Below are 132,080 nucleotides of genomic sequence, written 5' to 3' on the forward strand. Positions count from 1 at the left end.
ACACTGTTTACAGTTTACACACTGTATACGAGCTACGTTCGTCCTTTCTTAATAGATCTCAATCGCTCTTTTCTTCGATGAAAACGCTGCACATCTTCAAGACGCTAATATTATTGCATTTCATCCGTAAAAAACCATCATTCCCCTTAAAAAAAAAAGTTTCACTTAAAAAATCACAACTTTTCAAAAACGCAACACAACTTACAACTCTTTACTTTTGAATTTAAAAAAAAGTTAAACGAATAACTAGGGATGCCTGGATCTCCATCGCATCGACATAAACTACACATTGCATCACAGAAAACAGTAGACTTTTGGGAAAAACTAAATAATAACGTTTTAAAATCTCAAAAGTGATTGTAATGATTCTACAAGTCTAAATATATTTTTAATTCCAACTAATAAATAATTTCGAAAAAGTCCAGAATCTGTCACAAACAATTAATGATGGAGATATAAACACGAGAGGTACAGTGGAAAGGGTTTTCACATTTAAAAAAACACAAATTGGATATAATTTTATGCTTTATTTTGTGTAAATACAGTATTACAATAACTATTGTAACGAAAGTATATTGTTATTGCCCGTATCCGATACGATAACTAAATTAAAATACACCAATAATCTGTTAGCACCTTTTTTTGTTCTTTTATCATTTTCATATAAAATTATCGCAACATAAAATTGCTAATATGCAACAAGACATCGTCTCTGTTAATTCTTAAAAAATAACTATATTGTTGTAATTTGATCACACATTCAAAAACTAAACATTACGTTCAGGCTTACATTACGTCTGGGAATAAAGTGTTGAGTTAGACAAACATTTAAAAATTACAAATTATTTTATATTTCTACATTATTTTTGTTTAACGTCAATTTGGTCCAGCTTACACAATCAAACAGTAAAACTTGAAAAGAGTGGATACAGTCTTTGGTTAGAAGAAATAAGACATCAGATACAACTTCACATCGCACGGGCTTTCTGCTGAGACTCAGTCATATATGGGAGCGTTCAAGTATTAAGTAACGAAAATGGGGTGGGGGGGAGTTGATTATTTTCGATTTTCCGATATTTTAGACCACATAAATGGAAACTTGTAGGTTTAATGAGTCACTGGGTGGTAACGAAACGTTTTCTATTACAGTACAGAAAAACGGAGCGTTACATACTAGTAACGCGCGGGGGGGGGTCAAGAATCTCCAAACGTAATACTTGAACGCTCCCCAAGTTATTTTGCTATTTTATTATGCTATAGTCGACGCATTTTAATCTATAGGAATGAGCACGCAATGTAACTCGTTGCACTAAGAATCCTGATTGGTCGTTACGAGTAAGGCTTATGAGTTTTCTATAAATATAAGATTTATTATGACACTCATTACATTACTAACGCCTCGTTACCCAATACGCACAATGGAGAATTTATTTTCTAACGAATAAATTAAATGGTGCCACCAACGCTTAAGCTCGGGACGAGTTCCTGTTTTCAAAATTGAAATATCGCTTAATACCTCGTCGTATCCATCGATGAGCACATCACTACACCTCTCCATAAGGCCTGTAAGTGCGTGCGAGACAGACAGAAATGATTTATATCCCGAAGTCTCAATTCATAATGCGTCGACTAATAGGTATTATTGACAGCAAATAATAGGTAATACCTTAAAAACAAACTACCAAAGCGAGGGTAGGTACTGAAGCAAAGTTAACACCTACCGTACTAGTGTTAGAGACGACAAAAGGCTACAATGCACGAAGTACTATGCGAAGTTCGTACAGTAGTGTACACCGTTAATTTGTCAATAACTACTTTACGTACACTGTAATACTTGTAGGCATATATCGCTCAAATAAATTTCACCTTAAAACTAGTCAATATTAAATCTACAACACTTTCACACTTTCAAAGATAAAGGAAATTTTGAAAGTAGTGAAAATGCACAAACTAACAAGGCACTTGAGCTTAAAGCAACATTTGCCTGATTAAGTTGTATTGACTAAAAACTAACGAAACACTACTAAGATCACAATAGTCAAACCAAAGAAATGCTTGCCACCGTCGTCTGACCCCTCCTCAAACCTCAGGAAGAACAGGTGTAAAGTAGAAAAAAAATTGATTTGGCACAAATTGATTTAGTGTTACCATGTCAAATTTTATCTTGATATTTTCATTACGGCAACATTTCAAAATGGCTACGTGCCAAAAACTGAAATTTCAATACTAACATATTTGGAAAATGTATTTTAACCTTAGGCACCGTTATTTCGAGGAGGGATAATAATAGAGCACGGCACATCCCGGGAGTTGCCAGCGAGAAGCGTGTAATTCAATAAGCTGTAGTAGTGTGCGTCTGATAGAGGGCGCTGCAGCTGTGTTGATGAAGGCATCGCGCACAGCTGTTAGGAGACGCTCCAGGTCACCGGGAAGCTGGGTTTCTAAATCACGGCCGATATACGTGAGCACGAAGAAGAGATTCTCAGTCTGTAATGGAAAATATTTTTTTTTATTAACGCCTAATTATTAATAAAGCTTGGTAAAATAGTATAATTTATTTGTCAAATCAAAAGGGGAAATGTTTATGAATATGGACCGACGCCGCCAAATCGTAAAAAAGAAAGATCATAGACAACATGTCTGTAACACACAATGATATGTCAGAAAAAATGCCAGAGCATTAACAACCAATAAAATTTATCAAGATTTGAAAAAACAACTGTGGAATACCTTCCATATGGAAGTTAAATTTAAATTGTTTGGAAAATATTACGAAAAATAATTTTCACCCACATATATTAATGTCGACGTATTATGTTCCAGCTTTAAATTTGGTCAAACTCATTGGCGTAAAATTACATGCAATTTACAATCAATAATTTTGTATTTAAGGGATAATTTCTCACATCACTAGGTGAAGGCACGGGCTGGCGAATACAATCCTCGCAGCATTTGCAAATCAGTGTCAAAAGGACTTGTCCGGGCTGCGCACTCGCCCCGCGCCGATGAATGGCGCGTCGACGCAACTGACAGTACATCTCGAGGAGGAATGACAGGAACGCCATGAGACGTGGACGCCCTCCGCCCACTATAGTTCCTAGTAACTGGAATTTAAATTAATAATAATTAGTGCTCACCAACCACCATAGATGTAGTAATTTAAACTTAATTTTAATTTGAACATTTTAACTTCACTTTATGATTTGCAGTCTAACATGCTCACAAAGTATTAATTATAAATATAATTCTTATTACATTACACACTAATTATTGAAAATAATATATTTTTACTACAGCACTACTTGTAATTAAAGTATAGATATCCCGAGCTTAATAAGCCGTTCAATTTAGAGCGCGGCCACACAATGCGGTAAAGGTGCCGCACCGCAATTATTCGAGCTATAGGGTGCCACACGGGCGTTGCAGTGTGGCAATATAATATATCTCCAGCGCCGCACCGCACCGCACTGTTAACGCATCGTGTGGCCGCGCTCTTACAGCCAATGATTTTAACTTAACATTCAGCCAATATATTAAATCTTCTTACATATTATAAGCTTTACTTGCTAATTGAAGGGCTTGTTAAGCTTTAAACATTTTGAGTAATTAAGTTTAATAGTTTTATTACTTTAATATTTTTATAATCTTTGTTAAATAACCTGAAATGTTAAATGTTGTCCGAAGTCTAATAGGCAATTTCTTTACAGTAATATCCAATAGAATATAAAATTTATGATTTGTATATTATTACTAATACTACATTTTAATTATATTGAAAGTAATATAGTTATAAAACTATTTTGCAAATGTTTAAACTTAAATTAACATAATATTCTAAACCAAGCTGGGATCACCTTCTCCCGGTCATGGTACCACTGCTGGCACGTGTTGAGCAGAGACTCCAAGAAGGTCTCAGTCTGTTCCCGTTCAACGACAGCAATGCAGCGTCTCGCGGCCGGCAAGGCGTATCGCGGAGACTCCACTGCGCGACTCACGAGATGACCCACGGCATCCATTAGAGTTCGGGCACACACCGCGTTTGGATCTTACAAAATATAAACAACTATAGACATTTGCAAGGATTAAAACTATTAATTAACTATGGCACCCTTTATGGCAGTCGAAATTTTCCATCACCCAGCCAATGGAAGGATTTATTGGCTCCCGGTCTTAGGTTTGAATCTTTAGAGGCCAATTATTATTCATTGAAGCATACCGGTAATGTACACATATGAATTAGTACTAGCAATATTATATTTTTAAGATTTTTATGTCTAATAAATTGATGAACGATGATGATGATGATGATGATTGTCCCGTTTCGCTCATTGTACGCTAGCGCCGCATCAATGTTTTGTTATGACGTTGTTATCACATTAAACTACTGACTTTACTGAGTAACATTTTTTTTGAACATGAAACAGGCAGGAAGCTCACCTGATGAAGTGATACAGCCACCTACGGACACTCATTACAATACTTATCGCGAGGGTAATGTCGGCTTTTTTTATTTTTTTTACAATTCATTCATAGTCTACGATTTTTGCCACTAGAATCAAATTATGAAAACACAAATAATTCGTTATGCCGTAAAAGCGTAATAAACTTACATATCTAACAGTGTACTAGCACCATGCCTTACAAATCAACAAAATTTTATCAATCACCTCTGACCCCCAAAAAAGAATTTACTAAAAGAACACAATTACTTTTAAATAACCAATAACCGACTTCAAAACGATCGCGATCATGTGTTACTATAAAAATACATCGCTGCAACTGTGATTTGAAAATGATATGTAAGTAAAATCTAAAGATATCTTCGCGCTTCATATATATTCGCGAACCTCTAGGGCTCTTTCAACTACTCCACATAGTTGGATACCGTCGCTGTCCCGGACCGTGCAACGATGATTTTTGAGCGAACACAAAGGGGAGCAAGATATCACCTAAGTGCGTACGTATCATATATCAAGCTTCAAGCACTGTTATGCATTGATCGCAAGAAAAATCTAACTCCAATCCAATGCAAAGATATAATGAAAATTCTTAAGTTAATGAAATCAAGTGTATGATGCACTAGCCACTGGTAACGTAATATTCGCTCAATGTTCGCAAGAGTATGGAGCATGCGTGTGTTTAACAAGATGCGCGTACCGTCTCCATCAGAGCGGTTTCAGGTTTGCAAACATAGTTGACACCCAGCGCAAAGAATTTTCTCGTTTCTATTTTTAACACTATAGGGGGCCAAACGGCCAGAAAGGACAGTCATCGCAGCCCATGAACATCCATTTTAGTGGGTGCATTGCTGGCCCTCGTGATCCGTTAAAATTATGTAAAAAATATTCCTTTTTCGAAATTCAAAAAAATACGACAAATTAAAAGCTGTTTGAAGTCGATTAAAGTCAATACCCTCACCAGACCTCCGTTGCATAATATACAAGTGTTCCGTCCACCCTCTGTGCAGGAACAATGAAAGTCTACAAACCATCGGTCTCACCTTCCAGTGCCTTATCGATACATTCTTGTATCTCTGGCGGGAAGGTGCCAAGGTCCCCTGCATCAGCAGCCAGACCCAACGCAGCCATACCACTGGCCAAAGTGTCCGCTGAGGTTAAAGACTTGGACCGCTTCAGCCCAGGCGTAAACGACTGCGGACGAATACTCTTTCCGTTCCCGTTGCTGAGGGAGGACGGTGGAGACTTCTTCTTCTCCTGGATAATCTGCTGGGGTTGCAGTTTGAAGTGGACTCGAGGACCAGCCTGAAATTTTAAGGATAAGCATTCTTAGTCATTATTTATCAAAATAATCTCAAGATATTTAGGGCCTGTTTCACAATGTATAGTAAGGTTAAAGTGCCAAATAGCTATGCAACACATAAATTATTCGTAAGATAAAAGTTCCCAATATCAAAATCTTTAATTTTATATAATCTTATTTTATATCTTTAAACGAGCAATCCTTGTATATATATATATATATATATATATATATATAATTGGAATCTCGGAATCGGCTCCAACGATTTTCACGAAATTTAGTATAGAGAGGGTTTCGGGGACGATAAATCGATTTAGCTAGAAATCATTTCTAGAAAATGTCATTTTATTTGTGTTTGATCAACTTATACATAAAATTGCTCGTTTAAAGATGTCAGTCAAATAAAAACTTAAATATGAATGTAATTATCTTTATTCAATAATTATATTCATATTTCATAATTTTATTAGTATGTAATTCGTACTTAAATAAAATTTCCAAAAAACACGATTTATAAAAAAAATACCGAGCTAAGCTCGGTCATCCAGGTCCTGTATATGTATATAAAAATAAACACGAATGAAAGTTGCACTTGATAAAGTTTATTGATTTATAAAGCTATACATACCGTAGTATGAGGAACATTGCCACTGGATGCACTGCCCAGTAGGGCATGCGACGGCATCACGGGCCGGTAGTGGGGCGGAACCTGTGCATGCAGCACCGCCGAACGCGAGTGCTGGAGGCCCACACTCGTGAAGCCCATGCCGACTGTTGACCTGAAAAATTACAATTTTTACTTTACTATGCGTGTTATACGCTGATTTCATCTAAGAAACTTAATTTATTTGACTATAGGGAATAGACTAACATTATCTACAGAATAGATAATTACAAATAAGGGTAAAAACATTTGCTACTAAGTTACTATTAGGATATAAATAAATAATAATTTAGCCAACCGAGATCTACTCCAGAAGATATGCCATAACTTTCAATCTGTCATAACTTCCATTATTCCATTATGACTCCAATGTAAGCTAATTTTAATTCATTCGTGTGAATTCCTGCTATATTTATATGGCAAACAATGGTTGCCAGGACTGATGACGTATTGGCAATCTTCATTACAATAACGATCATATTAGGATCACAAACAATGAAATATTTTTACCTGTTATTTCCTGCAGTAAACAATTTAATATTTTAGGTGTATATATAATTAAATAATTTATAATTTTAAAAAAATCCAGAGCGATTCTAATCTGTTTAGGTCTTAGCCTCAAATTTATATCTGTTTAGTGATCGTGGGTTTTTTTTAATAGGATTTTATAAGCCTCTTTTTTGGGTCTAAGACATGCCCCGATTCCTTACGATATTTTCTTTTACCTGTACGTGGATATATCTAACCGAGGACCTACGAACTCTGGGATGAGAGTCCCTCCCTTAATTGTCTATAATAAGTATAAATACCAAGTATTTTGTATTCTGCACACAAAAACAATTAATCTAATTGTACGCTAAAGTATATTTTTATCTAGTTTAATCAAATTTTGTAATGTTTGAAACGATGTAATATCACTAATATTATTTTTATAAAAAGGGCCTATATGTCTAAGCGTTAGTATTTTATGTAAATTACACATTTGAATAGTAGCATCCATAAATAATCTTGTTACACAATGAAAAAAGAAATTGTCGACAAATATAAATCGTAATATCTACATTACCCAATCACAAATACAAATCAAATAAATTAAACAATACTATGCATTCCCATAACAATACACCTCCGATTTTGGGCATCAAACCTGCGTGCTTCATATACAAATGATAACCGAAATACATCCGGAAGTAGGGTTACTAAAATAATCTAATACAAAACCGCGGTATGGCGTTCTGCACATTAAAAAAAAGATAAACTTCGTTGGAGATGGGCCAGTAATTTACGAGAGATTATCTCACAAATCATCCCGTTAAACGACAACAAAGAAAAATCGCCAGACTGATTTAAGTCTTACTGTGTCTTAAGAACGATGCAGCAACAAAATTTTATTTGACTCCGCATCATTTTTTTTCTTTTGTAGAACAGGGGAACATACGGGCAAGAGGCTCACCTGATGTAAAGTCATATGGACACATGGACACTCAATTAACGACAAAGAGAACCCAGACTAAAATGACCAACCAAGCCGGTCGGTAAAGATGTGTTATCGACTGAAAAAGGCTGACTTTGTCATATAAGAAACATACGAGGTGTTAATATTATAATTTGAAAACCACTATACAATTTAATATAAAATCGCAATACCTGCAAATGTTCAAGGCTATGCGAAAAGAAACTAACACCTTTGCAAGTGTGCATAGCCGCGTAATGCATCGGACAGGAAATAGGCACGCGTGTGTTAATCACACACAACGTGCGCTGATATTATATTACAAAATTGAAAAACTTCGTTTATAAAGAAGATGATGATGATGAAATGTACAGAAGAAACCGAAAAGAGGATTTTTAACCTTGGTGCCTTGGGATATTCTTATTAAAGTAAATAATAAGTGTCCATGGGCGGCGGTATCACTTAACATCAGATGAGCCTCCTGCCCGTTTGCCCCTGTTCTATAAAAATTAAAAAAAAATCAAACTATAGAGAGAAAAAGAAAAGATTTTTATAGCTTAAAGCAACAAGTCGTATATATCCTAGAATATCTCAATTTAATATTTACTTATTAATAAAAATTATAAATACATAAATATTTTCAAGCCCATCTTCTATTTATGTTTAATTAATTAGTCAATTAACCTACATCAAAAACGTGTAATGAAAAATGATATTAAATCGAAGATCGCTTTTGACTGTGCAACCTATACCGAAGATGAATGCCAGTCCATCCTATTAGAACCAATTTGTATGATTCATTGCTAGCTTTATCGAGGTACATCAACTACTAGAATATTATGCTCTTAATCACGTTTCTGTTTATATTAAATGCAGCGCAGTTTCTATTTCAATAGAGAAAGTTACGATTTATTACTCACGCTAAGTAGTTTTAAATAGCTCGAATATATGTACTTATGTTATGATATATTTATTTATTTCAGTTCACCACATCATACATAATGTTATATTTAAGGTATATGTTATCTTTTCTGAAATATATAAACCTTAAGGTAAACATATTACACATGTATTATATTAAGTTGATCAGCCCACTACTGAATATATTTTCCACCTTTGGATAAGTACTGTTTATTCCGTTATATTTAATCTCTAATGAGAGGTGCCTGAACTTCTAGGTTAGATTTTGCAGACGGGATTTGATAAATTCTGCAGAAATTAAACTTTAGGAATGAATAAGGAACAGGACAGTAACATGTCCTGTTCTTGTTCCATATTTGACCATTTAGCAATTTGTATAAAATCGTAAGACCAGCTAGAGATAACCGATCGCTATATACCCTAATTTACCGATAAACAGTAGCATTAGCTAACATATACACAAAATAGGTTAAAGGTCAAATTAAAATAAATATACGTATTATATCCTTCCAAAATATTTTATTCATTTATTAGAAATTAATTTATTACACAAAAAATAATAAATTTAAAAGATTAAATATTAATAGCCCTTTTTTTTAAGGGAATACTTTATCGTTAGACGAGTCTCGTGATGCATTCAACTTGTGCTGGAATGCTAATAATTATTTCCTCAATTTCATGAGAGTAATTTTCCCGACGGCTTCATTGTACGAGAGCTCGTCGCTGTGAATCATATACAGTATTATGTGGGTTGAATCACTTGAGATATTCTGTTTGGGACATCACAGGATAAGGACAGAATAATGTTCTGCTTAGTAATAGAAAACAATATCACAGTATTTTGTCTATACGAAATTTTAAAATAAAAATAAAATTGGTATTTATTAAACCAATTAGATTGTTGCGCTGTTTCTTAATCATTAGGTCATTCCTGTGATATGGATGACCAGATTCTTTCAAATATGAAAATTTTGAAAATGTCAGCTATAAAAATATTAATAATATTAGCAATAATCAAATTTAAATGCATTATACCGTATACGACGTATGTTATGTACTAACCAGTGAGGTGTTTTTGGAAATGTGCAATGTGTGGGGAGTGTAATTGTGCTTTTTAAGTGATCTTCGAAATCCCTTCAAGTTGCTTACATTCATCGAAAATACGCGTTTGGAGATATCACGCCAATAAGTCGATACTCGTGTACTCCTTAGAGATTTACAATACGTGGGGCGATAGGGGAGATGAAACAGCTCAGTATGGCTCGTTCTTTAATCGGGTGCATTAAGCAATTTACGTTTAATGTATAAGAACACTGTGTTAAAGCCATTGTCAAATTAAATACAGAAAAATGTTAACGATAAGCCAATATGCTTGCGTCTCTATATATCCTTAACCGATGCATTTCATCCCATTTACAGAACACGTCCCTGTACCAACGTAGACTGTACTACGTAACAAAAACGTAGGTTATATTCCTATGTCAGATTACGTTCAGATTGTAAAGACCCACAATATACTCGTATAAGGTGACATTAAGCGTGAAGGATTACCACGCTTGACTTGAATTCAAGAATTACATGTCTAATAGAATATATTATGTCATACTTCGCTTTGGCAATGCGGTTATCTAAGGTTTGATTCCTGAACCCGCATCTCAGGAACATCCTTTAAAAAAATTAAATCTACGGAACCAGTAAGACAAATATGGAACAATTAATAGACAAAACAATACAATAATAGACTCTTTGACAGTATGACAAGTAAAGTGTTATTGGGGTTTTACTCTTAGTAGCGAAGTAGCGTACCTAGTAAATTATACGTCTTCGCCTGTCTAATTGGGAGTTTAGTTTTGTAAAAAGGTAATGTACAAGCCAAGGCTTTAAATTTTACTCACTCAGGGCTTCCTTAGTTTTATAAGAGTGGCGATTTCATAAATCATGGTAGTTATATTATCGCCCCGAGAATATATAAAGTATAGGGTATAGCTAGCCATAGGCACTCTCTTCAACTTTTACATTGCAATCAATCGTTAAATAGCAATTAACATTTCATTATTTCACGTATATTCTACTACCATTGTTGTACGCGAGTGGTGAATATGGAGTAAAAATAAAATCCTCTATTATTTAGAGTACCCCGAACCGTATCGTCCAAACTAGGAACAACCGTACAGATTCAATCAAAACCATAATCAAAAATTACAATTTGTATGTTCTTTATTCACTAACAAACTGAAATGATTTTTAAAATCTTGTCAAATTGTGTCGGTTGAGAAGGCACAACGCTGTCTACTGTAAGGAAAAATAAACAATATGTCATTATAGACTATAACTAATTAAAATAGTCAACAAGCTACTCCTATATGGCCGACAAAAAAATTAATTTCGCGTTGAGTCACTATGAAAAACAGCAAACGCCAGTCATCTATACTGGCCTTGGCTTAAACGACATGGGCACAATGCAATGATTATCATCGGTGTTTTAAACAATCCGTGACGCAATAGTTCGATGAATGGACTGACAGCCAGAAGTCGGTGTTACTAAAACAACATCGGTCTAGAAATAACATGCTAAAAATGAATGAATAGGTACTTAACATGTGTTTTTTTCTTTAGATATTCAATGACTTAGAACAATTTTTTGGCCTCATTGTCATTTATGACAGAAACGTGGAGACACCTTTACGAAATCTGCTTAAGCATTGCCAAAATAAAGAGATCCAACTATTATTTAATAATTAATGCACAGCTCAAACTTAATAATTTACTTACATATCAGACGTAGAATAACGTCCACGAACCATTGTTCTATCCGAATAAAGCAAACAGAAATCAACTGAAACTTCACCTCATTACACTACATTAACATAAAGATAACACTTGTGTTTACGCAGAAAATATCGCACGAAAATCCCAAAGTAAACTTGCCAGTCTCAGTTTGTTACGTTAAAAAACTTATAAAAATAGAAATCGAATCGGCCAAACAAAACACTCCGTTCGGTAAAGGATTTCGTTGACTAAGCGTAAATATTTTCACAATTATTCGCGGTTACTGAAATCGGTCGTTCGTTATTGCGTTCGTTGTTTGTCTGCGTTCGTTGGGCTGCCGTAGTCCTAGGCGCGTTCGCAGTCTGCGCGATCCGGCGTCACGGTACTAGGTTTAAATTGGCGCGGGCGTGCTCACGTCATCGCAGCCGCGCACAAAGTGATAACAAAAACTCTTATAGTTGTGAATTGATACTACGCTACGTCGCGGCCGGCAGCAAAGCATCGCCGGAAACACAGTTCTGCAGATTCCCACCGCTTGGACATCTGCCAACGACGCCGAATCTCACTACCGCTTTTGACGTGACTTGTAACAAGGTCGGTTCAAAAGCTCTTGCCCGTAATGTAAACATTCTCTTTAGTTAGTATATCATGAAATTTAGAGAAGATTTGCCAAATCCATCTGTAGGTTATACAAATGAAGCAACGCCAAAAATCTATTTTGGAAGTTATTAGAGCATAGGGTTTTTAGTTTATATACGAATAATATATACCATTAGCTATTTATTTCCCTGGCTATAATATAGACGAAATAAAACAGGTAGCCTCCTAAACGGTGATTACAGGTATTATTATATACATTACAATTAGGTTCGACTAATAAATGTCGAATTAGAATTTTGTTTGGACTTTGATGTTGTGTATTACATTGATTTTTGCCACTGATTTTTCACTTAGTCGGAAAGTTTTTTTATTATTCCTTCTCTATCTCTATCCCAAACGACAGGAGCAATCAAAAAATAAAAAAATAAAATTATTTATTCAATTTAGATACGACTTGAGGCATGCTTACTAATGTCAAAAACGTTTACGAAATTCGCGAAAAAACAAAACTACGCCATCCGTTCGCAAAACGACCAGAAGGTTTTGTTCTGAGAAGAACGGGCAAGAAACTCGGCAAGTTTTATCTTCCCTCTACATACAATAATTCAAAGGAAAATGTCAAAACCACAACGTCATTTCAGTTACATAAGTAAAAAATAAAATAAAAATCTGTTCTGTGATTTACCACATTCACCATTACATTACATTCTGATAATATAGGACACTCACCTATTATGCAGGTCAGCAGATTTGGCCATGGTGAACTCTTTAGCGTGGACATTTAGCTTGTTAGAAGGCGCCGTCAGTGTGTTGCCTGAATTGCCTCCACTGGTGACAGCAACGTCTGTGCGCACGCCTGGTGGTCAACGAGGTGGTCAAGAGAAGAGGCGATAGGAAAGATTAGTCACTTGTGTGAAATAGTGAAATACGGTGCAAAATGTAATCATATGAAAGGCCAAGACTTGATGATGAATGAAGAGATGATCTTGTTTAATCTGAGTACATGCAGGTGGAAACATGAAGTGTTGTTTTAAGATAGATTAGGTAATGCCTTAATTTATATAGAATATAAAATACTGAGACTTTTACAACGCTAATAATTGTACTAATATTACTCAATTATTTTAAATTAATAGAGTTAAAATGATTACATGACAGTGATGTTTATTTAGACTTGAGTCAATGCAAGGAGGTGATAAAAAGTGTGGTATAAAAGAATTGTTAAAAGAAACAGTCCATAATACTAGACTATAGTGTCTGAAATGTAGAGCTAAGAACTAGACGTAAAAAGATTCATGTAAATGAACATATTTAAAAAAAAACATTTAATTTTGATAATAGTACTTTAAAAAAATTTAATCGCTCAATTATATTGAGCAATTTCACTTAGTTTGTGACTTTTTACGGCTCATTATGAGTGCATTGTTTAGCACGACTTACTTTCACAAACCGTTTTTTATCATCTTTACTGAGTACGTAAAAAATATATGAAAAATGCTGCCTGTAATAGCACGAAAAATATACATTATGCACATAGTAAATACTCTTTTAAATACTGAGTCAACTGACGGCATGACAAATGTCACCCGCGATATTTTTTTAACCTCCCAACAAATTTTGCTATTTTGATATGTTAAAAGTGTGTGTTATGAAATACTAAAGTAGTAATTACTTTTTCATTAACACAAATTACTGACGAATAGCCGCACCCTATTATAACTAAATGGAAAATTTTAGCGAAAATATAACATAGCAAGGCTGCGTGTTTCAAACCGTTTCGGTGAAATGATCAGACTTTCATCGGCCTCATAGTCGAAATAAATCGATATTATTTAAAAACGCAACGTCTGAGGAATGTATGTACGATCGTATGTCCTCTGTCGAAAGATTTCAGATTCAGAGCGACTCCTTAACTATGGCAGAATTCAGCCTTTTTGTTAATCTAAAGAAAAAATTATATAATAAATTGCTATAGTGAAATTATATATTGATCATATACTAGATACATTCAATGTAAACAAACCCGTTGTTTCTGTAACAACTGCTTCCGTTACCGGAACCACGGCCGTGGTCGCTGGAGGGGAGACGGGCGGAATTGGCACAGGGGACACTTGAGCCACTGGCGTGCTAGGCACAGATACAGCCTGTTTCACTATAACTCTAGACATTTCACACACACTTTTTCAATTTTCTCATTGAAAATTCACTGCGTCAAATATCACCCACCGCAACAAACATCAGACTGTCGTCCCGTTCCAAATATGAAGTTTTGTTTATTTTTAATTTTGGCGCCAAACGCACGTGACGACGTATTCAGCCAGCATTTTCCATAGATAATTTATTCAGTCGATAGTATATTATTCGGTTTGATAGTTACCTGGTGGTCTGTAGATTTCAAGTGTAGGCTTTCCTTTTGCATTTGTTAAGATCATGCTCCGTCGTTTCCCATTACTCGGAAACTGTGGAAGATAAATAAAATAAAAAAATAATTTTGACAACCAACATTGCAGAATCACAAGGAGAAATCCTATATAAATGACCTATGCTGTCATGATTTATTTTAAAACGATGTACTCAGAAAACTTTGAAAGATAGCACGCATAACTAGCATCATCCACTAATTTAAAGCTGTGACCAATTCCAACAAAAATATTCGTATGCATCGCTGTCATTTTGAAGTCACTGAATATAATCATTTTTGCTCAACTTTCAGAAATTTGTTTGATGTGGTCTAAATAATATTTAATATTCTTTATTTTAATATTTGACCGTAGTATGTTAGAATGAGATTTAAAACTAATTAAGATAAATTAAACATAATATTTTGGCTAACATTTCGTAACAAATACAGCTCAATACAAATGAGTAGGTGTAATTGTGCAGTCGACATGTGCACCCACGTTAAGATTACAATGTCAATATTTACATATTGTAAGCCTCTATTGGCCTAGACTTTTACTTTTGCCGTTAATTTGCTAACGTGCAGCAATTCATCCGCATCCAATGCACATTTGCAATAGTTATTATAGGCATCTAGTATGTAACTGTGGATATATGAGCTAGAAGTTTTATAGATACCAAAGAGAAAATACAAAACAATATTAAATATATAAAAGTGTTGTGTTACCTGGTTATGATGCATATTATGATGAGACTGAGGCCGTATAAAACTTCGCTCCCTCATGATAACTCCAGGGGAGGCAAAGTCCTGCACCCTGTAGCTCCTCTGCAACTCCCCAACGCCTATTTGGGTCTGCATTGTCTCTGGTTAACGTTTCTTTGTTATCGCGGAAACGGGACGGTTTAAACTCTTTGGTAGGCTAAGAAACTTTTTACAATCGATCCACCCAATTTTTTTTTAATTTTTATAAAATTTACAATAAATACACTAGATGAAATGACTAGTATTATAGTTACAACGTCGTTATTATAAAATTAATTTCCACAAATATTTACAACACTTTGTTAGAGTTATTAGGTTAGAAATGCGCTTTAATTTTATCCTTGAACGTGACGTCACGTCCGAGATCTCTCCTTATAAATAAAGACCCCTCCTGTGGCCACAAAGGGGGGGTTGTTCGAGAAAGTTCGTTTGGACGATATGTAGAGCGGTGCAGGATAACTTGGTGCCTGACAGTCGTAGAGCGATTTTCCAGAGACTAAAGCCTGTGTCTGTTCAGCTTCTTTCTCGAGTCGTTTCGTTATGAAGGGTGTCTGTGCCCCCTTATCTGAAATATAAAAAGTAAAATAACGTATTTATATCATCTGCAAAAAACTAATTAAATTTAAGTCGAGTATTTCCGGTTGTAAATTTTTTTTTCAGCTTCGTTGGAAACGTTTAAATTTAGTCGTAATATGTTACTATAAACAATTAAAATAAAAAAAAAACTAAATACTTCTTTTGCAGCCTACCGACGTTTGCATAGAGTCGATAACCTAAACTTACAGTTACTCGCCCGATGGACGATGACTCAACTCATTGTGATTACATGATGGCCGGTAACCATAGATAATAATCGAGTTTAATTGCGTGACTTACGAAATGCAAAAAATTAATATAAATTGAAGGAAATGTTTGATAGAGAAAAAAGGGATAAATAAAGTTTTCAACTCTAGAGAAATTCCATCTCGAATCTGGATATTTAGAAGAAAAGAGAAAATATAATTAGTATCCTTCCTATATGCTTATTTAAAGTATTACTGATGATTATACGATCTTTCCTATAGCACAATAATTGTTAAAAAATAGATAAATAAATAAATAGATTAATTCAAAATCAAAATCGTTTATTCATATAGGTAACACAATCTACACTTATGATCGTCAAACACAGCAATGTATAAGAAATGCTTGTAATTTTACATTGACTGACAGTTCTCAAAAAAAAGTAAATAAATTTGTAGATTTTATTTATTTAATTGTATTACTATAATTTCTTCCTAGAGTAGGTGTAATGAATATTTCTAAATCACGGTTAACAACTAATTGATAAGAGAAAATGCTCACCGCTCTCTCGTTTTGCGGGTCTGTCGCTCACTGCACTCGAGACTCGTTCATTAAATCGTATTTGTTCACTGTAACAAGACCTACGGTTAATATCACCTGAAATGTTCTAGATTTCCATGTTTTTTGCTTGAATAAACCTATTCATAAGGAGAAAGTTTAGATTGGCGCTGAAATTGCGGTTTTGAATTCGCTGCAATCATGAATGAAAATTATCAAATAAAGTTTATTTTTTATTACTCTATCGCGTATACAGTACAGTAACCGAACCTGGTTGAATAAGATCTGATAATAGAACAGGCAAACAGACAGATGGCTCAATTATTTAGTAAGTTTTATACAAAAATCTGCACATTACCTAGACCTAATGATATTGGCGATATTATTAGGAGAAAAGATAGATAGATCAATCATGTCATAGGGAATGCATTGACTATAGCAATCATAGGTAATTTTTTTCTTCCCCCACCCATGATGTTTTCTTCTACTACGCTGATACCCTGGACCCATTATAATTAATTGAAGGATGTGGTAGGGGTCATGGCGCAACACGGGACCCTGGTACGCAACTTTCCCTAATTTGCATTTCAGGTTTAAATATAATAAATTTTGAAATTATTGTTTTAATTTCTTTTGTGCACCGTTTTCATGATCTACAAAATACGTAATCTCAATTTGCATATTGATAAGGGTATTCAATGCAGTCTTATCTTATCTTTTTAGATTTTTAGCAAAGACGGAATTTGCTAATTAGAATGACCTACTTTGTCTGCCTATGAACATCATAAAAATTAAGTTTATAATAGCAAGAAACTTTCCGCCAACCATTTTAATAATTTTTTGCTTTTAGCTTGAAATTTGTTCTTATTTAAAACAAACATAATATAACTAAAAAGCTGTTATTGCATGTCTAGTAAAAAACTTCGCATATTCTCGTCGGGTCCACTGCTACTATTTCCCGAATCTCAGCAGTCAAGCTGATATAAAGACTGCTCCGAAATATGTTATATTCTTAGTGTTATGCCGGCTACGTGTGGGATTTAAGTTAATTTTAATATACGTGTCTGGTTATGTAATTCTTTCAACTTGTTTTAAGGATTTTGTAAGGAACTGAAACTCAACTTGTTGAGTAACATTCTGTCTGTTCTCTGTTATATGAATATAATAGATATTTTTATAATCAATAAATATTTTTATGAATTGGAAAATATTGATCCTTTGGATTGATTTGCATGTCACATGTTTCAAACAATTTGAATGTCACAAAACTTGGCGATTACAAAGAGTGGCGGAGTTTTTTGCCAGTTCTTGCCCGCTCTACGCCCTTGACTTGCGAAGTAGTAAATGTAAATTTAAAATCATTTTAACATCTTTTCTGTTGAAGTGTACATGTTTTACCTATACGAATAAAGTTATTTTGAGTTTGAGTTTGGTAATACATTTTAATTAAAGGTTAGTCTGCTTGGTCATGCAGACACTAGGATATGGCCTATAATTGAGTGAAATATCTTCAAATCTTGGGTTGAACCGAAATGTTTGCCATATTGAATCCATTAAATTGGAGACCTGAGTCGTAAAAATGATGCAATGTTAATTTTTTTACAGAAAAACAACACTTTTGTACGAAGGAGTTATTATATCTTATAAAAAACGAAATTGAAAACATACAACATAATGATTTTAAACATTTAAAACAATCAATGAAGCGTAAACGAAAATTTAAAACTTCAAACCAGAAAACAATGTAGGCGTTGCCGTATGACATCATGTTCGTGCACGTCTCACACAAATGTAATTGCAATAACGAATTATCACCTTTCGTACTTTTGTTAATAAAGCCATTATTGCTTGAAGGTTGGTGGCAAAGATCGGTAAATATATGCAGAAATCGCTATGTAGATTAAAGCGTAGATTGGTATACTCTGTGCCACAGTTGAGTACACAAATATAATAGGTCTAGGTTAGTGATGCATTTTGTCAAATCATTACATATTATTTTGGCAGTCGCTCAATTCCATTAAAGGGCTATCGTGTATTTATAAGTTATTTAATATCAATCTTTAGCTTCTATATTATGGTCAGAGAAATTTATTTGTCCTGTATTTATGTTCTGTTTACTAGAGAAGTCCTATGCTTAATCACATTTATAAACCATATTTTTTTTATTTATCTGTGTCTCAGAATCTCTTTTACATGACGCTAATAAATCGATGAAGGACGCCTGAACGCACGGAAAAGCATGACTGTTCCCTTACGCTCATTGTCCCTTTACGCTCAATGTACGCTTCTCTCTTCTACTCGAAGAATTAAGTATGTAATTATTACATCAATATTTTGTTATGACGTCACATTAAACTATCGTCGGAATTAACAACATTTTTCAGTTATGATGTAGGCAATGTCTATGACTAAGCTATTAATTAGCATTTAAATAACGTATGTTGTACGAAAGTATCTTAAAAGCCATGGTCTGTTAAACTATTTAAAATGTTGCATAAGGCTGTCAATCTAAAATCATTATTTACATTTCAAATTTAAAAAATCATTATAAATTCAACTTTTCATGATTTCGCTTAATCAACAATAATTGTAATTCAATTCTTGCGGTTGCTAAAGTAAACGGGACACCTTCAAGGTTGGCTTTATCGCAGTATTAATTTATTCCACGTTAATGTTTGGATAATCATGCAATGTTATATACAAATTAAATTAACAAATAGATAGCTTTGCCCGAAGAAATAGGCTTTCAACATTCTTGAACACTTAAAAAGCCGGCAACGCAATCGCAAGCCCTCTGGCATTGACAGTGTCCATGGGCGGCGTATCACTTAACATCAGGTGAGCCTCCTGCCCGTTTGCCTCTTGTTCTATTAAAAAAACTATCAAACTGGACTGTTGAATATCATCCTCAGAATAAGATTTTGTGGCGAAGGTATGACTGGGCTGTAAATAAATAAATGACTTTAAGCACAAACTATAACCCATATGAAGGAGTCTCTCTGTAAATGTCAATCAGTCGTTACAAATTCACTGGATACACTGCAGACATTTGCCAGCTACGTATATGCGATAGCAGAGATGTTGCGAGTTGGAGTGGAAGTCAGACCAATTACAGAATAGTTAATTAGTAGAGAGATTACATGAAGCTGGACTCTTCTGGTAAGATAGAAGTTATATGAAGAATACATAAAATAAAATAAATAATCAATGGCGCAAAAGGTTGTACCTTTTATGTCAGGGCCTCAGATTTTCATATCTGTTTCATTTGTTTATCTAATAGGCAAGTAGGTCAGATCAGCCATCTGTGCCTGACGTACGCCGTCAACGTTTAAGGTATAAGGCGGGTTTCCTCAAGATGATTTCCTTCACCGTTCGAGCGAATGTTAAATGCGCACATGGAAAGTCCATTGGTGCACAACCGGAAATCGAACCTATGCCATCAGGAATTTGAGTCGCTCGCTAAAGCCAAGAGGCCAACACTGCTTATTAAGACTGGGTTTCGGTAGCTGTTAATGACTTAAACAATAATGACAATATTATATAAATGTTAATATTCCAGTATAGAATTATGCAAAGTGCAAAGTACGCTGGTGAGAAAAATACTATGACTCACAAACTTGTTTTGACCGCTAAGGAGATTGAAAGTTTTGCAAATCCTATGTTCGTGCAATTATCAAGTTAACTTGGACAGGCTGAGCTAAAATTTTGTTGACCTTTGATTGCTTCAATGTCACTTAAACGTAATATAAATAATGGTTAGCATCAGAATATGGTAAATTGCAGTCAAATCGATTCAGAATTCCTTGTCAATATGACAGACCACTTATTTGTAATATTAAATTTGAATATTATAGTAGTTATTTGCCAGAAATCATCTTCCAATTGAGAAGTGAGGGAAATTATTAATTTGACATCTCGTTGACCAAAAACCTTTTATTTCTTTAGCTTAAACAACACGCATCTCTTAAATTTTCAAATAAATCTTACAAAAGTGTATATTACATAAAAAAAATAATCACCAATACATTCCTTTATAAATAATGTTAATAAGACCACTTATACAAGTGCGTTCTAAGTTCTACCATTATGACAATGGCATAGCTATGTATGGGTGGAGCACGCGTCGACCTTTTTTGCTGCCCACAGTACACCTCCACATAAGTCAACCAGCATATTTTTTACGGCTCCCAATAAATATTACTTGCACTTTTATTGTGCTTATTGGGTATACTTGACTAGAACTGTACTTTTAGATTAATCTAGTAAAATTAATTTAGCCTATGGAAATAAATCAATAGACAATTATCAACAAGAACTATTTTTTTTTAATTCTAAGTGGCATTCTAAATGGCATATAGAACATAATCGAAACGACTTGGGCTTAGGCCTTATGACCGAGAATGATTCAGACTTGGCTTAAGCTAAAGTCCTTTGCCTGTCCCATTAGGGATAAATTAATATCATCATCATCATCTATGTAGAATACAGTGGCGTAGCAAAAGGTGGGGGCGGGGGCGGTCCGCACCGGGCGTCACCTTTTTTGGGGTAACACCCACCCAGACTCTCAACAAAAAAAAATCGCTAGCATAAAAACTTATTTTTAGGGATTCCTCCACTAACTTTTCAAGTGACCTAATATACGATTATAATACTCCAAAAACAATTGGTTAAACAAATATTATGAAATCAGTTGGATCGATTACAGTAATTTTATATAACCTGCGATATTTCAGCCGGCCCGAGGGTTAATGACCTCGTTCAATGGAGGCTGTGCTAAGATAGCGAACTTTCTTCGTCATTGCTCACAGCAAGTAAATAAAGACGCTAAAATTATCTACGGATTTTACTTTTTACAACTTTAATAGAGCGATATACTTTGTAAGCTTGATAACACGGTAGGAAACATTGTGTTTTTTGGACGTGGAGAACGGGCATGCAATTAGGATGAAGTGATTCACGACACCCATGTGCTGTCCGCATTGCCAAGAGGCTTACGGCTAAGATACGGGTCTATAAGCAATGGTACACTCTTTTCATAGACACTAATGTTTTTGGATTTTAAAACACAGCCTTAACACACAAGGTCCAAATACAAGTATCTTGCTGCTCAGGTTTCAAATATAGATAAGCAATTGTTCATATAAACGATACATTGTATGATGTGCGTTAATTTCTATCAAAATTTTTGAGTGAAAGGCAGGCTTGCGTAAACTTTGATATTTTTAATATAACTAATCCAGTGGATGGGAATTTTGAAGTGTTAATGAATTTTGTACTTTCAGAATTTCGCTTCTCACCTGTTAACTGTGACAACGCACGCGAGTTTTAAATTATAAAGTTAGCTTTCCATACAGACAATAAAATATTTGTGGTAATGGAATTTACAAATCTGAAGTATGTTTATAAAATGTATTGCCTAAATTGAAACTGTGTATCTGAACAGAGAAATGAGCTTTTTTAGAAACTTGCCGCTTTAAAACTACCAGCGGACCAGACTGGCGTCCCCGTTCACACGTCTTACCTAAATACAAAAAAAATCAAACTTAAAAAAAAATTGTTTATGATCTGAACCTCATCGATTGTACCGTTTTTTAGGAGTTGAATTACAAACACAAATTTTGTATCAAAAAAACAAATCAATTGTTTTTAAAAATTTAATTATTTGTGATTATTTTTGTATCTGATATATGATATACATAAGAAATAATAAAAGTAATACATGTTTCTTATGTATATCTGTTTTATTTGTATCTCTTGAAACCCTCCTTGAACTTCCACAAATATTTCAAGATCAAAATTAGTCAAATCTGTCCGGCCCTTCTCAAGTTTTAGCGAGATAAACGAACAGCAATTAATTTGTATATAGATAGATAAATAGAGATAAAGACACTCCCGGTACTTACCCGGTACCATTAATACCAAGGTATACGTAAAAACTAAAGCAACTTGCGTAAGTAAATCTGAAGTAAGTTTATCGGCAAATTCACGCAATTCAATATAAACTGAAATATGAACCAAACGGTTAATATCACTCACAGTAAAAGTGTAACTAATGTGTACTACAATAGGTATTATGCGACCATTCAGAGCCTTGCCTTAATAGGATTAGAATAAAATAATAAAGTGTTTATTTAATATTACAACTATTCTTGTATTGCTAAGAATGTAAAGCGAAGACAGTTTTAAGATAGCTGTAAATATATTTTAAAATTTCATTAATTACTCGAACTTATCACAAGCCAAACTTTACACGAATAGGCAAATCCAAAAACAGATTTTGCTTTAAATATTATGTCGTCATCACTTGATACAACAATTTCATAAATCATAGAGTAAGACCATTGGACTGATATATACATAGTAATTAGAGCTTAGAATTAATATGTAGACACTTGAATAATCGTCTAAGACGCGCCATTTTTAAAATTTTAGGTTGTCTATTTTATTCTATGTTTTATGAAGATTTAATTGGTTAACATTCATTAGTGTAGTGAGGCGCGTCAAAAGAAGCGGTATTTAGGCCGAACGTCGGGCGGAAGCAAAAGAAAATCTATTTTGTATAAAGCAATTAGTGTAGAAACCGATTCTAGGCGTGGTAATGCACTGGTGCACTTTCATTTTATATCCGTGAAACTTTCATACAATTCGAAATTGCCTAGTCTGAAAATTAGCCTCATGGTTGCAGCGACCGAAAATAACACTAAATAAAAATAGATTTTGTGAGTTTTCTAAAGAAATAAAAAATATATATATACTTACCAGAATCTTACGCTTGCGTATCAATAGACGTTATGATTTCGCGTTATATTTCACTGAAATTTTTATAAATCGCGAATTGTATGTCGCTCGCGCAGATTCCGGTCGTATGGCGCCCGCCCGGGCGGATTGCCGACTGATGCGTCGCGCGCGCACCACTGTGTTGCCATTTAATAATTTGTAATTTCCTACACACATTTTCATAATAAAATATTTATAGAGATAAAGTTTTTTATGTTGATAGAGTTTTATGAAAATAAGTTAGTGCCTAATTTCATGTCTGTTAAATAAATGATTTAAATTTATAATTAACTTTGTTTTACCTTCGCAAGATCAAGCTGCTCACTGAACCAATTCCATTGACAGTTACACATACATTTATTTGAAAAGTTATATATTATACAAAATGTAGGTATAATATAAAGTAACTTGTGTGTTTGGTAATTTATGATATGAAGTGATAAATAACTAACTTGCAGTGAATTAAACTACAATCAATATTATTTTCGTATCTACACTCCATAGGAATTGCGGGAAAAGGTTAAGTTGGTCACACAGACACTCATTGTTCGCCCATACAAATCAGTATACTCCGTCTCTAGTCTCTACCACCTAACAAAAACGAATAGCAGGCAAAAGCAAAGCGACTATTCAAGCAATGACTAATATTTGCTCTACAACTATGCAGCATTCTCCAAAGAGGTTGCAATAAAATTGGCATTTGCCTAACTTATTACGACCAACGTAGACACCGAGTAAACATTGGTACATACACGTATTATCATCATAAATGTAGTAGTGCCACTATTGTGGTACAGGTAAGCTACTAAACTCACAATTAGTAAATTAACTATTGTAAATTGATTAATAACCTTTCGTTCGGGAAATGCGTTCAACTGTAGAGCCGGCAAAATCTATTACACAGTTCGCCGTTCAATTAGGTACACTTTAAATCAATTAGGTTCTAAAATAAAACAACTTAAAACCTTCGATTGCATACTTGACATTGCCTAATTGTCCAATAAGTTTGTATACATTTGTAGCGTCGTAAGACTTTGATTTTTGTTCGGTTCGTACTATAAAGCTCGAAGACTTTTCCATTTGGTTTCGAGAGATGTTATTGTATTTATGTAGAAGTTGTTCTTTATGACATATTTTCCGTATTTTAAGATTTTATATATGGTTAGTTAAAATCATGACTTAATATTATTTAATGTTTTTAAATGTGTATTTCATATACAGGGTAATCCAACTAGTGACGTCAATAATTATTTTTTTATATTCCTCCCACCTGGGCGTGTACGAAAATACCCCATGTATGTTCCGTGATTTTTCGTAGTTTTCAAGTTATATTTTATTTAGTGTTTTTTGAATGTATTCTGCCAGCGAGATTTCAAAAATTCGTAAGGAATTTTGCAGATTTTTTGCAATGATTGTCTTAAGTGTTGTTCGTATAAAAACTTAACTCATAACATATAAAAAAAATTAACTTCCTAAAATTAGTTAAAGCTACTCAAAACATATTTTAAAGTCCAACGCTTCTGGCTCAGTTTAAAAACTCCGCAGAGTTCTAAGCTACCAAAATCATAGAAAAAAATGGTACTCAATTGGATTTTTTTGTTGTTATCGGCCTTTTAAGGCTAAAATCATGGAAGCATTGAAAATGATTTTTTTTTATTTTGGTAAATTAAGTATCATTTATTAATTTTAATACCCGTAAAATAAATGTGACGATGTTTCCCTTCACAGTTCGAGCGAATGTTAAAATGTTAAAATATGTATTCACAAAAATACACTATCCTTACAGTACCTAAACCAACACGATGATATCAAAATTTATATGCAAATTATATGTATATATAGAACGTCCATTGGTGCACAGCTGGGGTTCGAACCTACGACCTCAGGGATGAGACTCGCACGGTGAAGCCACTTGGCCAACACTGCATTATTAAAATCAGTGGGAATACTGTAAATCAAATATAAAATACATACATAATTTATTTTATTTTTATTTTCGAATTAAGTGCACGTATACAATGTTTGCAATACATTTTTCGTAGTCAATGATACAGGCAATATCACCTAACCAAAAAACATAATCTTTATTAAACGATAATTAGAAACAATCAGCTCAGGTAAATCGTATATAAATTATAATACACATACATCAAATTGCAGCTTCAGCTAGTGTAGAAAACTAATATCTACTACTTCAGATGTATTAGTATTTTTGTATGATCGTCGCAATAATTAGAACCATCAATCTTAAATGACAGGTTGCAAATATAATTGAGAGTTAAGACCCAAATAAAGACTGCAAAATACTGCTTTTCAATTAGAAAACTTATATCTATAACACTAAGGAACCTTATTAATTGAACTACTTAAAAACTAATTAAATACAACTAATAATGAGCTGAGAGCTTTGGCTTGCTTTGTTAATATTAAATGATGTAACTTAGAATCATTATTGAATTGACAAATTATATTATAATGCAGGATAACTTAATTTTTAGTTCAGCTTATTCAAGATTAAACGCTAATTAATCCCAAGTAATCTGAACTCACTCTCACAATCTCGAGTAACTAAACGACTCCTGTGTCTCAAATACAAATTTTGACATAATATGACAATAGACATTCAATGTTAGCAAGGTATTACTAACATCTATATAAATAATTATTTGAAATTATCAATATTCTAAAAATAATAATCGAATATAAACCTAATCGAGCAATACATTTTAGTTTCTGTTTTAACTTTAATACTTAGAGACAAAAATGCGTATATTAAATTACTATCAACGGGACTGTTTGATAACGCTTAGCTAACGATAGCGCATCTGCATACATATTCATAATTTCATACTGATTAAGAAGCCGACGAAACTATCGGCCGATAGTAAGTGTGTAGTCTGCGGGGACTCTTATAGTGAATATATGGTGAACTTGTCGAAATCTGCAGGACTTACCAAGGCATATGCAAAAACCACTAAATATGAATCTGCTCCCTGTATTACCTGTGTATGAGATATATAATGCGATATATTTAATTGCTTAGTATTTATTTAATATTATTATTCATGGGCAAGGCACGTTATTCAAAATAATTGTTAATATGAACTGCATAATACTTTTTCAAGCTTTTTACAAGTTTACTTCAATATCAGCTGTACTCCGAGTCAATTTATATTGTTACTTAAGTAATTTAGTAGATTTTAATTCACTATAGATGCAATGAGAAGCAATAGTTTCTTAAAAGTTATTTTTTGGAGAGCTTTGCACTGTTTTGGTATAAACCATTTGAGATAGTTTAATGATTGACTTCAAGTACAGTTGTTAAACATTTGCCATATGCACAAACTTTATAAGTAGGATCAGTATTCAAAAACTTGGCAAATCAGATAAGATTTGTCAAGTTTTTGAATACTGATTTTTGAAATATTTATACATGAAACATTTCTCAAGATCAGATTAGGACTTGAGACATGTTTTTGAACAAAATCCCTGTTAAATATAAAAATAGCCATTATTGACATGATAACTCTATAACTATAATGCAAATAATTTTTTATTTATCTCAACATCACAAAACTGTTAAAAAAACAGTTAATTCTTAGATCGGTGGCTTAGACAAAAATAGGCCCTCTATATGGTTGACACCACATCCTTTTTCCATATGGTCCAGTCCCTAGTTATTAAACTACACATCTACAAGAAAACTAGAGAATTGTGAAAAAAGCTGTTTATTATAACTTTACACTATACATTGATTTATCACTTGGTGGGAACTTCACTATATTAATCACCAGAGAAAAAGTGCCGTTTAAAAAAAAACTAAACAATGTTGTACAATTTATATTTCAGATTGATTTTAATTATAGAATTTATTTAGTTACCAAAAATAATTCCAAGTAAATTCAATTTTAAATTTTATCCATTTAATTAGTCTTATTACCGTGTTACAAGTATTCATCCATCTCTTTCCAACATAGCATACAAAAAGCCTGACAGAAAGAGACGAAAGAGTACTATTAACAGTGCTTTATTTATCTAATGTTACACTGAAAGGTTAGAATACATTTTAAATTGTAATTGGAGTCTTCATAATAAACTGCTAGTGTATTCATTATAATATTTACATAACTCAATGTGCATTCCAATACTTAAGAAATAATCTAATTATAAATCCAATGAATAGTCAAAAATCTTTTAATTTTGCAAAATCATCTGTGACACATACATTGGGTAGTAAATAATAAATTCAACATTTCTATCTAGAATCTTATTTTAATTAAACACAAAACAGTCCCAGTTAATAAATATTTATTCACTACATAGTGAATAAGCACTTTATCACTTTGCACTATTGTATGTTTTTTATCACTTTGAGGTCACTATAGCTTCATTAATTAAACATCATTTGGTTGGTGATGTTATTCCTAAGGCAGCTGACAGCAGACGTACAACATTCTTTTGCTCTGTAGGTTCATTTTCTGTAAAAAAAATCAAAGTCAATATCTATATAAAAATGCATATAAACTTTTGACATGAAAAACAATTATTTTTAGCTGAGACAATGGGCTACTTGACAATTTGAAAAATAAAGTGTTATTTAGAGGAGTAGTAGTAGATTATTTTTAGATTTTTTAGATAAGATGCCAGCTAAATGATAAAATAAATTAATTTAAGTTAATTTGATATATTCTTCATGATATTAAAAAGCAAAGTAGCAACACTTATTAAATGTCAGAATTTTACGGAATGTAAAATCAGAGTTGTTGAAAAATGTCTTTAATGTTACATGTGCAAGCATTACATCAATAAAGAAGAGAAACCGACAATACAGGAAAGAAGTATTGTAATGTAATGATCAAATTCGGATTTATAATTTCAAATTCTAAATCGTTTACGAAACGCCTTTAAAATTGAATTTCTTCAGAGACTAAGTTCTCTGTTCTCCTTTTTACAGCCAATACTTAACAGAATATTACAATTTCTATATGTTCAATAGTCCCTAATAAATAATATATATTTAAATAGCTGGCTTCCATTCTTAGTAATATCAACAAGCAGATAGTTTTATATTGGTTGGTTTTGCTAACCAACATTATTATTATATATTATACAATTATTATTTATTATTATACCATTGCTGACAGCAAGCAACAGAAAATCATACACCCCACATACACACAATCAAGTACACACACTTTTACACCATCACACAACACAACTAATTTAGGCTTAAATAAATTAAATCACATTTAGTCAAATGCACTACATAATTTTTGTTTGTTTGTTCCCTTCTTTAAATATTTTTTCTGTTAAATGTATGTATCATCTATGTATTCCATCTTTGGCTATATTCTTAGTATATTTGTTTGTAATTTTATATAATTTATGTTAGCTGTAGGAGTACTAAATAAATAAATACATAATACATATAATAATCTCACCGTCAACTCCGGTGACATGTTTTTCTAAAGTCAGCTTCTCTTGTGCCACTTGGTAGATGCCTTCTTCGATTGTGCCAGCACTCAACAGCCTATAAATGTTCACGGGACGAGTTTGACCCATCCTATGACATCTGATGACCACAAAGTATATATAAGTACATAACACATATCATCGAGTGACCGATTCACTTATTCATTCACTCACACATTTGCACTGAGGCGTGTTGATAATAGTTATAAAATACAAATAAATAAGATAAGGTAAGAGAATGTAATTATTTTAAGGAATTTAGAATTAAGTTTGATTATGGAGGAGCTGGGAATTTTTACTTAAAAGGGTTTCCAAATCTTACACCTAGAAATGCTTACAATTAATAAACACTTTTTTATTTTATTTATAGAGGTTCTTTGTATTATTTTCGAAGGCTGATCACTCACCCGAAAAATTTTTTTAAACAGGAATCAAACTTAGGAATTCGAACTGTGCGTGTCCTTTCTGCTAGATTATAATTATTAGTAAATTGTAATAACTTCTGGTGATAATTTACTTGGCACAGCCGAACAAAATTTTTTAGACAAATAAGTCAGTATAATTGTAGCATTCTAGCGATAAACTAAAAAAACTAAAAAAGTGTAATGGGCCGCGGTATCACTTATCAGATGAGCCTTCCTACCCATATGCCTCATTGTATAAAAAATTATAGTTGTTAAAATTTGGTTCAGTAGTTTTGAGTATATTACAGACAAAAATACAATTCTTTACGATTTATTCATTACTGTAGAAAGCCTTAAACATTACCTATCTTCAGCCTGTTTATCATTATAAGGATTGAAGTCAATATCGTGAATGATGACCGTGTCAGCTGCCGTGAGGTTAATCCCCAATCCACCAGCCTTAGTCGATAGAAGGAACACGAAAATATCTTCGCTATTGTATTGGTCTATTAATTCTTGCCTGAAACATAGAAAATTAACAACAAAAAAAATTATGTGTGTTTTTGAAAAAGGACGCAAACATATTTCTAACTAATTAATTATCAATATTTGCAGTATTTCCAAGCACATAATAAATTTTGTACATTGATGATTTTCGATTTAATTATACGAACTTTGTTTCTTAAGTAATGTATATCAAAGTGATTACAGTATTTTTTCACCTACTACTAAAAAATACATTATATATATGTATCAATGAGTGTTGACCCATACCTATCATTGACAGCGGTGCTGCCATCTAGCCGGATATACCGATATCTTCTGAGCTGCAGGTAAGGTTCCAAGATGTCCAGCATCATGGTAAACTGGCTGAATATCAGCACTCGGTGACCCTCCTCTTTCAGCTTGGGAAGCATCTCGTCCAACTTCTTGAATTTTCCCGAGTCTTCTATTAAACTTGAGGGAACTGAGAAGGACTTGATACACTGTAATTAAATAATTTAAAACAAATAAATAAATTAGAGTGTAGTTTTCGATATCAAAGACGGAAAAGTATACAAACAAAAATGTCATAACTCATTGAGTTTTTAACATTTTTTGTAGCAGTGATATATTCCTTAATATTATAGCCAATAATCAATGATATATAGGCATTCAAATTCTGAAAAAAATTTTTAAATCGATCCAGTACACTTTTTGAGTAAATTCCTTACAAACATACATACATACAAATCTTTCCTCTTTAAATTAGTATAGATTAAGTCCTCCAAGAACTGACCTTTCAAGCAAGCTTTATTAAAATAAATTTAGCAAATACATTACCTAACCGAGATGCTGTTTTTTAAAAGCTTAATAATAATAATATTTTTTTTTATAGGTTGTCATGTGTAAGTTGGCGTGTGGCAGAAAAAGGTACTAATTTTGACAGTTGTGTTGACAGTTCTAACAGCTTGGTAGCCTCACGTGTGTCGGTGCTAATAATTTGTGTTTTAAAGTGTAAAAATCATTACGAAACATGCCAAAAGTAGTGCGGAGTGCAGCTAGAGAAATTATTCTAGCTGTAAAACGTTTTTGTGAAGAGGAGAAACGTAACAATGGGCCGATTATTCCATTTCAACAAGTGAATGCTCGAACAGCGGCTTTGACAGGTAAAGTATTGCCAGTTAAAAGTGATATTTATATCCCCAAATTTAGGGAAAAATAATAATTGCTTTTGAAAGTAAATGTGATTGATGGATAACTTAAAATATTTTTTGTTTTATTTAAGGTGTTTCTGAAAGAACCGTGAACCGTATAGTTTCAGAGGGAAAAATCATGGAAAGTAATTTTACAGCGAGAACTGAAGTCCCTAATCAAGCAGCTCAAGGACCTTCCACATCCACAGCTTGTGATGACAATTCCACACCAGAGAACACTACTTCCGAGGCTAAGACGATAAAACTAGTCACTCCAGGTAAAAGTAGAAAAAGAAAATTAACTGTTTCTGATTTGGATGACTTTGATCTTTGTGTTATTAGACGCAAAATCCAATCTTATTATTTAAATAATTCCGTCCCTACTCTCAGAAAATTACATTGTGATCTAAAGGCAGACATCAATTTCAAGGGTAGTATAGAATCTCTCAGAAAAATACTACACAAGTTGGGATTTAGTTATAAAAAGAATAAATCCAAAAGGATGGTTCTCATGGAGCGATATGATGTTGTTGCCTGGCGATCAAGATTTTTACGAGAAATAGACAATAATAGAAGGAGTGACAATCCGAGGCCAATCGTTTATTTGGACGAGACTTATTTACACCCTGGCTATAAAGTTAAAAAATGTTGGCAGTCTGAGGAAACTGAAGGTGTCCTTACAGAAGTCTCAGAAGGTCAGAGATGGATCATAGTGAATGCCGGAAGTGAGAAAGGTTTTATCCCCAATAGTCTTTTGTGTTTCAAATCTAAGACCAAAAGTGGAGATTATCACGACGAGATGAATGGAGATAACTTCAGTAAATGGCTACAAGAAAAGCTTATCCCAAACTTAGAGCCCAATTCATTAATAGTGATGGACAATGCGTCATATCACTGTATTAAAATAAATAAACGCGTGACAATGAACAGTAAGAAACAAGAGATGCAAGATTTCATAAAAAAAAACAATCTTTCATACTTGGAAACCATGAAAAAAGCAGAATTGTATGAAATTATAAAAACAATCAATCAGGAGAATGTCTACTTAATTGATGAAATATTAAAGAAACATGGTCATAAGGCTGTAAGACTTCCGCCTTATCATTGTGACTTTAATGCAATAGAATTCATTTGGAGTTCGTTCAAAAGAATATTTGCAGACACAAATGTTACTGGCCTCTCTGAAAACATGGAACAGAGAATCCATAGTGCATTTTCCAAAATAACTGCTGAAGAATGGCAGAAACACTGTAATCACGTTATAAATGTTGAAAATAATTATCGTATGACAGACAACCGCCTTGAAACAGTAATGGAACCATTTTTAATTGATTTGAATAGCAGCGACTCAGATTCTTCTGACACAGATGACTCTGAAGAATTCATGGAAGGAATAATGCCTCTAACAGACCATAATTACCATAAAAAATGATTTTTTGTTATTAAGTTTTTTATTTACCTTTAATGTAATATCTAAGAATATCCATCAATCCAAACTAAACAAAAAAAGTGGCAACACAGAGGGTTGTAGGAGGCGCCGCCACTGGAACGCCAACTTATACTTGACAGTCTATAGTTCTAGACCCAACCACAGACCGCTAAAAAACTTAACTCAAACATTTTACTTAACCGCCAATTTCATAAGAAATCTAAATCTTGGTAGCGAGCCAAATACTATAAATAACATTCCAAGCAATTAAAATGAATCAAATGAGTATGAAAGGTATACATACAGGATATTGCAACGTCAGCAGATGTATTTGAAAGTCAGACAGGCAGAGCAAGTCTTCATACGCGTACTGCTCGTTCTTCTCCTTATATCCCGGGTCCCTGGCCAGTCGGGCTGCAATTTGCCGGACCTGGGAGTCCAGGTAGTGGTATCGGAGGAGAAGTGGGTGGTTCGCCAATTTCCGCATATCCATCATCATTGACATGCCGCTCTGTTCTGTTGTTGCGTGAACCTGGAAATTAAAGAAGAATTAAAGACGAAAGTTTCATCATTAGGAAATCTGATTCATCATCAGAAAAAGAAGATTTCTCATGTTGATTTTAATATGTGATTTTGTTTGAATTTGCTATTTGTTTAGACTATAAAAGCTTCCCATTGATAAAAATATACAACCAATACAAACTTATACACAGATACCGTAGAATTCTGACAGCTGTCATTTTTTGACATGTCAGAGATTACAATTATTTTTGGCCGGGCAGATGTTTCAATTTCAATACGAGCCTGAACATAGTTTATACATATTAATTTTTTAGTGAATTTGGTTTTACGGCGAGTGCAATAATGCAAATGCAAATAACGGTCTGCCATAACCAATAATTTAGCATTATTCACACTTACCATTCCATCTTTTGAAGACGAAAACGCAGCTATAAGTTCCTTGTACAGCCTTTGCTGCCTATCAGACATGGAACAGGACACCATGTGATTAGTTTTCTTCGGCAGATCTTGGAGAACATCTGCTTTTAGCCGACGCAGGACAAAAGGTTTCATAATACGCTTAGCCTGAGTTATCTGACTTTGTTCAAATGGCGGTACGTCATCCTCCTTTTTTTCAGTAGTTTTTTTCGTTGCTTTTGCTTTCTGGAATTGAAACAAAAAAATTCAAATACCTAATACATATTCCGTGTTTTGTTTTATTGTAAATGGTTAGGTCTAGTGGCCTCGGAATGTTTAGGAAACTCGTTAAACGTTTGGTTCAGTCACTTGTCTGATGGAAATTTAGCAACTTGATAGAATATCGATCGAGAAACAGAGAAGCGAAGCAATAAAGTAAAAGATAGTATTCAAGACAAGATTGTGACACGTGATAGGAATTAGAATACCTATACACTATAAACAATCAAAATTAAATTTTATAAATCTCTCTCACACATATAGGTCAAATTCATAACTTACTCTCTTTGAATCAGTTAAAGACAATAACAGTTCACTATATGTTGTACTTACAGAATTCTTCTGAAAGAGATTCTTCAAATCATCACTCTTTCCGGAGAACATATGAGGCATCACAAAGCATAACAGCGACATTAGTTCTATCAAATTATTCTGGAGTGGTGTGCCGGTTAGGAGCAGTCTGTGTTTTGACTGAAAAAAGAGTATAATCTATTACCATAATTGCTTTAACATTGATTAATTAGATATACAAACATTATTTTACAAATAAACAATTTTATGTTCATCCAAGAGGACGGCAACGCACTTACGAATCTTCTGGCAATGTTCATGGACGGTATCACTTAACATAAGGAGATGACCTCTTGTTCATCTGCCTTTTATTACATAAAAAACACCAGTGCCGAATAAGACTGTTAAAAAGTCTCAAGTCAAGAGTTAAAACATAAAGCAAAGTGCTAATAAATATAAAAGATCAGTTGGCCATAGATTCATGTATCTGTTTGTCATTTGTTTCCTCTAAAAGGTAAGTAGTTCGGTCTTCTGTGCCTCAAAGGCCATAGGTTTCGAGTACCTACGGCATGTCGGTTTCCTCTCGATGTTTTCCTTACGTACCCGTTACGTATACGTTTCCGTACGTGCTCGTACGAGCATGTCTCAAACGCGCACTCGGAAGTGTCTAGACATGATTCGAACGTGAGACCTCAGGGTATAGATGCGATTGAGCCAATACTACTTTCGTAGCTTAGACTGATACAATCACCTCAGCCCATATCATCAGCCAATGAGATCTTCGAACGTCTCTTAAAACTTCTTCATATTAATTACTACTTTTTATTAGCTAGATTAGATTTGGTAATTTAAAAAATATTTTTCAAGATTACCTTGATCTTCAGCAGGTTGTCATATCGTTGGGTGGCCATATTCTTGAGCATATGTGCCTCGTCATATATCACGTAGTGCATGGGTGTTATACGAAACATCTTCCGTTCCTCTGGACAACTGCTTACCATTGTGTATCTAAAACATACGATTAAACATTAATATAGTTAAAATATAAGTTCTAACAAGAATTTATGGTACCTAAAATATTAAACTCAAAATAACTTTATTCATATACTTAGGTAACCAAGTACCCTTACGAATGTGAACAGAAAAATGTTTTTTTGATTCTAAATTTACTACCAGTTCGCAAGTCAAGGGTGTAGCAGACAAGAAACTCTCCGCCACTCTTTGTTATCGCCATGTTTTGAGTCATACAAATTGTTTGGCTGGAGAAAATCAAATCGCAAGGATTTTGCTTAGGAGTTTGTTGTAAAAAAGAATACAACTTTTATATAAGGAGTGTCTTTTCTTTTGTAGCTTAGTTAGGTCTGTTTCTAGTTATGCTGTTTTTTTTAATTTACATTAGAATGTCATATTTTTTTAAATTGTTGCATACGATCCCTATAAACTTAATGCGGTCAACGTCCATTTTTTTTGCATCACTTTAGCCGATCTGAGAGCTTTTCATCAAAAAAGAATAATTTTTATTGAAGCAATAATAAAAATATTTTTCTTAGTTTAAAAAACTATATAATGACAGTATGAAAAAAAATGTAATCAAATTGATCAGACTTAATTAAAAATATAGCTCGTAGATGTATCCTGTTAATTAATACTATCTTGAAGTTTACCTTAAAAATGATTAGATTTACTTATTACGAGCATGGTGCGACAACATCTTACCTTAAGAAACGTTTTTCTTAAAATTACGATTAATTAAATAAACCGTATAAAAATAGCAATTTCTGTAATTCCTATATTCATTAATAAATAATCTGAAATGTATTTTATATTTTGTCAAATGGCCTTTTAAAGTAATTTTTTTTTCATTTGTTCGTTTACTTACGTAGTCAGGACCACATCGTATTGGTCGAGTCGTTTGGCATACTCAATACGAAGCAAGCGTCGTTCTTCAGGTGGGCCGTAGTATTTGCTCACACGGAATGAGGGTACCCAACGGGCAAGCTCTGTGCTCCAGTTGTCTATGAATTAGAAATAAATAAATCATTAATGTGACTAAAAAATTCTTAAAAAAATATTTTAAAAAATTCAGGTAACTTTTACCAATAATGGCTTTGTTTGTTGTTTCATGTTGAATATATGTTTTGATTTACCATCTCGATTCTGTGCTTTGTAAAACTGTTATGTTATCTTTCTGTTTATATGTGTATTCCGTTTTGGCTTTTGTGTGTAATGTAATTGTTTGGTTATTGTTTAATGTATTAGCTGTAGGAATACTTAAATAAATAAAATAAAATAAATAAATTATTGTCAATTAAAGGCTTTAATATTAACCGACGTAACCAACGACGTATATTTATAGTGCTCAGCCAATGTTTCTTTCGACATCCAAAAAATAGGCTATTGTAATAAAAAGGTAATAAAGATAAATACAAAATATATTTAAAAATTTAAAATCTAAATAAACCACCAATTCAAATCAAGGGAGAGAACTTGCAAATCAGCAACTCCTTTTATTAGGTTTTTAGAGAAATTGTACCACCAACTGCAACCATTATGAAAATTAAATAAAAAAATGACCAACGCTTCAACTGTCAAAATAGTACAACGAAATTACTGCAAACTGAAGATACGTACAAATACGTAGCCTATCAAACAAACGTGTATAGGTGCTAGTTGAAATTATTAATAACATCACCACATTCTGGAATTTAGGCTCAACCAGTCACCCAAAGTAGCACCCGTCCACGAGCACAACGCATGGTCAGCCATCGCTTCGCACATAATGTAGAAAGAGGGACGCACATAATGCAGAAAGATGGATGCACAAAATGCAGAAAGACGGCAGCCCTAATGCAGAAAGAGGTATGCGCACATAATATATAAACAATCTCACTCACCTAAAGTAGATGCAGGCACAACAATCAAATGTGTCCCCTTGGCTTGTCCTGTTTCTTTAAGATGAGCGAGGAAGGATATCACTTGTACAGTCTTCCCTAGACCCATCTCATCGGCTAAGATACCAGAAACACCCTGCTTATGCAACACAGCAAGCCAATTCAAACCCACCAATTGATATGGGGCCAGTGTTAAACTGAAAAATTCAAATCTACTGTGAGTTCTCAAGTCATTATCGCAAGTGATATATTTTAATATAGTATCTTATTGTTCGCATTTTAACATGATTTTGAGAGCAAAAATAAATAAACTTATATTTGAAGTGGGGTCGATCAAGTATTACGTAAGCACTAGAGGGGAGGCGTTGATTTTCTTATTTCGTGATTACTGATTACGTCAATAGTATTTATTTAATTTTAAACACATAATATTATATATCCTAAAAAAGTCGGAAAGCAATATGAATATGCCTCCTATTAAAAGTCAACATAAATTAAATTACCTAGAATCTAAAATTCCAGGTTGTGTTAGTCTTCCCGCTCCAGCGGCAACTGCAGCCTCCAACTGTTGGGCTAAACCTACACATTTCTTCATCAAACGTTGTATATTATTCCTAGTGCAGAGCAACTCTTGGGTTGAATTTAATAGATCTGTACTCAACATTTTGTTGTCATTAAATTTTTGTACCTAAAACAAGATGTTTTACAACATAAAATGTGTCAATATACATATTAATTTTAACATTTCAAGATCTTAATATTGTATAATAATTTCTGAACAGCTTTAAACTCCAATTAATTAGTTAATTTAACTTTTGTTTATGTCGCAGTAAAGTAGTTTAATCAGAGAGTTAATTGAATCTCTAGACAGTTAATTAAATATCGATATTTAATCAAGTTGAAAGCAGCATAGAATAAGTTTAACTGTCGTTTGACCGAAAGCCAGTGTGTTGATTAATAATGTAAAACAAAAATAATATTAAAATATTCATAGACACTCAAGATATTTTAAAGGTTGGTGGACCCCATTTCCACACTTCGACTCTTACTAGTTCTGTTATATGTAAAGTCCTGCCTACCAAAACCAAATCTCTAGTGCACCTTGTAGGTTTCAGGGAGCGACCTCACTGCTCCGAGGATTTCTGTACAAAAGGATACCGGTTTCCTTACGATGTTTCACTTCACTGTACCAGTGAATGTTAAATAGGTTTACAGTCTTATTTCTAATCCACAACACCATTGCAAGGCACACACTCATGCCTTTAGGCTGACACTCCTACTCAATATAACCATAGACCAATAATAAATCTTACCATGTCTAACCATCCTTTGAAGGGCCTCTGAGCAATAATGGCCTCAGCTTTCTTTTGTGAGCAACCGCTAAGCAGTGACAGTTCATTGAAACTGCTGGTGTTAAGGAATTCAAAAACTTTCCGTTTGTCTCCAATAAGATCATCTGTTACTTCATTATCTGAATCATCACTAAAAATAATTTGAAAGGACATGAAGGTTGAGATTGTTATACAACTTCTTTGTATGACATTTATAATTTTAATGGGTGATTAGAATTTAGATTTCAAACAACTGCCTTACAAACAGAAAATATCTGATGTGTAGGTACAGATTTGGGGTGGGATTCAGATACGAGACCAGCCCGAATTATCACTTCTGTACATCAAAACCAATATAAATATATTGATGCTGTGTCTACAGCTTTTAATAAAACTTCTTCAGGAGTATAAGTTCATGTTTACACTGTTAGAATTCAAGTTATCAGAAAATGTTTCTTTTTTAATAATTAATAAAAACCTTTAAGTTTTATTTAAATTTCACTTATTGGTTTTTCTGAAAGAAAGTATATGTATTTATATGGACACTTATGTGAATACCAAATATTCTCTTTTGTATTTTATTAAGTCTACATCACCTTTGTAATTTAAAATAACGTATGAACTGGCTACTTTCACTAATGAATCAACAAATTACTCACCTATCATAGACTTTATCGTCTTTGCCTTTCCTAACACCGTAGTCATCATCCTCACTACCACTACTACCTCGTCTGACCCCACCAACTTTAGGCATGACTTTTTTCCTTACAATAGCAGTTTGCCCCTGACTGTTTGTTACCCTTATTATTGTGGTCCCATTAACCCTAGATACACCAGAAAAACCTGGCCTTGAGCCAAAGAAGCTGGATGTGGCAGGTTTATCATCACTCTCAGGATCATGCTTTAGTAGCTCATCACGAGTTTTCTCTTCATTCCAGCCATGTTTAACTAATGTATTCTTAACAAACTAAAAAAATTATATTATTATTTGTTACATATTAAATAGCAAATTTACATGTTTCGAAATAAATTATCAAGTAAGACCTCGTAATTTTATACCTGGAAAAAACCTTTATAATATGTATAGGTTACCTATAAAAAATAAGGTAAAATTTTATATCTTACCAATGGTGATATATCTGGAAACATTTCAACCATATTTCTAAATCTTCTTTCTTTTACTGCTGTAGTTAGTTCCACTACAACCGGTCTTTTTGCTGGGGAGCCTGCATCATCAGAATCTGAATCGGGTATCCTTATTCTCTTATATACAATTGGACCATTAGAAGTAGTTGGAGCTGGCATTCTTATCTGAGACTCTGTTTAAATAAATAATTATTTCATACAATTTTATTGCTGTTATAAATGATTATATAATATTATGCTCCAACTGTACAATAGATTTTTTTTTAAATGTGGTGAACCTGGTCAAAGGTCCTTGAAAAACTTAACAAAAAAGGACAATATTCCTTAAAAGTACAAGTAGTTTTAACAGTAATTCAAAGAAAGAATTTATAGTATAGTCAAATTAATATTAAAACAATTTATCAATAAGATATACTATGCAAGTTTTTTGTATTTTAATTTTATTTTATTCTTCTAATTAATAAGAAACAATAAACATATGTTTCTACCTATGTTAATGTTTACCTTAAAAGTATGTAAAACCTCATCAGCTGTTACCTTTAGTTATATACAAAATAAGTGCAGTTATGCAACACAAGTTATGCCAAGAAGGAACTTGAATAAATTTCAAAAGATCAAAATAAATTGTTTGTTACATTTCTAGATCTCGAGCTCAAGTATTTTTTATGTCATGTACTTAGGGAAAGCAATTTAAGGACATTAACATTTAGTTGTGAAACAAACATAATGCAATATAAATTAACAAGCTAACATAAAATTTCCAAACCAAGGCTGGTTTTTAATAATTTTATAAACTTGAAAATCTAAAAACATAACGTGGATTGCGTGGTAGGCAAGTTCCTATGTAAGAAGTTGGTGCTATAAAAGTCTACTTAAGCCTACACGTGTTGTATAAAATTACGGCTCTAATAACTTTGACCTTTATTTTTTTACTTACGAGAACCTGACGGTCTTATAACTGTGATTGTTCCACTAGAACCAGGTGTAGGTTTTCTTTGAAATCTATATTGTCGCAAATAACTTAACACACTAGGGCTAGTACTCTCCGACATCGTGCCAATTGTGCACGTCCCTGTATAGATATAATTTTCAGTGATAAAAAAATATTTTTAAAAGTAACGCGATATAAATGTGGAAAAAAGTTTCACACCACACTATTCAAATGCGGGATCAACACTGCGGCCATTTTTATCCGCGAGAATGACTCTATACAGGAAAGACTAGCCAATCTCATTGAATGAAAATTGACATTTGAACCAATCAAAAATTAATAATATTATTCCATAGTATTTTTGTGCAGTTTTAGCCAATAAAAACTATTGATCAATTTAAAAATGTTCGTCTGAATATAACGAAAAAAGTATGAATTTAAAATGTTATATTTATAAATAATTGTAGGATAACTGAAAACTATTCAAATTTTAAATACAGAGTTCAGAATTGGGTATAATATTTAATAAATGTATAGAATGTGGAGTCTTTCCACACCAGTTGAAGCTTAGTAAAATCACACCGTTATTTAAAACGGGCAGCACTTTGACCCCACAAATTTTAGACCCAAATGAAAATTCTGTACTGCCTGCGGTGAGTAAAATCTTTGAAAAAAAATATTCTTGATCAATTACTGATATTGATATATTATTTTAAAAATAATTAACTTATGCATAGCCTACGTCATGCTTGCATAAATGTCATTGCTTGTGGCGGCGTCCATGCGTCGGATTGTCTCTCTGAAATATGGCGAGGGGGACGATGACTGGCCATGCGTCATACTCGTGAACGGGTGCTACTTGTGGTGACCGGTCGTACTTGAATTCGTATATGTGTATGGTGATATTAGTTGTTTCTACTATGTATTTGCGTGTTATTCCCACGAGAATGTAAGTTCGTACTTCTATTTCACCATGGCTCCTGCTGATAGAGGACAAATCTTCGTTTTTAATTTATTTTATTATTCTTTATTACTCAAGATGTCATATGGAACATGGTGTAATAATGGTTACAACTCCTTACAAACGTTATGTAAACGAAAAAAATCTTGGCAATTAAAAAGAGTGGCGGAGAGTTTATTGCCAGTTCTTCTCTTCAGTAGTACAGTCGGCAGTAAATGTAAAATTAAATTCATTTAATATTTCTTTTTGTTGACGTTCATAAGTGTACATTGTTACCTACATGAATAAATAAATTTTGAATTTGAATTTTATTGCCAGTTCCTCTCTTCCGTTCCAGGCCCTTGATTCGAAAACTTGCAGTAAATATAAAATAAGAAGCATTCAATGTATATTTCTTTTTTGACGTTCATAAGTGTACATTATTTTACCTACATGAATAATATTTTAGATTTGAGTTGATTTGACACTCTTTTGTCAGACTTTATTTTTGACTCAGATCTTTCTATTAGGTCGGTAACTCATATCTGAGTTTTTGCCGGTTTCTGTCCAGTATAATATATAGTATAATACATAGATAAGAGATATTGCGGGGTAGAGTTTTGAAGACGACCAATATTTCACTCGATCATTCCATATTGTTGTTGGTTGGTCGCACGCTTTATTATCATCAATGTCAAGTTCTCAAAAATCTCTCAATTTTATTTATTTTATTTCAATTTTATTAATATTATATATATTGAAAAGTTATTTCAACGATTTTATGTTAAATGTCTGATTATATTTATTAGTTTTGATTTCAGTTTTTAAATTTAAATACATATAAGAAAATTGAATTAAAAATACGAAGCAGACTAGAAGATGTTTTATATTATACATAGTAAACAGCATGTTAGCATGTTTTAAATAAAGCATAAGTACAAAAAATGAAACTGCTGCTAATAAATATTACCGATCGCGACGAAAGAATGACATGCTTTTTCTGTACCTACAAAACTAGTGCAGCCGGTGCATATTTATGGTTCTGAAACCTGGGTCTTAGCCAGAAGACTAAACAGTAGTGTATGTAGGAAATCGAAAACTAAATTTGCCCGGAACCGAAACGAACGAGGTTGCTCTCTTTATTTTCGCGCGGAAGAATTTAGAAGAATTTTTGGCATTGTTTGCGACGACAAGACAGTGTGTGGTGTATTATATAGGCGTAACGATTAAGTATTGTATAATACCTCACATACTCAAGTGGTTGAGAGTTGAGACATGTTCAGCGAATGGCGGACGATAGGACCCCAAGCTGCTGAACTCGTAACCCGGTGGCAAGAGAAATCCCACACGACCGAGGGTGCATTGATGGGATGGAGTTGTCAAAAACTTCGAAACTATTGGTGTTCGAAATAGATTGCGATGTCGAAAGTCTTAGACCGCAAAGGCCCACAAGGGGCTGTTTAGGCATCGATGAAGATGATGACAGAATTATATACTCTGTAGTAATAATGTATTTGGTTATATCAGAAGCTTCAAGCTAAACTGTGGCCTCGTTGGAGTATTTTAGTCTATACTATAATGACAAACTGTCCGTTGATCTAAAAGTCATTGGTCACATAGATTCTCTATCTGTCACTCTGTCTGTCACATTAATAGGCGCGGCCATGTTGGTCTGTAGTGAATAAAAATCATTTTAAATTATTGCTTTTACGAAACTAAAATTGACACAATATGCCCAAATGCGACCTCAAAACGAGATACATCCCCGCGACTTTCGCCTGGACTTTACTATTGGGCACAACGTCCCTGTTTTTTTATTTTCCGTAAGTATACATTCAGTTTGCAAAGTATGAATCTCTTTGATTTGACAACTTTCACATAAAGATTGTGGAATCGCTGCTATTAATATCTCCCGACTACCTTTGCCCTATTTGACTTTATAATGCCATACACTTTGTGTTTGTATTAGCAGCAGAAACTGCTTATAAGCTTTCGCTAACTCATTATTTACTCTGGTAAGATTTTGAAAATTTCATGGTATGTTAAGTTATTCTACAATTGCAGATGGTATAAACAAGTCTCAATGTATGTTAATGACTAGCTTTGTGATAAATGTTACATGCAAATTAACTTTTAATATAAGCTTGGGATAATTCAATTAAAATGTTTGTATGAGTTGACTGATAAAAGACTATTACTACCACTAAATTTAAAAATTCTCAAATGTGTTTTTAAAATATTTTCACGGTTTATTGAGGTTGCTGTATGAACTTGGAGTGATTGTGCATAGTTTCATGTTTTTTTAATGTTTTTAAGAGTATGTAAACAATATTCAAGTCCTAAGATATTAGAACTTTAAAATAAATTACCAGTTTTTTTCAGTTGCCAATATTATCTGCACAAACACCCATGGGTACCAGCATATCAAGGTGTCATAACATTTTTTGTTTTGGCCAATTTTACACTGGCCACTTTCATGGACCCGGGGGTGATACCAAAAGGTATGTAATTTTTAAATAAGTCTCATGAGAAAAGTACCGTAAGTTGGTCCTGGATATTGAATTATACATACTCATAGCCTAAACAATTATTAAATTAAGTTTAAAATATTGTAATTTATTTATAATGAAGCTAGGTATACTAATGGTGCATTAATGACAATTGATACTATCAACAAGATAAGATTGTTATAAGAATGTGATAAGAAATAAGTAGAAATAATAAAATAAAATATGGGATAGTGATTAATAAGGTCTGGTTTGCCAAATAATGTTAGAAAATTCTTAATATACTAAAAGAAGGTGTGGAAATCTAATAACCTATTTGCATTTTGAGAATTAATATTTGTAATTGGCTTGTTATGTAATTAACCAAATTGGAGCTTTTATTTGGATAAATTGATCTTATTAAAAGCACAATAATATTTAAACTGAATTTATAAGTTTTATGTTATTAAAACTATGACACTATTTTTACATTTATTCTTTTGTTATAAATTATTATAATTTTTACAACCTGTTCCATTAAATAATTAATTGTTCTATTATAATAATAATAATAAAGCCTTTATTGCTGTATTTACATATTATGTACCTAATAAGAAAAATAAAAGTGTGAAATACTAAAAAAGTTATCTCTAAAAATAAATACTAATAATTAATCGGCAAGCCGGTTGATTTTATTATACAGCTTGTTCTTAGATATAGGCCTCCTCTAAGGACTTCCGCTCTTCTCTGTTTCGGGCTTTATGCATCCAATTAGGGTCAGCTACTCTTCGCAAATCATCTTCCCATCTTTTCATTCATCTTCCTCGTCATCTTTACTCAAATTATAATAAATTAATGCAAATAGTTCTCTGACATCAATATAGAAGTTACTTTTACATTATTAATATATTAGAATTAACAACTCTATAACTACAACATAATATTTGCAGTAACTAAACAAAATAGGCAAAAAGAAAAATTATTCTGGCAAAGTATAATTAAATTAACCGTATACTGTTCTTACTCAATTTAATGTACAATTGTTTATTTGCATCCAAGATTGTAATTGAATTGAGATGCGAGCTGTTTGTGTTCAATGTTACGGTCGAGCAGTTACTGGCTCAAGTTTTAATTAACTTTACTCTGCAAATATAAACTTTGTTGTTAACATGAAGGGTTGGCTGGATGTGGTTTATGTGTTCTTTTTTTTTTTGTTAAATGATAGTTCTTTTGTCTCTATTTCCTCTGTATTAATTTTCTATGAATAAGCTATAGACCTCAAAAATGAATTCATATTATAATAATAGCCTCTTATTCGCTGCCCTTTTTAACTTACTTGCTATTCTTAAAAAACCTAAAAGTAAATAGTCTAAAATCTAATTTACTTGGCAAAAGTTAAAAATTTATTAGCAACAATTTGAGATTTCAGAGATTAGGTTGTCAGTTGACACAGGCCTCTATCGATAGTTTTCACTTCTCTCTATCCTTTGCAGACCTACTCTATCCTTTAGGTAGATCTTCTCCATCCTTTAGGTAGATCTTCTCCATCCTTTTGGTGGATCTTCTCCATCCTTTTGGTGGATCTTCTCCATCCTTTTAATGGATCTTCTTGATCCTTTTTATGTGACCTCTTCGTTTTCTTTTCCCGTTTCTCTATTAAATATTGAATTCGCGTCAGATAAATCGGCGTCAACTCAATAATTTAATATGAAGAGGAACAATTTATTACTAGATTCTGAGGTTTGCTTAGGATATTGACGCAGAAAACAGTCTACTCCCAACTCCGTTTGAGATATTTGGCAACACTATAAAAAAAACTACGCGTAAACTAACTTATCCGTTATCTGTCCAATCTATTGAAGCTATATATGAAAATATTTGTTATAGAGATGGATAGGGCTTTGAAATTAAACGCTCGTCCTACATTTGTATCCTAGTTATACAGAAAAATTTGTCAGACCATGCTTATGACAAAAGCATTCACATTTTCGAACAGGAAATCTAGTGTACACTACATTCTTTTCACAAAGGCAACAGAAAAATTATTACCTCACGTATTTAAACATTATTTTTAGTCTATTTCTAGGAAAATTGTCGTAAAAGAGCGAGGCCATGAGGTTATTTGTCCATGTTATAATCCAATATCGGTTATCATCGGCGAACCGTTTAATCGATTTAAAATGAATTTAATAGAATTGGACAATTCGATTGAATTTGGAAAGGTGCCTATAGCACAGGGGGCAAACGGGCTGGCTCACCTGATGCTAAGTGATGTCGCCGGCCATGGACACTCAATGCCAGCTTGCGAGTGCGTTGCCGGCATTTTAAAAATTGGTACGTTTTGATCCTAAATCGAATTAGTACGGAATTACTTCGATGGGCAGCTGGTTCCACATAGTGGTGGTGCGCGGCAAAACTGGCTAGAAAAACGCTCACTTGTGGAACGGCGGACGTAGAGGTGATACGGGTGGAATCATAATATTCATATGGACCTATGATAGATATATTCTACAGTCTGCTACCTTAGTAGTTATTGCCTTTTAAGCAAACGTTCTTAATTTTGGTAAAAGTTGAATTAAAAAACCTAGTAATTTTGTTGAATCACCACTTCACATTAAAACAGCTACATACAAAGCGTAAAGATCTCTACGACTCGTATGACTTGTATGTAGTATCCAGTCAAGTATCAAGTACATTATGTTAGCTTAAAGCCAATAATTTGTACCTTCTTTAATGATTGTTTAATTAATTTCTATGAGGTTAAGGTCCACACTATTGCCGAGTGATAAAAATACGTAGAAAAAACTTTAGAGCTAAGAAAACTAGTAAATATAGTCTCTTAGTCTTTAAATTAAAGTTAGAATACGCTATACAGTTGAACTGTATTCAGAAAATTTGTATGCACCAAAGGCTAACCAACTATTTTAAAAATATGAATCACATGCATAATTGAATCCGTACCATACCATTTCAGGTACAGGTCTTCATACAATATAGTTAAACGCATATTTAACTAGTTTTCTTTGGTTTTGAACCTGCACTATTTGGCTTCAGAAAATGAAATCATTTTAATGTATTTATTTTGTACCTCGGAGATTCTTAGGTCTAGGAGAAAACATAATGAAATAACTTGCCTGCCCCGATAGGAATCGGTAGCTGTCACAGATATTAAATTTACTATACAACATACTTTCATGTGTACCCAAAAACAAATCGTAATTACTGCGGGTAAAACACTCCGAAGCTATTGACACGTATTTTTAATATCAGACTGCTAATTCATACAGATATTATTCATGCGAATATAATTGCGTTCGTTACTTGCACCTTGGTTACGATAAGACCGCAAACCTTGGAATCCAAGATTTCTTTATATTAATTAGCAGCGACGTTTTTCTCATTGTTTCCGAGATCTTTTAAAGGTATTTTTTTAATATACAACGCTTCAAAAACATTTTCTCTGGACTGATAATATGCTTTTGTTCTTTGTCTCATAATAATTGTTTTTGAATGATCTTGAAAAGTACTTTGTGATTCTTTAGCAAATTCTAGGTTAGTTGCGATGTTGTAAGAGGTGATAAGTGGGAATGTATGTTAAAATCTATTTGAATGTCATCCATACCTATACTATAATTATATAAAGAGGACAGATTTGTTTGCTTGTAACGAATAAAACGAAGAAAAGCTTAAAAATTACGGTACCTATGTTAAAAGTCTTTCACCATTTGAATACTACATTATCACTGAATATTCTGGCTATTTTAATTAAATATTTTTAAGGTAATCTCCTAAACTACAATAATGTTCGTCTAAAAATGCCAATGATATCTTTCATCGCATGTGCTGCGAAAAGTATTGATGGTAGATTAAAAATGTTCCACAATACTAAAGAACATATCAATATCTACAAAAAATGTTTAAAAAATAAATGGCCACCCGTGCGAAGCCGGGACAGGTTATTAATAAACAAAGCTAGTATTAAAATAAATGGCGTGACTGATTTCAATTCTGACCTTTATTAGTTAATTATATGCTCTTGTAAATGGCCTCTCCTTACAAGTATGGCTTTCGCATCGAACAGTGACAGTGGTAAAGGCTTAAAACTAAGGTTGTCCATGATAAGTTTTACATATTAAAATGTGTAAGTGTCCCCGAATGTCCTAGAAAGAATTTAGAGACACTGATGGCCATGCGTAATACCTGTTCAGAATCCCTATTAAATGCGCCAAAACTATACCAGGTCACTTTTCGGTAGAGTATTTTTTTTTCACAGTGGGGTCGGATTCGGATTTATACCAGCAATTTAATAGCAGCTGAGTTTCATCATCGGATGTCGAAACGTGCGCGTTTTTCAAGGCAGTTTTTGCTTCGCACTACCACTGCGGAACCAGCTGCCCACTGAAGTATTTCCGAACCAATTCGACTTAGGGTCCTTCGAGAAAAAAGCGTACCAATTCAAGGCCGGCAACGCACTCGCGAGCCCTCTGGCATGGAGAGTGTCCACGGACGGCGGTATCACTTAACATCGGGTGAGCCTCCTGCCCGTTTGCCCCCTGTTCTATTAAAAATAAAGTAAACAAAAAGTTAAGATTTGGGAATATTTTACATCGTATAACTTAATAGTATCTTCAATACACCCAATAAACAACCACAAATAGCATGTCTAACGCAAAGTCTCATCAATATCAATTTATTAAAAATTATGAAAAAGATACAGGTGTAGATTTTTTCAAAGTATATTAAGAATTAGTGAAAAAAGTCAATTTTCTTATAAAAACGTAAAATAAACTGTAACTCTGCAGAGGATGAGCTTAAAGACCTCTCATAGAACAATTTCTAGCAGGTGATGACCTCATCTAACTCCTAGTTGCGTTTGTACCACGACAATTAGGTCACCCTGTTTAAGACTAATCCCTTAAGAATTGCCAATAATATCAATTTCACCTTATAAAACCTAAACTATCACGGTGATACGTCAGTACAAATACCTAATTGCATTTCATTACTAGGAAACTTATAATGTTTTCAGACATAATTTTCTTGTCAGTCATGACCTAATTCAACATTTATTCGATTGTGTCGTGTCTTACAATGTCACGGGTGACACACTTAAGATAGCTCATAGATAAACATATTTGAATCTATGTCATGTAGGAAGTGAAAATGATATGTTGGCTGGGTATAATATACCCTTTTCTTACCTAACTAGTGTAGTGGTTTCAGCGTGCGACTCCCTACAGCCATCATGACTGACTGACTGACGAACGGACGTAGACTCGGATCCAGAGCTAAGCCTGCAAGCGAAAAAACGTCTCGTGGGCATGAGCTCTGAGGTCGTAGGTTCAAACCCCGGCTGTGTACCTATGGACTTTCTGTTTTATACTCGGTCGATCAGTGGGGGAAAATATCTCGATGATACCTGCTTATTTTGGACCCAAACATTGATTGACTAACGGTGATTAGCCAGGAGGCTAATCACCTACTTGCCTATTAGATTGACATGCTTATGAGTCAGATACAGAGATAGGCATAGACCAGAAAAGGCTGTAGCGCCACTATTGTTTCCTTACCTAATACACTATTGTTACCGGCCGACTTCATCATTTCCCCCGTACCGAATCAAATCTATACATACTTTATTCTAAATTCCCATTTACAAATACTATTAGTAGGGCGATGTAACCAATACAATGATGCTTCGTTATTTCCAGCCCCACCTGACGAAGACCGCGAGGATGACTTCCGTGCGCCGCTGTATCGCAGCGTGGAGATAAATGGTATAACGGTTCGGATGAAATGGTGCGTCACCTGCAAGTTTTACCGACCGCCGCGCTGCTCGCACTGTTCTGTCTGCAATCATTGTATAGAGGTAAGCAGTATTACACACACATATCAACTCTGAAAGGGATCGTCACCGTATCGCCGTCAACCTAACGTATGCCTAACCAAAGCGTATCAGCAGCTCCTGTACGTCAACTCAGCTCGGCCAGGCAACGCCGCGCTTCGAGGAATGTCGCGGGGGGGGGGGGGGGAGGGCAAGTGTCGATGAAGGGACCTCTCACATTAGTTCGGTTCGGAGCCTGTTCCGAGGCGAAGCGATTTTGTTACGATTCCGATTAATGTGCGTTGCAGTAGGCCGTTTCATACAAACAATAACGGCTCGAGGTGATACGATGACGATGTCTGTCCGAGTTGATGTATGTCTTGACCTTTACTCGCTAAAAATATTCCAGGAACTCGATAAACTTAGAATGTTTAATATCTATTCTTATTATAGTACCACCTTATTGAAAATAACTTGAATTACTTTGATTGGCGCTGGTCTATAAAGCTTGGCGGCTGATGCCGGCCCACTGTCGTACGTTCGGCAACCACGTCTTATTCCTTCTACTATCCCGTCTCTTGCCTTGAATTTTGTCCATAACTTTGAGCTGCAATAAGTATTGATGATAACGCGAAATGTCTCCGACATGCGACTTTACGCGTGTTTTAACAGTCAGTCTTGAAGAAATAATTAGTTTAATATCTAATTGAAATATACATATAGATAGAATTACGTATAGATAGAAAAAATCATTACAATAAGTTTGCGAGGTGGTGTCAATAGAGAACCTATTTCACATCACAGGATATGTCTAAGTATAAAAATTTGATTCCAGACATTCGATCACCACTGCCCGTGGGTGAACAACTGCATAGGTCGGCGGAACTACAGATTCTTCTTTTTCTTTCTTATTTCACTCTCCGTACACATGCTGAGCATCTTTGGCCTCAGCCTCTACTACATCATGAACCACAACAAAACGCTCACACAGGTCGAACCCATTGTGTCGTATCCTTTTATAGTTTACGTATAGAATACTCTTTTGATTTCTGAAGGAATTCTAATTCTTCTTGGAAAAGAGAGTTTTGTAACTCTAAATAGCAATTCAAATGAAACAACATGGGCGGAGTTTAAATGACATGGGTTTTATGATAATTGAAAAAGGGGGGCGATAGATCTTGGGGAAACTGATCTTGGATCCAATCCAGAACGCACAAATCACGTGGGTTTGATTTTCTTATTTAGGGATTACGTCAACAATAGTTATTTCTTAATTTTTTTATACATTGTCTATGCTTGAAAACGAAATGCATTTTCGAGGGTACCTACAAAAATGAATACGTTTAGGTATTTTTTCTGCCAGTAGGGGGGGGGGGGGTTGGATAAATTGCAGTAAATCTGCTTACGTAATACATGAACGCCCCCTCTCTGTTATGATCACGTGTTCTGATTAATTAGGCTAAGCATTATTCAGCTGTGTAAAGAAAACACATCAAAATTGATAAGTAAAGTTAATAAAAAAATAAATGAGTGGCCCTACAACCTTTTTAGGTCTTGGCCTCAGACTTTTAAATCTAATTGGCAAGTAGGTGATCAGCCTCCAGTGCCTGACACACTTCGTCGACTTTTTGGGTTTAAGACATGTCGGTTTCCTTCAGCGTTCGAGCAAATGTTAAATGTGCACATAGAAAGAAAGTCCACTGGTGCACAGTCGGGGATCGAAAGTACGACCTCAGGTATAAGAGTCGTACGCTGAAGCCACTAGGCCAACACTGCTCTACAAATCGATATGTAGGAAGTTTTCGTGACATTTTCCTTAAAACACTAATCAGAATGGTAATAATGGGTATAATAGCCCTTTTAGCGATCCCGATATTTGGTTTAACGGGTTTTCATATGGTGCTGGTGTCCAGGGGCAGGACGACAAACGAGCAAGTGACGGGCAAGTTTACGGGCGGATACAATCCATTCTCAAAGGGATGTTGGTCCAATTGTTGTTATACCCAGTTTGGACCGCAGTATCCTAGGTGAGTAATTTAAATTGTCAATTAAACCTTAGACTATTAAATAACGCTCATTTGTGGAACGTCGTTAAACCCCCCCGCTGAAGTATATCGAGAGTCAAGAACCGGATCAAGAAAAGAGAGTACCAATTCTTAAAAGGCCGGCAACGCACTCGCGAGCCCTCTGGAAATGTGAGCCTCTCCTTTTGCTACATCAAGATTTTAAAAAGAGTCTTCCAATTTTAATTACCAAAAATATTTACTGAATCGATCTTGATAAAAATTTTGACTGATATATTATATATGATTAAGTTTCTGGTAAAATTGTGAACAATATATTATGAAATTTTGCATTTAAAATAATAAAATAGCCTTCAGTAATGTATACTAAGCATAAAGCATAATAAATAAGGAATAATTAAATGTGAGGGAAGGTTTCGCTTCTTCACAAGTACATCCATGTTTCACTCAAAATCTGGCAAAAAATACCTTCAAATATCCCGCAGTTTGTCTGAAATATAATCTTTTTATTGAGATTTATGATCGCGTAACTCCGATGATAGAGAAAATCCCCACGGTTAAAAAAGTAAGAAAGCCTGACTGAGCAAAGCCAAATGTACGGCCTTGTCTCGTACACAAGTTGTAATTATAGAAGCGTCTGTAAATTGTTTTACAAAATTTTATTATATAAAAGTAACGCAATTAAAAAAAAACAATCCAAGCACGAAAATGTAAACAGCTATCAAAAAATTATAAATCAAAATAATTTGTTCATATAGATAACATGGCAACTAGAACGTCAAAAATTAAATTCATATTAAATGCATCTGCACATTAACTGCCAGTTCTCAAATCAAGGCCGTAAAGGATGAGAAGAACTGGCAATAAACTCTCCGCCACTGTTTTTAATCGCCAATTTTTTGTTTTACACAATGTTTGCAAGGAGCTGCAACCATTACACCATGTTCTACATGACATCTTTATTAAGTAATAGTTAAAATTAATTATAAAATAAATTAAAAACAAAGATTTCTCCTATATTAGCAAGAGGCATGGTAAATTAGGAGCACGCACTTACATTCTCGTAGGAATAACACGCTATTTAGATTTTAAAAGACGCTTGGAGGGATATAGGCTTAGGCTAAAGCAAGTAGGGTATTACAACCCTACATGGGAACCCTGGGATTTGGGAACCCTGAAACAGGTATATTCTTACTTAAAAGGGTTCCCAAATCTTATACTTTATAATGTTTGTCAAATAATTAAATAAAACAAATAAAAAAATTTTTTTTCATGAATTTAAAAGAAATCTTTTATTAGGTTGTGTAATCGTCGAATAAATTACGATGTCCATTGAAGTACTGTGATGACAGAATCAGCTCTAAAAGTTAGTGAATCTATTTTTTGTAGATTGGAAATCGTAGCGTATTGGCAAGCAGCAATAATATTTTACGTATATTTACACTCTAATGTATGTACACACATTGTATTGTACTAAGAGTAACTTCCCTGACCTAAATTTAAACCTTTTCACTAAGCGAATGTAATTTTTTGATAAATAAAGTATCTTTCAAGCCATTGATATCATAATTGAAAACCATACACGCAATTTTTAAAACCATCGTTTAAAAATGCACATACAACATTTATTTATTCACAAACATACATACACTATCCGTACAGTACTAAGCCTATTCGATAATGTCGATGTTAAAAAAAAAATATATACCAATGTCGGTAATGTCAACTCATTCTGGGAGCATATAAATATATTGATAGAGTCGACAGGACGGCATTCAGTTGGCGCAGCGTGTTTGTTAATGGGAGTTGGTGTAACTGACTGGTTCTGGGCCTTAAATCACTTGAAAAGTTATTAAGCCTTTCCAATAAGTCGGCCAGTTATGCAGAATTTTGAGGCAATTTTACTGTCTAACTATATAACCATAAGCGTCTCGCGTCACCACTTTTGGCCATATAGTTTGAACCCCACATACGGCTTCTAACCAATGACTTAATTATAATAACGATATAAGTTGCGTTTGCAAATTGCGATAATAGTTCAAAAAGATTTTTTTTATAAATGGTGTATCGATTCCAGCCTAGTCCGGCCATCAAAATACCTGTACAAGAGCAGTAAGAAACGACGCGAAATGACTGCGATGAACGCAGGCATAGCGACGATAGCGTCGGGCGCGCAGGTAAAGACGTATACGGCGGACAACGGGGCCGCGCATCGCCCGCTCGGCGCGCACGCGCACTACAATAAGGTGAGGGCCAGACGCTTGCTTCGCTCGGCTTGGGTCGATGGGCTGTGTGGGGAAGACATCTTAATATTAACTGTTTTGTAATATATATATATATATATATGTTATGAATATGTTATAAAAGAACAGGATGCCATTTTTTTATTAGAATGGCAACACCATGCAATATCATAGACATGTTACAGGTTGTAAATTGTCAATGTGTCAAAGTGCGTAGAATCGTTTGTTGAGTACATACTAGAATTGCTGCGCCGGACGTGCGCACTGACAGTTTTTCTATTTAATTAATAATGCCGGACGACGGTAGTGACACCAATTTAAAAAAAAATATTCTTGCACTTGGTTGGTGTGTTTTAAAAGTCTTTCTCACACACAAACCTATCAAAGCCATCGTTAGTTTTCACGTGAGCACTTGTATATATTCATAGGAACTATATCAGTCTATTTTGTCTTTTTTCATATCAGTGTCAACACAATTTATGAATGAGAGACGAAAAAGAGTAACTTTAGTTATAATTCAAACTTTTTTAATGAATATTTAGGCTTTTTTTATTTATCCTTAATTCTGCATATAATAGAAATAAAACATTGCTAAGTAGTGATATTTTATTTGCAAATAGCATCATTTAAGTCACGCTTGTAGAGCAATTACATACCTTCAATTCACTGCTATAAAGTTTATTTTCCTCTGAGCACTGATATAGTGAATTGAAGACATGGGTATGGTCTGGCTCTCAATATCTTGGGAGGTGTTATTCAACTAATTCTAATGTGTTTGTATTAAAGGCTTGGGTTTGGGTGGAAGGGAATTTGCACTGGAATATTACAATTAATTTCCAAATAAAAACTAACCTCGATCTCTACACCCATAACTTGGGTTAGGTTAGGTTAGATACTCCATTGCAGCAAAACTGATAAGCAGATTTGGATAAAATTTAAAGTCTTTAAAATTTCATTTTCGAGGAGTACCTTATTAGAGAACTTTTAATTCATGGGCACTATGGATGGATAAAAAATTGGTACCGGCAGTAAATAAGCCTCATTAGTTAAACCCGGAGCTCCAAACATTCCAGCTCTCCCCTGGGCGCGACGAGCACGAGGGTGAGATGGAGGGTCCCGGGGCCTCGCAGTCAGCGGATTGCGAGCCGACGCCCCCGCCCCTGCAGCGACGGGGTTCCTCGGCCAACTTGTTCCCGGAGCCCCACCATCACTTGCCACCGCGGCCTCACCACTATCCGCGGTTGAGCCCGCTCTCTAGGAATACTAGGTACGTATACGTTGCCAAACTAATTAATAGACAGATTTGCGAGATTTCTATGTCTTCTGGTTGTCTAGTCTGTTAAGTATTAATAGGAATTCGCGTTATAGAAAAACGAGTTTTAAGAGGGTTTACTGCTGAGGCAACTATTTATTTATTTATTCACACTTCGTTGCTAGAAAGAAACACAAATAAAACAATATATATAAATTACAAGGGATGCAACGGGTGGCCTTATCGCTATCAAGCGATCTCTTCCAGGCAACCCTAGTAAGAAAAGAAAACAATAAATAAAAAAAATGATGAGTGCAAGAAGTGCATAACCAGAAGTTATATAAAAAACAAACTATATTTATATTAATCTATACCAACTATTGATGGTAAAGTCGCGATCGGTACGCCTTGTCATATATACCTGGAAGGTACTATACTCTGATTTTTAATTCCGTAGAATTTTGACAGCTCTCATTTTTGACATGTCAGAGATTACAAATCTTTTTGGCTGGGCAGATTTTACAATTTCAATTCGAGTCTGAACATAGTATTTACATACATTTTTTTGTAAGTGAATAAATCCATTTTATTAAGTTTGATAGAAGATTCAATATAATCAATTCAAGAGACAATTCCATCAGTATTTTCTTATGACGTCACGTTCAACTATCGACTTTACAGACAACCGATTTGTTTTAAACTGACAGTCACTGTTTTTTTATGGCAGTCACGGTGGTACAACCACATCAGGTTATCGTGTGGTGATGGAGCCCCTCCGCTACGACCCGGGCTCCAATGGTGGGGCCAGGCCCTCCCCAACGATGCAGCAGAGGATTAAAGCTCTCGGCGTGCCCACGCCTTTAGCGCTCAGTAGTCCTGTGCGCAGGTAAGAACTCTCCGGTTTCTGTTTTTAACGGATAACGAACCGTTTTATTTGGGGGTTATAGTTGTGGGAACATTTTTGTTTTTTTTTGTTTTTGGTTTCAAAAATTATTTGAATCACTAATAAATACTACGTATCGTTACTTGTAGTTTGAAAATGGGAATCGGGTATTGAACTCTAAAGTAAAACAATTTAGGTACAGTACCTATAACACGGTAGATTGGTTCCGCGTTGCAGGAGTGTAATTGCATAACGCGATTGTAGACCCCCCATATTTTGTACAAATGATTTTTTCTCATAAAGGGGATTTAAAGAAGAACCTATGTTATGAACGAAATAAGTACGTACAAATACATTATAAATGTCACAATACAGTAATATAACGGCAGAAATCCCCACGTTATATGGATGGACTGAAATCGCGTAATAGTATATATCGTTAAAAGAGTACCGTGTTATAAGGGGCTGTATTAATAAAATTTGTACTGAAATTATTGAAAATATGTATACCTTTTGACGGCCATACTGAGTCGTTCATTGATGCTCTAATGATAGATTAATATATAAAGAATAATAGGATTTTATCATACGGTAGGGCTTTTTAATTTTCACATATGTAATGATCGACTCAGTACGGCTGAATTTAATTAAAAATATTTAATAAATGAGATTTCGAAGCATTTTGTTGCTTTGAAATCTCATCAGCGATCGGGTGTACGTCTTCATGTCGACACTGCTTTAGCTCCGATTTAACTTTAAGTTACATTTCATGGCCTTTTCCGAAACCATCTACTTTTTCACGAAGATTATAAATATGTACATAATATAGTGATTTGTAAAGATTTATTAATATCTCTATTACTAACTATAGAGAGAGTAAAAACCAATAAAAAGCAAAGAAATTCTCAAAAGTAAATTTAAATCATATATGAATTATAATATCAAAACAAGTGTAACTCTGTATTAACGTAAAATAAATACTGTTAAGTTATATAGAAACTTGCCACCTCTTTAGTCTTTGATACCACAGACAAATAAACGTGTGAAATCGTTTATATTATATATATAAAAATGAAGAAATAAAAAATGAAATACGAATTAACAGCAACAACAAAAAAACTTGAGCGTGCACGTACGTGTACGTGTGTACGTGCCTGTAAAATGTAGAAAAATTCATGTAAAATTCGTTTACATGAATATGAAAATAATAAAGCAAATACATTAGAAATAAAAAATAAATAATGTTTATACCCAGGATACAGTATTTGCTAGGAACATAAATATCAAAACATCCAAAACATGAACTTCCTACATGTTTTATGTGTTAAAAAAAATTATAAATTTATGTGTTCAATTGTTTAATTTAAATTGTAAACTAATTTATTTAAAATTGACAATTGACAAATTGCATCGACAATTAATATGTTGGTCTGTGGATATATATAATCTTCGTGAAAAAGTCTGTCCCAAAAAGTTGTCAAAACTCCTGTCCAAGCATTGCTTCCTTTAAATGTTAGATAGTTTTATTATTTGCATGTATAATTGTTTGCATCATGGGTAGACTAACAATTATTTGCTTGATCATTATTTATTAATTACTTGAGGCATATTACGGGCCTGATATTAACTGAAGTAGTCGTTTGTCTCTCTCTCAAATTGTATTTACTCTATGATGAAAAGAGACGGATGTACTAACGATAAAACTATGCAATTAGAATCTCTATGTACAGAGGGTACTTATCTGAAGAGAAATATGAATTATATAATAAGTAATCAACATCTTGAAAAGGCTGTCTTGCTTTTGTATGCTTGATCCAAATGGTTGAAAGTCATCTTTTTTATTTTTCATAATGTGGTACTACTAAAATTAAATTATGTTTATTAAATACACTATTTTCTTACCAAATTATAATTAATCATGAGAATGTAGTGTATTTTCTAATAACAGGCATAGGCTTTTGATCAGAAAACTGATTTTCGTATAAACTAAGACTCTAATGGCGAATGTGTTTTGTTCTTGATCTCGTAGCACATATAAATCAATAAAGTGCGAACCTCAACTATTGTTCACATACTAAATATAATTTTAAAATAAAATTTTTAGGTTTTACTAATTCTTATTGGAAAGCAGGTTACATTAGTTTTAGATCTGCCCGTTGTCTAATAACTTATGTAACCTGCTATATATATGTATGTTTTTTGAATAGGAACTAAATTTACATTTACTATCAGTTCCATGAAACATTGTTGTATGTTCAAGGAAGTGTAAGTACAAACATTAGGCAAAGCTTCAAACACAACTTCAAATAACTTTATATTCATATACGTAATACACTTATGAACGCCAACAGATAAGATGTTCAACTGATTGCAAAAACTGGCAATAAACTCTCCGCCACTCTTTTTAATCGCCAAGTTTTCAGTCATATAATAAAAATCAATCCAAGGGAATAGGATCATTTCAAAAATCCTCAAATTTATAAAAAGCTTTATTAATTTACGTTTAACGAGAGTTTTAAATTTATTGAGTGATAATTCTCTAAATTCTTGGGAGTTTCCATATAAGGTGTGGTTTATCCTGGTTGGTCGTACGCCTAGAATATGTGTTCTGTTTCGAACTAGTTAAAGTTTTAACAGCGTTTCTATTTTTCACTTGAAATATTGAGAAACACATATAAAGTAACATTCGAAAATAGTGAGAACAAAACACAAATATGTTTGATCCAAGATTTTTTTTATATACTAATACATAGGACCTATGCCTGTTATATATGTATGAAATGTGTATATAAAGTGAAGGTTGCTTACCGCGGCAGATGGACATAACGCATAGAGCCGACGTGTCGACGGTAACTAGTAGTGTGTGGGATGGTGGAATGTGCTAGAATAGTTGTCATCTACCATTTCAGATGCACTCATTTCAATGCAATCACTCGATAAATATCATTTTACAGTTATTTTAAATCAATTGTGGTAGATATTAATTACATTTTCACTCCACCATTTCATTTTGTGTTTGATGTCATTTCAATCTTGGTTTAAACTTGAGAATTGGTCGAGATTAAATGTCGCTTTTGAGTACAGTACAGATTTTCAGACTTTCTGAGAAATAACAGATAATCACCTCTAGGGAACTATTCAAGTATTACGTAAGCAGATTTACTTTTATTTATTCCACTCCTTTTTTTTTCGTTGGGAAATGCGTTACGTATACCCTCCCGCGGCTCGGTAGCCTGGTGGTGATTATGTGGGACTGGCATACCCACTAAAACCCCACGCAGCCACCAACAATCGCCCGAGGCAGGCATGGTAACAGCTTAGCCTTGTCCGCATCCAGCCACATGATCAGCCGTTAAAAGTCACGGTACTCTGCGGCCATGAATAATGTCGAATAGCTCAGCAGCAAGCAACTTGGTGTCCTACGGCGGCGCGGATGGGCTGCGGGATCGACTTGTCTGACCCTCTCTGCCTCTTTTTTATGGCGCATGGCAGAATGTTTTGAGGATTTTCCACCTGCCGTCACTGTCCGAGCTTGTGAGCTACTCTCACAATTTATTATTTATTCCACTCCCCCCCCCCAATCTCTTGTCAACAAAGCTCTCAAAAATAGTACAGGAATGTATTAATTTGTAGGAATCCTCAAAAATGCATATTTTTTCAAGCCTTGACAATGATGTAGGCAATATATGTTAAAGTAAATAATTACTGTTGACGTCATCAATAATAATATAAACCTCCCCCCCCCCCCATAGTGCTTACGTAATACTTGTGTCCCTAGCACTAAATTCTGTCAAACGGTTTATCATATCACTACATAAGTACAATGCTTATTGTCTCCCTTCAACATATAGCATTTGAGTAAGACAGCTAGACTACTACAGACGCGTTCATAATTCATATCATAGATAATCATGTATGTGTTATGGTTTTGTAGTTTCCTAGCTATTCTAGGCGCATAATGCTAGGTGTTCCAAGAGCATTCATACAAAATTACATGTATGTACTGACAATACGACTAAACTGACCTAAAAATCTTTGCCAACTTTTTTGGGAACTGTATTATTTCGAGGGAAAACAAATATGGGACTAAATAAACTCATAGCTTTGGTATCAAGTATGGATGCTCGTGATAGGGAAAGCTCGTTGGTGAATATATTAATGTGCATGGTTTTTTTGCAGATGAAATTTGATTTTATATTTTGAATTTTCATCTTTGTGTCCTGATATTGTTTTTGGGTTTCGAAATTCAGTACAGTTTTAAATATCAGAATACAAGGACATCTAGCCTGCAATTTACACAAGTATTTTGAGTAGTTGTTCTAGATGGTTCTTTTCAATTTCTTGGTACTGATCTCAATAGAACCATCTAGAACGAACAGTAGTAGTAGTATAGTGTACAGTTGGCATGGCGTCGCATGCTCTCCGTAAACGCCGTCTCGATTCGGGCCCGTTCAGAACAAGTTGTTGGCAACAGGTGCTGGTCTTCCTTTCATAGATTAGCCGAGGTTTTACTGGTCCGCTTGTTATTAACGCTCATCCAGTAGCGGTAGTACCTTTCAAACGATCTTATGGGCGAGTACGTTTTACGCTTCGTCCGGTCTGACCGCTAGTTATAATCACACCCAAACCCAATAACCTATTTCAATCCATTTTTGACCACATGAGATAGACATCCAAATATTGTTAAATTTGCCAATAACCAATCGGATTAATAGCCATCTGTCGATTCAAGCTATCCATGGTAGTTCAACTGTGTCAATAACCTGTCTTAAGATTTTAACTTACACCAGTTTTTAAAATTAAAAAGCTGTTTGATATGGTTTAAACATAGACATGTATATTTTTATATTATATGTGCGGTTTTATTTACTTTATTTGGTTTATATTGTTTATCAAATATGAGTGTAAAGAGCGAAGAGATTGCATTCTATCCGTCGCCAAAAGTGGATTGTCTTTGTACGGTTTGGTTATTGGGATGCAGATAGGAGATCTACAGTCACGGTCTGATCTGTGGATCAATCATTGGGTTCGGGCGTTAAACACTTGACACAATAACGATCGTAAAGAGAATTCGACCCTTTGCAATTAAAGAATATCGGCCTTCTGTTCGCTAATGAATGAAATCTCGATGGTATTCTGAACGCGAGTCGAGGGGCGTCGGACGCTTCTCCCCGCAGCTCCCGTCTCCTTCTGTCCGTAGGCCGTACGATAATAGCGAGCACTCGGACGAGCTCGCGCGATTAAACCCCTGACGTGAGCGCCGCGCACAGGTCCAACCCGGGCACGCCCACGCAGCCGCGCCGGCCTGACTTCATCGGGGTGCGGGGCTCGCCGCAGCGGCGGTTCCTCTCCGAGGGCGAGCTGCTGCGTGACGCGGAGGACATCCGCGAGCTGGCCGCTTCGCCGCAGCGCGGGGGATACACGTGGGTCGACCGCGCCCCGCCGCACGCCCCGCACCCCTCGCACCCCCCGCACCCCACCCTCCCGCACCCCGCGCCCTCGCCGATGGCCCGCCGCCGCGCGCCCCATTCGGCGGTGCCGCGCCCCGCGCGCCCCCTCTCCTTCGTCCGAGCCCTCGAGGTGCAGGAACAGCTGGAACGGACGCAGCAACCCGAGCCCCCCGATCGCGCCTCGGTCTACGACTGCAACTACGAGATCTCCGTCTGAAACCTCCGCGTAGGACAGTGTTAACCCCAAAGACAGCGCACAATGGATGCGATCATGCCATATGCCGTGCGATGTGTGTGAGATTTATTTGTACATAGCGTTGTGACTCCGACATAATATTAGTATAGATTGTGTAATTTATTCCAAATTTTTGACTTTGTATCGGTGACGTTATGATTGCGTCTCGATAGTTACGTTTGCGTATAAGACACTGAAACCTGGTGATAGTGTACGAAGAACTTTTGTATCGATACACAGCAACCAAACGATAGATTGATATAACGAGTAACGATTTGAATGTTTATAAAAATCGGTACGATTCGAGAACTTTGCGAACGATCCGTTCGCCAAACAGCTATTATGAGAAATGTGCCAAATATTATGTAGATGGATTGTTGGGCCCCGATGTTTCTGCAATCATTTGTGCGTGCTAATTGAAATTTTCCTTGCATCTCATATTTTTGAGATCTCGTTTCGAATTACGGCCCAAACAAAGTACTTAGATGTTTTGTGAATGAACGCATGTTTATATGACGTATCCTGTAAGATGAAAGTTAAATAAGAATATTGTTTGCATTAGTGGTAGATAGATGAGATTATATATTGTAAATAATATATTTATGACGACAGTACCATACGATTTGTTCAATGTACATAATACGTAATGATTGCGAAATTTAAATCGAAAGTATTACATTTATATTTATATACCTTGATTAATGTACAGTCACCGATTTATTTAAGATTGTAAATATATTTAAGTATGTAAATGAGGTTTCGTTGATTGCTATGTAAAAATTTGTTTATGGTGCCAGTATCGATTTTCCTATTTGACATATCAGTAGCGCCTTTTTCAACAACTGTCATTTGTCAACTTGTGTGACACATGACAGTTCTATTTGAATGTACCAATTGTCATGTTCTGTAATACACTGCGTTCGTTATATACTGTGGTGTGTTGATAAATCGCCGGTACGATTTTAGTTTGCATAGAAATAGTTTTCGGCCTATCAAATTTTTATTTAGTACCTTTCTTTACATTCCGCAGTGCAGTTTTCTTATTACTAAGGTTTTTAAACTATTTTAAAACTTAATGCTAAACAATATTTAGGATTTAGCAGACGTACTTAAACCGTGTGTAAATTTAATATCTAAGATGCATTTTCTCAGAATTCTTTTCTTTGATGCGACCATAATACATTTCGTGCAATAATTAAAATAAGTTATAATATGACAAAGAATTTTTTGTTATCACCTCATGACGAATAATAATAATACTAAAAATAAAAATAAGTCTTCAATAATAGCGTTGTCTGAGACTTATCAAAAGTTACTCATTGTAATTCTTTTGGAGACGTGGAAAGTGCATCGTAAGTTCTGTAATAACTTGATTGGGTGATAGGATAAAAATTCTAAAGTTTTAAACGGTGAAGTTACCACCGGTCTTCATAAAAGTACTATATAGAGAATTTTACTTTTATTAATCTTTAAGAAATGTCTCAATATGTTTTGTACTGGAGTCTTACATAGTTTGATGCTATTCATAGCCAGCTCAGTGATGCCAACTACTGCAAAATATTTCCTCTGGAACCAATTTCCAATACCCCTAAATATTTACTAAAGTTTTATTCGACACTCGGGTTGATAGGTTATTTCAATTGAGAATTAAAAATATATTGAAGTAGTATAAAATTTCGATCTGGGAGCTTTTTGATATTACTGTTATATGCATGAGATATATATATATATATATCATGCATATAATGCATATATAGTTTGTTTATTGGGTTATAATATGCATATAGGCATAATATAAATTATAAGTTGTGTAAAATCGAGCGTTTTTTTTAGGAAAAAATATCTTGTATAGAGTCTTACACAGCCCCGTAAATAATTGTGTCAAAAGAGCCCCCAAGACATCTTGTCCCAATAATTTGGATGGAAAACACCCAAGTTGGCATCATTGAGCCATTATTTTTTTTGATGCTACTTTACCGAGCCTCAAATAGCCGTCATATATGTGTATTGTCAAACTAACTGTCGGTGTGAAGTGACAGTTAGTTTGACAATACATTTATAGCCCAGTCATATTAGGTAAGAAAAGGGGTCAACCTCGGAATGAAAGATAATAAGCTGCAAATTGGTATGGACCTTTGTTTTGTCATTCTAAATGTTGTCTCAAAAGTCACAATCGTTATCGTGTCCGCGTCTCAAGATATTCAAGGTCAAAGGTCACAAAAATCGGTTTTTCGCGAATATCTGGCTTCCTATCGGTTAAATGAGATTTGCATTTATTATAAAAGTTGTAGGCTATAAAATTCCCTACAACTTTTGTTTAAACTTTTTTTTCATACGACCAACCGTTTTGAAGGTAGAGCGCGAAGTGCACATCGTACAGTCATATACGGCCTAATGCAAGGTCAAGCGTGAGTTATGGTTATCAGTACGTTATAAAGTCAATTATTTACAATAATTATAATTATTAAACAATGCCTATTATTTATGTTCTAACTATTAATTATTTATATTTAATTAAAGTAAGTAACTTGATTATTTATATATAATTATTCATATTTAACTATTTAAGTATAAAATATTATTAATTCTGGATTATATATTTTAGTTTTATTTTAAGTTAAAATGATAGTAAGAGTATATATTTTACACATATTTTTATTTATTATTAAATACGGCATAATATACATTTATCAAAATGTGAGTTCAAATATCAAAAGTATCTTTGTTGATTTTAATTGTAATGAAATTGGAAATGGAAGCTAATTATCTTCTTCTTCTTCGTCTTCTTCTTCTTCTTGTCGCTCAAAAATGTTCGATTCATTGTCATCATCCTCATTATCTGTCATGTTCATCTCCAAACCTTCCAGAATATCGGGATCATATGTATTTTCTTCATCGGGGTTACTTGGATACAGTGAAGCGTTGAGGCAAGCTTGTCCGTTGCACTGGCCGCAAGCTAAAGAACATTGTAGCCCTGATTTTCTGCATCCACAGCGGGAACCACAACCATTTTTGCAATTGCAAAATATTACGTTTAGTAGTTCGGCTGGTGCTGGAGGTAATAACGTTCGTATGGGCTCCAGGATTTCATTTTCAAGCATCCAGCCCCATTCTTGAGGTTCTAAGTCCTTCCCTAACCACGTTTGAATCTGGTAGTAGACACGTTTTATGTGTTGATGAGCTGCTACACTTGTTGGTGGAAGTGTTGACAGTTGTACAGGTTTATGTCTGTACGATGTGCACTTCGCGCTCTACCTTCAAAACGGTTGGTCGTATGAAAAAAAAGTTTAAACAAAAGTTGTAGGGAATTTTATAGCCTACAACTTTTATAATAAATGCAAATCTCATTTAACCGATAGGAAGCCAGATATTCGCGAAAAACCGATTTTTGTGACCTTTGACCTTGAATATCTTAAGACGCGGACACGATAACGATTGTGACTTTTGAGACAACATTTAGAATGACAAAACAAAGGTTCATACCAATTTGCAGCTTATTATCTTTCATTCCGAGGTGAAACCCCTAATATGACTGGGCTATTAAGCCTTGAGGCGTATAGTACATTTATGAACGACCGATAGATTTTTTGGAATGGATTATTATTAAAGACGTGTTGAGAATATATGAGTAAATGTGTGATTAGAATTCTATAAAATTAAAATTCAACTGCTTACATGACGTATAAAACTAAGGCATTTGCTTTTTGTAACCTATAAAATATTAAAAATTATCTCTATTAAATGTTTCCTGTTAAAAATTATTTGACGTGTGTCATTTCTGATTGGTGTATTGACGTCGAATAACCCTATGAGAAGCGAAACCGGGTTACTCGTTGAAGTTTCTTAAAGTCTTAATTCTGATGTACATGGCGTAAAATAGAAACTGTTTGTGTAATGTTGTGTGTATTAAGGAAATCTTTAACCTTTTTAATTCAATAAAATTTATATAAGAGGCCGATTAAGGCTTCAGTTCATAAGTTTATTAAAAAGGTCTAAATTGAAAAACCCTTACGACTTTGATACGACGTGGTTTAGAAATTAGTCCGGTCTGTACGAATTGTACATCAGAATTACGTAATAGGCCGTTCAAGTATCACGTATGTAGATTTATTTACGGTCAGTAATACTAATAATAATAATAGTAGTAAACGTATAAGTATATTTTTGTAGGAGTCCTCGAAAATGCATTTCAAGCATAGACAATGTGTGGGTAATATGTGAGAAAAGTAAATTACCTAAGAAGAAAATTCAAAGACAACTATAGTACGTGATACTTGAACGAAAATTAACTAAGTCTCGAAAATTTTCATAATGACTTTGATTATTCACTTGGCGTTACATGTAACAGGTTATAACATTTCCTTAAATGGTATGTCGTTTAATGTTGATTTAAGTAATGCGTGTTGTTAATTTGTCCATAAAATTTAAGTTAGGTGTTATTTAGCTCAAAGTGTGGTTGAACGGTTAGTACTGCTGTGTACCATGCAGTTGACTAAGACTAATGTGTATAGTACCTCCTCAAAAATCGTTATTACCTACGTGTACGTGGCAGTGTTTTATTTTTGTATTTTGATAAAATTCGTGTAAATAATTTTCTTATTTTATTGATATTAAACTCAATTAATCAATGACTTGTATACTTATTTCGGAACCCGTTGAATTACATAAGCTGTCTCTTCATCTAATTGTGGGCTCTCGATCAATATTTTTTTAAATAATCTGTGTTGCCACTTTAGTCGATTAGATGTTTTTTCAACCAAAGAGCCTGGTTAGTGTTCGAAAAATTGTGAGCATTAGTTATAGATACAACATTTAACGGACCTGTTAAGAGTCTAATTGCGGAAACGGAGTCCTCCACACACACACACACACACACATAGATACAACATTTTTAACGTAATAAAACAATGATTTAGTTTGTAAACTTTACTAGCAAATTTTATTATAGCTATGACTAGTCACTTTTCGAGCGGCTTGATCCCATTGAGTTACGTAAGGATGTGGGGACCCTGTATCTTCTACCGCATTTACCATGGAAAGTCTTCAGAGACGTTGTTTGGACTTATATCTGCAGCTGTGTTTCATCATCAGACAGAAGACAGCGTCAAGGCAGTTTACAAAATACCATCGGTATCACCTCGACGTCGAAAACTCTTCAATATCCGAAATATAATAATTATAGTTTTTACTACATTTAACATTGTACATCTCATTATTTTCACTTTATGGACCAGTTTTAATTAAAATATTTTAGCATATTCATACCAAAAAGTTTATTTTTTTTAGAATCTTCGTAGAAAAGAAATTCTGTAAAAATTTGAATGCGAAACAGTGAAATTTTGGTTGCGAGGTTGGTTGAAATTTGGTAGGTATGCATTTTCATATAAATTTAATGAAAGAAATCTGAATATCGACTAAATATGTAATCTAATAACGGGCTGATTTTTTCGATGTCACGGTATGAATAAGCGATGCATCTCAGTTATAGGCTGTCAATAGGCTCGCATTAACAACTCATAAGTCATAGTAGGCCCCCAAAGTCTTTTATTAACACGTTAAACGCCGCAGGGGACACCATTTGTGCCTCGCTTAAGTAGTCATAAGAGCCAAGTTGAAACCTCGTTGTAAAATTTCATATAAGTACAAGTTTTTATTGTTTAAAAGGTCATAAAATTTAGTACATCACCAAAGAACATCAACTATATGCAACATTGTGAATTCGTTTTCCTAAAACACTAGTGTCACTCAATAGTTGTCCCCCATGGCCTACACGATAAGAAAACGTAATAACCAATTCGACTTAGGGTCCTTCAAGAAAAGAGCGTACCAATTCTTAAAAGGCCAACAACGACACCGAGCCCTCTGGCATTGAGAGTGTCCATGGGCGGCGGTATCACTTAACATCAGGTGAGCCTCCTGCCCGTTTGCCCCCTATTCTATAAAAAAAACCGTTAGTGGCGGCCGCGGGGGTCGCGGTGTCGGGCAATCCCGAGCGCTTGTAACTTGCGATTTGAATGAACTAATTTTTTGTTTTCACACGGTAATAAATCGTATTGGCTTATTAATAGAAATGAATTGAAAGAAAATGCAAATAGTTGAGTTTAGGAAACAGGTGTTGAAGGGACTACTGACTAGAAGTGAGGAAACCTTAAACGAGATTTTAAGGCCAAGAAGAGTGAAACATAAGCTTTCAACAGTGCTATAAAGGAAATTTAAAAATAATGGGGTGAGTTTTAGGCAAAACAAGACCAAAAAAGTTGTAACTTTTTGAGAAACGTGTCCTAATACCTAAACCATTTCTTTGTTTAGATTGTTTCCATAAATCTCATTAAATAATTTACTTACCAAGTTAACATCGATATCAATCTGCAGTTTTATTTGTCTTCTTTAATAATTTTAAATAAATTGTTACTTTATTGAATTTTAACATGTGGTTTCACTTATAAATATATCCCCTAATGATTTAAACTGATATAGTTTTCCTTTTTACAGATTTAAGTAGGTATTTTAATTTATGATAGAACTTTCCTATTTAGGCTAGATTTACTTATAACCGTAAAATTATTAATTAACCATAATGTTAAATCATAAAATAATATTAGGTCCTTACATATGAAATTGGCGTTTTGTATGGGAGGAACAAAAAGTCGAATATTTTTAAATATAATATATTTAATTAATCAAAGTATGAACCATTGTTTTCTATGCACTTTTGCCATCTCATAGGTAGCTCATTGATCCCTTTACTAAAAAAAATAGTCGGACGGGAATTAATAAAATCTGTGAAGGCGATTTGGACTGCCCCATCAGAGTTAAATTTTTTCCCTTGCAAGAAGTTGTCCAAATTTCGAAAAAAATGCTAATCTGTTGGAGCAAGGTCCGGGGAGTACGGAGGATGTCTTAGACATTCCAATTGAAGCTTTTTCAAGCTTTTTAATCTTCCCAATTTGCTTCAAGTGAATTAAAACAGTTTTATCACTAACACCGCAGCCTGCAGCTCACTCGGACGTGGTTTGCGATGAATCCGCTTCCACAATAGCCTTCAATACTTCATTATCATTGGGTCTCAGGCCGTCCACGGGGCTTGTTCTGCAGGTCGAAATTTCTAGAAAGAAAACGTTGGAACCAAAAACGAACTGTGTTTTCTTTTGCAATATGACCGCCATAAACATCATTCACCCTTCCAGTCGTTTCCGCAGCACAAGTGCCACGGCGGAACTCGTACTCGTAATTTATGCGATACTTTAAGTTTTCCATTTTGTAAAATGAGTGACGCAAACAGAAAAAAACAAATGAATGACGGTCATCGAAGCACAAATACATGAGTAAATAGCTGTACAAATTTGAATTTGGAATTCCTTACCAAAGAGGAGAAGATCGTGATTAAAGTGGCCAGTACGAAATACGCCAATTTCATATGTAAGGACCTAATAGTATGACAATACTCTCAAAACACCTTGAAATTCTCGGCCCGACATTATCTGACATATTTTTCTAAACTATTTTTTTTTCAAAAAACCAAGTGCGAATCATTTGTCTACAGGTACGTAGGGGTCATGTCTAATACATATTTTCTCCATAATTGTGCCCGTTGGCTCAACAAAAGCTTTAAAGTCGCCTCTAGCTCGCGGTCATATGGTGACCCCATGGCTCCAACGGAACAATCGTATGTTGACTACAGACTAGACCCCCAGGTGTCTCCCTAGGCTCAAACAGAAATAAGTACTCAAAAATCAAAGTGGCATTAAACGTGTTAAAGCCAGCTTTGGTCACGCACTACCTACCACCATGTGGAACCAGCTGCCCACTGAAGTATGTATTTCCAAATCAAATAGACTCAAGGGTCCTTCAAGAAAGAGTATATACTTATATATTATAACATTGATAAGTTTCGTTTGGCAGTGAGTGAGGGGGGCCGTCGATATTGTGTCAAAATGTCGTGCTGCACGTTAAAAACAAAAAAATACGTATTTATAAATATTACATGATAATAATTTAAATTAACCATGTTCAGTAAAGTGAATAGTAATAGATCGCATTAATATTTACTCTGTACTTTTGGGTATCTTTCTTGTACGAATGACAACTACTCAAATGTCAAAGTCAATGTCGTCGTGCTATCAAAGTTTTTAGTCTATGGTCTTTTCTTGTCGACGGGTTAAGGGAATGTGAGTTTCGTATATTCATTAAAATAAATCCAAGAAAATCCTAACTAAATAAGTGATGAATTAAAGAACGAATAATTAGTATTATCAATTATTAACACTACTGCAACACGGTTAATATATTTTCCACATTTCTTTGTTTATCAATAAAATTCGAAAACCTGATAAGTTTACAAGGTGTTAGTGTATTAGCTTTATAGTTATAACTAATACGTTATTAAAATAAAATACAATATAATGAAGAATGCTAAGAAGTAAAAGTGCTATTAGTGGGCGTCAGTGAATAGTTTGTTTTTGTTATCCGAAGTATAGCGGAGGTTATGTTTATTTGCAGATCCATCCAAGATGGGTAAGATTATGAAACCTGGTAAAGTGGTGCTGGTCCTCAGCGGACGGTACGCGGGGCGTAAAGCTATCGTCGTTAAAACCTACGACGAGGGAACAGCTGAAAAGCCATACGCTCACGCTTTTCTCGCCGGTATTGATAGATACCCCAGGAAAGTTCACAAGAGGATGGGCAAAAACAAAATTCACAAACGTTCCAAAGTCAAGCCTTTCGTTAAGGTATGTATATAGTAATATATTGCTGTGGGTGATAATTTTATTCATAAGGTTATATTTATGTACACCAGATTTAAAGCCATGTGAGAATGTAAATGTATAGCTAACCACAATCATTATAAGATTGGTGAAATTAGTTATGGCTTATCTTTTAATAACAAAGTGAATTTTTTTGGATACATCTTATAGGTAGAAATAAAAATATGATTACAAATTATTTTTTGCACTAAATTATATTTGTATCTGTATATTGGGTACTCACATGAATGTTTTCGAGCAATTGTAATATACATTAAATTAAAATTACAAGAAGTTGAAAATTATATAGAAATTGTATTGTATTGACATATGACAACATAGAACAGTTTATGATTCTCAATACAATAAATTATTTTGAAACTAAAATATTAATCTAACTAATGTGGAAACACATAAATTTTTATAAGTGGTTTCATTCAGAAATTCAAATTTTTTATAAAATGTAATATTTTTCAGGTCGTTAACTACAACCACTTGATGCCCACTAGGTACTCCTTAGACATCAGTTTTGAAAAATTCAGTGCTAAGGACTTAAAAGACCCAGCAAAACGCAAGAAGCTACGCTTCAACACAAGAGTGCGCTTTGAAGAGAGATACAAGAGTGGAAAGAACAAGTGGTTCTTCCAGAAGCTTAGGTTCTAAGGTGTACTTTAAATAAAAATGCAAAAACACAATCTCTTTTATTTTACAATCCAAACAGTATTAGATAGAGTTGTCATATACCAAGGATAGCTGTATGGTATTCTTTTGTGGGATGTGGCAACTGACATGCTAATCATAATAAAGCCCTCCGCAATATACAACTATTTAAATGTTGCATAAAAGCAATACATAATCAATGCTTTTCAATTATTTGTGACCACCTCTCGCTAAAATATAAGGGTCAACATGATCAGTGTATGGTTGGGACTGAGTTGTTTGGTTTATTAAATCCTTAATTATTAATATACTTAAAAAGTAAATCACTCTAAAATAAAACATTGCTGGTCATGTAATTATTTCTTTATATTATGGTTTTAAATAAATTATTTAATCCAATAAGCAGTCTAAACTTAATTCTAATGATTTTAAACAGTAGACTTCTATGCAACTGTTAAGCTTGTGAATACTGCATTAAGGTTGAGATTACAACAAAGCAGGAATTACGAAGAGTATTATAAAATTGGAATGAATTTTTAAAATAATAAGTTTTAGAAATAAATAAAAAAACTGCATATTTTGCTACGCGCAAAATGTTATTTGTAAATTCATATTTTAATTGCAACTCGCAAAATTATGTATTCACTAAGAGTAGCTCTATCTTTTATTTGACAAAGTTTTATGTAAAATACTTTAAATAATTGTATAAAATTTTTAGTTTTAAGCATTAGAACAACAATTTCATACTAATTAGAACGCGTGATATAGGTGAAGGTAGATGCAACATTATTATCGATGTTATTATTAGCTGTCAAATAGAAATATACATTTTTTTAGAACAGAATACACAATCAAGCTCGTCATTTATAGTCTATGACCATCACGCTGTGAGTTTGCTAATCCTTTCATCCAGTTTCTTGATTTCCTTTTGCAGACTGTCGATGTTATGTGCAAAAACTTCTTGAACACCTTGAAGTAGCTGTTTATTATTTTGGGCACCATTCGCTATGGTACTCTGTAGAGTTTCCAGTTCTGTGAGCGATTTGCCAAAGTTGCTTGCTGAAATTTTTTTATATTACTGGACATGTGTTGCATGAATTTAATAAATAAACATACATTTATAACATTTGCACACATTAAAAATTTAATGGTTTTAAATTTTTAATAAACTAAATCACTATACATATTAGCTCACAATGAAATATGAATTTATATCTAAATTACAAAAAAAAGCAAAACTAGTTATTATAAAATTAAGTAAAGAAAAAAAATACCTTGATTATGTAAAGCTTCAAGGGCCTCCATTCGTTCCAATATTTCGGAGTGCGAGATACCGTCTATTTGTTTCAATAGTTTGTGTAACTCATCAACCTGAAAATGGAAATGTTGTCATTAGCCTCGAAGAATGGCTACTTATACTTTTTTTGGTATACTGTGAGAGCAAGAAGCGAAATTGGGAGGCCAAAGGTCTCTAGGCCAGAACTGTACAAATTCTATATAAGGGTGCGTCCACATCAAGCGCATGTGAGCGAGGCGAAAAATCTGTACTAGAAAAAGGTTTTTTTTTTATTTCAGGCTACTGTTACTATTAACACTATTGCGTATAGTCTGTTATTTTCGCAATGTCTTTTGCTGCATCAGCCTTTTGCAGCAGCTCACTCTTCAAAATGTGCTAACTTCAATAACAATAATGGAAAGTACCTTTGACTGAAGCTCAGGCTCTGGTGGCTTACAAGCTGCTTTAAGAGCCTCCACATTAGACAAGAGTGACGTCACTCTTGCTTCGGCCGCAGCCACTTCCGCGGGACGCAAAAGGTTCGCTTGATTTGCTAGCGATGCTGCAGCGCCGCATAAAGTCGCCTAGAAACGTGATTTATTTATTTATAGTCATTCCCATAATAGAACATCTCTTCTCATAAGAGTGGGAGAAATAAACATCATGAATGCTATTCTATAACTGACATTATTTAACAGTAAATACTTAATTTTTCTAATATTTATGAATGTTTATACTTATAGAATATATAGTAAAACACAATACATAAGAATGTTTCGCATAAAATATAACAAGTACTATCACAAGAGAAAAGCTATCAAACTGAATATTAACAATATCTAAGAGTTCTATCGCATAACAATGCTATGAGTTTTTATTATAATAAATATTGATATTTACCTCACCAGTTACAGTCTGAAGCCTTTGGAATGCTTCTTCATCTCTTACACCAGCAACTTGTTCCAACTTATGCAGCCTGTAATAAGAAATATGAAATTAAAAAAACCAAGCAATATCACAAGGAATCTAATAACACTAATAATAACTAAATCAACAGTTAAATATTCTTTTCATTAAAATATTTTCATTAACTAACATAATTTTTCTTTAAACCAAATAAAATTCGATTTTATTCTTGAATCATGGTCTTATTTTGCATTACGTAATTGAGGTATTTCATATTTTTTTTATAATAAAATAGTCTATTAATTGCTGATAATATTGCTTACTAACTGTATAGCTAGTTTTAAAAGCTTAATTTCTAGGATGTTTAATGTTGATAATTAAAATTATTGTACCATGAAATCAAATGATTCTTACCACAAATGAAACAATAATATTACCTGTGTTCTAGTTGAGCGATTCTTGTTGTCTGTGCCAAATTGACATCTGGTTTCAGTTTCAGATGTGCAGTCACCATTTCACCATTCTTCTTTTTTCCATTCTTTGACAAATATTCTCTAAAAATTTCAAAATGCCATAAAATATACTTAATCAATTATAAAACTATCTATTAGGTTAATTGAAATACAAATTCTAATTTACTTTTAATAAAATCTTACACAATTTTTTATATTATGACAAAATAATGGTACTAATAAGAAATATATCAAAACTAATTACATTTGTTTAAAACTAACTATAATTTTATTTGTTTTTTTAATTGTAAAAATATTACAATGGCCTTTAAAAAATTCATTACTAACTAAAGGACCCATATTGTTTGCCAAACACTAGCGCAATACATTACATAAATGCATACAAGATAATCACTAAAATACACTAAAATTTTATGTATATACTATAGAAAAATAAAATAATAAGAATATATTATGTAGTAGGTACTTATATTACCCAAAACAATTTGTGCATCTTACTTAAGTTTTTCAGCTTTAGGATCTACTTGTTCTCCTTCCTCTAGTTTAAGTTCTTCTAATAATTTCTTTGTTGTTGTTATTTGTGCAGCTAACTTTGAATGTTCATCCTAAAAAAATACCTTATTTTAAACTAAACTATATGTAATAATATATATTCCAATTATCTTAGAGTAATCAAAATTAAAGAAGCAGATGCAAAGTCAAATTGTCTAAATCTAATCAAAATGATTACTTAATAATAAACATTTCAAAAGATTGACAAGTTTAAATCTAAATATTATTTAATTGAAAACATATTACCTTCTCACTTTCACAGGCTTTATTTTGCTGTTCAGTAACTTTCTCAAGAAGATCAGAAAACTCACATCTGAGTCGGTTATACCTCTCTAATGCCGTCTCTGGTTCGCCCATGGCAGCCAACTCCCAGTCACCAGATCTATTATGTTAACAAAATTTGATTTATTATAAAATTATTATTATTTATAAAATAGACATAAATTAATAGATAGCAAATCAGTTTAATGGCATTGTAATGAAAGTCAAATGAACATTCTATTATTCATTTTAATTGTTATGCATTTGAAAGTAGGTTGAAGAATATATAAATAAATATACAAGTTTAGACATAAATATCAAAGACATGCCCAATTTCTATGCGAAAATGTCATAAGAATGTTTTGTTGTGTTTAGATATGTATATGACTTACAAATACTAAACTTTACCTATCAAAAATATATTACCTGTATCCTATTCTACTCTTTCTGCTTAATCGATCTGAGAAGTCAACATTTCCAGTTAGAAACTTTCCTTTAAACTTATTGAAAGAGTCCTTTACAGAGAGATGTAACTGCTCAATGCACTCATTATCTTCTTCCTCAAACGGCTCTTGTTGATCAGCTTCCGGCAAATCAACTGTCTCATACACATCAGGCTGATCGTAGGCCTAAAATATTTGAAAAGATTTTATATTGTCTTGTCATGAAGTGGGTTAGATAAATCAATAATTCTCAACATTTCACTTACAATTCCAGGAAGATTCTCGTACTTTGGATCTGCCATTATTACTTTTAAAGGATAAGTCACAAAATACGAGATTATTTAAAATAATATTGATTTGAGAGATTTTTTATTTTCTTTACATTCCGATCTTTTGATTTTGCTAAAAGACAAGAGTGACGTCAGATTTTATGACTGCAGACTGCATTTGTATTTCGAATTAAGTGTCACTGTCAGCACATGCACACAGAATACAGATTTTGGACATAAGAAGCTCCTATCGTATCAGAATAAAACATATGAAATCCAGAAATATTCACTTACACTTTTAAAGATACGAATATTTTTGCTTTTTAATATGATATAAGAGGAGAAGTCTCGAAGGATTTAAAAAGTAAAATTTGATTTTTATATAAAAATTAAAGTTCACCTGTTACATTTTCTGAACAGAAGAACACGTCATTATAAACGTCAAACAAGAAATGTCACTGATCCTAAAAAATAACATTAGTCAGAAAATGAGTCATTGATATTTTTGATTGCATATGAGTTTCGTGTCCTAATATTTCACTATAAAATAAAGCTTTTTTTTGATTTTCTAATAGTTGTGCTTTAACAAACTAAACATGAGTTTGCAGTGGACGATTATTGCTACTTTCCTATACGTTGAAATAGCGGTTGTGCTTCTTCTATCTTTGCCTATCGCAAGTCCTTCAAGATGGCAAAAGTTATTCAAATCGAAGTTTCTGGCGTTTATTTATGGACAAGCCTCGATTTACTTTTTGGTACTGATCGGTGTGTTGGTGCTTTGTCTTTTAGATGCTATACGGGAGATGCAGAAGTATTCTAACATCGAATCAACTGAGCACCAACATCTTGACGCAGAAATGCAAGGTAGCATGAGGCTTTTCCGTGCTCAAAGAAACTTTTACATCTCAGGATTCGCTCTTTTCCTTCTCATCGTCATTCGGAGACTAGTTCAGATGATTTCTGAACTAGCGTCTTTGTATGCACAGTCCGAGGCGAACTTACGACAAGCTAAAAGTGCAAGCGCCACCGCCAGAACTCTTCTTTCGCAGCAAGGAGAAGGAGATGAGAAAAACAAGAAAGAAGTAGAAGATATCAGAAGTCAAATTACACTTCTAGAAAAGGAACTATCAAAGGAAAAAAAAGATAAAGAAGCAATGAAATCACAAGCCGAAACATTGAATAAAGAATATGATAGGTTATCTGAGGAGTATAGTAAATTACAAAAGAAGCTAACAGTAGCAGGTGGAGATAAGAAAGATGAATAAGTGTACATTTTCTATCTTTATATCATTATCATGAAAACAAATTGTAAATGTATGATGTAATCTTGTGATTCATAGCCTTGAACAAGCCTTTAGTATGGAATTACTGAAAAAAAAATATTTAACTACCTTTATTTTGTAATTGTGAGGTTAGTCTTGTAGGTTAAATAGCTTTGAAAAGTCTGATTATGTTGTTTTGGGGCAGTTTTTTATAAGTGTGTATTTAAAATCTAGGTATGTATTGTTTTTTATGAAAGGGTCCTTATTAAATTCTTATGTATGAACTTTAAGTTCTAACTAAATAGACATTTTTCTAAACTGTGTATTTTAATAAAGTTTTTTTGCATTTATTACAACTGCTTTATACCTTTACTATCTTAACATGTCTATTTATTAACATTTAAAAGTCAAAGAGTTTAATAATGTTAATTTTTAAGAGTGGTCATTTGGTGTGTTCTATAAATAAAGATTTTATACTTAAATCATATCTTTTATTTCTTTAGACAGTCATATTTTATTTAATGGATGGTAGTAAAAATGAACAAAAAATAATCTGGATTAAAGTTCATCTTTAAGATTGATTTGATAATTTTCATTCTCAATTAAACCAAGGCTGTTCCAGAAAGCTCTCTGTCCGAAGTCCAAGCTACTTTGCATCTGAATGTTGTCTGGGCCAAGTATTTCCAAGTAATTGAGTTCTTGAGAGTTCTGCTTTACCGGCTTCCATTGTGGGGCATTCGGCACTTTAGGTGTTCTGTAAAGATATTGACAGTTTAAATATTGCATGCTGCATACTGACATGCAGTAGGCACATGAATACAGTCCCATTGATCAATGAATTTACAAATTGTAAAGTGTGCAGGTTCATTTAAGGGTACGCCATACGCTTATATCACTATAAGACTCAGCAGTCAAAAGATTATGTGATTTGTTAAAATATTTGACATAGCTATTTAAATAGCCCTCTCTGACTCCCGAATGTCAAAAACCCAAACTGACTATGAATGTAAGTACAGAGGCTAACAAAACAGTGTTAGTTATATACATATGAACTGTTAAACAATGCAGGGCCTAACTAAAAGCTAAATAGGTGAATGTTTTATTGATTTCCAAGATTTTATGAATAATAGTAAAGTTATAAATGTACATTATTGCGGAGAACTTTTAAAATTATATTTACCCGGTGGCAGCATAAGTGTACACCATATCCAGTAGGGCATCCCTCATCTTTACATCTTCAGGCTTTGTTGAGATTTTGTCGTCTCCGAAATGGAATACCAGTAAGACGTCGTCCGCGTGACTGACACCTATGGATTTCGTTCAATGTAAAAAAGTCTAAACCTTTTTAATTTTACACAAACTTAACTCAATACAAAATTCGTATTTTTTTAATTTTGTAATATACGAAATTGTTTCTGTAATATCCCTACATAAAGGACATAAGAGCAAATACAATTACAATAAATAAAGATAATTAATTGATTATTTAATCTGTTTAAATGAAGTGTTCGAATTACCTATGTAAAAACGTAAGATACATTTTACGTTCTTAGGATTGGATGACACTGTATTTACCAATTAATTTATAGAATTTCTTAAATATGGTTTTAATATTATTCCAAATTCAATAATTGTCTGTTATTAAACCATTCAATAAATTCTTTGATAATTAAAGCAACAATTTCAATACAAAAGGGTTATGGACAATCTTTGTATTAGGTACCTAATTTTTATATTATGTATATAATATAATCGGTGCAAGATAGCATATCTGCCAACGTCTTATCTAGCTAAAGTTTAATTAAAGTATCTACTATCGTATGCTTTAATTATCTTTGACCTCAATTTTATACAATACCTATATGACCGGATTTATTGTAGTTATTGGAAAATTTTAATATGTGTATGTTTATAACATCTTCAGTCAAGCAAATTGTTATAAATATTTACTACTATTGGGATGATACCTGCCTAATATATAATGATGCAGTAAGTATACAAATTAATATAAAATTACACAACGTTTTAATTCATGAGACAAGTATGAAGAAATAATTTAAGATATTGCACGATAAAAATGGAAAATGAAACATTGTGGCAAGTTTCTATGACCCTGAAAATGGCTAGCCGGAAACAACAGATATAGTGTCATCGCTGATGTTTTGCGTGAATCCTTGGCAAAAAACTATTGGTAGATACCGCTATGGTTTATGAATAAACTCTAATAGCAGAGTCATTCATTAAACCGTTATAAACAGAAGATAAATAATGATAATGTATTTAAGGAACGGGTACCTATCTGTGATGCCTGATTTGCTAACCACTGATTTAAAAAGTTTTCATTTTACGTTCGGCTGTAGATACCAGCCTTTCGTTAATTCAATAATAATATATTTTCAATCAAGTCTAGATCTGTACATTGCCTTACGTTATTTAAAATGTACACAAAAGGAAATAAATGCATCTACATTAGCAACGGCCAGAAAAAAAAGTTGATGTAATAAATTAGATTATAATTTTCCTGTTTTAATGGAATTTGAGAAAACTAGAAAATGAGTTTTATTTTCTCATATTACAGATTATTCTCAAAATGTATGTGTACCTATCATATTAAAATGAATTTATAAAGATTATATCTATACTAATAATATATAAAACATCAGTCATGCAGACATTTTTGATTTCGATGAGGTAGGAAAAAAATCGGTTCCCAAATTTGCCGCCCTAAGGTCCGGCTTACTTACGACCGAACCTAATAATAACCTAACCTAATAATCTACATTCTCAGATTGAAAAAAATCTGAGATGAGACCCTGACAGTCGATCGATCTCCTGTCTGCATCCCAATAACCAAATTCTACGGGCTACGAAGCCAATCTATTTTTGGCGACGGATAGAATGCAACTCTTCAACACTCATATTTGTTAATCAATATAAATTATAAACCAAATAAAGTAAATGAATCCGTAAAAATAATATTAAAATATACATGTCTATGTTTAAAACATATCAAATAGTTTTTTAATTATTTTAAAAACTGGTGTATGTTAAAATCTTTAGATAGCATATTGGCAACGTTGAACTGTCATATTCATACAAAGGTCTATCGATTGGTTATTGGCACACTTTTACCAATATTTGGATTAAATGTCTATCTCAGATGTTCAAAATTGGATTGAGAAAGGTTATTGGGTTTGGGCGTTAGCCTGCTCATAAATCCGGAAAACGAAATAACTCTGAGTACCAAGCTAGTAATTTCCGGGTTCCCATGTCTTACTATATACAGATTGTCAAAGAAGGTTTACCATAGTTTATCTCGTTTTGGGCCATCATGTGTGACAGACTCCATTCTCCACGGTAAGCGTACTTGTATAAGTAAGTAGGTTGGGAGGTGCGGGTTGCGTGCATCTCCACCATTTTACCGACGTCCACAACAAACAGACGATCACTCAGAGCCTGTCAATAAAGAAATAATATTGAAGTTTAGTAAAAATCAAATCCATTACTGTCAAAAGATAGCAAAGGTGCATGCCAGCGTCTTAGAGTGAACTATACGTTTGCTTCGTCAAATATTCGTATGCGTCCATGCGATAATTTCAGTTTCTGCCGGCTCCAACCTAACCACATATCTGCATGATCGCTAGCCTGATAGGCTACTGTGTAAGGGGCCCTATAAATAAAAAATACTCTATGATCCACTTCTTAAATTGTTCATACAAGAATGTGTTGTTATTCCTTTATTCCGATAATTAAATTTAATTGGTGGTAAGGATATCCATATCTTGTCTATGGATGGCCATAGAAAAGCCAAAAATCATCATATTATTATTGTATAGTTCAGGATACAAGCCTGCCAAAGTACTAGAAATGTTGTTGTGATCATCATTACGAACACTCTTTAACAATTCTGTTTAAAAGTTATCCTATACTAATTCTCCCATAGTTGTTTATCAGCGAATAACAGCAGTTTACCAAAGTCAGTAGCAAAACTTTAGAAGGCATGTGTTTGGCGAATAGCCACGTTGCCAATGCTATTTGGTAGCACAATGGAACATAAATTCACTTTATTTACTGTTAAGTTAGACTAAAACTCGAAAGTTTAAGAACATGAGCAAATGAAAAATATATTTTGAGTCCAAGGTATTGCGTCATTTAAGACATCTGAATGAATTAGAATATTAAATTCTGTAATCCGATTACGTTAAATTCAAGTAAAAAGAAATTGTGGAATATTAATTACATCAATAGGCCTTAGTTAGACTTTCTATACGTTTAATTTACATTATTTGTGTTGTATATATATTAGTAGTGTTTATATAATATAATATATATCCGCTATTCTGCAAATTCAGTTAATTTCTCGCTTCCTCTCAAACTGGAGATTACAAGGAGTATTTTAACCCTAAATTTTCGTGGTGAGCCTGCCACATAGATTTGAGAAAATCCCACCACCTTAACTCTGTTTTTTTCCGAAGTCTCTTTTGTGGAGTCCCCGGGTCTGTAGCCCTGGTTGTCCTTCCCTTAATTATGCTCTGTTTAAAAGTTGATACATAACTGGCATTTGGCACACCCATGCAAAGGATTTAATGTTGTAAAATGTATCCTTAAAGTCCTAAAAAAACGGTCGCCATTAAGGTTACGTGGTACACTTGCTATTCTCAATAATATAACGTTTACCTGAACTAATAGGTCAAAGGTTTCCTGGCTGACAGGTTTAGATCCCAGGTACAGCTGTTTGATTTTCGCGGCTACTTGTGCTCGTAGATTCAGGGGTAAAGTTTCGTTGTACTCAAAGATATTGCTAGCAAGATGCTCCCATCTAGATTCCAGTTCTTGCAAGATGCTGGGGTCTTTCTGGTAGACTAGAAGGAATGTATAGGCTGTATAGTTTTATTAAGAACTCAAATTTAATTAAACGTTAGCTGAAATGTATAATATATATTTAAAAAAAAACTAAAAAATATATGATTTACGTAATTTTTTTTAACATTTTTGGTAAAAAATTGGCTAAAATGCACACCTTAATCAAATGTTGGCTCATTTTAACCAAACATACTTACTAAGAATTATTTGTATTTAAAGTCAAGAACTTATTATGATAACAGTTGATTATTAAAGATTACCTGCTGCCGGATATAAGCCTTCCTCTGATGTGACAGATCCAATGAGAGGGACATTGTTAATTGATCCTGATAAAGCGGCATGATACGGGTATTGTGTCAAGAATGGAGATTTTGACCCTGAAGGCTCAACTGTTGGGGTGAATGGGGTAAACATGTGCACCTTCCAATCCTGAAAGGGTGATTAGTTATATATATATATATATATTGTGAACCTCACCGCATTTTGATTCAACAACTTGGACAACAACCTATGCGCATTGTAATAAAATAACACACGTTTGTAAGGAAAATACAAATATAGGGCAAACAGGTTTTGCATTGCGTGACAAAACAAAATTAGTGCCTTGTCAGCAAAGCGCACAAACAAAACAATAACTATTTTTAATGTCAATAAATTATTCTATTATTTTAGATATAATATAATTTATTCAAGGCAAGCAAGCTTTTTCATGACAAAATTGAACATAGAATCTTTAAGACAGCGTCTGACGCCAAAATTTTAACGGTTTAATTTATAAGTCACATTGTATATTTTTGATCATCTCTTTTAGACTAATGGCCTGTTTCACAATGTCCGGATAAGTTCCAAATAAGCTATTTGTTACTTATTTGTAGAATAAACAGTATTTTTGCGTTTCACGACTGTCAGATAGCGCTATTTGTCATGAAATGCCAAGGTATCTTATTGGGAACTTTTATCTTTCGAATAATTTATGTGTTGCATAGCTATTTGGCACTTTATCCATACATTGTGAAACAGGCCCTAATACTATTAAGAATAAAAAAAGTGTGTATGATATCAATTCCATATATGCTTATTAGTGTTGAAAGTCAGCACTAACACGCTTTACTAATAAGAACATATTTCTTTATTTATTTACACTTCGTTACAGTTATAGATAAACAAACAACATAAGAAATGGTTAAGAAATGTTTATGTAGAAGAGCTTTGAAGAAATTAAATAATATCAACTTACACGAGTATACTAGTATATTACTTTTCTTAATTAAGTCATTTTGAAAAATATTACTTAATTCAATCAATTGCTAACTAATGTATCTTCTTTCAATTAAACATACAATCAGCCAATAAGATATTGATAATGTACATAGACGTAAATATTTAATTATTTTTTGCTATATAACAAAATTGTATGAGAATACTATTGTCAAATATTAAACGGTGTGAACAAAAAATGTTTGAATCGCATAAATTATTAAGTCACATTAAAAACTTGAATCTGTGGGTAGATAGACAAACTTAGGTAGGTATAAAGTATATGCTTAGATAAGCTTGAATCTAGACTTAAATTAATAAACTTAGATAGCTTTTAAGTTATTTGTAGGGTCAGATGATTGTCTAAATTACCAATCCCAATCGAAATTTATAAATTCAATTTACCGAAGTTTCAAAACGTTCGAGTATTTGATACTTGTTATATTTTTAATGAAATTAGACTTAGCCGTAATTTAACCTAATTTTAAGTGAGATGTGGCCAACTGGAGAGCGCACCTGCTGCTTATCCGGTGTTTGGCCCAAACCCAAATTATCTTTCATAAAGATTGAATCGGGCAAGGCATATTTCGACAAACGACGGTTCATATTGAAAGTGAGGGACAGGAAACTCATCTGATGGTACGTCGATCACAGTTTAATTTGCCAGAGGGCTTTCGTGCTGGCTTATAAGAATGGAGAAGAAAAGAGAAAATGTCTTGGACGACTCGAAGTCGAATTGGTTACAATAATACTGACTTTGTATATTTAATTTGTAAGACTCGTGTTATATAAGGATAATAAAGTAATTTTAATTTTGTTAGTAGTAAAATACAGATCACGTTTTCCTTAAAGACATGAATATTTTTCTTAATAACATGTTACATTTTGAATACATTAGATAAATGTATGGAAATTTCTATTGCTGTAGGAAAAATAAGCGTGTATGTAAATAGTAATAACGGGTAATGGTTGAGTATATAATTATATAATATGTTTAGTAAAGTAAAGTGTAATTAGGAAGCAATTCTTGTATAAGGAATCGAAATAGAACTTATGAAAGATTTCCTAGATGCTTCTTGCCCATATTTATTTATTTATTTCGTAATCCTACAGCTATTACATTTATAAAAAGATTCAAACATTTACAAAAGGAAAATAACAATAAACATTATTAAATGCATCTAAGTAATACCTATTTCGGCTACCTAAGTTGTCCTGTAGGTACACGCAAGTTAAATAAAATAAGATAATTGTAAATTTAAACCTTTCTCGAATCCACTTAAACAGAAAATATATCATCGGAACAGCCAGTTTAATTACAAAAACACAACAGCAGTACACAACAACATTCATGAATTAAAAGTGCGATATAAAGCTTAATGTTACGTTAAAAAAATTTTTTTAATTATAATTTTTTTTCAATGCTATTTTTTATTTCTTTTTAGTTTCCTTCAAGACCATTATGTTTCCTGATTTATCTTTCTCATTTGTAATTTAATTTAGACTCTTGGGATCGCTAGGGAAGAAGATTAAAATCATATAATTAAAAATAAATTAGAAAAGAAAATATTTTTTAAAATAGTTAAATTTATGAACGGTTAAAATGCCACATCTAAAATAATCATAAACCATAACCTAATAATTTATGGTAATTTATCTAACACCACTTATACAATCTCTCTAAACAACATATTTCTTTTATTTGTAATTTATATTTGTACTTCACCATTACGATACGATACGATAAAAAAATTGCAGAATAAATAGTATACGATGTAATATATATATGCCGTTATAAAGAAAAATCTACTCTTCAATCAGTTTTTTCTACTCAAAGCTACTTTGGTACTTGAAGACACTAAAACTTTAGGTATTGGTGACCAGTGTTGATGCTTTCCTCGCTCAACGAAAAAGTATCGCAACACAAGAAAATTCTGCCAGCGGTAATGGTACACTGCCATAGTCGCCTTTTAAATTTATTCAAGTTTTCTGTTTATCGTTTAAATTATTATTATTCTGTAAAAATATTGTTAATAATATATTATTTTATTATTTTTCGTGTTTCCGTTTTTTAGTCAAGTTTTTTCTTCCTGTCATAGTTTTTGTAAATATCTATATGTATAATGTACTTTGCACTTCTTGCTTACTTTATCTAATTTAATGTTTTCTTTTTTTCAACAGAAGTTGCCTGGAAGAGATCACCCGAAAGCTATAAAGCCGCCAGTTGCCCTTCATTTTATTTAATTTTGTCATGTTATTGCAACGAATTGTTTATAAATAATCATAAATAAATAATCACTATATTGATGCGTTATTAACTAAATAAATGAATCAAGACCAGAGATACTTACAAACATTTCAATCTGCGCATTGACAACGACCTCTGCTGGTCGGTATCGAAGACAATCTACCATCTCCTTATGGTTCTGAGTGGGACAACCAACGATGGATGATAACGCCCTAGCCTTCTCCGCTGGGTTCCTGGCGATGGCCCATGACATGAAAGCTGACCCGCTGAAGGCTATACCACGGTTGAACCTGTCTGATGTTGAATAGACAATATTATGTTTTTAAGACACATTTGTTTTTTCTTACACAGGACACAAAGAAATAAGAATGTTCTTCAAAAATATTACGTAAAATTAAAAACGGTAGGAGATTTTAGTCCTAAAGTCATACATTTATTTAAATTTTCAAATTAATATAACTATATTTATAAATAACGTATTACATAATATTTCATAAATGTACACCAGTATTTTATTACATGTAAAAAACTAATTTTAGATAAGTAAATTAATACTTACTTAAAAAGAATATTTGACATTTACTTATAAGAGTATTGTGTCACAATGTTTTTATGTATGTGCCAAACACATATTGTGTTACATTATCATATCAACTGACCAAATTTTAGATCGTCATTATTTACTGTTTGTTGTGTACTTAAGAGTATGTCTATGTATATTCTAATATTGTAAAGATCTGTATGTTAGTATGGCTAAAAAAATTAAATACTAAAGCGTCCTGTTCGGTTTTATTTAATTATAAGAATGCTACGGGCTCTAGAATGCCTCTTAACACTGAAGTGGTGCGTTAGAAACACAGCTGTGCAATTGTTTAAATGGTCATTTTATATTCACTCGTATTGTGACGTAAAACTTGAGGAAATCTGTACGCCTGGGTCTAAATCCACGGCGTATGTTAGCAACAGAAGGTTGATCACCTACTTGCTTGTTAAAAAAAAATGATGTCGAAACAGTTATCAAAGTTTCAGATCTAAAAGTTTGTAGCGCTATATTACGTGTGATAAGAATGCTACATTATCCCCGAGGGGCCGTTCAAGTATTATGTAAGCTATACTACAATTTATCCCCTTCCTCTTGTCAGCAAAAGTAAGAAAAGCTATCAAAAATACATACAAAACGTATTAATTTTTTGCATCTTCGAAGATTCCTACAAAAAAATGAAATGTCATTTTCAAGCATAGACCATTGTTAATATGTGTAAAAAAAAACTATTGACGTAATCACCAAAGAAATCAAAAACCTCTATAGTGCTTACGTAATACTTGCACAGAATAAAGACTGAATAAAGTAGTCAATATTGACTTCCAAAACATATTAAAACCTTATTTATGCCGTCATTTGTCTCTTTTCATAACACTTATTGAGATAGAGAGACGAAGTTTAGTTCGGAGAGCAAATAAATGTACCATCGTACGTCAGGACAGATCGCAATTAGAATATTCATTATAAACTACTTCAGATTCTAAAGTGAGTCAGGTAATTTAAATAATTCCTCTATCTAAAGTTTACTGTCCTTAGGCCGTATGTGTATTGTGAAACAGGAGATTAACAAAACCAAGTAAACAGAAGATGTTTACAGACGTAAGTTTATCGTAAGAAATAATAGAGAACGTGCTACGCTTATAGCTGAGAGTTATACGTTTCTTAAAATACGATATAGCTATATTCTCAATATACTCTCTGTGGTTGTATACTGTTGTTGTATACTCATATGGGATCATGTAAATTGTCAGAGGGAAGACCCTACGTTTAATTATGATCAATCTGACTTAAATTCTTGTGTAGAGATACGCTTTGCTCCGTATTGCTCCATCAAAATCCAACAAATCACATTTCACGTTTCGCTGAAGTGTCTGACCCAGATCAGATCAGATTTGCCTACTAGTCCAAAAAAAAGTTCTTCAGCAATGTAAGGCCAACATCACTGTTTTATATTTTCCATGCTTTGGTAGTGTGTTGTTCCGTAATGTTCCTAATTATTTATTTCTTGGGATTATTGGTAAGTGCCTTATTTTTGTAAATATTCTATATTCTGCACACGTTCCGTTTATGTGACATTGCGTAAAATCTTGTAAGTCTTTATACAAAGTTTAAACTGTTAATAATTTTGTTATGATAAAAACAAATTATGATATAAATATAAATTAATATACAATTTTAATTGAAGTTTAAATATATTCGACGACTGTCTGACATCACTCACATTACCAGAAGGTTTGTAAGTGCGTTCTTTAAAGAATTTATAAATAACTAGCGGATCCGACAGACGTTGTCCTGTCTACACGTCTTTAATTTCAAAATTTCAATTTTTAATAAGCCATTTTGATGAAAATTATTATACAAATGTTATGACAATATCTAACGATCCAGCACATGGTCACACACGATATAACACAATGATAACAAAACTTTTTTTAAATTTCGGGACAGACTAAAATTAAAATTCGAATATTATTTAAAATTTGACACTGCGATGGTAGCGCCGTCTGTCGGATCCAATGTAAAACATTCCAAAATCAATCAATCAACAACTAATAAATTGAAAATTAATTAAAAAAACATTGTCCAGCGGACATTATTGTGAATCTAAACCATTCCCAGATCCCCTTGAACACACACAAAAAATTTCGTCTAAATCGGTCCAGTCGTTTAGGAGGAGTTCAGTCACATACACACGCACACAAGAAATATATAGATATATATTATTAAGAAAGATATATATAATAGAATAATTTTATTAATTAACATTCAAACAACACATTTTATTAATAAGTAATTAATCATCTATGAAGGATGGCTATTAAATCACGTGGTATGCTTTGTTCTTGAGGTATTTATTTCCGTCCGTATAATATTCAATATCATGGTTATTGGTTCATATCAACTAACCAGCGGTCTAGAGAATGTAAATTTCTTGTTTGATTAAAGTTTACGATTCGCCGTAGACAATGAGACTTTGTTTCTCAAGGATTTATGTTTAAAAGTTTTTGTCGAAAGATCACGATGATGAGAATTAGGCCTTTGCGTTTCTTTGAATCTAGTAATCAATAGATATGATAAATAATAAAGTATAAATTAATAGTGCTACTTCGAATATTAATTTATACTTTGGTTTACAGCATGAAAGCGTAATAAACCTCATATATAATATTAAATAATTAGGTTTCAGCTTCGGGATTGCCAATAAATTGTTATGGTGTTTTAGGGTAAGATTGCGTTGGGGTATATTGTGGCCACTACCTATAAAATAACCGATTTACTGATGTCAGACAGCATAGCAGTAAAGCCCTTAGCGAATCCAAATCCAATCCAAACTTATGGAAATAATTACTAAATATTTAACAGAAACACTTTTATCTTTGGCTGAGATTTAGAGATTTTTTAATATTCTCTCTTTTACTCACTTGCTTTATTTATATTCTTGACCCACACCGCCGATTCCTGGGTAAGCCTTTACTTAAAGCATATATAGGCTCAGTATATACTTTACTTTAAGGGTTCCCCAAATCTTACGCATGCAAATGTACTTATAAACGAAAGATAAAAAAAATCTAAAATCCCCCAGAACATCTTAACTCCTCATAGTTTTAGGGCAAAAACCCCTAAGTTGGCTTCACTGACTTAAGAAACCATAAAGCATATTTACCTCTAGACATTGGTGACAGGTAGTGGTAGTGCACACTAGCGCCCCCCGCGGAGCATCCAGTAAGCGTCACACTGTCAGGGTTGCCACCAAACATCATTATGTTATGTTTTACCCATTCCAGCGCGAATGACTGGTCCTTTAACCCGTTGTTGCCTGGTGCGACCTCGTCTCCTGTGCTTAGGAAACCTGTGAAATAAAAAATATATGACGTTCGTCTGTTGTGGTAAGTAATTTCTCTAAAAAGAAAATGCTTTTCACTGGATTAGATCGCATTTAACGATCATAATTTACAACCCGTGCCAATGCTGTAAATATTGCAGGACTTTCAACGTTAGCTTCATAGTTTAAGCGTATAATTATATGAGATTAGTGGCACGGCGAACGTCGTTATTCCACGTACATCTTTTAGTTTAATAAAAAAATATATTTTATTTGACTCAAAACAAACATTACATTCTAAATACAATATTCACTGTTGTTAACTTTATACATAACTATGTTCTATAGTGAAAAAAAAACGGTTGATCGTAGAGGGTAGATCAAATTTAAGAGTAGTATGTATTTTCGTAAAAAAACACAAAAATATAGAAAAAGATGAAGAAATAAATAGAGAAGTAGCCAATTCTCAGACATACTGATGACAGATTAAATTTCATAAAATCAAATTTTGTAGTATATGATTACGGATTGAAATTAGAAAAAATATTTCTCAAACCATGTAGAGGAAAACATAGGACATAGATGAATATTTTTTTGATCTAAAACGCTATTTGAAATAAGCTGTATTCATCACAGTAAACAGAATTAGACAAACAAAGACGACCGTATTTTTTATCTCATGTATTCGCCATCCAAGGACACATACTGATAGGGTACGTTGTCGTCCTTTATTTAATGCTATAAGCCGGCAACGCACTTGCGAGCCATCTGGCTATGCAAGTGTCTATGGGCGGTTTCGCTTAACATCAGATGAGCCTCCAGCTTGTCTGTCTTCTGTTATATAAAAAACCTATATAATGGATCTTAATTGAGGGACATGGTATACTCACCAAGTGGTCCCAATCTATAATTAATGGTTACAACAACTACATCCCGATCCATGAAGTTTTCAGGGCCATATAGTACACCGCCACCATACATGAATGCTCCGCCATGTATGAATACTACCACTGGTAAGTGTGCGCCAACATTTATTTTTGGTGTGTACACGTTCACAAATAAACAGTTTTCATCGCCTGTAACAATTGACTATTTTGAAAACTCATATATATACTAGCGGATCCGACAGACGTTGTCCTGTCTATACGTCTTTAATTTGAAAATTTCAAACTTTTTTAATAAGCTAAAACATTCTGGACCATTTTGATGAAAATTATTATTCAAATGTTATGACAATATCTAACGATCCAGCACATGGTCTACAATAACACAATGATAACAAAACTTTTTTTTAATTTGATCGCAGCGCTAACTGTCGGGACAGACTAAAATTAAAATTCGAATATATTTAAAATTTGACAGTGCGATGGTAGCGCCGTCTGTCGGATCCAATGTAAAACATTCCAAAATCAACAACTACTAATTAATTAAAAAAAACTTTGTCCAGCGGACAAAATTGTGAATCTAAACCATTCCCAGATCCCCTTGAACACACACAAAAAATTTCGTCTAAATCGGTCCAGTCGTTTAGGAGGAGTTCAGTCACATACACACGCACACAAGAAATATATATATTAAGATATGAGATATATATATAGTAGTACCAGCAGACTCGGACAAGCGTTGCTGTGGCTAAGGTTTTTGTTATATTACTAACTAGTTGACCCGGCGAACTTTGTTCCGCCTTAATGGCAATAAATAAGCAGTTTGGGTTTTTTTATTGGAAAAAATACAAAAAAATTAAATACCTACATTGATCATTCATTATTATTTCTGTATTTTAGTACATAGGTTGCTCTTCACTTAAGTACCTTGTGATACACATTTTTTAATTTTTTGTTTTATTATCAGGCGCAAAAACAAACAACGCTGATGGTCTTCCGACCCGTGAACATGCCACGTATAATTGACCATGGGAAAATCATACATGTTCTAGATTTAAACCACAAACTTTTAAGGATTGGCCTTGTGATTTGTTGATGGTCATGGCAAATGCAAGACGTATCGGAAATTGAAGTCTTTTAAATTCAAACGGCATATCGGTTGGGATCATCGGGATCCTCGGAATAAGAACTTCCTCACCTTTGAATTTTCCTATCATTATCGTAGCGTAAATTACATTGTTCTTCAATTTTCTAACCACCAAACGCATACCATTATGTAGTTCAGGTCATCTACATCTTTATTCTTTTTCTTCTTTTTTATCAGTAAGCAATGTAACTCTCATGTTTGTTGTCAGCTGCAGTTTCGTCACATAGCGCCATAGATTTGACGATTTGAGGCAAGCGTTTATTTCGTCGACAGCCGTAGATCTTGGAATTACTGGCAGTATTTGGCGGAAATCGCCAGACAGTAAAATCATTGCTCCTCCAAAACATCTCGATTCATTGCGTAAATCTTTTAATGTTCGGTTAAGTGCTTCCAATGCACGTTTATGCGCCATTGTGCATTCGTCCCAGATGATGATTTTCGATGCCGCTAAAACTTTGGCCATTGCTGAGTGTTTTGCAATATTACACGTTGGTTCTCCAATAGTTTGAAGATTTAACGGTAATTTTAATTCTGAATGAGCCGTACGGCATCCTTCTAACAATGTGGCTGCTATTTCAGAAGAAGCAACTGCAACCGCTATGTTGGATCTCGCCCGAACAGTTGCTAAAACTAATGACATGAGGAATGTCTTGCCAGTTCCACCAAGGGCATCTAGGAAATATAAACCACCATTTTCATCATCGTTTGCCTTCATTAAAGTATCATAAACTTCCTTTACTCGATTAAATGCGTCATTCGACAACAACAACAAATAGAAACATTCATCATTCTTTGGATGAACTGTATACATACGACCATACCGAGTTTTATAGTTCTCTTCACTGTTTATACGAATGGGCAATAGCACTATCATTATAATTAAATTGTAAATTGTAAAAATAATTAAACGTATTTATTTAATAGAAATATTTTGAATATTGATTTCTTACAAATATCAAATTGTCATATATACGTCATTACATAGCTGTCATTATACGTCAATTACATAGCTATCATTTGCGTTTTATTATTCCAAGTCTGATTCTTATTTGTTATACCACTTTTTATAGTGACTGACGTTTCATGTCAAGTCCCACGGGAACGCTGTCGAACGGGATAAAAAGTATCCTATGTCCGTCTCCTGGCTCTAAGCTACCTCCATACCAATTTTCACTCAAATCTGTTCTTTCGTTCTTGAGTTATAAGTGGTGTAACTAACACGACTTTCTTTTATATATATAGATAGTAAACTACTCAAGGGAAACGGTAGGAGAACTTATGTGAAAGGTTGGTACTTTTAACACAGCGCCATTAGAATTGTATGAAATAATAAACAAATATTTGCAATAAAATAGAATTGCGACTAAAAATAAAGATCTAAGCTATTCTATCTCTTAACTTGGACCAGACTGCTCAGTGTGCAAATTTGACTGATATCGGTTCGGTAGCTTAGGAGTCCATCGCGGACAAACATCGTGACAGGAGATTTATATATATTAAGATATTACATTGATATATCAAGAGGTTTACAAGACAGTTAATATAGTTTAATCATTATACCCTTAAACCTAAGTTCGTTAAAAACCCACGGCTTGTAATGTCACGTTTCTATTAATAATTAACTGGATTATTATTTTGTTACTAGCTGCGTATTTGATTGCATTCATGGAAATATACCCTAATTTAAATATCATAGCAAACGTTCATATAAGACTGGATTAATAATAATACTACGAATACTAAAACAGTACATTAAACTGTAATGTAATAACATTTTTATAAACTATTGACCTTTAAACACTTATGTAAAAATACACGTGCGATATGTTAATTATTATGCGTGACCGCAGGAAAAATGATCCGTTAATACCAGCAATTAGTAAGAATAAATATATTTACTATTTTCTTTCCTCAACTGTATTGAATATCGGAAAAGAATTCATCATTTGAGAATAATATAATTAAATGTTAATACGAAACTACCTGTATTATGCATTTCTTCAATCTTACTTAAAAATAAAATGGCCTGTTACTCGGTCTATATATTACTATAAATAAAAAAGGCAAAGAATATTTATGTTTGAATGTTCCGAGAGAAAATCCATTTAGTGTAAACAATGCTAAATGATGGTATAATACTTCTTAGCCTATTATATATTTATTAATTGACTTGACTCACCAATAATTTTCTTAGCAAAAGGTTCATATTGTAAACAGTCTGAGAGAGGACGAGTGGCATCCCAGGTGCCAGTCCATGGCTTCATGGCCTGAGGTTCCTAAAAAGAACAGTAAGTTTTAAAATGTAGGTGTGTTTTCATAATGCAGTGGCGTACGGTTATTTCTCGGGGCCTAGTACCCCATATTTGTAAGTGTCCTGATGCGCACATTGGGGTGTGAATGGTAAATGAGCACCAAATTTTTCTTGGCGTCTACACTTTACTTATTATTTTATTTTTTATTAATTTTATTATTTTATTTTTTATTAATTATAATAATTATTATGAAATATTATTACATGTATATATATGTATTATATTTCTTAATATAAATTAGATTCTTAATGTCTATTTTATTTTATGTTCATTTAGTTTTGTTTGTTAGTCTGTGGAAAAGACACTAGTTTTCTTTGTCTATGTATGTGTCATTTTTAATTTGAATATGAAGTATTTGTTATACGTACATTTTGGATTGATTATAAAAGAAATGGGATAAAAGTTCAGATTTTCAACTGAAATAGCAACATAGCACAAATAGCATTTTTGCAACACATATGAGTTTAACTCCCTTAATATATAAATATACTTACAATATATAGTAATATACCAAGATATTTACTAGACAGTTAATTATAGTTTTAACACAACGCTTAAACCTAAGTTCGTTCAAAACCCATGGCTTGTAATGTCACGTTTCTATTAATAATAAACTGGATTACTATTATTGGATTATTATTTTGTTAGTGGCTGCGTTTTAAATTGCATTCATGGAAATATAACCTTCAACCGGAGGTTCGTTTATATTATAGCAAACGTTAAAATAAGACTGGATTAATAGGAATACTACGAATACTTAAACAGTACATTAAACTCTAGTGTAACTACCTTACGAACCCTTATACGCTAATATTTAAACAATTTTTTAAATAATTTTTATTAATAATATTAATTAAAAAATAATCTGTATTTTAGTCTTCCATCCTCATGTCAGCCATATGCTTTGTAAGAGTTGTAATAATTACCATAATTACACGAAACAAACAAAAAAGCAAACAAATGAAATTAATTAGGAGAAACAAATTACATTAAAATAGAAGAAATTAACTACTATAGGGACTAACAAGTATTAGAACTTTTGCCAGTTCACTCAACGGTCTAATTCGTCAACTAAACACACCGAATCACATACGTGGCCTTTTCAGAAGGTTAGTCCTAGCTGTGGGCACATAAAGTATCGGCGGACTATGTCATGAAACCTCCTAGTCAAAGGTAAACAGTGAAAAAAAAGTTCCTTCTTGTTTGACTATAAGCGGATTTATTGTTTAAAATCGAAATGTTTGTGGTAATATAACGACAGGTCATAATTGCCCAATTCCTTCAATCAAAGAACAATATTTGGTAATTATCACGGCTTAATAGCTTTGCCGATACATTACTGAAGCCAAGGCAATTAAATAGCTATTTAATTAATTGGTATGCATTAATATTTTCACTTGCGAAAGTTTTGGAGTAGGTATATTACTTGTGTAACTAACAAAAACGCGTGCATAACTTGATTATTATGCGCAGTACACAAAATTAATCTCGCCAAAGTGTGTAGATGCGTAGAAGTGGTTTTAAAAAAGTATTCTTGCTAACATTTCCATACTATCCAAGATCTAGTTATGTTCCGAGAAATAAATAATTGTATGTAGATTTTCGATGTACCTTTTAAGTTATTTTTTCCGGTTTAGTGCGCAATAGAATGTTGACTTTATAACTTGTATGACCACAAAGAGGGATGGGGCGGATTGATGAGTCTGTTTTATGGATACGATTTCGCCATATTGTGAAATCCATACATGATATTTCACAATATGAAGCAAGTCGTTTTAGGTCTAAGATTTTTCACTTGTGTTACACTTTCCTTTACCGTACGAGTAGTGTTAATGGCACACATAGAATCTCTATTATACATACATTACCTGTTCACATCGAATCCCTAACCTTCGTACTCACTGACCTGACTGATCTAGAATTGTCGTGATTCATGTGCCCTTTTATTTTTCACGTGTTCTTTTTTGGTTTAGTTTTTTTGTACCTATATTAGTTTTGTACTAAACTATATGTATTATGTATCTTGCACTTCTTGCTTATTCTAATTGAATATGCTTTCTTTTCAACAGTGGTTGCCTGGAAGAGATCGCTCGAAAGCGATAAGGCCGTCTTTTCATTTAATTTTGTCAATTTTATTATTTTATGGTTTCGTTATCAAAACATAATAAATAAATATATAAATAGAAAGAAAAGTGGTGGTGCACCTGCTGAGGCGCTAAAGCTTATCGTGCCCATGGGCAATCATAATAAATTATACATACAAAGTGAATACCAATGTCTATAGGTTATGAAGACAATAGGGCAGAATTTCTGTATCTGTATTCCTTTTCTTGCAAAAGATATGTAGGCTTTAGCGATAGAATTTTTTTTCTTTCCTCGAACTTCGATTTTGATCCCTTTGGACTCTACTCTTGGGCCGTGGGGTTCAAATGCACAGGAGCTATTTTAAGATATAAGTTGGCGCCTGGTGGACAGTATCGATGACCCTAGAACTGGTGGCCTCGCTTAAATAAGTATCGCAGCGACAAAATACTGCCAACGTTATAGGTACACTGCCACTAGGACCAAACTTGTTAAAATTGTTTTATTAATTTTTATTATAACTATCTATGTTTTTAAGAAATAAATATTTCTTTTAAAACCTGCATAATTCGCCAATGTTTCGTGTTGTATCGAACTATGACATCCATTACCAGGATATTGATCTTGTCCACCTCAAAAAAAAAAGATATCAAGAAGTACTTGAAGAAGCGGGAAGAGTCAGATTTTGTTTAAGTATTATTTGTTTTAAATATTAAATTTTAGTTTAGTTTTTTTAATGTATCTTTGTTTATTAATGTAGTTGCTTATTTTCAGTTTTATATACATATATTGTTTTTTTTTTTTTTTTTTTTTTTTTTTATAGAACAGGGGGCAAACGGGCAGGAGGCTCACCTGATGTTAAGTGATACCGCCGCCCATGGACACCCTCAATGCCAGAGGGCTCGCGAGTGCGTTGCCGGCCTTTTAAGAATTGGTACGCTCTTTTCTTGAAGGACCCTAAGTCGAATTGGTTCGGAAATACTTCAGTTGGCAGCTGGTTCCACAGAGTGGTGGTGCGCGGCAAAAACTGCCTGGAAAAACGCGCAGTTGTGGAACGGCGGACGTCGAGGTGATACGGGTGGAATTTCGTATTCTGCCTCGACGTCCGATGATGAAACTCAGCTGCAGGTATTAATCCGAACAACTCCTCTGAACACTCTCCATGGTAAATGCGGTAGAAGATGCAGAGAGACCCCACATCTCTACGCAACGCCAAAGGATCAAGCCGCTTGGAGAGATTTTGGTCGTCAACGATTCGAACCGCTCTTCGTTGAATACGGTCAAGTGGAAGAAGCTGGTACTGGGGAGCACCCGCCCAAAGGTGGGAACAGTACTCCATGTGGGGCCGAATTTGAGCTTTATATAGTTGCAAGCGGTGGCCCGGAGTGAAGTACCGTCTCGCCCTGCTGAGCACACCAAGCTTTTTGGAGGCTAATTTTGCCTTTCCCTCCAAGTGACCGCGAAACTGAACGTCGTTCGATATGTCAACGCCAAGTATTCCAATGCTGGCTGTGGCTTTAAGGAGAGTGTTTTCGAAAAGAGGAGTAGCGACAAAGGGTGTTTTTTTAGCGGAAAACGCGCAAACTTGTGTCTTTTTGGGGTTAAATTGGACTAGGTTTAGTCTGCCCCAGTCAGAGACTCCACATAGTAGGGTTTCTACTTCAGACACAAGTTTGTTCCGGTACTCATCGACATCTGCCCGAGAAATACTTGCCCGGCCAGTGTAAAGAGTGTCCCCAGTGCTGTCATCCGCATAGCAGTGAATGTTGCTAAGTTGCAACATATCATTGATATGCAGAAGAAACAGGGTCGGGGATAAAACACAGCCTTGTGGGACCCCAGCGTTCACGGGTTTAAGGTCGGAACATGCTCCGTCGATGACGACCTTGATGCTCCGATCGGCCAGAAAGCTGGAGATCCAATCGCATAATTTCTCGGGAAGCCCGTAGGCTGGAAGCTTCGAGAGCAGTGCTCTGTGCCACACCCGATCGAAGGCTTTCGCTATGTCCAAACTAACCGCTAGAGCCTCCCCCTTGGACTCAATTGCCTCCGCCCATCTATGCGTAAGGTATACAAGAAGGTCACCAGCCGAACGACCACGACGAAAGCCGTACTGAGAGTCACTTATCAGCTGGTGGCCCTCCAGATACTCCAGGAGCTGGCAATTAATAATGGATTCCATTATTTTGGAGAACAAGGAGGTTATCGCTATTGGGCGATAGTTGGACGGATCGGAGCGATCGCCTTTTTTAGGGATCGGATGTATCGATGCGATCTTCCAGCACTCCGGGACAGTGCCGAGCGAGTACAGGTACCGGAAAAGGCGCGTTAAGACCGGAGCCAACTCAGGAGCACAAGTACGCAGCACAATTGGAGGAATACCATCCGGCCCGCTCGACTTATGTATGTCCAAGGAAGATAATGCTTTACGGACAGCACGTTGCCGGAATGTAACTTCCGGCATCGAAGAATCACACCGTGAAATGCTCGGTGGTGATCTCCCTTGGTCATCCAAAGTCGAGTTGGACGCGAAGAGACAGCCTAAAAGGTCGGCCTTCTCCTTCGCAGTGTGGGCCAGCGAGTCATCCTCCCTGTGCAATGGTGGAATGGAAGGCTGACAAAAATTCCCTTGGACAGCTTTGGCTAGAGACCAGAAGGCTCGAGTCCCCGAAGGGAGTTGGGCCAATCTCTCGCCAAATCTGGCAATGTGCTCTGACTTTGCTTTAGTGATTTCCCGTTTGAAGGACCTGGAGGCTGAGTTATATGCTTTTTTGAGTTCGCTGGTATTAGCATCACGAGATTTCGCCGCTTCTGCCCATGCCTTAAAGCATTCTCGCTTTCGACGCGAGGCTGTCTTGCAAGAACGCTTAAACCATGGCTGAGACTTGCCACCGATCGGCACCGCAGAAAAAGGAATAAAGAGTTCCATTCCCTGCAGAACCACTTCGGCGACAGAGGCAGCGACGGAATCTGGAGCTTCAGACGAAAAGCAAATAGGCCCCCAAGGGTAGGACGCAAAGAAAGACCGCATCCCGTCCCAATCTGCTGACTTGTAGTGCCAAATACGGCGAAAACCCAAAAAGCGCGACCGCGAAGGGCGCGTAGATGGCACAGTACTCCGGACCACACAATGATCCGATGAACCCAATGGCGGGTCAACGGAGACTTGATAGTTCTCCGGATGCGAAGTCAGCAGAAGGTCCAACAAAGAGGGTTTATGACCGTCCACATCTGGTATTCGCGTAATCGCAGGGACCATTTGTGTCAGGTCGTAGGCTAAAGCAAAGTCGTGAAAGGATCTTCCCGCGTGATCGGTGGTTTCAGAGCCGAGCCAATCGGCATGGTGGGCGTTAAAATCGCCAAGTATCACGATTTCGGCGGTAGGAACCCTTTCAAGCAGGGAATCTGTAGCCATTTGGATGTGCTCGATGAGTCGGTCAGTTTCGTCATTTCCGCTATGGGACCTATACAGGCACGCATAGAATCGCGGATGGTCATCGCAGTCTATGCGGAGCCAGAGGTTAGATAGGTCCCTTCCTTCAAGCGTCCCAAGGCGACGAGAACAGATATCCTCTCTGACGTACACGCAAACTCCCGCCCGCGGCACAAATGAATGTTCCAATTTGTACCCCGGGTAGGAGAGGTAAGAAGTATCAGCCGGGGAGGATATCTGAGTCTCAGTGAGGAAGAATAAGGCCGGCTTCGCAGATTCAAGGTGAAAGTGAACCGCGTTTAGTTTTGAGTTGAGCCCCCTAACATTGGTGAAGTCCACTGTGAGCGTGGAAGGGGTTGCCTTCGGCGAATTCTTCCGTTTGCCCCGAGATCGAAACCTAAAACTAGAACTGGATGTTTTGTTTAGAGCGCAGTTTTTGCCCACCCCAGAATACGAAGGGCAGCCTGTGCATCCACCACCGGATACTGATTGTTCCGATGATGGACGCCCAGAGGGGGATTCTCCACGTGTGGTACCCCCCTGGGGTAATCTTTCTTTAAACTGCACCGTCATACTCTGGGGAAGGGGGGGGGGATGGGCTCCGGGAGTCTCACTCACCGAACGAAACGCGAGTACAATAAGATAAACCTATTGCATCACTTCACGCCGGTTTTCTGTGAGACAGTGGTACTGCCCCGGTCGTGCCTGCCCATTTGGCTGAAGCCCGAAAGCAACAGCATGGCACTCCCACTAGGAAGGGGGTTGACTGATTGCACTGGTGAAATAACCTCTTTCACAGGTTATTTCACCAGTGGGCGATGGGGTCGTCAGGTCCCTACGCCTAAAAAAGCCTGTTTATCTATGTAATCTGTTTTGGCATTCTGTATTGTCTTAGTGTATTGTCTTATAATATGTATAAGTATAAGCTGTTATATTACTTATAATTAATTATAAATAAATAAAAATTATAACTTAAAAATTGTTTTAATAAATCTTGTCCAATTTTTATAGCTCTAGAATATTAATTACGACTTATCACGTGTAAATTATTATTCAATGTGTTTTCGAGAAATTAATTAGTACACAATTAACCAAGTTTGCCGGTAACATTTATTTTAATTAATTAATTTAAAGAATTTTCTAATCGAAGTGAATAATCTTATGTCAAAGTGCACAGACATGAGTGATAAGTGATAATATCTCAAAATTATTTTCATTAAATTACACACACAAGAAGGTACAATTATTAGGTGTTTTAAATGTTTTGTACCTACACAATCACGGTATTTTATAACGCGGTTTTTGTATTAAAAAGGTTTTTAGAGTTTTAAAAACTAGCGTGTCCCTTTGTTAACTTTTGATGTGTTTCTTTATTTTTTCTCGCGTGTCGTTTCGCTACCTTTTACTTGAAAGTGGCATAAAGTTTTAACTATTGCCATAAATAAAATAAAATAGTTTTAAAACTGATTTATTTCATATATTGAAGTTGAAAAAAATATGAGAGTAATTTTAACGATGCGCGCGTACAGTGTCACAAAAACCGACACCCTGAAGTTAGCTATAGTCAACATTTTTGTTTTATTTGAAGTTATACTACTTTTCGCGCGTTTGGGAAAAATGATTACAATAAATTTTCCTGATGCGCACGCACATCGTCACAAAAAACCGATACCTGAAGTTAGCTATAGTCAACATTTTAGATTTTTCTTTTATTAGTGTTGTTTTTTCTACAAACGTAGAATAAGGTGAAAGATAAAATTATTGAAAAGATAAGTATTTATCACAGTTTTTTTAAATTCTTGCTCTCAATTTGAAATCAGCTTTACTTTGTACTTTGAAAATATAAGAGATACTTTTCTTACCCGGAATCGATATTTTCCAACTGGCGGTCTTGCATATGGGATCCCCTGAAAACTTGCATATGTACGACCATTTGTAGATTTTTTCCATGCCCCCTGAAGCAATCCATGATGAACTCGTACTATGGGATTCGGCCCTTGACCTAAAACTATCGCGACGAGCGACAAAAATATAAATAACTTTAAAACCGCCATCGTGCGCGTGCGACTTCACTGTAACTCGGCGCACTACTGTTACCATCAGTATAAATATGTTAAACAAATGCCATTGTCAAATTTGCTGGTTGGTTGTCTGTATATTTAATTCCGTTATTGACAAGTCCGATAGAACACGCAAATCAGAGTTGATTTGACATTAGTATTCATTTGATAATTAAGTTGTTTTAGGTTTATTCAAATTGCATAGATTGATTTGATCGACAATTTTTTTGACTATTTATTGCCATAAATAAAAAAAAATGGCGATTATTATTTTACAAAGTATTTTAAGAAAATAATTAAAAATATACCAAGGGCCCAGAATCAGTCTGTTGCACAGATCCCCGTTAACAAAGACTTACTTAATGCTGTTTTTGACACAATCGACAACTTCATGTGTTCGCAGAACGAGTTCAAAGTAGCGATAATGTGTATCTTATCTGATATATTTTATTATATTTCTGTGTTTTTACTATCGTATTGATTTAGTACTGTGGGGTTCATCAGGATATATGATAACTTGCATATGTAATGCGATGGTGCTAAACTAACATAGTACTTTACAGTAATAAAGTAACTAGAAAGAGGTTTTGGTCGATATCGTCATATATATCTCCAAAAAAAAAATAAGCAGCAAACATAACTAAGTAGCTATTGGATTTTGATTACTGAAAATTCTATCCCTTCTCAAGTTTAGGGTATTAAATAAAACAAATCCGTTACAAATATTTTTATTTGGATTTATAATCAGCAAATTTAGAGATAGTTACTCTTTCAATATTAAGCAAAGCTTAAATGAGTCTTTATTGAAAGTGTTACTAAATTCAACAATGATTGTAAAAAACTTATTTTTAACATTAAATGTGACAAATCGAGTTTCAGATTTTTTAGTGGAAGTGAGGCAAAATATTATGCGCTGAGTAATTTAATATTTCTTTATTACTGTACGGGTATTATTATATTCGGATACGTTGGAGCGCGGGCCCCCAAAGGGGCCCGTAGCATTTGTTACTCTTGCTAAGTGGCTAATCCGGCAGTGCGTGGCATACAAGAAGGCTTAACGCAGTAGTTACAATTTCATATTTCTTTAAAATATTACGTTGTAGTTTTTTTAATAGTTGACCCTATCTTTCTATTTCGTATATTTTGCTGAACAATGTAATCGGTTTGCTTTAATAATATGGATATGTTTAGCTGTACTTAATAAATAAATAAAACGAGATATGTTGTATACATGGTAGATTTATCCATAGAGTAGAAATATTTTTTTAATATCGAAACGCATATGTGTCTTAAATCAAATACTTAGCAAGAAGGGTGCATTATACTAGACAAATTATCACAGAGAATATGAAATATTTTAATGGAGGATTTTGGGTCGTTAATGCTGTTTAATTACGTAATAAAGTTTTATTGAATTAAATTTCAGCATCAACAAATAGATCGCTTGATGTTGAAAATTTAATAATTCTAATATCGTAAAATTCGTTCGTTTTCATTAAATCCGAGACTGTCCCAAAATGTCTTATTCCCAAAATTAGCATAATGCGACATTTTTGTGTTGTCAGGTGCCAAGATATCTAATAGATTAATTTCTGGTCCTGGAGTTACTGGATTCCATTGCGAGTTGTTTACAGTAGGCACACTGAAAAAAAATTTTTTTGGTAAATCGTTCAAACTCAAACATTCATTTCGAATAACATTAAATTAGAAAGATCTTTGTTTGAAGCTCTAATAATAAAGAAATAAGCACGTACAATCGGAGAGAGTAGTAGATGATAAGCCTATACTTAGATATAGATTCGCGAAAAGAAACCCCGAAACTTTCGATTCATACATTCATAGGATCATTAACCACAATGCCACGGCTTCTGACAAAAAATTCCAACGGGAGAAAAAAAATATTCAAATTTTATTTAATGAAAAAGAACTTTATGACCATTTAAATGTAATTATTCAAAGACTTACCCAGTCGTCGAAAACGAATAAATAATTTTAATTAAAGTTTGTATTATTTCAATATCGTCAGACCTATTGAGATCAAAGTTTGGCAGAACAAATATACGAAAGAGATCGTCCGAGTGGCTGGTACCTTAAAACAAAGAAAGAAAGTCTTTATATAAGTAATTGGTACCATTGTAACAATGTTTTGAAGGAATAATTTATTATTTTACGTGGAAAAGGTATTTTTACGACGATTGTCTAATTACTACCAAATGTTTTATACGTAATTATCTAATTCTGACCACATCAATATTATTAATCATTCATGTTTTCAATTCATCTGACCCACAACATATATACCTATTATATAACAGATTTGTATGTAGTATATATATACAAATCTGTTAGATTTCCTTACCGTAATTGACATTAGTCCTTCCAATCAAGTCGGAAAGGCTTTTTTCACCTCGAAAGCTGTATCGATACATGTAAGCATCCTTAGTAGATTTTAGGACAAACAATCGCGTAAATTCTCCTATATCTACGTAAAAGTTGCGATCGGTTAACGCCTGTAATAAAAAAAAATATTAATAATTACTCTGACTCTTCAGCTGGGTTGAACTGCAGGCGCTAATTAAAGATTTAATTCGGTCTGATAAATAGATCTGGTGACTTCAGAGCTGGTCAATTCATATAGTGAGAAAATGCTGAGGAGAAAGTACACTACCACAGAGATCAAACTTGTTAAATTTGTTTTTAATTTTCTATTTTTTTTTATAGAACCCCCTGCAAACGGGCTGGAGTCTCACATGATGTTAAGTGACACCGCCGCCCATGGACACTCTCAATGTCAGAGGGCTCGCGAGTGCGTTTCCAGCCTTTTAAGAATAAGTAAGCTGTTTCCTTGAAGGACTGTGTGGTTCGAAAATACTTCAGTGGGTAGCTGTAGGTGTGCGCTGTAACTGTAGATGCTTATGAGTTTATGTTTACGGAGTATTTTTTCGCACCATAACCTAATATAAACTGAAATGTATTAGAGTCGCAGGAAAGAACAATAATTTGTTTCAGCTATTTATGTTAGTTTTGAAATTTAATTGTTAAACTTGTATCGACAGATGATTCTATAATGAATAAAATATAAAAACTATTTTAAATAATTCATCAATCACAATAAGCTATAACGATTTAGTATATATAATTATTTAATAAATAATTTTTCTTTTGTTATATTTTTGACGTATGTTTTCTGGTAAGTATTGTTCAAATTTTTTTACAAAAATTCATACTTATATCGAAATGAGATCTTGATATTAAATGTAAAACAGATATAACAAATCAACTTATAGCTCCAAAATCATAAGTAAGTTTAATTTGAGAATAAATATCTTTTAATTGTGCAAATGTAGTTTGTACATTAACATTAGTTACACTAACTACTTGAGAATTCACTTGAAAGACACGTTGGCGAAGAAAATTCCCAATTAAATATATGAATAAATGTTTATGTCACCGTAAAATTGTAAACATCGTTATATTACAAACTATCTAGTAAGATTGTAAACTATCGATAGATTGTGAACCGTATCATTATGATTGCAATTTAACGCATCATTTTTCGCTATATTGTAATCTACTGAAGTGAAACCGTTAAATTACAATCTGTCCCGCGTCAAATTATCAACTGTGCAAGTTCTTCCTGATTGGTCGGTCTCATTTCATTTAGAAATGAAATAGACCTGTCACTTAAATAAAATAAATTATTTATTTAATAGGAAATTAGAAATCCTGACATATGTTAGAAACAAATTGTAGCAAATATTTATTATACAAACACAAATTCTAATTAAAAATTTCAAAAAAATCAACAATAATTATGTCTTTAAGCACAAATTATAAAAATAGAAATAACAAACAAAGATGACGTGGTGGCGGGGGCACATACCGTTCAACCAATCAGAGCGCAAGTTGCATTCCGTCCTACGCCGGTTCACAATTTGACCGCTTCCCATCGATAGATTACAATTAAGCGAAAAATATCATATCAATCATAATGATACGGTTCACAATCTATCGATAGTTTACAATCTTACTGGATAGATTGTAATATAACGATGTTTACAATCTTACGGTGACATATACACCCAATTGAACATTGTCTGAAGATACTTTTTCTATCTTGATTGCGTCATTATAACTAAATAAATACTGTTATTAAAATATTTTCAAATCGATCATTATTTATCTATTATAAAATTTAGAGATACCTATGTTTATTTAAACAACCAAAATAGCGGAGAAGAGAATGTAAGTGCGTTTGTTTAACCTTGTCTACCACTAAGGGACAAATCTTTGGTTTTGATTTAATTAATTATTAATTACTTATGAATGTCATGTGGAACATGGTGTAAGCTCCTTATAAACATTATATAACACAAGGATCTTGCCGATTAATCGTCCATTCAACGCCCTTGATTTGAGAACTGGCAGTAAATGTAAAGTTAGAAGCATTTAATATGTATTTCTTTTAGACGTTCATTAGTGAACATTGTGTTACCTAAATGAATAAATTTTCAGTAATACAACTCATGAACTAAGGAATGTTTTAATTTATAACTGATATTAACTAGGTTTACGTATATAATTCATTGTGATATATTTTAACATAATTATCATCAAAAGAAGTCTCAGGAAAGTGACATAAGTAAAATACACAGAATCAACGCGGGCTGGTTTAAAATAATATATAATAATGAATGAAATGCGAATAATGTGTTATTGTTTGTGTTATACTATCTATATACTTAAATAATGAATTGCTTATTATAAAACATAGTTCGCGCAATTGTGTGTAGGCACTGAAAACTTTAATGAATCAAATTCATTGAGCTATAAACTCGACAAATTTTAAACTTGACATCTTCGAAGTCGTTAGAAGGGGATTATCTTGTTTCTTATCTCCGCTAATTATATAATTTATTCATAATCACACTGCCTAAACTCAAAATTAACCCAGAACTTCATTATCCGAAATATATAATTATAACGTTTTTACTATGTTTGACATAGCGAGGAGACTGAAAAAGACAAAATCATTTGAACTAGTAAATTAGTGTACGTTAATGTTTAGTGCTAAACAGTGAGTGAAAAAATAGAATATTGCACACTTCCTTATGATAAAAATCCCTTTTAGTAAACTAGGTTAGACTTAAATTACTTATTAGTCTAAAATTAGGCTAGATCGTAATGCTCCATGATATCTCAGTGAACACACACGTATAAAGAAACGGTTGTCTGTAAAGTCGGTTTACTGACGATAGTTGACTGTGACGTCATAAGAAAATACTGATGCAATGGTTGCATTTTTCAAAATAAAATTTTAATTTTATTTGTTTGATAGATATTTTGTATGGATATATATAGAGATGTTATAAATGGAAATCACAATTGAATTGATCAAGTTACATTTATTTGTACTCATAAATACAATTATGTATATTTTTTAAGGAAACGAACGCTGCCGAACGCAACTGATTGTGCCTCTTTGTCACTCGTTCCGCGCTCTCGCTTGCACTTCAAGCCTTCAATTGAACGGAGGTAACGCGGTATGCGTCATGTTTTTTCGTGAGTGCAGCCGCCTCCATCGAATTATAAGACGTTGTCACATCACAAAATATTGGACATAGACAATCTTAATTAAGATATCGATATTTATATATTTTAAACAATTATTTGGAGGCAAAAAAATAATAACTTTTTTAGAATAGCTTATTCTAGTACGACTTATCATAGAAATTGAATGAACGATATCTGATTCGAATTCGAATTTGATTACTGCTAAGGGAACTTAAACTGTCTCGTCTATTTCATGTCAAAGTATGAATAAGCGATGCATCTCAGCTGTAGGTTGTCAATAGGCTCGCAATATCAGCTTATGTAGATCCCAATTGTGTAACAACGGACGTCGAGGTGATATGAGTGAATAATAAAGATGCACTTACTTTTACTAAATGTTGGAATGTGTTTTGATTAACAGCTCGGTTGTTTAAATAGAATTCCTTGATTTTCGAAGCTACCTCATCTCGGCGACCTTTAGATAACGTGTAATAGTAGTTGAAGATAATTGACGATAGTTCTGGCCATCTGGCTTCCAATTCTGGTAGCAAAGTTGCATTTGATTGGAAAACTGTAAAAAGACGTTAGCTGTTGATTTGATAATAAAAATTAAAGTTAACTTTTTTATTTTTTTTATAGAACTTATGTTTATTTAATGTTTTGGTAATTATTCAATTATTACAATGTTTGGGTTCGTTTACGGGGTTTCTTGGTAAAATACAATTTTACCTAGCCGTAGTCTTGCCCGCTCTACGCCCTTGACTTGCGAACTGGCGGTAAATGTAAATTTAGAATTAATTTTAATTCTTTTCTGACGTTCATAAGTGTACTTGCTTACCTTTATAAATAAAGTTATTTTGAATTTGAGATTAAATTTTATTAAGAAATACAAACCTTTTTAAAAATTTTAACAATATTTATCTATTACGTGAGCGGAAACATTTATTGCACGTGAATGCTAATATATGTAAATCTTGTATAAAGTCTCGTTACAATTTAGCGTAGCGTACGTCTGTTTCAGTAATAATTCTTTATTTTATTAGGGAATAATAATATGAATAGTAAAAAAAACGTGTGAATCGTCAGAAGTTCTGGTCCGTCAAAGAGGTTTTAAAAAGGAGTTTTTACCCAATTTTAAAAAACAATGTAATAGACACAAAATATGTAGGCAGTAGTAGGCTGGTCATGTAACACGATACATAGACAACAGATAGTCATTAAAGATAACACATTGGAAAAGACCAGGCCAATAAGAAGGTGGGTTGATGACTTGATAGAAATAACATGAAAATACTGGCAGGCTATTGGCAAAGATAGAAATTTGGAAAGGGTTGAAGGACGCCTTCAAGTCCAAGTTCTCAGGTGACTTACATTTAGTTTTCAGTATAAGTAAATTACTAATTTGGAATGCAAATTAAGGAAATCGAAATAAAAAAGCCCCTACACAATTTTATTGTTGGACAAAATTCGCGCATTTACTTTTATTAGAAAAAAAGTACTTCTGCGCATCTAACGACTCATTCCAACTTACGTGCCGTGAACAACAATACATTTATTTATCTCCATATATCACGAAAGCAATAAGCCAGATGCTTCTGTGTCTTCCAGATAGAATCGGAGCAGAAAGGGAAAGATTTAGATGCGGGAGTTAAGGACTCAAAAACGGATTGGATTTTGATAACGGGTATATAGTATGCGGGTAATTTTGTCCGAAATTTACCATAACCATGAACATGTCAGTTGTAACTTTCTATGTTACAGTATAAAATTATGTTTCTTTATTTTATGCCTATTACTATTCATTTGTTTTTACAATAATTGGTGGTATTGACTGTTAATATACTTGTTGTCGTGTTCTCCAACGTCTTAAGGAGCCGACTTTTTGGGTTTTAAGACATGTCTGTTTCCTCACGATGTTTTCCTTGTATGTTAAATGTGCACATAGAAAGAAAAGCCATTGGCCCACAGCTGGGGATCGAACCCACGATCTCAGGGTTGAGAATCGTATGTAGCCACTAGGCTAACACTGCTTTAAAATAAATCCAAAAGAAATAAATTATATTTAAATTTAATTCCGCCCGAAATCAAACCCCTTCTGGTTAATTACTAATTATCCATTATATAACTTCTGAAATGTTCTTACTTGCAGCCGGATATAGTCCCTCCTCCGATGTCGTGGTAATGAGAAGTGGTACTTTATGAAACGACCCTTCTAGAGTACCGAGATACGGGTGTGTATCAATAAATGCATGAGGACAATCCGGTTCCACTACTGGAACAAACGGAGTGAATAGTTGTGCTCGCCAGCCCTACAATAATGATTTCTTTTAAATTTCATTCCTAATTCATCAGGTCATTTCAAATGCATGATGTGGTCTGCCTTGCCTGTTTAATCTATAATTTGTAATCATTTTTAGAATGATGTTTGTGTTCATGTTTCATTCAAAATTTTAATATATTTTTTTAATTTTAATAGGAAGTCAATTTACATATCTATCAATTACATACTTTTTTTGAGATAAAACTTCTTTAGGCGCATGTGGGTAATTTTTTACGGAAGAAACGCAATAATAATAATATTAGCGTCACGAATATGTGCAGCGTTTTTGTCGAAGAAATGGGTGAGAGCTATTGACACCGATTGAGAGAGAGCAAACGTAAAACGTGAAAAACGTGTTGTTTTGTATTTTTTTGTTATATAGAAAAGGGGTAAACGGGCAGGAAGCTCATCTGATGCCCATGGACACTTTCAATGCCAGAGGGATCGCGAGTGCATTGCCGGCCTACTTCACTGGGCAGCTGGTTCCATATAGCGGTGGTGCGCGAAAAAAACTGCTTTAAAAACACTATATAATATTATATTAATAAAATACATTCATTATTTAAGGTAAAAAGCTAACAAAAACAACGGAAAATCGAAATAATTCCTTGGTCTTGCTGTTGTATATTAGCGAATAACTGTTTAGAATTGGAAGCGGCCTATTTCTCGATCTTCCAGGTCAAGTATGAAACTTGATCATTGAAGACGTAGATATGTGTCTGTCATGAAGTTTGTCACGACAAACGCTATTTGGAATTATTTGTATTAAAATTCGCGATAAAGTTTAAATCAGTTCAGGATTAAGACATCGTCTGCAGTCGCACACGTCAACCACTAAACTCAATATAAGGCGTGTAATGTATACATAACAAAGGTTTTGGTTCAGTAAGTAATGTTAGTAACTGCTACATAAAAATTCGTTAGTAGCCATAATAATCAAATATTAAACACGACTTCTCTGGGTTGGCAGTTCTAAGCAATTAACAATCATGAAACTACCTCATTATTGTAATGTGATTCTTCATTAATTACTTATACGGTTTTATTTGAAATGGTAAAGAAATACATTGTCTTACCAGCATTTCGCCTTGGGCGCTTACGATGACATCTGCTGGTCTGCTGCGAAAGCATTCGACCATTTTCTGGTTATTATCGCTGGGACATCCCACAAGACCTGCTAAGGTTCTGGCATTTTTTTCTGGCACCGTCTGCTGCGCCCATGGAGCCAGCGCTGATCCACTGGACATGATGCCACGGTGGAATTTGTCTATAACATCGCATGATTCTTTTACTTTGTTGATAATTGTACTCTGGATGGAAGTTAAGGTTGTGAGGTGTGATTCGCAGCTAAATTAGTTTCGTATTCGTGTGACTACCCGTAGACTCAGTACGGCGGCCTTGTTAAAACTAACCGAAGTGGTTTAAGTGGGTATTGCAGACCCAGTCTCTGAATAGCAGAGAATCTGGAGTTAGACGGGCATGGTGCTTTTGGGCGCACAATTTTTCCTTTGCATTTCCATCACAGATAAAATAGTGTCATTAATTGTACAACGATTCTTCAAGTTATTGACAAACAGAACAACATATTGTTTGCTTTAGAGTTATCATAGCAATGCTACCCGCTATCGAGGATAGCAATATTGACATAGTTTATTACGTTATAAATTGTTAGCAATATCTTATATAGATGCATTAATCGCCGTTAACCTAAATGTAAAGATAAATGTTACTTCGGAGGTTACGCTACTTAAGTGTATGTGATCATAATATAACACTGAAATGGAAATGGACAGGACACATTATGAGAGAAGACGAAATAAATGGGCGAAAAAAGATATGGAATAGCTTTCTCGGTATGACAAAAGAAAACAAGAAAGACAAATAAAAGATGGGTAGGTAGGTGGACTCATTTTCCGCCACTAGACTCCAATTTGGTCCGTTTTGTGGCTAAATTAGCCAGGGCTTTATGCAAACTAATAAAAAGATGGGAATATGGTATAAGAAGAGCAGCTGGCCCTATGTGGCTAAGTAAAGCTTGACACCGAGAAGACTGTCCAAGGACAAGCTATAAATAGAAAACCGGCTCGCCGATTAATTATTATTATTGTTCATAGTACTTTACATTTTTATGTAATAGGATAAGTATTTTACTCATCATTCATCATTCATCATCAGTCATTTCCATATATGTAAGTAAAATAAATACTGTCCTGCTGAAATGCCCATAGCATACCCGTATTCATTTATAACGAATACTAGAATAGAGACTCAAGGATTTTTGAGTACAAGTATGTTTCTAGGAGAATTGAATTCGTATTTTGTTTATTGAATCTCTAATGTTTAATTCTACTCAAATTCATAGTTACCATATGATCGTCGGGATAGAAGGTGATAATGGACAGACGAAGAACCGGCGGAGTTTCCAAAAAGAACAACGTTATCTGAATTCCCTCCAAAATAGCGTATATTGTTTTTTACCCAGATCAAAGCAAGGTTCTGGTCTTTCAACCCAGCATTACCAGGTACAACATTGTCCCCTGTACTTAAGAATCCTGAAAAAACAATGTCATGAAATAATTGAGATTCAAGAAGAAGAATGTTTTCTGTATTTTTTTCAGACACTAACAATTTTCAAGTAAGACTAAACAACTTCTTACCTAAAGGTCCCAATCTATAATTAATAGTAACAACAACAATATTCCAATCCATAAGTCTTTGGGGACCATAAATATTTCCGGTCCCAAACATGAAAGCACCGCCATGAATGAACACTAAAACTGGTAGCTTCCCAGATCTACTTAAAGATGGTGTGTAAACGTTCAAAAATAGGCAATCCTCACTTCCTGAAAGAATAGAATTTGAATGAACTACAATCTTTGATAGATTCAACTGATTGTTATATATTTGGTTCTTACTAAACTCTGAGTCTGACCTTCCAACCCCTGTTATAATCTATTGCGTCTATCTTGAGAAAATGTAGATGAAAAAGCGATGGTGGTAGTCCTAGGAAAACAATACAGTGGCACTACAGATTTAGGTGTGGGCCTCAGATTTCTGTGTCTGTTTCGTTATCAATAGCTTTTTTCTAATATCCAATTAGGTGTCATATGTGCCTGACATATGCTGTTGATGTTTCGTGCTAAGGCATGCCGGTTTCCTCACGATGTTTTCGTTCACCGTACGAGGGTGTTTATAAAGTAGACAAATACGATTGGTACAATTACGACCTCAGATGAGATTCGCATGCTGCAGTCACTAAGCCAACTGCCCCCCATTTTAAAATACAGCATATATTTAATTGCTGCAACTGATCCGGTTTTAGATTTGCTGTTTTTTTTATAGTAGTGTGAAACTGTTACTAGCTAATTATTTAACTTTGTATTAGTGCAAGAATTTAGTACTTTTCGAGTTCATAAATCTTCTGTCAATATTATTGTACCTGTTACGGACCCCATGAAGGGATCAAACTGCAAGCATCGAGACAGGGGCTTGTCGGCATTCCAAACTCCAGACCATGGTGGCATTTCGGCCGCTTCCTATAAAAATTAAATATTAATTTATGATTGGGTGAGGTGGATGATTTATTATCTACTTGCCAATGACAATATTAGTGATATCAAATATCTCTGAAATTAAACCCGTATAGGTTATTTACACAAGGATACTATTAGTTTGTATGTAATGGATTACAAAACACTTTTTTGTTTATTTGACAGGGGCAAACGGGAAGGAGGATCACCTGATGTTAAGTTATATTGCCAACCACAGACACCCATCACAGGGTTCGCAAGTGCTTTGCCGGCTATTCCAGAATTGGTATACTCTTTTCTTGGTTCTAAGTTATATGGTTCCAGATAGTGGTGGTGCCAGGCAGAAACTGCCGTGAAAAACGCTCATTGGTGGAACGGCAGACGTCGAAGTGCCACGGGTGGAATTTCGTATCCTGCCTCGACGTCCAATGATGAGATTCAGCTGCAGGTGTTCATCCGAACAACTCCTATGAACATTCTCCGTGGTAAATGGGACCATTGTGCAGCGAAGTTAAATCTTATGACACGACAATTTTGATTATATGATGATCGATACTAGATTTATATTAAAAAAACAGCATTTTGATTTGTTAAACAGTGTTTTAGTAAAAATAGTAACAAATACAACGGGATATTTCTGGATTGTATCTAAAATGTAAAACATAGCATCTCATTGGCAGAGAGAGACAAACGTATAACACTATATTTTGTCAGTAAATAGAGGAGCTAGAGTTCATAGATATCTCAGTATGTACGTAAATTATATCGATAATGAAGTATTGATAGGTCTGATTATGCTATCATGCCCTTTGGCCATTAAATCACCCGTCTGAGAAGTTTCCACCCGGGTTTAGTACGAGTTCAACAAATATGAGTTTTTTCAATTAATCACACTAGACTAAGAATGTACTAGAAATTATGTACGTAATTTTCTCTGATATTAATTTGTGTGTTTAATCATTTATTATATTAAAGTATGTGTGATAACTAAATGTTTTTGTTATCACACATACTTTTCTGTGTTAATGATATTCTTCAACAGGTTTGGACGTGAAATTAGGTTCTCGTTAATTAAGTAGTGTACGAGAAAGAGACAAAACGATTGCGCGTTTCGTTTAAATGTGATTGGTCCACTACAGTCCCGATAGATGCGTCACTGTCCGTCATTAGGTCTTGCCTTGAGGTAAATAGACTGTATGAAGTCAATAGTAAATTATCTATTAAATATTTATTGTTTATTATATAGATATATTAATGAATTGAAAATTAAACTACTATTAGTCTTTTAAAAAATATCACTAACTTTATGATAAAATCTTCAAGAATTCGGAGAATTTTGCTCCGATTCTATTTATTAGGTAGTTGTAAATACTGTATATCTGTGGAGAAAGGAATAAAAACTGTAAGAAATGAAACTACTTTATTACCTTATTTTTTGAAAAATGATCTACTATATGCAACTTTACAGAAATTGGTTACATAAACTGAAATTAGATAAAGTTTAAGAAAAGATTTTTATCATCAAATATAATTATTATCTTACCTTATAACTACTAAGATTGTTACAGAATTTCATGAATTGTTATCATTATTATATAGTTTTTTTATTGATGGCTACGAATCTCTTCGAATCAACCGTGGTAAGGACAAGAAAAAGGTGCCATCTTTTCGTAACGGAAAAATGTGACGCGTAACCGAGAAATGTGACGGTGGTGTAATAAAGAAATTTCACTTCAAAAATATCACACATTGTATATTATAGCCCGTAAATAGTATTTTCTTACCACAAATCTATATTTTCCAGTTGGCGGTGCGGCGTAAGGTATTCCTTGGAAACTCGCATATTCCCTTCCATTAACACTCTTTCCCAATATCCCTTTGAGTTTCCCGTTTTTCACTTGCACTATTACTGCTACAGCGAAATTTATTAATATTAATTTTATCAGAGTCTTAAACATATTTATATTATTTAATTATTTGCAGAATTAAGTGCACGACGTGTGCCCTGCGTCAATATGATACAGTATTTCTGCGTTTTCAATAAACTTCAAGGTAATACATTTTTTTTAAATGGATATAATAAAACTGGAGTTCCATCCTGGATTACTTGGTAATTAATTATATTGGTATCAAAAATTGTCTTTGGTCTGTCTACAATACTTTGTGAATTTTCTCTGTTTTATATGTATTTCTTATATATATACATAAAGTGCTGTACATTTAAAACAAAAGAAAGGAATTATAAATTCGCGTTTTAAAATAAATAACGTTTTATTTAAATATTGTCGGTACATATAAAATCCAATAGGCAAGTAGGTCATCCTGTGCATGACACACGTCGTCGACTTTTTCACCTTCATCGTTCGAGCGAATGTTAAATGCGCACAAAATTTCATTTTTTCACAGCCACACATACACACAGAGTATCAAACCTACGTCCTCGTGGATGAAATTTGCACACTGACGTACCTAGGCCAACACATATATAAGTAACAATATTATTTTTTGTATATATTCATTATATGGGAAATAACACACTCATTATATACTTAATAATTGTCTTTTGTTTTTTACAGGTTTTGTGTATTGTATTAAAATATATGACAATTGGTCATTAATACACTCCTGGTAATAATAATATTTTTTTTAGAATTTTAATTACCTTAAATATTACTATAGTGTTTTATAACTTTATCTATATATATAAAAGAAAGTCGTGTTAGTTACACCACTTATAACTCAAGAACGAAAGAACAGATTTGAGTGAAAATTGGTATGGAGGTAGCTTAGAGCCAGGAGACGGACATAGGATACTTTTTATCCCGTTCGACAGCGTTCCCGTGGGACTTGACATGAAACGTCAGTCACTATAAAAAGTGGTATAACAAATAAGAATCAGACTTGGAATAATAAAACGCAAATGATAGCTATGTAATTGACGTATAATGACAGCTATGTAATGACGTATATATGACAATTTGATATTTGTAAGAAATCAATATTCAAAATATTTCTATTAAATAAATACGTTTAATTATTTTTACAATTTACAATTTAATTATAATGATAGTGCTATTGCCCATTCGTATAAACAGTGAAGAGAACTATAAAACTCGGTATGGTCGTATGTATACAGTTCATCCAAAGAATGATGAATGTTTCTATTTGTTGTTGTTGTCGAATGACGCATTTAATCGAGTAAAGGAAGTTTATGATACTTTAATGAAGGCAAACGATGATGAAAATGGTGGTTTATATTTCCTAGATGCCCTTGGTGGAACTGGCAAGACATTCCTCATGTCATTAGTTTTAGCAACTGTTCGGGCGAGATCCAACATAGCGGTTGCAGTTGCTTCTTCTGAAATAGCAGCCACATTGTTAGAAGGATGCCGTACGGCTCATTCAGAATTAAAATTACCGTTAAATCTTCAAACTATTGGAGAACCAACGTGTAATATTGCAAAACACTCAGCAATGGCCAAAGTTTTAGCGGCATCGAAAATCATCATCTGGGACGAATGCACAATGGCGCATAAACGTGCATTGGAAGCACTTAACCGAACATTAAAAGATTTACGCAATGAATCGAGATGTTTTGGAGGAGCAATGATTTTACTGTCTGGCGATTTCCGCCAAATACTGCCAGTAATTCCAAGATCTACGGCTGTCGACGAAATAAACGCTTGCCTCAAATCGTCAAATCTATGGCGCTATGTGACGAAACTGCAGCTGACAACAAACATGAGAGTTACATTGCTTACTGATAAAAAAGAAGAAAAAGAATAAAGATGTAGATGACCTGAACTACATAATGGTATGCGTTTGGTGGTTAGAAAATTGAAGAACAATGTAATTTACGCTACGATAATGATAGGAAAATTCAAAGGTGAGGAAGTTCTTATTCCGAGGATCCCGATGATCCCAACCGATATGCCGTTTGAATTTAAAAGACTTCAATTTCCGATACGTCTTGCATTTGCCATGACCATCAACAAATCACAAGGCCAATCCTTAAAAGTTTGTGGTTTAAATCTAGAACATGTATGATTTTCCCATGGTCAATTATACGTGGCATGTTCACGGGTCGGAAGACCATCAGCGTTGTTTGTTTTTGCGCCTGATAATAAAACAAAAAATTAAAAAATGTGTATCACAAGGTACTTAAGTGAAGAGCAACCTATGTACTAAAATACAGAAATAATAATGAATGATCAATGTAGGTATTTAATTTTTTTGTATTTTTTCCAATAAAAAAACCCAAACTGCTTATTTATTGCCATTAAGGCGGAACAAAGTTCGCCGGGTCAACTAGTTATTCCCATATAAAGAGGTTAATAAATATTATATAAAATTAAAATATAAAACCCACCGTTATCAATTCAAATTTTCATCAGCATCACCCCATGACTTGGCTTCAAAGGCAGGCAACGCACCCACAAAAATGGGTGTTTATGGACTGCGACCGGGTCACTCAGTAGATACCCATACATCTGGCAATGTAATGTTAATTTTTGTTCTTAAGAATAATATGATTATTATAATGTGGACAGAAATATCAAATATGAAACACGGTCAAATAACTTTCTGTTGTATTTTTAATGTTGGTAAACAAAACGCAGATCCCGCATACAATATTTATTTAATTTTAAAATGGAATCATGGTTTGTCTACGCTTAGTTTCATATATTTGTTATAACTATTTTAAAAGATAATTAACATCAATTTTTATAATGTCTAACTTTTTAGTATCTAAATGTGAATAACATTAATTTATTCACCTGAATAAATAATGTGTTCGAATATTAAATACTTTATCAAAACTATACAGATAAGCTCAGATATTTTTAGCTGTTTTTTATAGAACTGTAGGTAAATGGGCAGTAGGCTCTTCTGATGATCAGTGCCCAATAACACACACATTGGTAGAGGGCTCGCAAGTGAGTTGCCATTTAAGAATTGGTACCCTCTTGAAGGAGTCGAATTGTTTTGGAAGTACTTCAATGGAGTGCTGGCATAATGGCGGTGCGTAGCAGAATCTGCCTTATAAAAAGTTGTGAAACGACGAACGTCGAGGAAACTCCCCTTTGCTTTTCTTCGCTTTTTGCTTTGATTAACAATTTAATTAGAATAATCGATTAAATTGCTAACTCTTTGTAAATTTTTATGAACCCTTTTGGTTATGATCGTTTCACCTTTTCACATTAAACTGACGATTTTACTGAGGCGGTTAAAATGTAATTTAGAGTTATTTAACATGAAAACTTTTCCAATATGAGTTTAAAGGATTTCAAACAAATTTCTATACATGTGGGAATTTATTTGAACTATTATTTCCTGTGGGAGTTGTTGTATCAGGATTGCGAAACTTTAACGTTTGAAAATTACCGCTTGAATATAATTTCCGCGTTTATTAAGAAAATAATTCATTTTAAAATGTTATTTATCGTAACAAAAAATCTACAAAAAACCAACTTCGTGATTGTAAACAAGTTTTTTGAAGATATGTAAAAACAGCTGCGTTCAAATTAAGCAAATTTAAAACATTTGCAACTCGTAGAAATTACGAGAGATATTTTGGGTGTGGGAATCGGGTGTTAGTCAAATTTTGCAGCTTGTTATTAAATTTCGGGATACTATTCCCTTTTAGAGCCTTTAAAATTTTTCACATTACTACAATTTTACATTTTTTGGTAGAGAAAAGCCAGGTATTTTCTTAAAATCATATAATCCGTGGAATCCCTGAGCGCGGAAGTACTGAAGCTACGTAATGTGGAAATTAATGACGAAAATAAACTTACTTGTCTCTGTGTATTTCTATTCCCCCTCCCCAGGACCGTTGAACGTTAAACCCAACAGTCCTTTTTACCCTCTCCTTGATAGCGTTAAATATTTAACGCAACCTCGTTCGATGTTTCTCTTCAATTAAACTAATACGGCCAGTGCCACATAAGGCGACTACGGATCTTCAAACATTATGAAAAGGCCTTATATCTTGAAATATCAACGTATATCTGTACCAAATAATGAATTTTGTAATTAGTTTGCAAAAACCTTTGCGCACATAAGGGCCTTAACCAAAAATCAAAAGATACAACCTAACCTGACCTAACATTTTTTTTTTCACTACAATTTATATTTATATACAAAATAACTCGCGAGAGCTGCTGCGGAGACTTGGAAAGTCAGTGTGGCTCACGTTATCACCCGCTATCATACATTAGATAAGGAGTGAGAAGAACAACGCTGGAAGAATAGGACGGGAGATATAAGGAAGAAGTATCGGTGGAATTATAAAACTGTTCCTGAAGAATATCACAGATGCTCACAAACAACCACGTATCTTTACCATGGGCAAGCCGCATCCAGCTTCCAGCCTTTTTTTATTTATATGCTATGGTTTCTAAAACAATGTGTATGTCTTAAAAATACAATAAAATATGACATTACAAATTTAACACGCTTACACATATTTTTATTGAACATTGAATAAAGAATTTTTGAAATTGAAATTGATTTGGTTGCGCGCCTTGAACATATTTTAGAGCATCTAGATATAGTAATCCTTCTTAACTTCAAACAAATAAAACTGGAAGATTAATTTAATATCTAATTATTCCATGACTCCATTTTACTTAATTACTGTGCGTTTTTTCATAAGAAACGATAACTTATCTATAACAATGTTCATCTATTGTAATATAAGATGAAACGCGTGCAAAGCTTTATCTTAAGTCGTTATTCTAAAAAGAAATGAAGTATGATAAATGACCATTAACTTGTATCAGCTAACGGAGCAAAGCATTTTAATAGGATTTTCTCAATTCGAAGCGAAGAAAATTTTCTTTACGTACTACGCCTCGTCTTTTCGTTCTCGTTTCTATACTTTGATACTCATTGGTGGATTTACCAGCAGGCAGAAAACATTTTTTTTGCTACCTCCGAATCTAGAAATTTTCTTATGTTTTACAGATAGAAGTCAAAAAAGAAAAAAAAAGAAGAACAAAATTGAGATTGCAAAAATTATTTTATGTGAATTTGTTAATCGGCCAGTGTTGATCTTATTTAAATTCAAACGTCCTTGCGATACCTAAACGTATATTATACGGATAAAATCACAGTAATGAAACGCAGTAACGAAGATTTATCTATTCCATATTATTATTCTATCTTTACAGACATTTTTTTCTTCATTTCTTTACATTAATATCCTACATAAAAAACAATATACATATTTTATGCTTGGAACACCTGTTTATAAAATCACATGGATAAAGCTTCTAAATCGACACACGAATTTATACTAATACACCTAATAACTAACCTTAAAATGTAATAATTAAAATACATATTAACTTAATTAAAAAATAACAAAGTATACATATTTATATACCTAAATCTTATAACTAACAATATATCTAGCAATTCTTGTGATCTCGCCCAGTGTACAAACAAATAGACCTTCATAGAGATTTGTTTATTATTTGTATTGCTCGCATGAGTTGCGCTTAACCGTTGGAATCTGCGGTATATCCAAAAGTTTTGACATCCGCCTCAGGGTTTTCCTTGGTACCCGTAGACCCAGTCTATGTATCTAGATGAACCCGACCCGTAAGTATCCTAAATAAATACGAAGATTATGATATTCAGGCCGATAATGTATAAGTTCTCCTCCATAGCCACTGCCTCAGGGCTACTGGTTAGACAAGGATCCTCGCTTTAGGTTGGATAAACTGTTCACCATCCTTCCTCCTCCTGAAACAAATAGGTGGTCAAAAAAAATCAGCTACTACCTCTATTAGGTTTTCGCCTCAGATTTCTGAATCTGTTTCATGATCATATTTTAATCTAATAGGCAAGTAGGTGATCAGTCTCCAGTGATCACAGACGACGACGACTTTTTGGGTCTAAGACATGTCGGTTTCCTCATGATATTTCCTTCACCAATCGAGCAAATGTTAAATGCGCACATAGAAATAAAGTCCATTGGTGCACAGCCGGGGATCGAACCTATGTCCTTAGGTATGAGAGTCGCACGCTGAAGCCACTAGGCCAACACCGCTCAAATAGTTGGTCCACCTTGGACTTTAAAAATTATTCCTATGGATATTTTGCTTTCCTTCATCGTAAGACACATAAAAATTAAACACGCACGAGCGAACTGTCCTACTAGATTTAAAGTACGTCTTATTTAGCCCAATAAGAGATTTTTCTATAGAAATACTCTCAACTCGAGAGGGTAATATGAGTACGAAACTCGATAAATGCGCGACTAGAATTCTTCAAGCTTTTGACTTTTATTTATAAATCCTCTACTTCTTTGTCTGCCTATAATGTCTCTCTCCTAAACATTAACCTCGCAGGGTCAAGTGTGTATTAGAAAAGAGATCGTCCCACTTTCAGTTAGTCAATATATCTTATAGAGACCACGACATCCAAGATTAATACAAGACTTCAAGATACGAGTAACAGTGGGTTTGGAGTGATTTTACGCTAAGAGATAAACTATTAAGATATGTACTATTTGGTTTGTGCACTAAGATTCCGCACTGACAGTCTCAATAGGTCAGTTGTGCGTACTCTTAAGTACTATTCCACACTTCCGTGTTTAACGCCGAGTACGGAAATCGGAAATCGGAGAGCGGAGTACCTAGCTTCTAATCCTTGTAAAATACTTTTATAACGGTCTCAGCTAAAAAATCACAATTACTGTTATAAATTCATGCTTATATTCGTAATTCATTAATTTAGATTATAGAAATGAGTTTTCAGGCCCAAAATATTGGAAACACGGTTTAAAAGATCACGGCTAGTTCAATTTAAAAATAACAGAAATAATGCTATTTTGTTGAATAAAATAGGATACATATTCCAGATATTTAAAATTTCGGTATTGCTTTTCGTTTATATGAATTTTGTTAATGATTTTATGATACGTTATGAAACGTAGGATGTCAGCTGGCACAGAAAAAAATACTGAAAAATTTTGATGTGAAAATGCAAAAAAGTTTTGTATAAAATAAGCATAACGTTACAAATAAAATAGTCTAAACGTTTTGCCATTTTTATATAGAAATTTGATAGCAGAAGACCATTATTCAAATTATAAGCGATTTAAAAATGTGTTTAATAACAAGAGTTAAATTTAACAATTAAAGATTAAAAATAAGAATAATTAGTCAGAATTAGATTTTTTTTGGGCGGATTAAAAAGTAAATTTCGTGGGATTTTTGTTGAGTTAATAGATTAATTTTATAGCTGCGACTAAAATTAGACTTAATTGTCTATTAAAATACTTTTATATAATACTTCTATTAAAATACTTTTAATAGACAATTAAGTTTAATCTTTTATCAGTTAAACAACAAAAATACAAGGAAACTACATTTATGAGTAATAAACAGCAGACAAATGTTAATATCCGAAATTAAAAATATAGCCTATCTAATCCGGGACATGTTATTAACAAAGGAAACTCGTATAGACCCTAAATTTAAATACTTATGTCAACAGGCGTTACAATTTTTATATCAATATAGTATATCCGTGTAGTAGTGGGCGTAGCTGTGTAAACAACCCCATACAATCATACATTCTCGCATCCCGGGACTTCGAGCAATTCGGCACCATTCATTCTTACGTTAGTTTTGCTGAGAATCGCAAGCCAGGCGCTCGTGCCGCGCGACCATTATTCACATAATTCTATTAATATATAAACACGTGAATTATGCCATTAATAATATTAGTTTTAGGCTTAATGTTAATGTTATAGTATATTTTGTTTGATGTGTTGTTCTTGGTATACGCCTATTGAATTGAAAGGTAAGTTTTATTATTAAGACTAATCTTAACTTTACGAGTTAATGAGAGTAATTGTATATCAGTTCTCAGAGCCAATAATACTATAGTAATGTATTGAAGAGTTTGATAAGTCTTATTGGGGACTAAAAAGCTATTTTCCGTACAAACCAGGACTAAACTAAATCTCGTTGGTGATTGCATCGTTTTTCATTATTAAAAAAATATGTGTTTGTGTGTGTGTTTTTTTGAAATTCAGGTACGGGGGAACTGTTTTAATTCATTATTTCCTTAATGTTATACGTATAGCTGAAGAGTACTCACGAATTTGGCGGGGATTAATCTCTTTGTCATTTTCCGTGAAAGAAATTCAATTTAATGTAAAATGTGTGTGGGACAAATTAAAAACGATTTTTCTCTTACCAATTCGTTTAGATTGAATAAGACTGATTTCTCTTTTAAGTATTCGCAAAAAGAGGCTTACATAGATTTGACCCGGGCTAATTATAGCCTTGTATATGCGCGCATGGTATTTGAATATTGTGTTGTTGCAGTTATATTATAATTAATGTTATAACTTCGTTCAATTTTACACAGAAACATTAAGATAACTATAATCTGTTTGCATTATGACTGTTACAGCACAGCATAAAAAGGAAACAACATAAACGAATACAAAGAAACAACAATAAATAGAAGTAACAAATAATAGTTTATAATCTATTGTCAGTCACAACGCACGCTAACCTCTGATGTCTACGAAGAAATTTTTTGCAATTACATGATATAATAAGCAATTTTGTTTATAATGAAATACTTGTGTTGAATTACATACTTGAGCATAAATTATGCTTATTGATGGAATTTATTTGGAACCAAAATCAAACAAATTGTTATATCAGACATAGACATATCGTGAACTTTTAACGAGACACAATTCGGTAATAGGTTTTGGTTTGTAAGCGTCTACACAGCACAAACGTGAACTCTTAAAGGTTTTTTCGTTTCAGCATTATTTTTCATTTGTATATACAGCCTTCGTCGATATACTCTCTAACTAACCGATCGGAGCATCAAGATAGTCATCGACAAGGCTGGGCAAGGCTGTGTTATATCTCCGACCCTGTTTCTTCTGCACATCAATAATATGGTGACAGCATTGGGGATACTCTTTACACGGTCCGGGCAGGTATTTATTGGGTAGTTGTCGAGTACCGGAACAAAATTAATACATCTGAAGTCACTCTGATCTGATATCTGATCGTCTGAAGGAACTCTACTACATGGAGTCTCAGACTGGGGTAGACAAACCTACACACTAAGCAGACAAAAGTTTGTACTGGGCCCGGGACTAGTGCTAGATTTGCCATTTTGTATGAAAATGTACTATTTTTAAAGAGTACCGAGAGTTTTTAATCCCTGTTTTTCTCTCAGTCTACACCCTCTGTCTTCTTTGCTGATGAAAAAGGAAGTCTGCGATACAAATTTAATGACAGAAGTGATACCTGTATCTAATATCCCATAATAAAATATTAATTTTTATTTATATTAATTATATTAATTAATTTAATGAATTAATTATATATATATATAGTTATTGAAATTATTACTATGCTTTATTTTGCTTGTATACCGTTTGTTAAAAGTTCAAAACGGCTCAGCGCCATTTCAATTTTACTTTAGGGTTTCTTCGAGAACGTGATCAATAATATATTATTCAGGCCTGGAAATTGGGTATAAATACTTAAACAAAAGATTCCCTTTTTCAAAGAAAAGCACTGCAAATTATCCAGATGTTTGCTCTGTCACATTGTTGTTTTTCGTAAAGGGTTACACGCTTTCAAAACTCCGAAAGAAGACTTACAAATTTTATGAAACTTTTGGCAATTGCTCAATGTAGGCTTCTGAAATGTTTCGGAAAGTGAAAAGCTATTAATATTTTTTAAGGGTTCTTATTTACAAAGGAGTTTGTTTACTGAATATTTTATGTCAATCTATCGTAAATCCTAATAGTTCAGCTTCTATTTTGTCGACGGATTGGTGTATGATATTACAAACATACTGGGAGCTCGCTTTAATAAGTCCCTCTCTGCTAAGCCGTGTTCGCCAGGCTTGTACTTATTTTTTGCATGATACACGATTACTATAGAACAAAGCAAAACTAAAGTTAATCATTCTTAATATATAAAGAAGTTTATATCGTTAATCGCTGGTAATATGTATACAATAACAATATTTGTTACTATGGTAAAAGTGTTATTTTTACGGAACGAAGTTTATACTGGCTTTTCAGATAAAATCGACTATCGTATCACAATATAATGAATTTAAGAGAATGGCTTTTAAACTACATACGAAATCAAGTAAAATTACGATTCTTTATACTATTAAGTATTTATTCATAATATAATCTATACTAATATTATAAAGAGAAAAGATTTATGTGTACGAAACCAATTTTTTTTATATGACCGCTATTAAATTTTCACCATAAGTTTTCTACATCATTTTAGAAATAGATCCTATATTCATTCGGGAGTAATGTAACCTTTCATTAAGTGTCTACTATTTTAGTTAATAATTAGAAGCGCAAGCCAAATGCGCTTCTTAAACTAGTAGCCAATAGACGTAATAGGTCAGTTTAGTAATAAAAGTGCCCTTTAGTTTTCCCCAAACTCATAAATTATAGTATAGCATTCTCGTTTCCGATAACGTCCAATAGGTCGACTACACTATTGAAATGTCACTGAGATTTAAGAACCCTTAAATAAGTCGAGTCAGATTTTTGATAGCGTTGCAACCCTACCCTAATTTTCATATTTTAAACAAAAACAGTTGATACGTAGCCTAACAAAGTATTTCATATAGTTGAACATCCCTCCAATCGCTCCAACTTAACCGAGGTCATAGCTAGTATTTAATACTAGCGACCCGCCCCGGCTTCGCACGGGTGTAATGCTGATACTAAATACACTACAGAAAATCTGTGAACGTTGTATATAAAAATGTGGGTTATCCATAAGAGATAGACATATACCATCACGGACTTTTCTGTAGACCTTTTCAATACTTAGTACATTATTTTGATAAAACTCGTAGGGCCTGCGTTTGCAATGTAAGCGGAAAAAATGTAATTATTTACGACATCACATTAGAAACCTCAAAAATAACAGTAGTTCTCCACTATTTAATGGATCTTATTATACATATAAACCTTCCTCTTGAATCACTCTATCTATTAAAATAAACCGAATCAAAATCCGTTGCGTAGTTTCAAAGATTTAAGAATACAAAGGGACATAGGGACAGAGAAAGCGACTTTGTTTTATACTATGTAGTGATAAATCAAACTTATAAACAATAAATTCCTTACTGATGAATGTACATAATATTTGCTTGACATTTCCCTCACCCACAGGGGTAAGGGTTCCATTTAATAGTATGAACAGCGTAGCTATCGGACCCAGAGTTGGATTTACCATCAGGCTGAGTAGCCTAGGGAGGCAGATTGGGACCCGGTTTTTTGCTACTTCAGAAAACAAAAATATTATTTTATTAGTTACTTTACTAATTTATTAGTATAACAAATAAAAGTCTGTAACAGACCCAATCCCAAAAAAAATATTTTATGTGAATTTTCAACTTCAACATTTTCAGGGCAATGATAGATTGGGGCGGCAAAAACTTCACGGCCTATATCTTGAAAATTTGTCAATGCACCACTGATGGGATATATGATATCCGTCACAGTTATTACAGTTAAAATTTTTAACCGCCTATTTTCACTGAACATAAATTCTCCAGACAATCAATCTCCAAGTCTAATCCTTTGAGCCCTTCTAGCGTTCTCGTTTATGTCAAATTAATATCGCAAATTAGCCCGAGGCAACGTGTAACATTAATAACAAAACTCTTTTTCTGTGAGTCAGATTGAATTTTTAATCAACGTTTAGGAATGAATGAAAAAGGTTTTTCAATAGATATTGTACAGGTATTGTTTTCATTGGTGTTCTATTTTCCTGGCGTTTGATAAACATCGGATCTCATTTCCGTTCGAATTAGTGTCGGATGAAAAATGATTTCGTCCATTTTAAAAGTGCATCTCTATTTCATTTTTTTTTATTGAACAGGGGCAAACGGGCAGGAGGCTCACCTGATGTTAAGTGATACCGCCGTCCATGGACACTGTCATTGCCAGAGGGCTCGCGAGTGCGTTGCCCGCCTTTTAAGAATTGGTACTCTGGACTGAACTGGTGGCTCTTTTCTTGAAGAACCCTAAGTCGAATTTGTTCTCATTTCTCATTTGTTTCATTTGTAATAAATAATTGGGTGAAATTAATTTGTACCGTTTGTAAAATGTAATGGCTGATGACTATGTATCTCTGTTTGTCAAATTGTGTTAAGGCTTTGATAAAAAGAGATACAATATTCTTTTCTTAAGAATATAGAATACAAAACAGTGCGTGGTACAGATATATGTTTATAGAAACAACAAGGGTCAGTAGTGTTAAATAAATATTTACAGTTGGCGCGCGTGTTTGTTAGCATGGCATTAACAATTTAAGAAAAAAGCTTTAAAAATGTAACCAACCCACTCTAAAGGTATGATTGGCGATTGGAACGCAGACCAGGGTTATTTAACTTTTGATTTGACAGTGTCTTATTAGTACAATCCGCTATGGAAGCGTATTAGCCATTACTCGAAACGCATTGGAGGAGGTTGCAAATATAATTATATTTTTTACATATTTATATTTTTAGGCTCATCTGATTATACTGCTACCGCCGCCGCCCATGGACACATTGCCAGAAGGCTCGCAAGTGCGTTGCCGGACATAGCTATTTAATAAAAATCTAAGTTAGTAAAGAAATCTATTTACAATATCTATTCATTTATATTTTATCACTTATATATTAATAAATCTACATAATAACTGTCTTCGCTTCGTCAGGCTTGCAAAGTGCCCAAGAGACTTCTGTGCTTCTGGAAGGAGCTAGGCTGCCTTAGCCTCCGCAATACGAACTTAATGAGAGTCTTAGTGTGGAAACTGCGTCCACCACTATTACAATTATTTTTGTCTTTTCACTTAAGCCAAAAAGAATTGATGAAGACATCAACGGGTTTGCAAACGATCCCTTTCGACAATCATTGCAGGCTACGATTGCATAGAATTCAAAGTTATAAATATTATTAACCATCAATGTTCGTAACTCTATGAAGGCGAAGGTGGCACGCACGATGACACGTTCCAATCGATAATATTTGGCCCATAGCGTCGTTGCAATCATATATACGCGTCACGCTCGTCCTTCCGGTTGACCAATTAGATTCGAGCGAGAGACGCGGTCGTTTCGGTTTACGTTATTTGGAAAACAAAAAATTTAAACTGTTTATTTTATACCAATATATAGTATATATAGTAATAATGTATTCATGCTCCTTTTAAGTAAATAAAAAGTACTTGTGCACGGCTCTTTCGTAACTTATATTATATTAAAAAATAAATACAGATATTATGTAGACTGTGTGCGTTATGCGTGGGTGTGTGCAGTGTGTATGTTTGTTTGTAGACACTATAACACGCCTTTTTATTATTATTTCATATGCGTATTTATAAAGAAAGGTCGTTAAAAATTCTTATCACTATTTAGAAACACTGATTAAATTTTACCAGTCTCACGAGGAAGTTAAAGTATTTTATTAGTCTATAAAACATTTATTCTTTTATATTTATTTATTCTTATTAAAGTACAGCTGAAATGTTAGACGATAATGTTATGGAATCCCCTAAAAATACAATGCGAGATAATTGAAAATGTAAAATAAATCTACTGTATTCGGATATTGCGTTGCCAAATAATTTCAATAAACGGAACGGAACTTATGAAAATTAATGTGGCATAGTGTCGATTCAATGAAGCCTCCATGACGTTGTTCTGAAATTTCCTGTTACAAACGATATTTTGAGGTTGTTTAAATTGGGTGTTCTGTCCAATTGCTAACGAATTCTAAATTGTTCGGAAATGTTATGTATAAACAATTTGAATTTATAATTAAACCAAATTTCCATATTATGCAATCGTTATGGGAGCTTAAAGTAAGTACGCTTAGTATAACTTAAAATAAGCAACAAATTGTAATTTGTTTTGAAAGTGCGTAATCGTCTGAAATTCAGATTTATTTTTATGCATTACTATTGCTTAGTATATTATATAAACTAAAAGTACAAAAAACACCAATAAACCACTAAGAGTTTCAACATTGGTGTCTGGAGGAGACAATATATATTTCTTTAAATGCCTCATAAACTAAATAGTAAAAAACATTACACAAATGTATATAACCGGCTGTTTCAATTTGAAATGAAAGAATATACTATGACGTGTTTCGTTTTATTGTGAGTCGTCGATCGACACGGTGGTGACACTGATTCGGGTACCAATAAACTTTGTGTTGTCATACTTTATTGTTACATCAGCTGTTTTTTTTAAATATTACTTAAAATGTTTACCTTTAAAAATATATCACAAAATACGTTTATTATGGAACATAAGATAGACAGGTATCACTTATTCCACGTCATTAAATTTGAATCTGTAGGCATCCCTACTCATCAACAAAGAAAACAGAGGGTGTAGGCCGAGATTAAAAGGCAGCGTAGAAAACAATCGGTACTCTTTTAAAAAAGCAAATAATCAAACAATACTTATTTAAAAACATATGTAGCAAATTAATTAGAAGTAGCCTGCCCAGCACTAGGCCCAGGCCCTTATAATTATGGAAAAGGAACCTTATACCAAGACAACTTACCAATAATTTATTGATTGAATTTAAAAAATTGTGTGGAAATGTGAGTTATAATTGGATCTGCGATTTGATAATCTAATTCGAAAATAATATATGGAGATAATCTTAATATATATATTTCTTGTGTGCGTGTGTATGTGACTGAACTCCTCCTAAACGACTGGACCGATTTAGACGAATTTTTTTGTGTGTGTTCAAGGGGATCTGGGAATGGTTTAGATTCACAATTTTGTCCGCTGGACAATGTTTTTTTAATTAATTTTCAATTTATTAGTTGTTGTTGATTTTCTAATGTTTTACATTGGATCCGACAGACGGCGCTACCATCGCAGTGTCAAATTTTAAATAATATTCGAATTTTAATTTTAGTCTGTCCCGAAATTTAAAAAAAGTTTTGTTATCATTGTGTTATATCGTGTGTGACCATGTGCTGGATCGTTAGATATTTTCATAACATTTGAATAATAATTTTCATCAAAATGGCTTATTAAAAATTGAAATTTTGAAATTAAAGACGTGTAGACAGGACAACGTCTGTCGGATCCGCTAGTATTGATATAAATATTTATATTGATTTATCTTGAGCTGTGGGAATCTGGAAGACCACCAGTTCCCTTTATTGTGATTGGTAAACAACATCCTTGTCCCAGGGGTTTGAGAAAAAAATTGTTTGTTACAGTCGTGACACACTAACGCTGGACTGTTATCCTCAAACCTTAGCGGTAGTGTGGGCCGGTCGTAAAGAGATTTTGTCTCAAATCCCAGTACTCATTGATACGCGAAAAGTTGTCTGTTCGTCCAGTCACAATCAATAGATCGGATTCGTCTTTCGTCTTGACGTGGTGTCATAATAAAATTTCGATTTAAAAATCAATAAATATTTTGAAGTAAGATTGTCTATCAGTCTGATATGACTGGTGTTAGAAAATCTGGTATACATAGACTCAAGCATCCGAATAAAGGATTCATTTGAAAACATAAACTATATCGTCAGTTTGGTTCGTATCTTTGTTAACTATAAATTAGGTATAGTAAATAATCATTTCTAATTTTAGGCTTAGGTTTATTCAAACTGTATGGTTTCTGGTTCATCGGGGTGCTTTAAATAAGTTTATTTTTACTGTGTACCACTCGCGTACAATCATAGAATATAGGTGAAATAATTAAATTTTAATTGTTATGTAACGAGTGCAACGTAACAGTCGAAGAGAGTGCTTACGTCTGGCCATAGTCTCGGGGCGTAACTCCGACAATTTAGGGAAATCGCCACGCTTATGAAAATAAGAAAGCCTGAATGAGCAAAATGTACAGCATTGGCTCGTACATTTAATTTAAGAATGTAACTATATGTACAGACAATGTTACTAAGAGCTCGAAAAACAAGAATTTTTTTTATTAATTTTAATTATTGAACAAAAATTAAAAATTTACAAAATCGAGAAACTATTGTAGTATAGGACGAAAACTGAAAAGATTAAAATGTTCGTGTATTGTCGTTCCTGCAATTGCAGCAACATCAGATCGTTGTTAATTCTAAGCAGAGTGTAAATATTTTAACACGTCGAAGAATATGTTGATAGGTATTACGAATTCTCGAAATTGTACAAATAGTCACTATTTCCGGTATCTGCCGCCTTTCCTTGACTCCTGCAAACGATATCATAAATGTTTAATGTGCTATAAATTTTCCTCTGAGTTCTTATTAATATTTTAGTTAGGAATGGTCTACTGCAGCAACGTCGTCAGTTTCATGCTATTAACGTGCTCTTAATCATATGCTATTTAAATGCTAAATATGAATACATTTAATATATCGAAAATTTTTATTTTTGCTTTAGGAAACATTTCCACTTTAAGGAAAATATTTCCTTAAAAAGGTACAATTCACAAGTCTTAAAAAAGTAAAAATTTTAATTTATTTAGTAGTTCGTTCCATAAACGCTATATTTTAAAAACAGGGTTGAGAGCGATTTTTTCAGGTTATTTAATATTTTATTACATATTAAAACACACATATTAAAACACACACATTTAAACACCGAAAATAATAATAATCAAAAAAGAAAGAAAAATAACATAATACTTGTTAAACCCCTTTTATTGGTCATGAGCCTTTTAGCATTCTGCAATTGATTACTCGTTTCCTCTTTTGAGTCTGACTCAAAATATTTCACGTCAATTCAATTATTGGTTAAGTCCGTACGTAAATGTCTAGTTTGCCCTACTAAATAATTTCCAATCAGGAATCAAACCCGGTCCAGCATTGCGGTCCCTTGGCAATATCGCCTAAATGCCTCATATACATAAATAAAAGGTTATTAATGCTGGTTGCATTTGTAACTAAGCCCGGATCGGAATACCAATTACACGACGCTAATTAGTGTAAAAATGTAACTCGGTACTATTATTATTTTAATAAGTGTTTATATAATATGTGTTGGTTTATTATTGTGCATTAGCATCTACTTATACAACAATATATTTGTCTGTGGCACTACAGGTCTGGGCCCTAGGTTTCTATATCTGATTCATGATCATTTCTCAATCTAATAGGCAAGTAGATGATTCTGTGTCGTCGACTTTTTGGTCTTAGGCAAACTGGTTTCCTGCAAGATGTTTTACTTCAACATCAAACGGTGAATACGCACATAGAAAGACAATCCATTGGTGTACAGCCAAGATAGAACCTACGACCTCAGGGATGACTGTCATATACTAAAGCCTCTAGGGCAAAACTGCTTATATTGCTGCTAAAATTAAATAAAAAGATCACAAAAACAAGTTTAAAAGGTTCCTCAGGCAGACAATGCTAAAAAAAATGAGGCAGATGAACTTGTTGTTGAGCCATCAATGATAGCAGAAATATTTACTGATAACTTTGAGTCTATTTACTCCCCAGAACCGGATAGACGTCTGGATCTTCTCACGCACTTAATGGGTTAACGTTTGTTTTAAGTTTTTTGTTTTTTTTTGTTAATTGTTTTTCATTTTTTGTACTCTACCCTCTATTAGTGTTTCTTTATCGTTGTCTCTCATTAAGGTTGCCTGGAAGAAATCTCTTATAAGCGATAAGGCCGCCCTTTGCCTTATAACTTTTGTAACTGTTTTTTTTATTTTTTGTTATGTGTGTTTTTGTATAAGGCGATAAAGGATAAATAAATAAATAAATAAATGCTGGCAGAATTTCCTAGCTTTATTGCGATACCTATCCGTCGATAGTTGTTTATACTCAAATCTTCATTGCTGACGCTCCTTAGTAACTCACGTCTAATCCCGTGTTAAGCTGCTTGTATGTTTCCTTTGAGTAACATAAATAAATAACATAATATCTAATATGTTATACTGAATAATGTATTTGCTGTAAAATTTTGACGTCATACGTAAGGTTAATCGAAACAAAGTACTTGAGTTAAGGCCCTATTCCAGCACGAATTGCAGCACGAATTGTGTCAGTATCTCAGAGTGGACTACTATGCGCAATGAAGAGCTGGAGCGCTGATTCGCGCCGGCCAGTAATAAATAA

General features: G+C 33.8%; 8 protein-coding genes across 14 annotated transcripts; 3 read left to right on the top strand and 5 right to left on the bottom strand.

Annotated features, from left to right (window-relative positions):
• Positions 1-507: 507 nt before the first annotated feature.
• LOC111004112 lies at positions 508-23,585 on the bottom strand. Of its 4 annotated transcripts, none has more exons than XM_022274968.2 (10): positions 23,431-23,585; positions 16,675-16,742; positions 15,295-15,895; positions 14,545-14,626; positions 12,897-13,011; positions 6,389-6,539; positions 5,501-5,762; positions 3,855-4,045; positions 2,907-3,104; positions 508-2,487 (listed from the first exon to the last, which is right to left on the bottom strand). In XM_022274968.2, the coding sequence occupies exons 3-10, from the start codon at positions 15,424-15,426 to the stop codon at positions 2,266-2,268; spliced, it is 1,353 nt and encodes a 450-aa protein (XP_022130660.1). In that variant the 5' UTR covers positions 15,427-15,895; positions 16,675-16,742; positions 23,431-23,585; the 3' UTR covers positions 508-2,265. The 4 variants fall into 4 exon arrangements, with proteins under 4 accessions (XP_022130660.1, XP_022130659.1, XP_045484022.1 ...); XM_022274967.2 differs by having other exon boundaries at positions 12,897-13,023; XM_045628066.1 differs by lacking the exon at positions 16,675-16,742 and having other exon boundaries at positions 12,897-13,023; positions 23,431-23,580.
• A 3,575-nt stretch (positions 23,586-27,160) lies between these two features.
• Positions 27,161-40,487, bottom strand: LOC111004121 (SWI/SNF-related matrix-associated actin-dependent regulator of chromatin subfamily A containing DEAD/H box 1 homolog). The gene is made up of 15 exons (XM_022274980.2): positions 40,223-40,487; positions 39,265-39,458; positions 38,799-39,106; positions 38,122-38,290; positions 37,312-37,496; positions 36,812-37,005; positions 35,797-35,932; positions 34,790-34,925; positions 33,960-34,097; positions 33,351-33,593; positions 32,734-32,961; positions 30,099-30,310; positions 29,689-29,844; positions 28,890-29,020; positions 27,161-27,926 (listed from the first exon to the last, which is right to left on the bottom strand). The coding sequence occupies exons 1-15, from the start codon at positions 40,335-40,337 to the stop codon at positions 27,850-27,852; spliced, it is 2,622 nt and encodes an 873-aa protein (XP_022130672.2). The 5' UTR covers positions 40,338-40,487; the 3' UTR covers positions 27,161-27,849.
• A 2,296-nt stretch (positions 40,488-42,783) lies between these two features.
• LOC111004113 (palmitoyltransferase ZDHHC8) lies at positions 42,784-63,563 on the top strand. 2 transcript variants are annotated; one of them, XM_045634811.1, is made up of 9 exons: positions 42,784-42,979; positions 43,539-43,657; positions 49,354-49,511; positions 50,302-50,474; positions 51,299-51,493; positions 53,568-53,736; positions 54,807-55,000; positions 55,713-55,871; positions 61,139-63,563. In XM_045634811.1, the coding sequence occupies exons 1-9, from the start codon at positions 42,888-42,890 to the stop codon at positions 61,533-61,535; spliced, it is 1,656 nt and encodes a 551-aa protein (XP_045490767.1). In that variant the 5' UTR covers positions 42,784-42,887; the 3' UTR covers positions 61,536-63,563. The 2 variants fall into 2 exon arrangements, with proteins under 2 accessions (XP_045490767.1, XP_045490768.1); XM_045634812.1 differs by lacking the exon at positions 42,784-42,979 and adding an exon at positions 43,102-43,171.
• A 6,058-nt stretch (positions 63,564-69,621) lies between these two features.
• On the top strand, positions 69,622-70,989 carry LOC111004114 (60S ribosomal protein L27). 2 transcript variants are annotated; one of them, XM_022274971.2, is made up of 3 exons: positions 69,622-69,721; positions 70,053-70,282; positions 70,775-70,989. In XM_022274971.2, exons 2-3 carry the CDS (start codon positions 70,064-70,066, stop codon positions 70,958-70,960), a joined length of 405 nt encoding a protein of 134 aa, XP_022130663.1. In that variant the 5' UTR covers positions 69,622-69,721; positions 70,053-70,063; the 3' UTR covers positions 70,961-70,989. The 2 variants fall into 2 exon arrangements, with proteins under 2 accessions (XP_022130663.1, XP_022130664.1); XM_022274972.2 differs by having other exon boundaries at positions 69,684-69,831.
• A 316-nt stretch (positions 70,990-71,305) lies between these two features.
• LOC111004115 (dynactin subunit 2) lies at positions 71,306-75,308 on the bottom strand. The gene is made up of 9 exons (XM_045627947.1): positions 75,135-75,308; positions 74,852-75,054; positions 74,411-74,546; positions 74,111-74,217; positions 73,577-73,693; positions 73,134-73,209; positions 72,659-72,817; positions 72,232-72,328; positions 71,306-72,016 (listed from the first exon to the last, which is right to left on the bottom strand). Exons 1-9 carry the CDS (start codon positions 75,168-75,170, stop codon positions 71,838-71,840), a joined length of 1,110 nt encoding a protein of 369 aa, XP_045483903.1. The 5' UTR covers positions 75,171-75,308; the 3' UTR covers positions 71,306-71,837.
• A 308-nt stretch (positions 75,309-75,616) lies between these two features.
• Positions 75,617-76,535, top strand: LOC111004110 (B-cell receptor-associated protein 31). Its single transcript, XM_022274962.2, has one exon. The coding sequence runs from the start codon at positions 75,734-75,736 to the stop codon at positions 76,400-76,402; it is 669 nt and encodes a 222-aa protein (XP_022130654.1). The 5' UTR covers positions 75,617-75,733; the 3' UTR covers positions 76,403-76,535.
• A 338-nt stretch (positions 76,536-76,873) lies between these two features.
• LOC111004109 (venom carboxylesterase-6) lies at positions 76,874-100,600 on the bottom strand. The gene is made up of 10 exons (XM_022274961.2): positions 100,354-100,600; positions 92,844-92,940; positions 89,524-89,709; positions 88,475-88,660; positions 84,871-85,061; positions 81,523-81,691; positions 81,077-81,261; positions 79,705-79,855; positions 77,580-77,706; positions 76,874-77,153 (listed from the first exon to the last, which is right to left on the bottom strand). The coding sequence occupies exons 1-10, from the start codon at positions 100,543-100,545 to the stop codon at positions 76,958-76,960; spliced, it is 1,680 nt and encodes a 559-aa protein (XP_022130653.2). The 5' UTR covers positions 100,546-100,600; the 3' UTR covers positions 76,874-76,957.
• An 869-nt stretch (positions 100,601-101,469) lies between these two features.
• LOC111004119 (venom carboxylesterase-6) lies at positions 101,470-114,083 on the bottom strand. 2 transcript variants are annotated; one of them, XM_045628104.1, is made up of 10 exons: positions 113,739-114,079; positions 111,864-111,960; positions 111,082-111,267; positions 110,791-110,976; positions 109,501-109,691; positions 108,248-108,413; positions 106,491-106,675; positions 102,911-103,061; positions 102,517-102,640; positions 101,470-102,193 (listed from the first exon to the last, which is right to left on the bottom strand). In XM_045628104.1, exons 1-10 carry the CDS (start codon positions 113,910-113,912, stop codon positions 102,019-102,021), a joined length of 1,635 nt encoding a protein of 544 aa, XP_045484060.1. In that variant the 5' UTR covers positions 113,913-114,079; the 3' UTR covers positions 101,470-102,018. The 2 variants fall into 2 exon arrangements, with proteins under 2 accessions (XP_045484060.1, XP_045484061.1); XM_045628105.1 differs by lacking the exon at positions 102,517-102,640 and having other exon boundaries at positions 102,040-102,193; positions 113,739-114,083.
• Between the last annotated feature and the right edge of the window lie 17,997 nt (positions 114,084-132,080).

The sequence above is a fragment of the Pieris rapae genome, chromosome 4, assembly GCF_905147795.1.
Source record: "Pieris rapae chromosome 4, ilPieRapa1.1, whole genome shotgun sequence".
NCBI lineage: Eukaryota > Metazoa > Arthropoda > Insecta > Lepidoptera > Pieridae > Pieris > Pieris rapae.

What these genes read in the sequence shown, in the direction of transcription:
- LOC111004109 (XM_022274961.2), bottom strand. Translation starts at nt 100,545, where the DNA reads ATGGCGGTTTTAAAGTTATTTATATTTTTGTCGCTCGTCGCGATAGTT. An exon ending in TTGGAAAATATCGATTCCGG is followed by an intron (nt 92,941 to 100,353) that starts GTAAGAAAAGTA and finishes TGTTCTTTTTAG; the next exon opens with GAACCTCAGGCCATGAAGCC. An exon ending in CCTGTCACCAATGTCTAGAG is followed by an intron (nt 85,062 to 88,474) that starts GTAAATATGCTT and finishes ATTCAACATCAG; the next exon opens with ACAGGTTCAACCGTGGTATA.
- LOC111004112 (XM_022274967.2), bottom strand. Translation starts at nt 15,426, where the DNA reads ATGCAGACCCAAATAGGCGTTGGGGAGTTGCAGAGGAGCTACAGGGTG. An exon ending in GGTACCATGACCGGGAGAAG is followed by an intron (nt 3,105 to 3,854) that starts GTGATCCCAGCT and finishes TTTAAATTCCAG; the next exon opens with TTACTAGGAACTATAGTGGG. An exon ending in CCGTGCCTTCACCTAGTGAT is followed by an intron (nt 2,488 to 2,906) that starts GTGAGAAATTAT and finishes TTTCCATTACAG; the next exon opens with ACTGAGAATCTCTTCTTCGT.
- LOC111004114 (XM_022274971.2), top strand. Translation starts at nt 70,064, where the DNA reads ATGGGTAAGATTATGAAACCTGGTAAAGTGGTGCTGGTCCTCAGCGGA. An exon ending in AAGTCAAGCCTTTCGTTAAG is followed by an intron (nt 70,283 to 70,774) that starts GTATGTATATAG and finishes AATATTTTTCAG; the next exon opens with GTCGTTAACTACAACCACTT.
- LOC111004110 (XM_022274962.2), top strand. Translation starts at nt 75,734, where the DNA reads ATGAGTTTGCAGTGGACGATTATTGCTACTTTCCTATACGTTGAAATA.
- LOC111004119 (XM_045628104.1), bottom strand. Translation starts at nt 113,912, where the DNA reads ATGTTTAAGACTCTGATAAAATTAATATTAATAAATTTCGCTGTAGCA. An exon ending in TTATAGATTGGGACCTTTAG is followed by an intron (nt 110,977 to 111,081) that starts GTAAGAAGTTGT and finishes TTGTTTTTTCAG; the next exon opens with GATTCTTAAGTACAGGGGAC. An exon ending in CATTCCAACATTTAGTAAAA is followed by an intron (nt 103,062 to 106,490) that starts GTAAGTGCATCT and finishes TTTTTATTACAG; the next exon opens with GCGTTAACCGATCGCAACTT.
- LOC111004115 (XM_045627947.1), bottom strand. Translation starts at nt 75,170, where the DNA reads ATGGCAGATCCAAAGTACGAGAATCTTCCTGGAATT. An exon ending in CCTAAAGCTGAAAAACTTAA is followed by an intron (nt 73,694 to 74,110) that starts GTAAGATGCACA and finishes TGAAATTTTTAG; the next exon opens with AGAATATTTGTCAAAGAATG. An exon ending in TTCAGACTGTAACTGGTGAG is followed by an intron (nt 72,818 to 73,133) that starts GTAAATATCAAT and finishes TCACGTTTCTAG; the next exon opens with GCGACTTTATGCGGCGCTGC.
- LOC111004121 (XM_022274980.2), bottom strand. Translation starts at nt 40,337, where the DNA reads ATGTCGGAGAGTACTAGCCCTAGTGTGTTAAGTTATTTGCGACAATAT. An exon ending in CCTGGAATTTTAGATTCTAG is followed by an intron (nt 37,006 to 37,311) that starts GTAATTTAATTT and finishes TGAATTTTTCAG; the next exon opens with TTTAACACTGGCCCCATATC. An exon ending in ACATGTCACCGGAGTTGACG is followed by an intron (nt 27,927 to 28,889) that starts GTGAGATTATTA and finishes TTTTTTTTACAG; the next exon opens with AAAATGAACCTACAGAGCAA.
- LOC111004113 (XM_045634811.1), top strand. Translation starts at nt 42,888, where the DNA reads ATGCCCAAATGCGACCTCAAAACGAGATACATCCCCGCGACTTTCGCC. An exon ending in TCCCTGTTTTTTTATTTTCC is followed by an intron (nt 42,980 to 43,538) that starts GTAAGTATACAT and finishes AGTTTTTTTCAG; the next exon opens with TTGCCAATATTATCTGCACA. An exon ending in CGCACGCGCACTACAATAAG is followed by an intron (nt 53,737 to 54,806) that starts GTGAGGGCCAGA and finishes CAAACATTCCAG; the next exon opens with CTCTCCCCTGGGCGCGACGA.